We start from the raw sequence: 144,179 nt of genomic DNA on the forward strand, positions 1-144,179 counted from the left end.
GGAAATCCCTTGATGCTTTCAGCTTTTCATGACATTGTAAATTCACAATGGTTTCTTGCACTAAGTGAATTGTAGCACCCAGCAAGAATTTTGGATGTTTGAGGGTGTTTTGTACCAACATTCTGCAGTTGCAGCAACAAAGAAAAAGGATTTAAAGCAAGATTTTGGGTCTCATATAGCAAAGCACTGCCTTTCCATCTGTACTCCATCTTCACATGTTGTGGAGCCCAGTGACATGTTTCAGGAGTAAGACCTCTGTTCCACCACTGACAACATGCATGGCAGATTGGGCAGCCATCTTTTTGTTCTTAGCAAAGCGCGGTTTTCAGATGTTTTGGCGTGCACAATGCTTTGCAGCCATTTGGATCTTTCTGGCACCATCAGAAAACAGTGATGCCGCATGGCAGAGCAAAAGTGGGTTAAGACATCCCACAGAGCCCCCCTCACAACTTGAGGTTGACCACCCGTCAAGGGGAGGTTGAGAGATTGGGATGTTCTTTCTTTCTTTGGTCCAGGTGGAGAAAGTCATCTGCTTCTCCCATCAGTGCTGGATCGACATACTCTGCTCAACGGTTCTGGATGGGAGTATGGAGCGATACTCCGGTCCCCTTCGGTCTTTCCTCCCAGTCCCCGAGTGCTCCTCCTTGGTACTTAGAACCCTTGGTTTCAGTGCTATCAGACAGAACAAAGCATTGTTATGGAAATGTCCCCACTACTATTCATGTAGTGGGGCAGATGCATACATTTGACATACAATTTACAATATTCCCTGCCTGTATTTCCTAATGATTTTAACAGTTGGAATGGTTTTAACAGTTGGAATTTTTCTAGGGATCCAGAATGTCCCCCTCTGGGTTTCCGTTGGCTCCTCGATTTGTGGCAAAGTTTTCCAGGAATGGCAACTCTTCAGCTGGTTGTTGTGGACCCATTTGTCTTCCCCCTCTGCCAAACTGCCCTTGGGTTTACGGATTTTGTAGGCGACTGGTGAGATTCTTCTACAATCTCAAAAGGACCTCGCCAACTAGGGAGGAATTTGCGCTGTTTGGCTTGGTTCCTTTGGAAATTGGACAAGTAGACCTGGTCTCCTACTTGGTATTCTTTTTTAGCTGTCTTAAGGTCATAGTGGGTCTTCATACTGTCTGCACATCTTTCTAGATTCCACTAAGCTTAGGCAAAAGCATGTTGAAGGTGTTTTCTCAGATTCTCAACATACTCATGAGTTGTGGAGGCATTTATCAAGGTCTGCTCTTGAGTTCTACAGAGCAGAGGCTGGGCTAGCACCATCCTTCATCTAGTCATCAGCTTAAATGGAGACATTTTTGTTACAGAAGAAGGGGTAGATCTGATGGCCATCAGGACAAGGGGCAATAGAATGTCCCAACTTGGCCCAGAATCTGCCACAAACTTTTTTAATATGCTCACAATTGTCTTGTTGTATCTCTCAACTCCACCAGTAGCGGTTGGCCGGTAGGCAATGTACAGTTTCCTTTTGACCCCAAGTATCTCCCACATCTTTGTCATCACTTCGCTAGTGAAGTCGCTACCTCCGTCTGACTCAATCCTTTGGGATAGTCCAAAACGCGAGAAGATGTAATTGATCATCAGGGCAGCTGCTGTTTCTGCCTTGTAGTTTGGGGCCGGGAGACATTCCACCCATTTAGTGAACAAGCATGTTACGGTCAACATGTACTTGTTCCCCCTAGAGGAGCGAATCACGGGCCCGGTGAAATCGACTTATAAATCTGTCCAAGGCAGTGTCGTCCCCCTCCTTTGGAGGGGAGCACAGTGTGTGAGTGATGTTGGCTGAAATTGTGCACACACAAGACACCACTTCAAGTATTGGTCATGGTCCTGCCCCATGTGTGGCCAGTACGCAACCTCGCGCAAGATTTCTAGTGTTGTATGAAACCCGCGATGACCGGCTGTGGCTGCATCATGGCTGTGACTTAGCATCAGGCTTCGGAATGAGGTAGGGACCACCCACTGGTCATGACCAGCTATGGATCTCCTCACCAACAAACCGTCTTGGATTTGTAAAATTTTGGGACATTTCATCAACACTCTGAGGACCTCTTTCCCAAAGTAATTGGTATCCGTCAGGGGAAAGTTCTCAGGTTCCTCAATGTGTTTATAAAACTTAGCAATTATTGGGTCCCCTTTTTGAGCCGTAATAAAATCAGCATCTGGGGTCTCCTTACTCCATTGTGCAGTTGAGAGTTCATTGTGAGCATTTGTCTGGGACCTAGTGATAGCAGTGACCTGGATTTCCCCCAACAGGGACTCGATCTCAATTAGATCCCCTTGGATGGCTCTGGTTTTGGCCAGCTGATCAGCTAGGTCATTTCCAGTTTTATCTCTTCCCTCTACTTTAGAATGATCCTTAATCTTTTTCCAGTAGATGGTCATCCCATTCGAGGTGACCAGATCATCAATATTTCATATTAATTTCCCATGTTTCAATGGTTTATTAGCACAATACATGCCTCTGGTTTTCCAATTAGCCAGGTGCTCCACAAGCCCGTTCCGTACATTATCTGTGTCTGTGATTATGACCAGTTTGTGGAGTTGGTGTTGGACAGCAGTGAGGATGGCTTGATGCCCAGCCATCAGCTCTGCCACTTGACTACTTTGAGGACCGATTTTGTACCCAGTAGAGGGTTCTGGGGCATCATTCACCCATGCATTCCCTATGCCGGCCACAAGTTCCTTTTCCCCGTTGTTTTCAACATGGTAGGAGCACCCATCCACATAGACAGTGGGCATTCCCTCACACTGGTCTTCTTCATAGAATTTGTGTGGGTAATTAACGTATGCCTCCATGTTGTCCTTGATTTTAAGACTTTCGTCCTCGAGACAGTTTTCTCTGGCATGATCATGCAAGTCAGCCAGACCTTGCGCGAGGGGACTCTTCTTGTTTTTGCCATATCTGACCTCCACAGGAAAGCCTTGCATTGACAGAATCCCAGAAGTAATTCAGGAATTACTCACATTTCCGGCCTGGATTCTGTCACTTTGAAGATATTGCAAAGGTTGGTGTGGAGTCTCCACTTTGATGTGTTCCCCCTGGATGAACGGGCGGTAATTCTTCAATGCCCACACCGTTGGCAGGAGTGCCATCTCACAATCGTTGAATTTTTCCTACACAGAGGATAACATTTTACTCGCATAGGAGATTACTTTATTGACCTTGTTATGCTTTTGATATAATACTGCAGTGAAGCATGTATTTGAGCACCCTGTCTCCAAGAAGAACTCCTTGTTTTTGACAGGGTAAGCTAGGCAAGGCGTTTGTGAGAGGCTTCTTTTGAGTTGTCTTACTGCCTCGGCTTGTTCTGGACCCCACTCCCACTTGACCCCCCCCCTTCAAAAGATGGATCAGGGGTCTGGGGATCTCAGTGTAATCCTCAATGAACTTTCTGCTGTAATTAGTTAGTCCAAGGAGGCTCCTTAGTTCCCGCAGAGTTGTGGGGACTTTTATTTTCTGGAGTGCTTCTACTTTCTTTTCCTGGGGACAGGGACCCTGAGGAGTTATCTCATGCCCCAAGAAATTCACACGGTTTCTGCACCATGCCTTTTGAAAGGAGAGTTTTGCTCCGGCAGCACTCAACTGTGTCAGGACATAACGGGTCTTCGCTATGTGTTCCTCCACAGTTGAGCCTTTGACTAGAACATCGTCTACATAGGCCAGGTTACCCCTTTCACCTAAGTTGGGCATGGCCTTATGTAGAAAGATGTTAAATTCATTGCCGGGGTTGATGTATCCGAAGGGAGACCAGGTCCATGTGTACTGCTATGCCCCAAAGGTAAAGGCCAGCTTGTATTGGTCCTCCCTACTGACAGGTACAGTCCAGTACCCATTGGTCAGGTCTATTGCAGTGAATACCTTTGACCCCTGGATCTGGGCCAGCCCTTGGTCAATGTAGGGAAGAGGCCATCAGGAAGTATGAACACCTTTGTTCAGCTCCTTAAGGTCAGCACAGAGTCTCCACTGGCCATTTGGTTTCAAATTCCCCAGCACCAGATTATTGAAGGTGCTGTGGAATGGACGAATTATCCCACAGGACTCAAGGTTCTTAATTATTTCAGTAAGGGACTCCATTGATGCGAGAGTCTAGCGATATTGCTTCATAAACACTGGAGTCATGCCAGGGTCCGCGGGATTTGTTGTTGTGTGAATGTCGTGCGACCACAGTCATATGAGTCCACTGTAAAGAGATCTTGAAAATCTAAGAAAACTTGTTTCAATTTTTGCTTTTGCTCCAGAGTCTAGCAGGCATCAGCTAGTTTGACTCTCTCTTCAACCATCTGCCTGATGTCTGGAAAGACTTCCGGTTTGACTAGCTCAGCGGCCTCCTCCAGCTGGGTGGAGAAGTCCCTGGTCAAAGTGCTGATTTGGACTGATGGCTTCAGATGGGGAAGGCAGTCCTCGTGGACTTGAAAGATCACCTCATCCCTCCTGAAGTCACAGGTCACATCTTCCTTACCATAATGGCAGGAAGAGTACACCAGGAAATTCCCCCCATGCCGGGTGAAGATACTGCCTCCTGTTGTGTCATTGTCGCTATCACTGTCAAAACAGTCCTTGGGGATTGGGTCTAACAGTTCATTAACTAAATCTATGGAAAAATGTCGTTCATCAAATGCCATTCCAATAATGGTGCCTGCGCCCAGAGTGATACTCTTTAGGTCACTGTTATCCACATCTATTGGAATGGTGTCGTGTTCTGTGTTGACTAATGGCATTGGGTTTACCCCCAACTCTTGCTGTTGGAAATGAGCGTTAAGATGGACACAGGCATCAGGATTTTTCAGTTTCTGTCCTCTTTTAATTTTTACTTCCAGTGAGACTTGTTGGGTCCGTTCTGGGATAGTGATGTCTGGCGTGCCCTCCATCCTGCCTTCTGTGCAGGGGTACGTAGTTTTCTGTGGGTTTCAGCGACCGAGTTAACTTCACTGGTGCTAACCCATTCAAGTGTCTTTAAGGAGGTAAGTCTGGTTAAAGCAATCTTAAAATGTCCTTGCTTTCCGTTCTTGCTATTAATGTCTTTTCCTTATTTATTCCCCCTTAGGTGCACAGAGGTTCGGTGGATGTGCAGCTTGGATCGGGCTCCTGATGATGGACGCAGGAGAGTGTGATGGATGGTAGGTTAAGCGCAAAGTGCGGCGCGGTAATGTCTTCTTTTGCTAACCTGTGTTCTTTATTCCTTTTCAGGTCGCGATGGTCTTTCTGGGCGTGTGAAGATTTCCGGAGCAGAGCTGGCCAAGAAATGCCCAGCCAAGTGAGGTTCTCATGATTACTGCCATAAATGCTGTGAGTAACCTGTTTTAACGTTGTCCATCTTCCTCTCTGCCTCCAGGTGCTTCGTTCTGGTGCGTGCGTGAAGTCCCGGTGATGCTGCCGACTGGATGAAAGACTGCAAGCTGCAAGAAGACGGATAATCGCCGGATTGGAAGCTGCAGGTAAGCAGAGACTGCTAATGATGTTCTTTTGTCTCCTCTGCAGGTCCGCTGTACAAGGATCGCCAGATTCTGGACTCTGGACACGATGAGCGTCATGCTGCTGGCTGCAGAATAACACGAAGCACGGTCTGTAACTTGGGTGTGGTTTATATAGCCCTCTAGTAAAGTAGTCCAGGTAAAGTAGTCCAGGCTACCACACCCAAAACACTGCACCGCACAGTCTGGTTCTAGGAAATAGGCTGTGTGGGTGCCTCCATGTTGGCTGCAGGCCTCCAATGAAAAGTAGTCCCTTCAAGACTGTGTCCCAGTCTGAACATGAGCCTGGCACCAAAGGCGCCAGCACTTTCTCCAGGAGAGTCCATGAGGATAGTGCAAGGCCCTTGGGGCCCTAAGTGAACCCTGAGTCTTAACCCTACCTGGCATGTGACCATGCCAGTGGGGTTTTGGGTCACGGGTCGTGACAGCGGTCTGCGCAATTCCTGAACAAATTCTTGTGGGGCCTGGTCTTCCCCACATTGTAAGTTGTAGACTGCCTTGCGAGTCTCTTGAGGGTTGCTATGAATGGAACATTTTTTCACGATGGCCGCTTTATAGATGGACCATCCGGAATAGTTCTGATCCTCCAGCCCCTCAAAGAAGCTGGAGAACTCAGGAGAAAATGTCCACTTCATATACTGAATACAGCTTTGGCTGTCCTTCAGATAGAAAGACTCCATCATCTGCTCAAATAATTCAAGGTGCTCCCAAACCGAATATTTGGCATTTTTGTGGTAGGGCGTGATGACGCTCCTAATATCTTTTATTTGTTTCAGGGGATCCTTGAGTAAAGCCCTCTTAACTTTGTTAGCCTTTTTAGTTCTTGTCACCCTCTTAACTTTGTTAGCCTTTTTAGTTCTTGTCGCCCTGGTCCACTCATCCTCTGACTCAGAGGCACTGCTAGCAGAGGTGGCTGTCTGGTCTTTTAGACACTCCCGGATTCTGCGAGCCTGGGAATGGCTGGCAGAATGTGGGGGCCTAGTTCCTTGGGTCCTGTGGCACTCAGAAGAGTCTTCTGACTCTTCCTTGCTCCCCAGAATGGTTGAGTACCCCCTCCACTGTAATAGCTGGGAAGAGGTTTTTAGTATGCTCTTAGTGGGCTTAATCTCATGCAATACCCCACCAAATTTCACTGCCTGATCTCTTGATGAGTTATATTTCTGAGGATCCATTTCTCTGATTCTCCCCTCACTGGAGTCTCCCTGTCCAGAGAAGATGGCCCTAGCACTTGGGAACCCGTACATAGATGCCCGCCCAACCATTTCTGGGAGGCGCTGACCTATTAGCCCCATATTCCGCATTGGGTTGAAGTCCACCATCCCCATTGCATCCCCAATTGCAATATCGCCCGGGCACCCATAACCCAGCAGACTACCTGTCCAGGCATACAGGGGCCAGGCGCGCCCGAGACACTACTGAGGTGGTGGACTGTATTGAGATGGTACACAATGTTGTGGAGGCGTCCCTGCCGGTGGCCCTGTCACGCCAGGAAATTGCCGATGCTTCTGAGGAAGACAAGATATTTCTGGTCATCAAGGGTGCAATGGACAACAGGGAGTGGAGAGAAATCTTCACTAACAATGCTAGGTGAGAGGGCGGATCTGAAAAGGACCTCCAAGCATTGTGGAAGGCCGTCCTCGGTGACGGAGGACGGCCTTCTGTTACGAGGACGTTAGAATGTCAACCCGCGAGCCTTATTGACCAAGGTGCTACATTTGGCGCACAAGGGACATCAAGGATCTGCCAAGACTAAGTCGCGCTTAAGACTGAAAGTCTGGTTCCCTGACCTGGAGCAAAGGGGGGATGAGTTTGTGCGTGCCTGCATTCCCTGCCAGGTGGCCAGTCCAGCAGAGAGAGGACCACCGATCAGAGCCATGGAGAGGAGTGAGCAGTCATGGGGCACAGTGCATGCCAACTTTGGCTCCACGGGTCGAGGCATGTACTTTCTGGTGGTCACGGTATCCAGAGGTGGAACTGGTAGAGTCGACGGCCAGTGACCACGCCATCCTGGCACTGGAGAAGGTGTTTGCCACCCACGGTTTCCGCACGGAACTATGCTCCGACAATGGCCCGCCGTTCCAGGGACACCAATTCGCCAGATATTTAGAGGAGAGGGGCATAAAACACTGGAGGGTCACCCCGCTCTGGCCCAGGGAAAACGGAGAAGCCGAGCGTTTCATGAGAACGCTCAACAAGATGTTCAGAATCTCGTTGGATGGAGAAGGGGAACTGTGTCAGAACATCTTCGAATTCCTCCGGTAGTATCGGACGACCCCACATCAGTCCACCGGGGTCGCGCCAGCTGAGGCACTATTCAACCGCTGCCCCAGAGGACTGCTGCCAGAGGTAGAGGGGCACTGTCCAAGGGTGATCGACAACAACCCTGTCTGCCTAGAGTGAAGGATCAAGAACGAACGGGAAAGTGTACGCGGGAACATCCAGGAAAAGACTATTGGAGTAGGGGACACTGTTCAGATCCAAAACAGGCATCCGGAAGGAAACCTATCCCTCACGTATGAGGCCCAACCACTAGGGGTGACCCATGTAAAGGGGTCCATGGTCATGGCGGCCAACGAGAGAGGAACAATCACAAGAAACATATCCTACTTCAAGAGGATCGAGGCCGGCCTGCCGGAAGCACCACCAAGGGCGTCGGAAGAGGCATCCTCCCCAGGGCCCCGTCCGGCGACACCACCGGCAGATGAAGGGCACTCAGATGTTCCGGGGACACTGAGACCACCTCGAGAGGAGGGCAGAAGGTACCCGAGCAGGGAGGGGCGCCAACGCCCGTCGAGGTTCCAAGACTTTATTATGTACCCGGTCTCCTAGGAGGTCGAGATCTGTTCCCATGCACCCATGTTCTGTTTTGTTATGTTTCATGTTTATGCATGTTCATCGTTTGGAAAAAAGGAGGGATGTTGCATAGTACGCAATAGTTGTGAGCATGCGTGAGCCTCGTTCCGGCTCGCGCATGCGCGTTGTGAATAAAGGAGGTCCCAGAGAGGCAGTTGCCACTGGGACCCCGTACCAGCAACACGCGTCCAGTGTCTCTCTCCGGTGTGCGTGTGTGTATGCGTGTGGGGGCTAGCGTGTCCCACATGGCATCTAATATCCCCCCCAGCAAAAATGAGAAACATTGAATATCCTCTTTCAATTGATGAATTAAAACCATCCTCGGCAGTCGGCAGATTTGTAGGCCGGACACTTCACCACTATACTATATAACCTGATGAAAAATAACACACATCTCAAGTTGAAATATCCTATTTCGGTACTGCAAGTTCCAGGTAAAACATTTTTATTGGTTTTTGGAGTTTAAAACAGGCACATCTTTTAAAGTTTTCAAAAACACTTTTAGAATAAAATATCCTCTCTTGGTTTTGTGTGTGCTGATTTTATGAAAGGCAAATGCCATTCGTCCTGGTCAATTTGCATGGTTATCCAAAGCCAATTTAATGAAATACGCGTATTTCAGCTTGATATTCTAATTTCTGGAAACATCACATCCCATTGCGTTTGTTGATGAGTCCGCCCACTTAAATTTTTAGGACATGATCCCTGCTGCTGAGAACAGAAAGACGATGTAGAAATCTAGAAGTAGAAATCCTACTCACCTGCTCGCTGCAAAGTATTGAACAGCTAACAGCACTTGTAAAAAGCACTTCCGAAAATGCGCGCGAGTCGGTGCCAATGAGTAAAGGGTGGAGCCAGGCAATTTTCTTTCTAAAAAACAAACAGAAAGTTTAATATCAACGTGTTGTTGATTATGGTGGCTAAGCTTCTTAATAGCAATACATGGGTCCATAGTAGTCCATTATGTAATCTATACCACTTGTTTTCAGCCAGACAGCACGGACATTAGAGGGTGCAGAGGCAGCTAACAACACTTGCAAGAATCACTTCCGAAAATGCACGCGCGAAAAATGCATGTGAGTCAGTACTAATATAGGTGCTTCTAGGTAAATGGGGAGGAGTCAGGCAATTTACTTTCACTTGCTTTCAGCCAGACAACACGGACAGCAGAGGGTGCAGAGGCAGCTAACAGAACTTGCAAAAAGCACTTCCAAAAAATTCTGCTAATAAAAGACTGTAAAACTGTGTCCCATGGCTGAGTCTCCCGTTCTTGAGGATGGGAGTCATTGATGGGCCCTGTAAGTGATTTACACACACTCAAGTGAACGCCTAGCGTGAAATGCACAACAGAAATCCTTATTTATTTTTGTTTAAAAGTTATTTTATTCTGAACAATGTACCACTCATATCACTCCCCACTCCTGGAACCCTCCCCGCCCCCCGAACCTGGAATCAAGCTGGTTTGCAAAGTTAAATGTTAGATGTTAGCTACAAGCAGAAGTGGACATTTTGTTCCTAGCACAAAGACTGATGAAGGTCTGGACGTTTTAGTAGAGGTCGTTTTTTTGAGATAGACGCAAGAATGGGAAACAGGAATGCACTTTTAAAATGGCAAAAAGGATTTCTTACACTACAGGATAACTATGAAGACAACAAATACCACACAGGAACACGGCCACTTAATCAGGGCGACTGCCTGCAGTGGTCCCGCCTTCTTCAGATGAGAAAAGATCAACACAAAGATAGTTTTAACAAAACTAGCACAGGAGGAAGATAGGAGGGATTGGATAGAGAGTTCAGGCAATTCAAAAGTACTCCTAACAATGCAGGTTCTGAAGACAAGATAGAATGGATTTAAGATAGGGATTGGACTAAGCAAAGTACATAGGCCAGTGGCACAGTTCTATCTATAGATACTCACTAGATATGTTTCAAATGCAACCGTCAGGATTCTGGTCCGGGATTCTGGTCAGGACAGACTGCTGGGCACATCGGTTTTGGGCAGCATCAACGCGCTCTGGACACCGCACGGCACAGGACTGGATCTGATCTGGAATGCACTCTGGTCACAGCAGAGGACTGGGTTGGATCTGCCCTTTTTTGGTTCTGATGATAATTATTTCAGCAGGCAAGCAGTACAGAGCAGCCCGGCTGTATTTTAGTTCCCCTTAGGTTTGTGGGGTTTGTTCTGGTTCTGGAAATTGAGGCCTAGCTGAAAGTGGTTCAGCTATGCAGTGGGTTCTGCTTCGCCAAGTTTATGGAGTCTGCAGTAAAGAAGATTGAAAGTTCTGCAGCATGGTGTTCTGTCAGCATCAGGATAGTGGGTGAATCTGTCTGTCTTTTTCTGCCCTCTGCTGTCTTTATTTATGCCATGATGAAGGGGGTGTGTGTGCTGGTTTAGCCTAAGCTTTCCCCTTTGACAGGGATTGATCAGAATCTCCTCTCTTCCTTGATAGGAGGAGAAAACAGTGTGTCATCTTTATGATGTGGGTTTATGAGACTTAGAGTCCACCCCTGGCCACTTGAACACAAAATCTACTTTTGACACAATACATATTTACACGTATGCAACCTCTATAACAACCACATATATAGCTTACATATTTTGTACAGCAGCTACTCCTCCAAACCCCGTAGCTGTGGGATCTTGGTTCTGCTTTTCCCAGAATTTTGCCCTTTTCATCAGGAACACAATGTCCCATTTATCAGCAAATTTCTACAAGTGTGTGCCTATAACATGGGCATAAATGTATAAAGTTTCATACTTCTAGCACAAATACGTTTGGTGTAAAATCACATTTTCTGCAGTTTCCTTCCATAATATGTCACACGGTCTTGCCGCCTCTTGAAATGTGCAGCCAAAAATTAGATTTACAATTCTGTTATTTTTGTGTTTTTGACAATTTAAATTGGCAACTTATATCTATTTAAGTAAAATGTTCTTTGTGAATGTCCAGCCACAGATTGTTGTTTGTCTCCGCCTCTTTTTGTCTCCCTTCAGTTCAGGAGCAGTCTCCTCCCTGTTCTCTTGGCAGACGCCATTTTACGACGGTCCTCACACCTAGCCTTTCCTGCTTTGCAGCTGTTCATTGCTTCCTTCCCCACTGCAGACCAGGTTCTTCCCACACCCTATAATTATCACTTAGGTGCGAGTTCCTGGTGGAGGGAGCTGGAGGGGGAGGCCTTGCCTCTGTGGGGAAAGCTGTTATTCCGGTTTGGTAGCTTTAGCTAGCTTATTTTAACTGTTAATTCTGGTGAATTTTCCCTTAGCATACAACAAACCTTTTGGATCAAATCACAGCTAAATACTTGTTCAAGATTTTAAACCATGGTATCAAAAAACTACAAGATGGGTTACTCTCAATAACAGGCCTCTTAGCTTGCAAACATTTGATTTTAGTTTTAGTACATGTTTAAAGTTTTAAGCCTGCAGGCCCCTGACTGCTGTCATTCAGGCGGCCAAGGGTACTGCACCCATATTTTGACAGAGCCACTTTTGCTATGGAAATCCCTTGATGCTTTCAGCTTTTCATGACATTGTAAATTCACAATGGTTTCTTGCACTAAGTGAATTGTAGCACCCAGCAAGAATTTTGGATGTTTGAGGGTGTTTTGTACCAACATTCTGCAGTTGCAGCAACAAAGAAAAAGGATTTAAAGCAAGATTTTGGGTCTCATATAGCAAAGCACTGCCTTTCCATCTGTACTCCATCTTCACATGTTGTGGAGCCCAGTGACATGTTTCAGGAGTAAGACCTCTGTTCCACCACTGACAACATGCATGGCAGATTGGGCAGCCATCTTTTTGTTCTTAGCAAAGCGCGGTTTTCAGATGTTTTGGCGTGCACAATGCTTTGCAGCCATTTGGATCTTTCTGGCACCATCAGAAAACAGTGATGCCGCATGGCAGAGCAAAAGTGGGTTAAGACATCCCACAGAGCCCCCCTCACGACTTGAGGTTGACCACCCGTCAAGGGGAGGTTGAGAGATTGGGATGTTCTTTCTTTCTTTGGTCCAGGTGGAGAAAGTCATCTGCTTCTCCCATCAGTGCTGGATCGACATACTCTGCTCAACGGTTCTGGATGGGAGTATGGAGCGATACTCCGGTCCCCTTCGGTCTTTCCTCCCAGTCCCCGAGTGCTCCTCCTTGGTACTTAGAACCCTTGGTTTCAGTGCTATCAGACAGAACAAAGCATTGTTATGGAAATGTCCCCACTACTATTCATGTAGTGGGGCAGATGCATACATTTGACATACAATTTACAATATTCCCTGCCTGTATTTCCTAATGATTTTAACAGTTGGAATGGTTTTAACAGTTGGAATTTTTCTAGGGATCCAGAATGTCCCCCTCTGGGTTTCCGTTGGCTCCTCGATTTGTGGCAAAGTTTTCCAGGAATGGCAACTCTTCAGCTGGTTGTTGTGGACCCATTTGTCTTCCCCCTCTGCCAAACTGCCCTTGGGTTTACGGATTTTGTAGGCGACTGGTGAGATTCTTCTACAATCTCAAAAGGACCTCGCCAACTAGGGAGGAATTTGCGCTGTTTGGCTTGGTTCCTTTGGAAATTGGACAAGTAGACCTGGTCTCCTACTTGGTATTCTTTTTTAGCTGTCTTAAGGTCATAGTGGGTCTTCATACTGTCTGCACATCTTTCTAGATTCCACTAAGCTTAGGCAAAAGCATGTTGAAGGTGTTTTCTCAGATTCTCAACATACTCATGAGTTGTGGAGGCATTTATCAAGGTCTGCTCTTGAGTTCTACAGAGCAGAGGCTGGGCTAGCACCATCCTTCATCTAGTCATCAGCTTAAATGGAGACATTTTTGTTACAGAAGAAGGGGTAGATCTGATGGCCATCAGGACAAGGGGCAATAGAATGTCCCAACTTGGCCCAGAATCTGCCACAAACTTTTTTAATATGCTCACAATTGTCTTGTTGTATCTCTCAACTCCACCAGTAGCAGTTGGCCGGTAGGCAATGTACAGTTTCCTTTTGACCCCAAGTATCTCCCACATCTTTGTCATCACTTCGCTAGTGAAGTCGCTACCTCCGTCTGACTCAATCCTTTGGGATAGTCCAAAACGCGAGAAGATGTAATTGATCATCAGGGCAGCTGCTGTTTCTGCCTTGTAGTTTGGGGCCGGGAGACATTCCACCCATTTAGTGAACAAGCATGTTACGGTCAACATGTACTTGTTCCCCCTAGAGGAGCGAATCACGGGCCCGGTGAAATCGACTTATAAATCTGTCCAAGGCAGTGTCGTCCCCCTCCTTTGGAGGGGAGCACAGTGTGTGAGTGATGTTGGCTGAAATTGTGCACACACAAGACACCACTTCAAGTATTGGTCATGGTCCTGCCCCATGTGTGGCCAGTACGCAACCTCGCGCAAGATTTCTAGTGTTGTATGAAACCCGCGATGACCGGCTGTGGCTGCATCATGGCTGTGACTTAGCATCAGGCTTCGGAATGAGGTAGGGACCACCCACTGGTCATGACCAGCTATGGATCTCCTCACCAACAAACCGTCTTGGATTTGTAAAATTTTGGGACATTTCATCAACACTCTGAGGACCTCTTTCCCAAAGTAATTGGTATCCGTCAGGGGAAAGTTCTCAGGTTCCTCAATGTGTTTATAAAACTTAGCAATTATTGGGTCCCCTTTTTGAGCTGTAATAAAATCAGCATCTGGGGTCTCCTTACTCCATTGTGCAGTTGAGAGTTCATTGTGAGCATTTGTCTGGGACCTAGTGATAGCAGTGACCTGGATTTCCCCCAACAGGGACTCGATCTCAATTAGATCCCCTTGGATGGCTCTGGTTTTGGCCAGCTGATCAGCTAGGTCATTTCCAGTTTTATCTCTTCCCTCTACTTTAGAATGATCCTTAATCTTTTTCCAGTAGATGGTCATCCCATTCGAGGTGACCAGATCATCAATATTTCATATTAATTTCCCATGTTTCAATGGTTTATTAGCACAATACATGCCTCTGGTTTTCCAATTAGCCAGGTGCTCCACAAGCCCGTTCCGTACATTATCTGTGTCTGTGATTATGACCAGTTTGTGGAGTTGGTGTTGGACAGCAGTGAGGATGGCTTGATGCCCAGCCATCAGCTCTGCCACTTGACTACTTTGAGGACCGATTTTGTACCCAGTAGAGGGTTCTGGGGCATCATTCACCCATGCATTCCCTATGCCGGCCACAAGTTCCTTTTCCCCGTTGTTTTCAACATGGTAGGAGCACCCATCCACATAGACAGTGGGCATTCCCTCACACTGGTCTTCTTCATAGAATTTGTGTGGGTAATTAACGTATGCCTCCATGTTGTCCTTGATTTTAAGACTTTCGTCCTCGAGACAGTTTTCTCTGGCATGATCATGCAAGTCAGCCAGACCTTGCGCGAGGGGACTCTTCTTGTTTTTGCCATATCTGACCTCCACAGGAAAGCCTTGCATTGACAGAATCCCAGAAGTAATTCAGGAATTACTCACATTTCCGGCCTGGATTCTGTCACTTTGAAGATATTGCAAAGGTTGGTGTGGAGTCTCCACTTTGATGTGTTCCCCCTGGATGAACGGGCGGTAATTCTTCAATGCCCACACCGTTGGCAGGAGTGCCATCTCACAATCGTTGAATTTTTCCTACACAGAGGATAACATTTTACTCGCATAGGAGATTACTTTATTGACCTTGTTATGCTTTTGATATAATACTGCAGTGAAGCATGTATTTGAGCACCCTGTCTCCAAGAAGAACTCCTTGTTTTTGACAGGGTAAGCTAGGCAAGGCATTTGTGAGAGGCTTCTTTTGAGTTGTCTTACTGCCTCGGCTTGTTCTGGACCCCACTCCCACTTGACCCCCCCCCTTCAAAAGATGGATCAGGGGTCTGGGGATCTCAGTGTAATCCTCAATGAACTTTCTGCTGTAATTAGTTAGTCCAAGGAGGCTCCTTAGTTCCCGCAGAGTTGTGGGGACTTTTATTTTCTGGAGTGCTTCTACTTTCTTTTCCTGGGGACAGGGACCCTGAGGAGTTATCTCATGCCCCAAGAAATTCACACGGTTTCTGCACCATGCCTTTTGAAAGGAGAGTTTTGCTCCGGCAGCACTCAACTGTGTCAGGACATAACGGGTCTTCGCTATGTGTTCCTCCACAGTTGAGCCTTTGACTAGAACATCGTCTACATAGGCCAGGTTACCCCTTTCACCTAAGTTGGGCATGGCCTTATGTAGAAAGATGTTAAATTCATTGCCGGGGTTGATGTATCCGAAGGGAGACCAGGTCCATGTGTACTGCTATGCCCCAAAGGTAAAGGCCAGCTTGTATTGGTCCTCCCTACTGACAGGTACAGTCCAGTACCCATTGGTCAGGTCTATTGCAGTGAATACCTTTGACCCCTGGATCTGGGCCAGCCCTTGGTCAATGTAGGGAAGAGGCCATCAGGAAGTATGAACACCTTTGTTCAGCTCCTTTAGGTCAGCACAGAGTCTCCACTGGCCATTTGGTTTCAAATTCCCCAGCACCAGATTATTGAAGGTGCTGTGGAATGGACGAATTATCCCACAGGACTCAAGGTTCTTAATTATTTCAGTAAGGGACTCCATTGATGCGAGAGTCTAGCGATATTGCTTCATAAACACTGGAGTCATGCCAGGGTCCGCGGGATTTGTTGTTGTGTGAATGTCATGCGACCACAGTCATATGAGTCCACTGTAAAGAGATCTTGAAAATCTAAGAAAACTTGTTTCAATTTTTGCTTTTGCTCCAGAGTCTAGCAGGCATCAGCTAGTTTGACTCTCTCTTCAACCATCTGCCTGATGTCTGGAAAGACTTCCGGTTTGACTAGCTCAGCGGCCTCCTCCAGCTGGGTGGAGAAGTCCCTGGTCAAAGTGCTGATTTGGACTGATGGCTTCAGATGGGGAAGGCAGTCCTCGTGGACTTGAAAGATCACCTCATCCCTCCTGAAGTCACAGGTCACATCTTCCTTACCATAATGGCAGGAAGAGTACACCAGGAAATTCCCCCCATGCCGGGTGAAGATACTGCCTCCTGTTGTGTCATTGTCGCTATCACTGTCAAAACAGTCCTTGGGGATTGGGTCTAACAGTTCATTAACTAAATCTATGGAAAAATGTCGTTCATCAAATGCCATTCCAATAATGGTGCCTGCGCCCAGAGTGATACTCTTTAGGTCACTGTTATCCACATCTATTGGAATGGTGTCGTGTTCTGTGTTGACTAATGGCATTGGGTTTACCCCCAACTCTTGCTGTTGGAAATGAGCGTTAAGATGGACACAGGCATCAGGATTTTTCAGTTTCTGTCCTCTTTTAATTTTTACTTCCAGTGAGACTTGTTGGGTCCGTTCTGGGATAGTGATGTCTGGCGTGCCCTCCATCCTGCCTTCTGTGCAGGGGTACGTAGTTTTCTGTGGGTTTCAGCGACCGAGTTAACTTCACTGGTGCTAACCCATTCAAGTGTCTTTAAGGAGGTAAGTCTGGTTAAAGCAATCTTAAAATGTCCTTGCTTTCCGTTCTTGCTATTAATGTCTTTTCCTTATTTATTCCCCCTTAGGTGCACAGAGGTTCGGTGGATGTGCAGCTTGGATCGGGCTCCTGATGATGGACGCAGGAGAGTGTGATGGATGGTAGGTTAAGCGCAAAGTGCGGCGCGGTAATGTCTTCTTTTGCTAACCTGTGTTCTTTATTCCTTTTCAGGTCGCGATGGTCTTTCTGGGCGTGTGAAGATTTCCGGAGCAGAGCTGGCCAAGAAATGCCCAGCCAAGTGAGGTTCTCATGATTACTGCCATAAATGCTGTGAGTAACCTGTTTTAACGTTGTCCATCTTCCTCTCTGCCTCCAGGTGCTTCGTTCTGGTGCGTGCGTGAAGTCCCGGTGATGCTGCCGACTGGATGAAAGACTGCAAGCTGCAAGAAGACGGATAATCGCCGGATTGGAAGCTGCAGGTAAGCAGAGACTGCTAATGATGTTCTTTTGTCTCCTCTGCAGGTCCGCTGTACAAGGATCGCCAGATTCTGGACTCTGGACACGATGAGCGTCATGCTGCTGGCTGCAGAATAACACGAAGCACGGTCTGTAACTTGGGTGTGGTTTATATAGCCCTCTAGTAAAGTAGTCCAGGTAAAGTAGTCCAGGCTACCACACCCAAAACACTGCACCGCACAGTCTGGTTCTAGGAAATAGGCTGTGTGGGTGCCTCCATGTTGGCTGCAGGCCTCCAATGAAAAGTAGTCCCTTCAAGACTGTGTCCCAGTCTGAACATGAGCCTGGCACCAAAGGCGCCAGCACTTTCTCCAGGAGAGTCCATGAGGATAGTGCAAGGCCCTTGGGGCCCTAAGTGAACCCTGAGTCTTAACCCTACCTGGCATGTGACCATGCCAGTGGGGTTTTGGGTCACGGGTCGTGACAGCGGTCTGCGCAATTCCTGAACAAATTCTTGTGGGGCCTGGTCTTCCCCACATTGTAAGTTGTAGACTGCCTTGCGAGTCTCTTGAGGGTTGCTATGAATGGAACATTTTTTCACGATGGCCGCTTTATAGATGGACCATCCGGAATAGTTCTGATCCTCCAGCCCCTCAAAGAAGCTGGAGAACTCAGGAGAAAATGTCCACTTCATATACTGAATACAGCTTTGGCTGTCCTTCAGATAGAAAGACTCCATCATCTGCTCAAATAATTCAAGGTGCTCCCAAACCGAATATTTGGCATTTTTGTGGTAGGGCGTGATGACGCTCCTAATATCTTTTATTTGTTTCAGGGGATCCTTGAGTAAAGCCCTCTTAACTTTGTTAGCCTTTTTAGTTCTTGTCACCCTCTTAACTTTGTTAGCCTTTTTAGTTCTTGTCGCCCTGGTCCACTCATCCTCTGACTCAGAGGCACTGCTAGCAGAGGTGGCTGTCTGGTCTTTTAGACACTCCCGGATTCTGCGAGCCTGGGAATGGCTGGCAGAATGTGGGGGCCTAGTTCCTTGGGTCCTGTGGCACTCAGAAGAGTCTTCTGACTCTTCCTTGCTCCCCAGAATGGTTGAGTACCCCCTCCACTGTAATAGCTGGGAAGAGGTTTTTAGTATGCTCTTAGTGGGCTTAATCTCATGCAATACCCCACCAAATTTCACTGCCTGATCTCTTGATGAGTTATATTTCTGAGGATCCATTTCTCTGATTCTCCCCTCACTGGAGTCTCCCTGTCCAGAGAAGATGGCCCTAGCACTTGGGAACCCGTACATAGATGCCCGCCCAACCATTTCTGGGAGGCGCTGACCTATTAGCCCCATATTCCGCATTGGGTTGAAGTCCACCATCCCCATTGCATCCCCAATTGCAATATCGCCCGGGCACCCATAACCCAGCAGACTACCTGTCCAGGCATACAGGGGCCAGGCGCGCCCGAGACACTACTGAGGTGGTGGACTGTATTGAGATGGTACACAATGTTGTGGAGGCGTCCCTGCCGGTGGCCCTGTCACGCCAGGAAATTGCCGATGCTTCTGAGGAAGACAAGATATTTCTGGTCATCAAGGGTGCAATGGACAACAGGGAGTGGAGAGAAATCTTCACTAACAATGCTAGGTGAGAGGGCGGATCTGAAAAGGACCTCCAAGCATTGTGGAAGGCCGTCCTCGGTGACGGAGGACGGCCTTCTGTTACGAGGACGTTAGAATGTCAACCCGCGAGCCTTATTGACCAAGGTGCTACATTTGGCGCACAAGGGACATCAAGGATCTGCCAAGACTAAGTCGCGCTTAAGACTGAAAGTCTGGTTCCCTGACCTGGAGCAAAGGGGGGATGAGTTTGTGCGTGCCTGCATTCCCTGCCAGGTGGCCAGTCCAGCAGAGAGAGGACCACCGATCAGAGCCATGGAGAGGAGTGAGCAGTCATGGGGCACAGTGCATGCCAACTTTGGCTCCACAGGTCGAGGCATGTACTTTCTGGTGGTCACGGTATCCAGAGGTGGAACTGGTAGAGTCGACGGCCAGTGACCACGCCATCCTGGCACTGGAGAAGGTGTTTGCCACCCACGGTTTCCGCACGGAACTATGCTCCGACAATGGCCCGCCGTTCCAGGGACACCAATTCGCCAGATATTTAGAGGAGAGGGGCATAAAACACTGGAGGGTCACCCCGCTCTGGCCCAGGGAAAACGGAGAAGCCGAGCGTTTCATGAGAACGCTCAACAAGATGTTCAGAATCTCGTTGGATGGAGAAGGGGAACTGTGTCAGAACATCTTCGAATTCCTCCGGTAGTATCGGACGACCCCACATCAGTCCACCGGGGTCGCGCCAGCTGAGGCACTATTCAACCGCTGCCCCAGAGGACTGCTGCCAGAGGTAGAGGGGCACTGTCCAAGGGTGATCGACAACAACCCTGTCTGCCTAGAGTGAAGGATCAAGAACGAACGGGAAAGTGTACGCGGGAACATCCAGGAAAAGACTATTGGAGTAGGGGACACTGTTCAGATCCAAAACAGGCATCCGGAAGGAAACCTATCCCTCACGTATGAGGCCCAACCACTAGGGGTGACCCATGTAAAGGGGTCCATGGTCATGGCGGCCAACGAGAGAGGAACAATCACAAGAAACATATCCTACTTCAAGAGGATCGAGGCCGGCCTGCCGGAAGCACCACCAAGGGCGTCGGAAGAGGCATCCTCCCCAGGGCCCCGTCCGGCGACACCACCGGCAGATGAAGGGCACTCAGATGTTCCGGGGACACTGAGACCACCTCGAGAGGAGGGCAGAAGGTACCCGAGCAGGGAGGGGCGCCAACGCCCGTCGAGGTTCCAAGACTTTATTATGTACCCGGTCTCCTAGGAGGTCGAGATCTGTTCCCATGCACCCATGTTCTGTTTTGTTATGTTTCATGTTTATGCATGTTCATCGTTTGGAAAAAAGGAGGGATGTTGCATAGTACGCAATAGTTGTGAGCATGCGTGAGCCTCGTTCCGGCTCGCGCATGCGCGTTGTGAATAAAGGAGGTCCCAGAGAGGCAGTTGCCACTGGGACCCCGTACCAGCAACACGCGTCCAGTGTCTCTCTCCGGTGTGCGTGTGTGTATGCGTGTGGGGGCTAGCGTGTCCCACATGGCATCTAATATCCCCCCCAGCAAAAATGAGAAACATTGAATATCCTCTTTCAATTGATGAATTAAAACCATCCTCGGCAGTCGGCAGATTTGTAGGCCGGACACTTCACCACTATACTATATAACCTGATGAAAAATAACACACATCTCAAGTTGAAATATCCTATTTCGGTACTGCAAGTTCCAGGTAAAACATTTTTATTGGTTTTTGGAGTTTAAAACAGGCACATCTTTTAAAGTTTTCAAAAACACTTTTAGAATAAAATATCCTCTCTTGGTTTTGTGTGTGCTGATTTTATGAAAGGCAAATGCCATTCGTCCTGGTCAATTTGCATGGTTATCCAAAGCCAATTTAATGAAATACGCGTATTTCAGCTTGATATTCTAATTTCTGGAAACATCACATCCCATTGCGTTTGTTGATGAGTCCGCCCACTTAAATTTTTAGGACATGATCCCTGCTGCTGAGAACAGAAAGACGATGTAGAAATCTAGAAGTAGAAATCCTACTCACCTGCTCGCTGCAAAGTATTGAACAGCTAACAGCACTTGTAAAAAGCACTTCCGAAAATGCGCGCGAGTCGGTGCCAATGAGTAAAGGGTGGAGCCAGGCAATTTTCTTTATAAAAAACAAACAGAAAGTTTAATATCAACGTGTTGTTGATTATGGTGGCTAAGCTTCTTAATAGCAATACATGGGTCCATAGTAGTCCATTATGTAATCTATACCACTTGTTTTCAGCCAGACAGCACGGACATTAGAGGGTGCAGAGGCAGCTAACAACACTTGCAAGAATGACTTCCGAAAATGCACGCGCGAAAAATGCATGTGAGTCAGTACTAATATAGGTGCTTCTAGGTAAATGGGGAGGAGTCAGGCAATTTACTTTCACTTGCTTTCAGCCAGACAACACGGACAGCAGAGGGTGCAGAGGCAGCTAACAGAACTTGCAAAAAGCACTTCCAAAAAATTCTGCTAATAAAAGACTGTAAAACTGTGTCCCATGGCTGAGTCTCCCGTTCTTGAGGATGGGAGTCATTGATGGGCCCTGTAAGTGATTTACACACACTCAAGTGAACGCCTAGCGTGTAATGCACAACAGAAATACTTATTTATTTTTGTTTAAAAGTTATTTTATTCTGAACAATGTACCACTCATATCACTCCCCACTCCTGGAACCCTCCCCCCCCCCCGAACCTGGAATCAAGCTGGTTTGCAAAGTTAAATGTTAGATGTTAGCTACAAGCAGAAGTGGACATTTTGTTCCTAGCACAAAGACTGATGAAGGTCTGGACGTTTTAGTAGAGGTCGTTTTTTTGAGATAGACGCAAGAATGGGAAACAGGAATGCACTTTTAAAATGGCAAAAAGGATTTCTTACACTACAGGATAACTATGAAGACAACAAATACCACACAGGAACACGGCCACTTAATCAGGGCGACTGCCTGCAGTGGTCCCGCCTTCTTCAGATGAGAAAAGATCAACACAAAGATAGTTTTAACAAAACTAGCACAGGAGGAAGATAGGAGGGATTGGATAGAGAGTTCAGGCAATTCAAAAGTACTCCTAACAATGCAGGTTCTGAAGACAAGATAGAATGGATTTAAGATAGGGATTGGACTAAGCAAAGTACATAGGCCAGTGGCACAGTTCTATCTATAGATACTCACTAGATATGTTTCAAACGCACCGTCAGGATTCTGGTCCGGGATTCTGGTCAGGACAGACTGCTGGGCACATCGGTTTTGGGCAGCATCAACGCGCTCTGGACACCGCACGGCACAGGACTGGATCTGATCTGGAATGCACTCTGGTCACAGCACAGGACTGGGTTGGATCTGCCCTTTTTTGGTTCTGATGATAATTATTTCAGCAGGGAAGCAGTACAGCGCAGCCCGGCTGTATTTTAGTTCCCCTTAGGTTTGTGGGGTTTGTTCTGGTTCTGGAAATTGAGGCCTAGCTGAAAGTGGTTCAGCTATGCAATGGGTTCTGCTTCGCCAAGTTTCTGGAGTCTGCAGTAAAGAAGATTGAAAGTTCTGCAGCATGGTGTTCTGTCAGCATCAGGATAGTGGGTGAATCTGTCTGTCTTTTTCTGCCCTCTGCTGTCTTTATTTATGCCATGATGAAGGGGGTGTGTGTGCTGGTTTAGCCTAAGCTTTCCCCTTTGACAGGGATTGGTCAGAATCTCCTCTCTTCCTTGATAGGAGGAGAAAACAGTGTGTCATCTTTATGATGTGGGTTTATGAGACTTAGAGTACACCCCTGGCCACTTGAACACAAAATCTACTTTTGACACAATACATATTTACACGTATGCAACCTCTATAACAACCACATATATAGCTTACATATTTTGTACAGCAGCTACTCCTCCAAACCCCGTAGCTGTGGGATCTTGGTTCTGCTTTTCCCAGAATTTTGCCCTTTTCATCAGGAACACAATGTCCCATTTATCAGCAAATTTCTACAAGTGTGTGCATATAACATGGGCATAAATGTATAAAGTTTCATACTTCAAGCACAAATACGTTTGGTGTAAAATCACATTTTCTGCAGTTTCCTTCCATAATATGTCACACGGTCTTGCCGCCTCTTGAAATGTGCAGCCAAAAATTAGATTTACAATTCTGTTATTTTTGTGTTTTTGACAATTTAAATTGGCAACTTATATCTATTTAAGTAAAATGTTCTTTGTGAATGTCCAGCCACAGATTGTTGTTTGTCTCCGCCTCTTTTTGTCTCCCTTCAGTTCAGGAGCAGTCTCCTCCCTGTTCTCTTGGCAGACGCCATTTTACGACGGTCCTCACACCTAGCCTTTCCTGCTTTGCAGCTGTTCATTGCTTCCTTCCCCACTGCAGACCAGGTTCTTCCCACACCCTATAATTATCACTTAGGTGCGAGTTCCTGGTGGAGGGAGCTGGAGGGGGAGGCCTTGGATCTGTGGGGAAAGCTGTTATTCCGGTTTGGTAGCTTTAGCCAGCTTATTTTAACTGTTAATTCTGTTGAATTTTCCCTTAGCATACAACAAACCTTTTGGATCAAATCACAGCTAAATACTTGTTCAAGATTTTAAACCATGGTATCAAAAAACTACAAGATGGGTTACTCTCAATAACAGGCCTCTTAGCTTGCAAACATTTGATTTTAGTTTTAGTACATGTTTAAAGTTTTAAGCCTGCAGGCCCCTGACTGCTGTCATTCAGGCGGCCAAGGGTACTGCACCCATATTTTGACAGAGCCACTTTTGCTATGGAAATCCCTTGATGCTTTCAGCTTTTCATGACATTGTAAATTCACAATGGTTTCTTGCACTAAGTGAATTGTAGCACCCAGCAAGAATTTTGGATGTTTGAGGGTGTTTTGTACCAACATTCTGCAGTTGCAGCAACAAAGAAAAAGGATTTAAAGCAAGATTTTGGGTCTCATATAGCAAAGCACTGCCTTTCCATCTGTACTCCATCTTCACATGTTGTGGAGCCCAGTGACATGTTTCAGGAGTAAGACCTCTGTTCCACCACTGACAACATGCATGGCAGATTGGGCAGCCATCTTTTTGTTCTTAGCAAAGCGCGGTTTTCAGATGTTTTGGCGTGCACAATGCTTTGCGGCCATTTGGATCTTTCTGGCACCATCAGAAAACAGTGATGCCGCATGGCAGAGCAAAAGTGGGTTAAGACATCCCACAGAGCCCCCCTCACGACTTGAGGTTGACCACCCGTCAAGGGGAGGTTGAGAGATTGGGATGTTCTTTCTTTCTTTGGTCCAGGTGGAAAAGTCATCTGCTTCTCCCATCAGTGCTGGATCGACATACTCTGCTCAACGGTTCTGGATGGGAGTATGGAGCGATACTCCGGTCCCCTTCGGTCTTTCCTCCCAGTCCCTGAGTGCTCCTCCTTGGTACTTAGAACCCTTGGTTTCAGTGCTATCAGACAGAACAAAGCATTGTTATGGAAATGTCCCCACTACTATTCATGTAGTGGGGCAGATGCATACATTTGACATACAATTTACAATATTCCCTGCCTGTATTTCCTAATGATTTTAACAGTTGGAATGGTTTTAACAGTTGGAATTTTTCTAGGGATCCAGAATGTCCCCCTCTGGGTTTCCGTTGGCTCCTCGATTTGTGGCAAAGTTTTCCAGGAATGGCAACTCTTCAGCTGGTTGTTGTGGACCCATTTGTCTTCCCCCTCTGCCAAACTGCCCTTGGGTTTACGGATTTTGTAGGCGACTGGTGAGATTCTTCTACAATCTCAAAAGGACCTTCGCCAACTAGGGAGGAATTTGCGCTGTTTGGCTTGGTTCCTTTGGAAATTGGACAAGTAGACCTGGTCTCCTACTTGGTATTCTTTTTTCGCTGTCTTAAGGTCATAGTGGGTCTTCATACTGTCTGCAGATCTTTCTAGATTCCACTAAGCTTAGGCAAAAGCATGTTGAAGGTGTTTTCTCAGATTCTCAACATACTCATGAGTTGTGGAGGCATTTATCAAGGTCTGCTCTTGAGTTCTACAGAGCAGAGGCTGGGGGAGCACCATCCTTCATCTAGTCATCAGCTTAAATGGAGACATTTTTGTTACAGAAGAAGGGGTAGATCTGATGGCCATCAGGACAAGGGGCAATAGAATGTCCCAACTTGGCCCAGAATCTGCCACAAACTGTTTTAATATGCTCACAATTGTCTTGTTGTATCTCTCAACTCCACCACTAGCGGCTAGCCGGTAGGCAATGTACAGTTTCCTTTTGACCCCAAGTATCTCCCACATCTTTGTCATCACTTCGCTAGTGAAGTCGCTACCTCCGTCTGACTCAATCCTTTGGGATAGTCCAAAATGCGAGAAGATGTAATTGATCATCAGGGCAGCTGCTGTTTCTGCCTTGTAGTTTGGGGCCGGGAGACATTCCACCCATTTAGTGAACAAGCATGTTACGGTCAACATGTACTTGTTCCCCCTAGAGGAGCGAATCACGGGCCCGGTGAAATCGACTTATAAATCTGACCAAGGCAGTGTCGTCCCCCTCCTTTGGAGGGGAGCACAGTGTGTGAGTGATGTTGGCTGAAATTGTGCACACACAAGACACCACTTCAAGTATTGGTCATGGTCCTGCCCCATGTGTGGCCAGTACGCAACCTCTCGCAAGATTTCTACTGTTGTATGAAACCCGCAATGACCGGCTGTGGCTGCATCATGGCTGTGACTTAGCATCAGACTTCGGAATGAGGTAAGGACCACCCACTGGTCATGACCAGCTATGGATCTCCTCACCAACAAACCGTCTTGGATTTGTAAAATTTTGGGACATTTCATCAACACTCTGAGGACCTCTTTCCCAAAGTAATTGGTATCCGTCAGGGGAAAGTTCTCAGGTTCCTCAATGTGTTTATAAAACTTAGCAATTATTGGGTCCCCTTTTTGAGCCGTAATAAAATCAGCATCTGGGGTCTCCTTACTCCATTGTGCAGTTGAGAGTTCATTGTGAGCATTTGTCTGGGACCTAGTGATAGCAGTGACCTGGATTTCCCCCAACAGGGACTCGATCTCAATTAGATCCCCTTGGATGGCTCTGGTTTTGGCCAGCGGATCAGCTAGGTCATTTCCAGTTTTATCTCTTCCCTCTACTTTAGAATGATCCTTAATCTTTTTCCAGTAGATGGTCATCCCATTCGAGGTGACCAGATCATCAATATTTCATATTAATTTCCCATGTTTCAATGGTTTATTAGCACAATACATGCCTCTGGTTTTCCAATTAGCCAGGTGCTCCACAAGCCCGTTCCGTACATTATCTGTGTCTGTGATTATGACCAGTTTGTGGAGTTGGTGTTGGACAGCAGTGAGGATGGCTTGATGCCCAGCCATCAGCTCTGCCACTTGACTACTTTGAGGACCGATTTTGTACCCAGTAGAGGGTTCTGGGGCATCATTCACCCATGCATTCCCTATGCCGGCCACAAGTTCCTTTTCCCCGTTGTTTTCAACATGGTAGGAGCACCCATCCACATAGACAGTGGGCATTCCCTCACACTGGTCTTCTTCATAGAATTTGTGTGGGTAATTAACGTATGCCTCCATGTTGTCCTTGATTTTAAGACTTTCGTCCTCGAGACAGTTTTCTCTGGCATGATCATGCAAGTCAGCCAGACCTTGCGCGAGGGGACTCTTCTTGTTTTGGCCATATCTGACCTCCACAGGAAAGCCTTGCATTGACAGAATCCCAGAAGTAATTCAGGAATTACTCACATTTCCGGCCTGGATTCTGTCACTTTGAAGATATTGCAAAGGTTGGTGTGGAGTCTCCACTTTGATGTGTTCCCCCTGGATGAACGGGCGGTAATTCTTCAATGCCCACACCGTTGGCAGGAGTGCCATCTCACAATCGTTGAATTTTTCCTACACAGAGGATAACATTTTACTCGCATAGGAGATTACTTTATTGACCTTGTTATGCTTTTGATATAATACTGCAGTGAAGCATGTATTTGAGCACCCTGTCTCCAAGAAGAACTCCTTGTTTTTGACAGGGTAAGCTAGGCAAGGCGTTTGTGAGAGGCTTCTTTTGAGTTGTCTTACTGCCTCGGCTTGTTCTGGACCCCACTCCCACTTGACCCCCCCCTTCAAAAGATGGATCAGGGGTCTGGGGATCTCAGTGTAATCCTCAATGAACTTTCTGCTGTAATTAGTTAGTCCAAGGAGGCTCCTTAGTTCCCGCAGAGTTGTGGGGACTTTTATTTTCTGGAGTGCTTCTACTTTCTTTTCCTGGGGACAGGGACCCTGAGGAGTTATCTCATGCCCCAAGAAATTCACACGGTTTCTGCACCATGCCTTTTGAAAGGAGAGTTTTGCTCCGGCAGCACTCAACTGTGTCAGGACATAACGGGTCTTCGCTATGTGTTCCTCCACAGTTGAGCCTTTGACTAGAACATCGTCTACATAGGCCAGGTTACCCCTTTCACCTAAGTTGGGCATGGCCTTATGTAGAAAGATGTTAAATTCATTGCCGGGGTTGATGTATCCGAAGGGGGACCAGGTCCATGTGTACTGCTATGCCCCAAAGGTAAAGGCCAGCTTGTATTGGTCCTCCCTACTGACAGGTACAGTCCAGTACCCATTGGTCAGGTCTATTGCAGTGAATACCTTTGACCCCTGGATCTGGGCCAGCCCTTGGTCAATGTAGGGAAGAGGCCATCAGGAAGTATGAACACGTTTGTTCAGCTCCTTTAGGTCAGCACAGAGTCTCCACTGGCCATTTGGTTTCAAATTCCCCAGCACCAGATTATTGAAGGTGCTGTGGAATGGACGAATTATCCCACAGGACTCAAGGTTCTTAATTATTTCAGTAAGGGACTCCATTGATGCGAGAGTCTAGCGATATTGCTTCATAAACACTGGAGTCATGCCAGGGTCCGCGGGATTTGTTGTTGTGTGAATGTCGTGCGACCACAGTCATATGAGTCCACTGTAAAGAGATCTTGAAAATCTAAGAAAACTTGTTTCAATTTTTGCTTTTGCTCCAGAGTCTAGCAGGCATCAGCTAGTTTGACTCTCTCTTCAACCATCTGCCTGATGTCTGGAAAGACTTCCGGTTTGACTAGCTCAGCGGCCTCCTCCAGCTGGGTGGAGAAGTCCCTGGTCAAAGTGCTGATTTGGACTGATTGCTTCAGGTGGGGAAGGCAGTCCTCGTGGACTTGAAAGATCACCTCATCCCTCCTGAAGTCACAGGTCACATCTTCCTTACCATAATGGCAGGAAGAGTACACCAGGAAATTCCCCCCATGCCGGGTGAAGATACGGCCTCCTGTTGTGTCATTGTCGCTATCACTGTCAAAACAGTCCTTGGGGATTGGTCCTAACAGTTCATTAACTAAATCTATGGAAAAATGTCGTTCATCAAATGCCATTCCAATAATGGTGCCTGCGCCCAGAGTGATACTCTTTAGGTCACTGTTATCCACATCTATTGGAATGGTGTCGTGTTCTGTGTTGACTAATGGCATTGGGTTTACCCCCAACTCTTGCTGTTGGAAATGAGCGTTAAGATGGACACAGGCATCAGGATTTTTCAGTTTCTGTCCTCTTTTAATTTTTACTTCCAGTGAGACTTGTTGGGTCCGTTCTGGGATAGTGATGTCTGGCGTGCCCTCCATCCTGCCTTCTGTGCAGGGGTACGTAGTTTTCTGTGGGTTTCAGCGACCGAGTTAACTTCACTGGTGCTAACCCATTCAAGTGTCTTTAAGGAGGTAAGTCTGGTTAAAGCAATCTTAAAATGTCCTTGCTTTCCGTTCTTGCTATTAATGTCTTTTCCTTATTTATTCCCCCTTAGGTGCACAGAGGTTCGGTGGATGTGCAGCTTGGATCGGGCTCCTGATGATGGACGCAGGAGAGTGTGATGGATGGTAGGTTAAGCGCAAAGTGCGGCGCGGTAATGTCTTCTTTTGCTAACCTGTGTTCTTTATTCCTTTTCAGGTCGCGATGGTCTTTCTGGGCGTGTGAAGATTTCCGGAGCAGAGCTGGCCAAGAAATGCCCAGCCAAGTGAGGTTCTCGTGATTACTGCCATAAATGCTGTGAGTAACCTGTTTTAACATTGTCCATCTTCCTCTCTGCCTCCAGGTGCTTCGTTCTGGTGCGTGCGTGAAGTCCCGGTGATGCTGCCGACTGGATGAAAGACTGCAAGCTGCAAGAAGACGGATAATCGCCGGATTGGAAGCTGCAGGTAAGCAGAGACTGCTAATGATGCTCTTTTGTCTCCTCTGCAGGTCCGCTGTACAAGGATCGCCAGATTCTGGTCTCTGGACACGATGAGTGTCATGCTGCTGGCTGCAGAATAACACGAAGCACGGTCTGTAACTTGGGTGTGGTTTATATAGCCCTCTAGTAAAGTAGTCCAGGTAAAGTAGTCCAGGCTACCACACCCAAAACACTGCACCGCACAGTCTGGTTCTAGGAAATAGGCTGTGTGGGTGCCTCCATGTTGGCTGCAGGCCTCCAATGAAAAGTAGTCCCTTCAAGACTGTGTCCCAGTCTGAACATGAGCCTGGCACCAAAGGCGCCAGCACTGTCTCCAGGAGAGTCCATGAGGATAGTGCAAGGCCCTTGGGGCCCTAAGTGAACCCTGAGTCTTAACCCTACCTGGCATGTGACCATGCCAGTGGGGTTTTGGGTCACGGGTCGTGACAGCGGTCTGCGCAATTCTTGAACAAATTCTTGTGGGGCCTGGTCTTCCCCACATTGTAAATTGTAGACTGCCTTGCGAGTCTCTTGAGGGTTGCTATGAATGGAACATTTTTTCACGATGGCCGCTCTATAGATGGACCATCCGGAATAGTTCTGATCCTCCAGCCCCTCAAAGAACCTCAAAGAAGCTGGAGAACTCAGGAGAAAATGTCCACTTCATATACTGAATACAGCTTTGGCTGTCCTTCAGATAGAAAGACTCCATCATCTGCTCAAATAATTCAAGGTGCTCCCAAACCGAATATTTGGCATTTTTGTGGTAGGGCGTGATGACGCTCCTAATATCTTTTATTTGTTTCAGGGGATCCTTGAGTAAAGCCCTCTTAACTTTGTTAGCCTTTTTAGTTCTTGTCACCCTCTTAACTTTGTTAGCCTTTTTAGTTCTTGTCGCCCTGGTCCACTCATCCTCTGACTCAGAGGCACTGCTAGCAGAGGTGGCTGTCTGGTCTTTTAGACACTCCCGGATTCTGCGAGCCTGGGAATGGCTGGCAGAATGTGGGGGCCTAGTTCCTTGGGTCCTGTGGCACTCAGAAGAGTCTTCTGACTCTTCCTTGCTCCCCAGAATGGTTGAGTACCCCCTCCACTGTAATAGCTGGGAAGAGGTTTTTAGTATGCTCTTAGTGGGCTTAATCTCATGCAATACCCCACCAAATTTCACTGCCTGATCTCTTGATGAGTTATATTTCTGAGGATCCATTTCTCTGATTCTCCCCTCACTGGAGTCTCCCTGTCCAGAGAAGATGGCCCTAGCACTTGGGAACCCGTACATAGATGCCCGCCCAACCATTTCTGGGAGCCGCTGACCTATTAGCCCCATATTCCGCATTGGGTTGAAGTCCACCATCCCCATGGCCCTTGGTTCATGTGAGCCAGTGGACATGGGGGTGGCAGAGTCCATGGAGTTTAAGAGATTAAAGTCTCTGGTGACAGGGTTCCTGAGGTTATGCTCAAGGATTTCCCTCTCCCATCTGACCTCATATCTCTCAGCCCCTACTCCCAGATGGCATGCAAGAATCTGACCCTTTTGTTCTTCTATTAAGGCCTTACTTGTCTCTATTAGTTGTTCCTGCATGGCTATTTGTCTATGGAGCCTATCATTTTTCTCACAGAGAGCCTATTGTCTCTCTCTGTGCTTCCTGTCTAATTTGGGAGCATTGGGCCACCTTTTGCTGCAGGAGGCTCACCTCCTGAGTTATGTCCTTACTGGCCTGGTCATTCTTTGCCAGAGCATCTTCCACCCTCCTGGTGTGCTCTAACAGCTTTTCATAGTCCATTTTGAGTTCACTCAGTCGCTTAAGGGTCAGGTGATTTTCTTCCACCTTGGTTTTTAAATGGTTGACTTCCTGGCCTAAGGCGTCCCTTTCCTGTATTAGGGTACCCCTCCGTGCAGCCAGGTCGTCCCTTTGTTTTCTAATGGCACATCATTTATGGCGCTCCTCATCAAAATCCGTTTGAGTGTGCAGCTCCTTCACAATTAATTTATTATTTTCCTCCTTTATCTCATCAATTTGATTTTCCAGGGCGATTATCTGCCCTGCACAGGCCCTATTATATATATATATATTTTTTTTATTTGTTATAGCTGGTAAACCAACTTTTCAAATTTTTATACACATTATCATTTAGCATACTTAAACATCTTATACTTTACAACAAATATTTACACCCCATTATAGGCAAATATGAAACAAGTAAACATAAAACCACATAAAACAAAATAAACAGAATAATACAAAGTGAAAGTGAAAGCCCTCCTTGAAATTACTTAGAATTGACAATCACCATTCACTTTGAATTAATTTATGCAGAATTCGAGCCGGGGAAAATTATATTAAGAAATTGCACAATTGCAAGTTGTATAGTCATTCTTGGATTAGAAAACAGACAATTCCATATTTGCACAGAACTGGTGCCACTCTGAACCGACAACTTTCCCCCGAAGCATTTCACTCTGATGTCATGTAATGTGGGACATTCAATGATGAGATGTTGTAATGTTTCACATTGTCCATTAACTTTACAGTGACAACAGAAATTCTGATCCTTCGATATTACCTTTCTTCTAGACAGGATCTCATTTGTCTCATATTGATTGAATCTGAATCTTAGATATTTCTGTCGGCATGCATGTGACGGGAATTTCAGCAGATATTCTGCTATTACCCCATACCTTTTGATGCCAAAAGCCTCGAGGTTAAAGTCTTTATGTTTTGTGCAAAGTTCCGTGTTGAAAATCCAGTCTGCTTGATAAATTTTATTTTTGGCAGGATCCGGATTAGTCAACAGAAGCTCAATCGATACTGAGGAATCAGCAGCCGCATTGAGCGTGTGACTTCTCCACTTCCTTGACATACCAACTTTTGCAGTTAATAGATTTTGGGCTAGTACATTTAGAAAGGTAGGCCTCCCTAAACCATCCAGCATTTTCCGTAGAAGCGCACACTGCTTCCATAATACATGGGCATATAAGGAGACCAGACCCAGTTCATATCGCAGCATGGCCAGTGGTGTACCTGGGGAGAGTGATAGAACTTTTTTTCCAAAATCTAGCTTCTAAGCTATCCCAGAATTTGCAGTTTTGTGGTACCAAAGCCTCAACACCATATAGCAGAATTGGAATTACTTTGGCCTTATAAAAGAGCACAATGTGTTTCACGGTGAACTTCCCATATCTTCTTAACATGATTTTAGATTGTGAAATCAAAGAACTAAGTTTAACCCTAATTTCAGCTGTCATGGTACTTAGGGTTTTCTTGTGCTCAATATATACTCTGAGATACTTATATCTGGCAACTTTAGTTAGTACACAATTTTGGAGGGACCACTCCAGATGATATTTTTTTGTAAAATTATTATTACACACTAAAATTTGGGATTTGGCTGTGTTGATCACAAGGTTATTTGATGTTGCATATGAACCTAATTGGTTTAACATGTTTTGTAGGCCTATGGGAGTGCGGGATAGTAATACCAAATCATCTGCGTGTAGTAAGTAGGCAACCTTTTGAGATCCTATACGAGGCGCATCAACTACGCAGTTCATTAGTGCAGGGCCTAGATCAAAAATAAAGAAGTTAAATAAAAATGAGGCAAGAGCACAACCCTGCTTCACTCCTCTATATGTTTGGATAAATGGTGATAATCTTCCGCCCATATTTAGTTTAACTCGCATAGAGGTAGAGGAGTGTAGTAAGATCACTGAGTTTATAAGGGACATTGGGCACTGATGTTGCCTTAGCTTAGCTATAAGCATATCTCTAGCAATGTAGTCGAAGGCGGATTTAAAGTCAATAAACCCCAAATATAAGGGGAGTCCACCATCAACTTGCTCTGATTGTATCATTGAGAGTGCTAAGATATTCGGTATTGTGCCCATGCCCTTTACAAAGCCTGACTGGAATGGGTCTCTTAGACTATTTTGATCTACCCACTCATTGAGCTCCTTAAATATTATTCTACAAAATATGTTCGCAGGTGCATCCAATAAAGAAATTGGTCGGTAACTCGTTGGTAATTGACTGTCACCCTTTTTATAAATCGGAATTGTAATTGCATCCGTCCATGTTTTTGGTAATTTTTGATGGTTGTTTATTGCAGAAAATATCTTGTAGAAAATTGAGCTCCAGACTTCAGGATGTTTTTTCCTCAGAGAGTTTGAAATCCCATCAGGCCCTACTGCACACGAGTTGCTTGATGTCATAATTTAATTGCAGCTCCAGCTTTTGTTGGCTCTCTGGTAGGGAATCCAACCTTTCTTGGAACTCGTTTTGCAATATCAGTAATTTGGTGTCTTGCTCTACCCTCTCTTGCTGCAAGAGATCCAGATCTTCTTATACTTTGGTCAGATACTGTCTGGTTTCACTCTCTGATTCTTGGCTCTTTTGTAGCCTTTGCTCTGCAGAGTCCAGATCAGTTTGGTTCTTCTCTAGGGATTGTACTTGCCTTTTTGCCAGGTCTAGGTTTTCAGCATATTTTGCCTTTATTACTCCAATGTGGAGGTACAGGTACACTGCTATTTTGGCTTTTTTTTTATTGCTCTTTTTTACCCTTGGAGCCATATACAGTTCAATAAGTGCCTAGTGTAATGGACCCTGGTTCTGCCATATATCTAATTCTGCGGCAGTGGCTTGTTGTTTGATTTCCTGCAGCCAAACATTCTCATCTTGCTCAATCCATTTACCCCTGACAAACAATTTGTGCAGTAGGTGTTCTTTTGCCATATTCATTTCCACTGGGGTCGCCATTCCGGAAATATTAATTTCCTTCTGACTTATCTCAGGGTTACCTTTACTTTGCGAACAGGCCCAGCTCCTTTGAGTATTTCTATTGAAGGGTGTTTTTAGAGCACAGTGTGGTAGCCCAATAAGGTGTATGTACCCCAGTAGTTAGCACGCTGTGTTGGACTGGCACAAGTGGTATGTCTAATTCAAAATCTCGTGACGAGCCCTCAAGCTGTAAGTGATTTAAATCTGGCACACACCCAAGTTAACGCCTAGCGTGTAATGCGCAACGGAAACCCTTATTTATTTTTGTCTAAAAGTTATTTTATTCTGAACGATGTACCATTCATATCACACCCCTCTCCTGAAACCCGCCAGTCACATTGAACCAGGAATCAGGCTGGTTTGCAAAGTTAAAATATTTATTTATGTATTTACAATTTAATCACACTATGTTTTAATGGGTACCCAATAATCACCAATGGGCTGATGCAACACTGAATAATTTCTTTACTACACAAGGAGTAACAATGAGCAAAACAATGCAGCACCTAAATGATACTTTTGTGTGTGTGTAGATCAAATAGCACTGTGGTTAAAGGTTTCCACTGCACACTCCTCTACCCCCCCTCCCCAATAGGCAATGTAAAGAGATAGGAGGAGAGAGCAAGTATTCAGGAATGGCAGAATTCAAACAAATTGACAATCCCACTTTCCCCCAGCAAACACAAGAGAAAACAGAATTGACTGTCAAGCTGTCTGAATGGCTTTTAAAGTTATCTCTAAATGTATTGGGCAAAAACACTAAATATGGTTTCAATTGCTGAAATTGTTATAATTCTTATGGGAGCTGCTTTGGATGGTTGCAGACAAACACTATCAATGTTTTAATACCAAGAACCAATTTTAAATCTTAAAATTAAGGTCGGGAGCAACCATAAGCTGTTTTACACGTGTAAGAATGTCCCTAAAATGAAATTTGCAGCAAACTTTTCACTGTGCGATAATCGCGATAACGGGAAAACTGTAAGGATTTGGGATGTGGTTCTAGATGTGATTTATAGCTGTGGATGTTAGCTACAAGCATACGTTGACATTTTGTTCCTAGCACAAAGACTGAGGACGTTATGGACGTTTTAGTGGAGGTTGTTTTTTCGAGATAGGCGCAAGAATGGGAAACAGGAATGCACATGTAAAATGACAGAAGATAACTATGAAGAAAACAAATACCACACAGGAACACAGCCACTTCATCAGGGCGACTACCTGCAGTGGTCCTGCCTTCTTCAGATGAGAAAAGATCTGTGCAGAGGTAGTTTTAACAAAACTAGCAGAGGAGGAAGATAGGAGGGATTGGATAGAGAGTTCAGGCAATTCAAACATACTCCTAACAATGCAGGTTCTAAAGACAAGATAGGATGGATTTAAGATAGGGATTGGACTAAGCAAAGTACATGGGCTAGCGACACAGTTCTGTCTATAGATACTCAATAGATATGTTTCAAACGGAACCGTCAGGATTCTGGTAGGACAGACTGCTGGGCACATCGGATTTGGGCAGTGCCAAGGTGCTCTGGACACCGCACGGCACAGGACTGGATCTGATCTGGAAGGCACTCTGGTCACAGCACGGCACATGACTGGGTTGGATCTGCCCTTTTTGGTTCTGATGATAATTATTTCAGCAGGCAAGCAGTACAGCGCAGCCCAGCTATATTTTAGTTCCCCTTAGGCTTGTGGGGTTGGTTCTGGTTCTGGAAATTCAGGCCTAGCCGAAAGTGATTCAGCTATGCAATGGGTTCTGCTTTGCCAAGTTTCTGGAGTCTGGAGCAAGGAAGATGGAAAGTTCTTCAGCAGGGTGCCCCGCCAGCATCGGGAAAGTGGGTAATCTTTCTTTTTCTGCCCTCTGCTGTCTCTATTATGCAATGATGAAGGGGGTGTGTGTCAAGTTTAGCCTAAACTCGCCCCCTTGACAGTGATTGGTCAGAATCTCCTCTCTACCTTGATAGGAGGAGAAAACAGTGTGCCATTTTTATGATGTGGGTTTATGAGGCTTAGAGTCCACCCCTAGCCTCTTGAACACAAAATATACTTTCACACAATACATATTTCCACATATGCAACCTCTATAACAACCACATATATAGATTACATATTTTGTAGAGCAGCTACTCCTCCAAACCCCATAGCTCTGGGATCTTGTGCTTGCCTTTCCTAGAATTTCGCCCTATTCATCAGGAACACAATGTCCCATTTACCTGCACATTTCTACAAGTGTGCGTGTATAACATGGGCATAAATGTATAAAGTTTCATACTTCTAGCAAAAATACATTTGGTGTAAAATCACATTTTCTGCCGTTTCCTTCCACAATATGTCACACGATCTTGCCGCCTCTTGAAATGTGCAGCCACAAATTAGATTTACAATTCTGTTATTTTTGTGTTTTTGACAATTTAAATTGGCAACTTATATGTATTTAAACAAAATTTTCTTTGTGAATGTCCAGCCACAGATGGCTGTTTGTCTCTGCCTCTTTTTGTCTCCCTTCAGTTCAGGAGCAGTCTCCTCCCTGTTCTCTTGGCAGAGGCCATTTTATGACGGTCCTCACACATAGCCTTTCCTGCTTTGCAACTGTTCGTTGTTTCCTTCCCCACTGCAGACCAGGTTCTTCCCACACCCTATAATTTTAGGTGTGATTTTCTGGTGGAGAGAGCTGGAGGGGGAGGCCTTGTCTCTGTGAGGAAAGCTGTTATTCCGGTTTGGTAGCTTTAGCCAGCTTATTTTAACTGTTAATTCTGTTGAATTTTCCCTTAGCATACAACAAACCTCTGATCAAATCACAGCTAAATACTTGTTCAAGATTTTAAACCATGGTATCAAAACAACTACAAGATGGGTTACTCTCAATAACAGGCCTCTTAGCTTGCAAACATTTGATTTTAGTTTTAGTACATGTTTAAAGTTTTAAGCCTGCAGGCCCCTGACAGCTGTCATTCAGGCGGCCGAGGGTACTGCGACCATATTTTGACAGAGCCACTTTTGCTATGGAAATCCCTTGATGCTTTCAGCTTTTCAGGACATTGTAAGTTCATAATGGTTTCTTGCACTAAGTGAATTGTAGCATCCAGCAAGAATTTTAGATGTTTGAGGGTGTTTTGTACTGACATTCTGTAGTTTCAGCAACAAAGAAAAAGGATTTAAAGCAAGATTTTGGGTTTCATCTAGCAAAGCCGCATGGCAGAGCAAATGTGGGTTAAGACATTCCACAGCCCGAGTGTTCTCTACTAATAATTAGGGTGACTGCTGGAGAGTCCCAGTCACACTTTACAAGTGTAAGCAGCGGACGGTTCGGTAGGTTTTTTTGGTGAAAAAACATCTCGTCCCCCTGCATGTCTGAGGGGCTGTGTGGCAACACGTGGTAATCGATTCATAAAATCACACATGTGTAAAAAAGAGGTCGACAGGAGCCGCTTTTATGAGAAATTCCTGCCCGCTTCCCGTGGGACGCCTATCAGAATGGACAGCAGAGTGGGGGACAGGTGGAAGAGTCATATCAGTTTGATATCTGTTGTTAAGGTCTTTTTTGTTTCATGTAAGGTTGTCTGTTTGTTAGGCAATAAGATTGAGCGATCAGTTTAGGCAGTTAGCCCAACTTTGAAAAAAAAACAAATAAATATATAATGGTTTCCCTGTGAGTTAGGCAAGTCAGCTTGGTTCATGGATGATTATTAATGCACGCTCAGATGGCAATATTGAATGTTGAATGTTCGGTTGCAACACTCTCACATATTTGTCAACAAATAATCTCTTCCCGGGTTCAGTGCTTAAATCTTGGCCACTAAAGTCTGCAAATACTTCTTCAAATCTGTTAAAATAGTCAGTAGCCAATTCATCTTTACCTTGCACACATGCCGTTAATTTATCCCAGGTAATTCTCCTTTCAGGTACCAAAATCTTTCATTTCTGTACTATCTGCACTGGTAATGCTAACAGATCTGGCGATGGCTTCTCGCAAGCTTTTCTGTCAATATCCTCTTTTATCAAATGTTCCCAAGTATCACTCAAAATATCAGTGTCATCTACATTTTTTATTTGCTTCTATATGTCTACTAGGAGAATCACAGGAAATAATAGATCAATATCACTCATTGTAAAAATAGACGATTTCAAATATGACTCAATCTCTTTAAAAAATCCTGCCGGATTCTTTCTCAAATCAGCAATTGTTTGCTTTATATTATTCACCTCTTGTCTAGAAAAAGGAACATGCACGAATTGTGCTGTATAATGGGCTTCTATTACCTGCGCTGGAGCTCCATCAACGCCAGGAACGTCTACCTTTGGCACAAAAGTGGGAGGGACTTCCCTCATGGGAAATATCAAACTGGCCGTTTCCTTATTCGTTCTTTTACTAAGCACTATAGCTAGATCGAGGGAAAGGGCAGTCTTTCCAGTTTCAGGTGAACACGCTCTCTTGTATATTGTCATTAGCTCAGAGGGACAACAACATTTTTTTTCACAGCATTCATCTTGCAAATACTCAATCATCACCTGCAATACTTTCCTCTGCATCTCTATCGTAGATTGGTCAAATGTATCATGCACCTCCATTGTAGAAATGCTAGCATCCATAATCCATCTAATTGCCTCTCTTGTATACATTTTCATCTCTTCACTAACAGGTTTTGACAACGGAAAAAAACGCTGCACAACATATGGTACCACCTGTTGTTTCCCTTTTTTCATTTCCGCGTGCAATTCAGTTTGTCTTTAAACTCAAATGGCCTGTCTACGTGCTCTTTTATTTCTGCCACACTTTCCCTCATACGCAGAAAAGCATTCAGATCCCGTAACTTCTGCGGTGCTATCATACCAGTTAATTTCTTCCATCTGTCTATAAGATACTCCCCGATGTATTCTAACAATACATGTTTTTACTGAGCTTCAGATAGTCATACATTGCACTCAGCGTTGACCCTCGTCATTTCCTTCAATATATGTTTTTGGCCATTCTTTAAGTTCTTCTCTCCTCTCCCTTCACACCGTACTATGGGTTACTCTGGTGCTTCCTCTCTGTGCAGGCCCCGCCTATGTAGAGCTGCCTTCTCTGGCAGCTGCTAATTCCTGCTCTGTCGGCGGCGGGGGAAATGGGATCACGTGCGCAAGGAGAGATGGTGCAGTTGGAACAACAGGAATGGGGGTGGCAACTGCGGTGGAGCAATAGGTATTGGTGCAATCATGTCAATATTATTTTGAGGGCATTCTTGTCTCTTTTTACTCAAAATTGTATTTATCAGTTCATCTGATGCATGTAAGTCTTGTTGTGGATGTATCTTTTGTATGCCTAATTGGATACTCCTATCCCCTCTTCTAATATCCTCTTCGCATTTTAGCTCTTCTAGCTCTATCGCTTTTTCTGTGTTTGATTTATGTCTTCACGCATGTTTCTCCCTACTTTTTAAACGGAGGTTCGCTTCTTTCCTCCAGTCTCTTATGACGTCAAATGTCGCGGGGCGGGCTTTCCTGCACAGCAATACTGATTCCAAGTGCTCTATTTGGGCATTCTCAAAAGTACCGTCTTTTGGCCACTGCAAATCTACTACATTTCTGGTCTGCCTATGCCAAATTTCATTAAACATTATCGCTCCTATTCCATATTTCACATACATTTCAAACGCTGGCGACTCTATGGGCTGCGCAACCTGGCCAGTTTCCAAAGATTGTCTACCGCATTGGAAAAATCCCACTAGACAGGAAGACATTTACTCAGGCATGTTGACCTTATTCGTACCTTACCCTGGGCATTTGATCCTGCAAGAGCAACACTTAACCAATATCAGGGCTGTTAAGAATCGGGGCACGACTGACCTGATCAATCAGTTCATCTCTCAAGGCGCAATTCGTCCGTAAACAGACACATCCAAGAATCGTTTTGACTGTTTATTTGGGTCAATCTGCCTCGTTTCAGGACCCTCGCCTTCTTGCTCTCTGGCCGCTACTCGTCGATCAGGGATCGGCTGTGTACAGATCTGCAAAGGAGTCTCTCATCACTTTCACAGGGGAGCCCCGAACACCTTTCGATCCCCGTTCAATGGCCTTGTCCTCGATTCATTTTCACCTTCTTCAAATTCAACGTACACGATGGAGCAAATGGGGGAGGGTCCCTATTTGGGCGCCATTTTTTGCTAGGCCTTGAAGACCCTTGCATATGGAAACAAGGCACAATCACCATACACCCAGTGATACGACAGACACGAGGATCGATTTCCAAGTACTAGGGTTTATTGCAAAGCAAATACTCTAGGTCGGCCACTGGGTCTAACATCTCACAACGTGTGATCACCCAGACCTTGTGAGGCGCAAGAGAGCAACATTCTACAACAGTATCATATATACAAAAAAAAAAAATCACACAATCTCTTTGTGACACATCAAAACTGCCCATAATGTATCTTCTTGAGCTAGGGTTTGATAATTGACAATTATGACAAATATGACACATCATGACACTTTTCTTTCTTAATCTCTATTACTTGGTTTAGCAAAAGTTGCAATTTGCAGTAAGCAGACATAGTTCTTTGTTATGAAGAATGGAAAGCACTTGTTTAGCGAGGAAGCTGTGTTCGTAGGAGAGACACATTCCAAAGCATGCTATCTTCTGGTTTCTATTCGCAAACTAGGGGTAATCCTGATCTAAAGAGGGCCCCCGAAAGGGGGGCCATTAGGAAAGTATAATTCCTGTTTATACAGTTTCAGCGAGACTGGCTGGCACCTGGCTTGGTGATTAAATGCCTCTCTGCTCGCCTTCAAGGACTTGTGAGGGAGGAAAACAATGTATTTCTGTACTGTTTGGCATTTCTGTCTGCGCCGGTCTCTCAACATGTAACTTGTGGCCTTGCTCCGTGCATGAGCAGAATGGAATAAAATACATTTTTGCAAAGCGTTTGAACAGAAAGGCAAAGAGAGAAAATGGCGGATCTTACACAAAATGGATGCTCTATGGTTATGCTGATGATTCTTTATAGGCGATGAAGGGCATATGATGCGATTGGCCTTTGGCCAACATAATACACCATCTATCCTTCGGTAGGGTAATTTCAGGACTCACAAACCAGAACACCACATATATATAAACGCCTTCCTGTCTACTAACAGGAAAATCCAATAAGTCTTGTGGTCCCTTTTCTATAGTGTCACCGTATAGAAACATACCTCTGTGAGATAAAACAGGAAACCACCTTCCGCGATATAAGGTAGCTTCTTACGCTAACCAATAGAGCCAGGTAATACCATGAGTGCATGGCAAGCAAAATCACAGAGTGAAGTATTACACATGGCACAATACTATGAGAATAGAGTAAATACAGAAAAAGAGAAAGAAGTGAGAGATAGGGTGAATCTGAAAACGAGAGTATTGATGCAACAGGTAGTGAATAATGACAGGGGTGAAGGCAATGCACAAATGCAAGGGAATTTCTCCAACATGCACTGAGGTCCAATTGGACTGAATCAATGTGCATATTGTAAGGAAGAAGGTCATTGGCGAGCACAGTGCCCACATTTACAGAATAGGAATGGAAATGCCCCAAGAAGACAGAATAGATGTCGCCCGGGAATGCAAGGACAAAATAGGAACACAAGAATGCCACAAAATCAGAATAACCAAGGAAATAATAACTTGAATCAGAACCAAATCCAACAGCAGCAGAATAGTGCAGGAGAAGGAATTGTTTTTGATACTCAGTCCAATTCATACTATTGTGGTGACTTTACATCAAATAATGTATTGTTCAACTACTAGGACAGCCCAAGACAGGGGTCGGAGCCAGTATATATTCCCGTTGATCAGAAAGGGCCCTACGTAGAGATGAAAGTTGGGAATAGAGAGCACACTTTTCTGGTGGACACAGGTGCGCAGAAATGCTCGATTGACCATCACTTGGTTCCGGAAATACCACTGTCGGGGCAAAAGAATGTTTCAGTAGGGTTCGCAGGTACCCCAGTAATCAGTTCAGTGTCACAATCAGTACCTATAACACTAGGTCCATTCATTGAGTCATGCCCAGTCCTTTTGACACAAAATTGCGGCGAGAATTTATTGGGTTTAAATTTGTTGAAAAAATTTAGTGTGGTTAATCATTGTTCTCCTGATGGAGTGTATTTGACAAAATCAGAACAAAAGATGCCAGTATCACAATTTTTGTCTAAACCATTACCAACTGAATTAAGTAACGTACCGACTTGTATATGGGCAATGAATGACAGCGATGTTGGTTGTTTGAAAATAGAACCAGTGAGAATTGTTTTGAAGGAGGGAGTTACAGTGCCACGTATCCCACAGTGTAAAATTTCGGTGGAAGGTGATAAAGCATTGAAATGCATTGTTTCTGATTTGATTAAACGAAGCGTGATAGAAGAGATTACTGGTAGCACTTGCAACAGTCCCATTCTTCCAGTTTATAAGAAAGGAGGTAAGGAAATACCATATCATTTTATTATTGATTTGTGCAGATTAAATAAAGTAGTTGATCCCCAATTTCCATTGGTCCCAGATGTCACTACCATTTTGACAATGATTCCAGCCTCTGCTTCACATTTTAGTGTCGTAGATCTTAAGAACGCATTTTTTAGCATTCCAGTACATCCAGATAGCAGATATCTATTTGCCTTTATATTAGGGGGACGTTCTTTCACATTCACACAAATTCCACAAGGTTACACTGAGAGCCCGAGTATTTATAGCAGAGCGTTAAAAGAGCATCTAGACATGTTAGAATTGCCAATGGGTTGTGTACTATTGCAGTACATTGATGACCTATTGATTGCTGCCGAAACAGAAGACATTTGCAAAGCGAGTACTGTTAAATTGTTGACACATTTGGCAGCACATGGACAGAAAGCTTCATTAAAAAAATTCCATTATTGTCGAAAGGAGGTGGTCTATTTGGGCTACCTACTTTCGAAAGAGGGAAGGAGACTGACAGCAGAAAGAATAGAAAGCATCTCTGTTATGCCTATTCCAAAGACACAGAAGGAAGTCACTGCCATAATAGGTATGGCTTCATATTGCAGGCAGTGGATTGCCAATTTTGCGATGATTGTAAAATCTATGGTGGCATTGACAAAGAAGGATGCTGCTTTGCCTTTACCATGGAGCGAGGAATGTCAGAATGCATTTGATCTGCTCAAAGTTGCGTTATGCTCAGCTCGTTTTAGGCACACCAAATTATGGAAAGGATTTTAATTTATTTGTGCTTGAAAATAATGGCTGTGCGTTGGCTGTTTTGACTCAGGAACAAGGAGGAAGAAATAGACCATGAGGTTATTTTTCTTCCGCGCTGGATCCTGTTGCATGCGCTTTGCTGCGCTGTTTGCGAGCTGTTGCTGTGGCTGCCGCATCAGTAAAACAAACCAAGGGAATGGTTTTGGGTCACGCCTTAACTTTGATGGATCCTCACACAGTAGACATTCTTCTATTAAATAGAACACAGACGCAACATCTTACATCAGCTAGACTGACGAGATACAAAATGGTCCTGTTTGCACCACATATCCAAATTTTGAGATGTTGCACTTTGAATCCTCCAGAATTAATGCCCCCTCCTAATGAAAGAACGGATGAAAAGGAACTACCACCCCATGATTGTATAATGGTTACTGAACAAGAAACAAAAGGAAGAATTGACCTAACAGACACCCCACAGAAACAGACAGACGGAGAACTGTTTTGTGACGGTTCCTGTTTTAAATTGCCCAATGGCACATCAACTGCTGCATATGCCATCAAAACACTAAAGAGTACCGTAGAGAGCAAAAGGATCCCATTTCATTCAGCACAGGCTGTGGAGATAATAGCATTGACAAGAGCATGTGAAATTTCTGAAAATTTGAATGTAAACATATATCCTGACAGTCAGTACGCATTTGGGGTGGTACACAATTTTGGTCGACTCTGGGCTGAGAGAGGTTTTCTAACATCATATGGAACCAAGATTCAACATGGTCCCTTAATAGCAAGATTGCAGACAAAATTTGAAACAAACTGCTCTCATCCACACACGAAAATGTTTATAGCTCAGTCAGAAGAAGTGCACAGCATGATAGAAAATGGAATTGCCACAGTTAAAGAGATGCAAGCGGAAGCAACTGCAGATGAAATAAAAGCATGGGCTGAGAGCTCAGCAGAATTAGACGTGGAAGGTTGCTATGTAGACAAAGAGAGTAGAAAGTGGATGCTGCCCAACTCCTATGTAACTGCGATGGTCATCATGGTCCATACTCCCACACACATATGTGCTAAAAAGATGATTCAGCATTTGGCCACAGTATGGCAGAATCCACACATTAGAAAAACTGCGGAAAGACTGGTCCAGAATTGTATGACTTGTTTACAACATAACATTGGAAAAGGAACAACTACTCCAGTAGGTAGTTTTAGCCCCCCCTCAATGCCCTTTGAAGTTATCCATTTTTATTTAATAAAAATGGAAATATGTCAGAACCTTAAGTATATCCTGGTGGTAGTATGTGCATTCAGTAAATGGGTGGAAGCATACCCGCTTAAAGACTGCACACCAATGAGCACAGGGAAAGTGATGCTGAAAGAGTACTTCTCTAGATTCGGCCTGCCATGGGTCATATGGTCAGACAACGGCCTGCATTTTGTTGCCGCCGTGATACTACAGATTTGTGCAGGCCTTCAGATTGATAAACGATTCCATTCGGCCAGACACCCGATGAGTGCCGGTCTTGTTGAGTACCAAAACGGAATCTTGAAGAATAAAATTAGCAAAATCTGTTCAGGGAGTCAATTGAGATGGCCTGATGCGCTGCCCTTAGCTTTGTTGTGCATTCGCACATCTGTGCAAGCTAGGACTGGACTCTCCCCATATGAAATCGTCATGGGGAGACCCGCAAATGTTTGGTGCACCCCGCAGCCCAGGCGCTTGAATGAAGTTGAATACCCTTTGCTCAGCACTTATTGAGATGTGTTAACGCAGAAACTACGTTTGATTCATCAGCAGGTGCAGGAGGCTCTTCCTGTCAGATACACAGGCCTGGGGCATTGTCTGCAGCCAGGAGAGTGGGTTATGGTGAAAAACTTTGAGAGAAAATGCTCGCTCGCACCCAGGTGGAGGGGCCTGTATCATATTCTCCTGGCAACGCAGACTGCAGTCCGAGTGGATGGTCGAAAGGCATGGATTCATGCCACCCACACAAAAAGAATTCCATTTCCATTAAAAGAGCTGCCTGATCCAGACGACAAGGAAGAAACAGCTGCCCTTAACTCGAATCGCCAGTTCTCTGCCACAAATACTGCCTGAGCCTGAGAAAGAGCCTATAAAGATTGCAATGAAAGGGAAAGGGCTGAAGGTGCCCCAACTTTGCCCATCTGAACGTGCATCATCGTGGGCTGACATTAAGCCTGCTTCATCACTCACTGTATCACAGGCTGACACTGAGCCTGCATCTGGAAGTGAATCTGCATTGTTCATTGATCACACAGTACCTGGAGCGACAAGGTGCAACCTACATTCTCAAAATCATAAGTGATCTGATCTACATGTTTTGTTTTTGCCACTATTCCCAACGCGGATGAATTGGGAACCGGAGGCCTAGGGAAGTGGAGTGTGGGAGCTGTACCAATCTGCATCAAATTGGGAGCTGTGGAACGCAGCTTCCCGTGCTATTTTTGAAAAAGTGAATGACATATGTTGATCACCCCATGCGGACAAGTGGGGCACATATGGTACAAACACAATTGATGCCTGCTCTGGAGTCTTTGGAGCACTGTGCAGAGGCACAATAATCTTGTAATTCAGGCTGCCGAGAACTGGCCTACACGCTTTGCTGACCTCTTCAGACGCTTTGCTGTTTCTAGGGGCGCTGCTGAAAAGAAATTATTCACGACGAACATTGGTCGAGAGAAGGATTGCACACAATGCCCATACTTACTTCTGTTCCCTCCTGCACCAATGCTGATGACTTAGTGGATATAACGACTATAAAAATGTCTAGGAGAATTTGCTGTAGAAAATTCATGCTAATGATTATAATACTACTTTGTATTCTGAGTATACTGATCCCAGTATTATGGTATTTGGAGAGCGTGCATCCATTAAGTTCTCTTTTGCCTGTCACCAATGCACCTGCCACAGACAGTCCAGTCCATGTACTCTCCTATACACTCCCTCCATTAGAAGCAAAACACAGGGAAGGTTATGAGAATAACACGTTGCTTTTGATAATGAATATGACTCACTCTATCCTGAACTGAACGAATTGCTGCGTCTGGTCCTATTTACCCCAGCATGGCGGGAAAGGAATGGGTTGTCATGTACACCCATTTCCCCTTAATACAGCATGCTATGCAACACTAAGTGCACTATTTTAAAGGAAATGGAATAAGAGTAACACGGGTCAGATAGATGGAACAAACATAGAAGAGTTTGAAAGAGTGGTGATGGAACCTGTAGGTTGTTCCATATTTAACAGAGCAAGAGTGATAGAACCAGTGGTAAGGCCAGTAGATAGACTGTATGTGCCTTATAAATCATCTGTAATCACGTTTCACATGAACCCAGTAGAGAACAAGGACGTAGTGCCCCCCTCGTATACTATAAGTTACTATCCTCGCACTGTCCCATTTTGCCTACGGAAAAAAGGTTCTTATTCAGTAGGGACATTCAATAAATGCATGAATATTGCAGTACTTGAGAGAGAAAAAGAACCAATATATGTAGGTTATCCCGTTTATTTTATATGTGGAGAAAGAGTTTATCCCTGGTTGCCTAGAAATTGGGGGGGGGGCATGTTAGTTAGGGATCCTCTTCCCAGGTGTATTCCTTTCCAAAATGTCAGACATATCGAAATTATCTAGATCAAAGCACCGGCGGCATGAAACAGGATTAATTGCGAAAGACATAGCAAAATCATTTATCCCATTTTGGGGCCAAGCAATAAACTCCTGGAATATACAGAGACTGTCTAGAATATTAGAAAAAACTATAAATGGAATGACTGACATATTGTATAATATAACCCTAGAAGAGAAGGCAGTTAGATTGATGACATTCCAAAATAGAATAGCTCTTGATATAATTTTGGCCAACCGTGGAGGTGTTTGCAAAATCGTGGGGTCAGCGTGCTGCGTATTTGTAAGTGACTCCTCCCCTACAATTTTTGAAGCAATAAAGAAATTGCACATCCTGAGTTCTGACCTTCGTATCCCGACAGGAGGTTGGGAGCTGAATATTAGTTCCTGGCTTTGGGAGTTATTGTGCTCATGGGGATGGAAACTAATTGCGATTCTAGTAACATTACTTGGAATGATCATGACATGTTATTACTGCATACACTGCCTGCCAATCATTTGCTCTGAAATTACAGATGAATGCGTACACATGATAATAGTATAAAGAGGTTCCAAAGTGGATACGAATGCAAACAATGAAACAGAAACTATGAAAGAATTCATGTTGATTAATATTGATGATGACGATTACAGTAGTATGCATAGCTCAGAATTAGATACATGGTCAGAGGAAAATGCGATGTATGGATAATGCTTTTGGCTTACGGCCAAAATGAGGGTTTGTGAGTCCAGAAATTACCCTACCGAAGCATAGATGATATATTATGTTGGCCAAAGGCCAATCGCATCATATGCCCTACATCCCCAATAAAGCATCAGCATAACCATAGAGAGTCCATTTTGTGTAAGATCTGCCATTTGCTCTCTTTGCCTTTCTGTTCAAATGCTTTGCAAAAATGTATTTGATTCCATTCTGCTCATGCACGGAGCAAGGCCACAAGTTACATGTTGAGAGACTGGCCCAGACATAAATGCCAAACAGTACAGAAATGCATTGTTTTCCTCCCTCACAAGTCCTTGAAGGCGAGCAGAGAGGCATTTAATCACCAAGCCAGGTGCCAGCCGGTCTCGCTGAAACTGTATAAACAGGCCGTTAAAGCATGAATTAAACTTTCCTAGCGGCCCCCCCTTTCGGGGCCCTCTTTAGATCAGGCTGAGCCCTAGTTCGCGAATAGAAACCAGAAGATCTCTTGCTTTGGAATGTGTCTCTCCTACAAACACAGCTTCCTCGCTAAACAAGTGCTTTGCGTTCTTCATAACAAAGAACTATGTCTGCTTACTGCAAATTGCAACTATTGCTAAACCAAGTAATAGAGATTAAGAAAGAAACGTGCCATGATGTGTCATATTTGTCGTAATTGTCAATTATCGAACCCTAGCTCAAGAAGATACATTATTGGCGGTTTTGATGTGTCACAAAGAGATTTAATGATTGTCTTTTTGTATATATGATACTGTTGTAGAATGTTCGATCTCTTGCGTCTGACAAGGTCTGGGTGATCACACGTTGTGAGACGTTAGACCCAGTCGGCCGACTGAGAATATTTCCTTTGCAATAAACCCTAGTACTTGGAAATCGATCCTTTTGTCTGTCGTATCACTGGGTGTATGGTGATTGGGCCTTGTTTCCATATGCGAGGGTCTTCAGGGCCTAGCAGTTGTATTATTGTGTTTGGGGCAGGTCATAAGCGGATACAGTTGTTGAAAGCTCGAGGTTAGAAACTTCTGCCTCTATGGAAGTGGTGACGTCACAGGTAAGGTTGTAGAATAGGACTTGAAATGTACAGAACGGTTTACAGTGATAATTTCGACAACAAAAATGTCGAAAGTCAAAATATCGAAAAAAAAATGTTGAAAAAAAAAATGTCGACTTTTTTTTTCAATGCATTTTTTTTTTAAATGGGGGGTTCCCCCCCAACCCCCCTTTTTAAATTTTTTTTTTAATTTTTCCCTTTTTTTAACTCCCGAACCCCTAAAATAAATATATAATTAAAAAAAAAACGAAAGTCGACATTTTTTTTTCGACATTTTTTTGTCGACATTTTTGTCTGTCGACATTTTTTTTTCGAAATTATGACCACCCACCGTACAGAACTTGGTGGGTAATTTGCTCATTGAGACTGGAAAATGCTTGCTGTGCCATTTGGGTGGAGCTCGAGAAGCTTACGAGTAAAGTTGTGTTTTCAGCTTTTAGGGCAGAGGAAGCCGCAAGGGGGGGGTGCGCGGAGCATGCCTGTGTTTTTCATTTGATGGTGAGCCAGAGAGGGTACAGAAAATTCCTGCTATACTATATTAATCGTAATTAAATGTGTCGAAATCCGATTTGAGGTCAAGTAAGTATGGATAAATTGTTATATAAGGGGGACAAGAATGAGGGTACACCTCTTCAAAATATGTGCAAGTCCCTCCCGCATTATCAAGACAAGATATGCAAGTATAGCATGGAATGGACTCGCAACACATAGAGCAAATTGGCAAAAGCCATTGCCCAAAGACTGAAGTTTTTCCAAATTAGTACAACAACAAATGGTCCCTTATTTGCAGGCTGCTTAAAAAGGCAATAAATTGATCACACAATTAGCCATACTAGAGCTATGCAAAATGTTTCAGGACAATGAACGGCACTCCTTTCGTCAGCATTGGATGCTGAGCCAACGGGACCTCGGGGACGAACATCCCTCGGCTCCTCCGCCCCCTCCTCCTCCTGCTCAAACAGCCTACACAGACACAGCAACAGAAAGCAAGGGATTCTACCCCATAAAGAAATTAAAAGCAACGGCAGAATACACTAATCCCACTTTCGCACCTCCAGCGTATAACAGCAACGGTGCACCTGACGGCGCAGGGCCAGCAAGCAAAGCAGCGCGAGACAATAGCAGTAAACGCAGGGAGCGCAACAAAATGCAAGCAAAGCTAAAAGGTAATGACTTAGAGAAAACAGGGCGTAGTGAAGGCCAGGAATTGGTGGTGTGAAATTAGTGGATAAGTGGACAGATATTGCTTAAACTGGATGGAAAGCCAGTTAATGAGACATGGCATGCAAGGAAGGAATTGACAATTAACAAAGACATAGGGGAAGAAGCTAAAGTGTCGGCAGAGATAATGGAGAAGGTAGAAAGAAGGGAAAGGGAAGATAAGGAAGAAAGTAAAAGGTTGTGAAGAGAAAGGGATCAATTGGAACTGTGAGAAAGAGAGGAAAGGGAGAGAAAGATAGCAAGGAGAAAAGCAGAAGAGCAGGAAAGACAATTGCAAATAAATAACGAAAAGAAAGGTTGGAACTCAAGCGGCTTGTTAAAGAACACCGATGCAGAGAAAGGGAGGAGCACAGAAGCTAGTGAGATAGTGACAAGAGCATAGAAAGAAGCTCTCCGAAAGTGGTTGAAATTAAGATAAACTTGCATGTTTAGATGACGAGGCAGGGAAAGGTATATGAATAAGGATATGAGAACTCTATAGGAGCAGGAGAAGCCGCATGGTTGCCCCACGGCAGACAAAAATGCTGAACCCTTGGTAAGGGGGAGCGTGAAGTCACAGACCAAACAAGAGGAAAACAGCTGGAATGTACAATGTTAAGAAGACTGAGCTTTGATGAAGACAGATAATGGGACAGTGACAGTAGCATTGGGACTATGGGGTCGGACACAAATTCACAGGGGAGCGAAGATAAGGAGGACAGAAGACATTTTAGAGGCTGCTGGAAAGTCAGCCCAGACAGAGACACAATGGGCCTCATCACGGCTCTACCGCCAAACCCCCCGGCGCTGTTAGCGCTGGATCATGGGTTTGGCGGAACGGTTAGTGCCCATTCCCCATTGTGCCCATTTGGGAATTTCCCATTCCCCATTGGGTCCTATGGGGAATTTTCATGCTATTACCGTGGGCGGATTTCCCGCCGGTGGTATTAGCTCCAAACATCGGCAAAATTGCAGTGGATTTGCCCCAGCTCAGAGCTGGGGGGAAATCCGCCAAGGCTGTGATTTGGTGGACCCTTAAATGTGGCTGTAATAGTGTTACCGCTGCATTGAAGGGTTACCTCCAAACTCGTGATGAGGCCCAATATGAGGAGGCTGAGAGAATATAGGTTGGAGAGAGGAGGACATTGTAGGGCGACTACCACAGTCCGAGAGTGGGTCATGAAGTGTGGACAATATCACTCCATATGCACAGAGACTGAGGGCTCAACCAGGACAGACAAGGACCAAGATGACAAGGGCGTTCACCACCACTAAAGGCCTGGGAGGACAGGATGAGGGATGACACTGACACAGTTTTCATTTCTGGGAAAGGGTGGGGGTGACTTCAGTACCATGGCAGCAGATGGACAAGGACAATCTAAGATGTAAGCTACCTTCATTAACGGCAGGGGCTGGCAAGTGGATTCATGAGATTGTACAACTGACAGCAGGAAAGACACTAGCGGTAGGGGACATGAAGATTTTTCTCTCACCCATTCTTGGGAAAGTAGCTGACGATGTATGGAAAAGGACGGGATATCTTGGGGTGAATGCACAAAACACGACACACAATGGTGTGCTGTTTAATAACAGCCTAACGGGCATATGGCAGACTGTAAGGGTGCAATACCCAGACACATCGGATATAGGTGCAAGCATGGCATGCAAAATGCGTGAGGATGAAGACCCACTTCAATATATTCAACAAATCCAAGAGCGATTGCCCCTTGTGACGGGAGAACCGTGGGACGAAACATTGAGGTTATTTTATCACATATTATGTTTGGGGTTACTGTTGATGAGCAGAGAAGGAGTAGTTGCTCAGCAAGTATAGAGCTGACCACAGATGGCAGGGGAGGATTTGCGGGATAAGGGAACAGGAATCAGTGGTTGAGAGGCCGAGGAGAGATACCTCGGGGAAGAGGGTTTGCATACAGAATCTTGCAAAATACAGGAGGGGTTCAGGGGTGACAGCAAAGACTGATGGGGGATCTGCACAATGTTGGGTGTGCAGACAGATGGGCCATATTTCACACAAGTATGAAGATATAGGAACAGGATTTCTCAGAATGGGGGAATGCAGCAACAGCCTCCATACCAGACAGAGCAGACTGACTATTATGCCCAAGATCACACGCAAGCATAGATGCACACACTACAACAGGCGCATACACAGGACATGCAAACATAGCAATATCAGCCCTTGACACATGCATTACAGATGCAGGGACACAGGCAGCCATCGCAAACAGCACAGCAGGTGCCAGCGCAGCAGAACATGATAACCAAGACACATGTGGGCTCCACAATGTTGGCTCCGATGCGAAACTGGGAGGGGCGACTGTTGTAGGGGGCAATCCATTCACAGGGACAGGAATGTCATTATATCCACAATAGGACCGCCCACAGACGGGAGAATCATGGGACAAAACAGTGACCTGATGTGTTCAATCCTATCTGTTACACCTAATCTGGCTGAGGAACCACATATAGGGGTGACTATAGGTGTCAAGACATTTTCCTTTCTCATGGATAGAGGGGCGACTAGGTCTTGTGTCAGCAAAGGGAGATATCCAATGTCATACATTGCCATGAATGCGCTGGGATTCTCTCGGGTCACAGTGTAAGACTCCTTTTGGAGACATAATTCTTCAGAACTATGAGCGTTTTGACCCCGTAGTATAGGTGAGGAATTCTTCCCTACAATACAACTTCCAATAGTACTGATGGACTATCTTGGAAGGTGGATTGTTTGAAAGATGGAATCCAGACCCAGGAAGACCGGTGCGTGTAGTTGGTAATGGCACCCGAGATGTACTGGCTGCAAATGAAAGACACACAGTCAGAAATCAACGTGATAATAACAAAGATATACAAAGAAAAGAAGCCAATAATAACTTATGTCGATTTTAGTCTTCCTGTACTTTGAAATAGGAATTCAACTAACTGGGCGATCCCAAAAGTGTTCTTGACCAAAATCTGTGAAGCACCAGAAATCCAAATGATAAGAAAAGTCTCAAGTTGGCTGAAATGTGAAATGCAATCCAAGAAACAGTGCCATGAAATCAAACTAACACCGCCGGCAAGAGGACACCTAATAACGTGCTCATATGAAAGTCTCTAGTCTGAGCACATAAGTCCATAAAAAAAGTTTTTAGCTGCAGTACAGGTTGCGATGAGGAGGCAATCCAAAATAAGTTTCCGAGGTCGGCAATGTTCCAGTAATAATCAGTTGACAGGACGTAAGAGAAAGCAAATCCAATCAGCAGAGGCAAGTTCCAGTAACAGCGTTTGTTTCCGAGGCAGAAAGCAGTAAGCAAGACAAGTCGATGGTAGCGTTCCGAGGTCAGAGTACGGGTATAATCCAGCAAAAAACCAGATGACGTAACCAGGGGGACAAGATAAAGAGTTCCGAGAAAGCAGAAATGGGTCAGAGAAGTCAAGACAAAACCGTGAGTCAATAAACTTAAGGCTCACAAGAAAGTAAATTCAGAAACAGCGCTTCCTGAAATAGGTGGGGTTTATATTGCTGTCACTTGATCGGCTATCAGCGGCAGGCCGTTGATGGTAACGTGACCTCATACAACAGTGCAATGGCAGCCAACGTTTCCAAGGTAACCTCCAGTGTTTTTGGAAGGAACAAGGCATACTCGCTGGAGGTTTGTGCACTGTCTTACGTATTCTATGAGTGTCAGGATTTGCGAACGGGACACGAGAAAGGAAACAGGAACGAACATGCTGTGTCCTGGTCACAGGTATATTTCTGACTTTAGAAAGAGTACGTCTTGGATTCCTAACAGCATCCTCCCTCATAGATGCTAAACCTCTCTGGGATGCGAGAAACTGCGCTAACAACTGGGGCATGCAGGTTCCCAGGTGCGATCCTCAAGACTGTAGCCCATCCAATCAACAAGATAAAGTCTAACCCCCTGAGATAACTTGGAGTCCAGAATGGCCTTCACCTCATATTCCTCATTCCCTTGTATCATGAGTGGAGGTGGACGAAGAGGCAACCTCACATTTTCAGAGCATGGCTTTATCAAGGACACATGAAAAACAGGACTGCCAGTGGGTTAATAACGTCCCTGACAGTGTAATGACCCACACACCGTAGAACCAAACATCTCCGCATAGGAATATGGAGATTCCTTGTGGAAAGGCAAACCATCATACCCAGGTGGTAAACCGGTGCAGGACAATGATGGCGATCCACATTTCTCTTAGCGCAGTCCTGTGCCTCCCTCAAATGACCCTGAACCTGGTCATGAACAGTAGTAAGGTCCCGAAGACAGTCTTGTACTGCTGGACTATCTGACAACAAGGGAAGGTCCAATGGCAGTGATTTTGGATGCTGACCATAAAGAGCAAAGAACGGGGAAGTGCCTGTGGACGCATGAACCGAGTTGTTGTAGGCAAATTCAGCTGCCACCAATACCGATAACCAGGTCTCTTGGTGTTGTAACGTTAGACAACGTAGGTACTGCTCGAGAGTACTGTTAAGACTCTCAGTTTGTCCATCGGTTTCTGGATTGTAAGCGCTGGAATAATGCCCTTCAACCCCCAATGCAGTGGTAAAATGACACCAAAAGCATGAGGTAAACTGAGAACCTCTATCAGAGACAATGATTTCAGGGAGCCCAAACAAACGGAATACATGATGTAAGACTAAGTCAGCCAGGGCAAGAGCTGTAGGCAAATCTTGACAAGGAACAAAAACTGCTAGTTTCATGAAATAATCAATGACAACCCAAATGGTATCATAATCTCGTACTGGTAGAAATTCTACGATAGAATCCATCAAAATCATTACCCAAGGTTTGTTAGGTATAGGAAGTGGTTGCAGCAAGCCCACTGGCTTGTTTCTACTACTTTTGGATAGTGCACAAACTGTACATCAAGAAACATAGTCTGACGCATCCTTCAATAAAGAAGGTCACCAGCACCACCTCTTTAACAGATCAATGGTCTTCTTAACACCAGGATGCGCCGCCATGAGTGAGTCGTGACACCAGCGTAACACAGTCATTCTGATCTTTGAGTCCAGAAGATACAACCAACCCTTAACATAGGGCAAGGATTGAATAACATCCATATGTTGATCATGTATCTCAGCCGGATTGGTAGCCACCCACTCCTGAATGAGCGTTTTGAGAGAAGGGTTGAAAGTACAAGTACATATGACTTGATTGGGTAAGAGTAACTTACCCTCCTCCACCCGTGCGGTTTTTATCTCCAAACATCCTGGAAAGCGCATCGGCTTTGGAAGGTAGGGGCCCAGGAGGAAACGTGAGGACAAAATTGAATTTAGAGAAAAATTCATGCCACCTGGCATGTCTCGCCATAGTACATTTCACTGACTGTAAGGCAAGCAGGTTGCGATGGTCCATGAATACTTGAACCGGGGTATCAGTACCAAGAAGATGTCACCTCCAAACCTTGAAAGCATCCCTTGCTGAGAGCAATTCTCGTTCTGTAATGGTGTAATTCACTTCATACTTGGTAAGCTTTCTGGAGTGATATGCGATGGGGTACAAAAAACCTGTATCAGTACATAAATGAGATAGAACTGCTCCAACCGCCTGATCGGAAGCATCAGCCTCCACAAAAAAGGGTTTGGTCGGATCTGGGTGTTGAAGGACTGGAGCCGAGGTAAAGGCAGACTTAAGTTTATCAAAAGCGATCTGAGCATTCTCAGTCCATAAAAAGGCCTGTTTAGGACTTGTAAGTGAGATTAACAGAGCCACAGTTGCTGACAATGAGAGTATAAATCGCCTGTAAAAATTGCAGAACCCCAGAAAGGATTGCAGGGCTTTGACAGATGTTGGAATGGGCCAGTCCAGTATGGACTTTACCTTGGAGTCTGACATACAAACCCCATGGCTAGTGATATCATAACCCAGAAACTCGACATGATTGATGTGGAATATACACTTTTCAAGTTTAGCATAAATATTATGATCCCCTAACATTTGTAAAACTGTAGTTACATGGTGGATATGAGTCTTGTATGATGGAGAATAGATCAAGATGTCATCTAGTTACACAATAACATATCTGTCCAATAGGTCGTTGAAGACACCATTAATAAAGCATTGGAATGTGGCCGGAGCATTACATAATCCGAACGGCATGACCAGATTTTTGTAAAAAACATATTTTGTTTTAAATGCCGTTTTCTACTCGTCACCCTTCCGCATCCTCACCAAATTGTACGCTCCTCGTAGGTCTAATTTAGTGAATAGTACAGAAGAACCTAGTTGGTCCAAAAGCATCGAGATGAGCGGGATAGGGTTTTGATTCCTGATTATAATGGCATTTAATGCGCGATAATCAATACAGGGACGCAGCTCCCCTTCCTTCTTTGGAACAAAGAAAAGTGGGGAAGCCGCAGGAGAGCGGGCTGGTCTAATAAAACCAGACTTCAAGGATTTGTCCAAATATTCTTTAAGCACCTCATCCTCCTTCTGAGTCAGGGAATAGACGCGACCCGAAGGAATTGTGGCAGCCGGGAGCAAATCAATAGGGCAATCAAAAGGATGATGAAGAGAAGGACCTCCGCACCCTTTTTGTCAAAAACATCCTTCAGAGTTTCGGACAAACCCTTGTAAAACAAAGCCCCTTTCTTCTCATCTGGCCAGTCCGTCTCAGCTACCAATTGGTTAAACTTCACTAAGCAGGCAAGAAGAGATGTGTCCTTTTGTTGTAAAGAAAGCAACTCCAAATCAGAAGCTTGGGATTTGTAACGTGTGTCAAAAACCCTTGACCTGGCGGTAATAAGCCCATCACTGTTGAACAGGAGATTACTGCCCCGTTCCAGTAATGGGTTAGCCCAAACAGCCGCTGTTCCACCCAAGTAAGAAAGAACAAAAGCAGCCTTGGTAGTTGAGTCAGGAAAGGAGGTGGGCTGACACAAAAAATGCAGTTCACATTGGTTAATAAACGTCCGAAACATTTTAGGGTCACCCGTGAAATGCTCGGGAGGTGCTAAAGGAAACTGGGCCGCCATATAAACAGAAACGTTTTCTTGTGGCGGAGGTAACCCACCAGAAGCTGAACCAGAAGGAGGGGATGGGATGCTCAATCCAGACTGTAAACCAGAATGTAATTCACCAATCTGACATTGCATGGCATCATGGGCCGCACTCATGTCAGCACGTAATTCTGCCACTAACTGAGCCAAAGCCGCCAAAAAGGTTATAGGGGACCATGCCGTTTTATTCAGGATTTGCATCCTTTGAACCAAATTGTTGAAGCAGAATTCCTGTTAGTTCCAAATCCAGTGACACTCTTGTTCAGCACCCCAACGGAAGCTACGCACAGAAACTGGAAGTGGAAACACTCAAGACTCGCACAAGGGTATTGTAAGTCACCTTCCAACTTGAACAGGGTCATTAAGATGGATCTAGGCAACATACAAATAGCAAGCGCAGTCATAAAATACGTGGACAACATTGTTATCTGTAGTAAATGACTCAGTATATTTGTTGACAGTATTAGCAGAGAAAGGTTACACGGTGGATAAGGCATATACATAGGACAGTTCACATCACAAGAAGGGCAAAACTAGCTGAGGCGATCAGTAGAATACTGATGCCAAAGACAGTGAGAGAAATACAACAGTTTCTGGGCTTTTGCAATTATTGCAGACCTTGGGTGCTTGACTATAGTACATACACAAGCCCTTTGTTGAGCAGATTTAGGGAGGCACAGAGAGGGAAGGGTAAGTTGTTATGGACACCCCAAATCACTGAAGTCTTTGAAGAGCTGAAGTAATCAATATGCACAGCTTCAGTACTAGGGATCCCAGACTATAACAATGAATTTTATTTGTTTTCACACTCCAATGGCGTAGTGATGACTGCAGTACTCACACAGAAGACTACCCTAGGGCAAAAGCCACCAGCTTATTATAGCAGACGTTTAGACCTAGTGATGAGCGGACATTACCCTTGTGAGCAAGCTCTGGCTGCTGCTACATTCACGCTAGAGAAGTCAGTGAGCATTACCATGCAGTGCAGCACCACACCTTATGTGAAGCACACCCTCTTTGCAGTTCTTAAAAGACCCAAGTGTATGCTAACCACACAGAGAGCTTCTGGATACGAGGTAATTATCTCAAATCTAGCGCTCAAGGTAGTGAGATGCAGGATTGTCAGTCTGGTGACATTTTTAACTGAGCCAGTAGGAGAAGGAGACTACGTGCAAAACTGCACTACATATATGGAACAGTATGACAGCCGTCCCAAGATAGGGGAGAAGCCACATGAGGGGGGAGAAGTGCTTTATATTGACAGGTCATCAACTATAGACCAGACAACAGTAGTAAAACTCAAAGAAGATGGTACAGCAGAAATGATATGAGATGATATGATATGATATTTTATTTGTATTGCGCTCATACACAAGTGTTTCAGAGAGCAACGAGGCCAGGGAGGGAAAAAAGGGAGCACAAAATCAACGATCTTACTAGGCCCAGTGACATTGAGAACGAGCAAGTGCAGGGATAGGGAAAGGGGAGAGTGCAAGGGAGAGGGGAGGAGTGGAATGTGCTGAGCAAAGGATAAAGCAAGAACAGCTGGTAGTGCAGCCAGCAAGTTGGCAAGTGCAAGGTTAGAGCGCAGACAGGGGGTGTCTGGTAAGTGCAGGTAGGGAGACTGTAGGGTTACAGATGCAGACGCAAGTGCAAGGGTTGCCAGGCGGCAGTGCGGGTATGTGGCTGGGTGGGCAGGTACCTGGCCCATAGAATCAGAGGGTAACCAGGTGCCCGGTGCCAAAGCAGAAAGATCAGCATGGGAGAGGAAGAGTGAAGGCAGAAGCAAAGAGCAAGGTCTTGAGGTGGTTTCGGAACCGAAGCTAGTTCTCCTCAAGTTTCAGAGACGCTGGGAGGGCGTTCCAGAGGGAGGCCCCAGCTGAGGAAAACGATCTACTCCCAACTCGTTGCTTGGAGATGCGCCTGACCCTGAGGGAGTTGGAGGTGGAGGAGCGAAGAGCTTAAGTGGGAAGGTATTTACGGAGGGAGAGTTGAAGGTATTGTGCAACCAGTCCCCAAAAGGCCTTGTGGACAATGCAGAGGGACTTGAATTTAATCCTTGCAGCCACTGTGAGCCAATGGAGAGATTTCAGGGCTGGAGAGATACAATCCCAGGGCTTGATGGTAATGATAAGTCTCACATTCCTGTTCTGGATGAGTTGCAGAGGGCAGAGAGTAGAAGCAGGCAGATTTAGAAAGAGGCTGTTGCAATAGTCCAGCCTAGAGAGAACCAGAGCTCTAGAGACAGTGAGCTTCTGGGGGAAGGAGAGGAAAGGAAGAATACCTCTGAGGAGATGCAGTTGGTAGTTTGACTTCTTGGAGATATCGGAGATGTGAGCAGAAAAGGAGAGTGCAGAGTCAAAGATGACCCTGAGGTTCTTAGCCTTGCAGGTGGGAGCAGGAAGAGGGCCAACAGAGGCAGGCCAGAGAGTAACAGGAAAGGAGGGTGCAGGTGTGCTGATGAGGAGAATCTTTGTCTTACTGGCATTAAGGCATAGATCATTGGCGGCACACCACTCCTGGATAGCAGACAGACAGTCAGAGATGAGAGAAGGAGAAGAGGTGGCAGAGGGAAGTCTGAAAAGGAGCTGAGTGTCATTGGCATAGTACTGAAAGTTGGAGCAGAGAGCGGCAATGCAGTGGGAAAGGGGTACCAGGTATTGGTTAAAAAGCCAGGGAGAGAGGTTAGACCCCTGGGGAACCCCACAGGTAGAGAGATAGAGGAAAGGAAGGACCCATGCTAGACCTGGGAGCGTCGATCAGAGAGGAAAGAGATCAGCCAGGCCAGAGCCTGATAAGTAATGTCCTGTTTATCATGGAGACAGTTCAGCAGGATGGCATGGTTGACTGTGACAAAGGCAGAAGAGAGATCGAAGAGGATTTGGACAAAAGCGATGTTAGAATTGAGGTTGGAGAGCAAGTCTTCACAGATGTTCAGGAGCGCAGTTTCTGTGTTTCTGGCAGTTCTGAAGCCAGGCTGATGGTTGTGAAGACAGCCAGCCATCTCAGTGTTGAAATTAAGCTGGGAGATGGGCAGCTTTTCTAGGAGTTTGCCCAGGAAAGTAGTAATGGAGATTGGGTGATAGTTATGTGGGCATGAGGGGTTGGCTGTGGGTTTCTTGAGAAGAGGGTGCACAAGAGACTGCTTCAGAGGGGAGGGGGGAAGGCTCCAGAGGTGAAGGAGAGGTTGCAGAAGTCGGTCAGAGCAGGAGCAAGGGTGTCAATGTGGTCCTTGATGGTTTTGGACAAACAGGGAAGAACCTGTTTTGACATGACTTTCCTAGATCAGACTTGTCTGGAAATCTCATCGGGGAGAACAGAGGGAAGAAAGAGAAAGAGGGAGGGGGGAGGCTGCAGGAGGGCCAGAGGTAGCAGATAGAGAAGGGGTGAGAGAGGAAGTGAGGGTGGACAAGATGTCCTGGATTTTTTAAATGAAATGAGAGGCAAGGGCTGTGCAAAGGGCCTGATGGTGACAGGAGAGGTAGAGACTGCAGCAGAGTTGGCCAGCTCCTTGTAGATTTTAAAGAGTTTGGCCGAGTTGTTAGATGGCGCAGAAAAATGTGGACCTGGATGTGGACTCTCTTCTTAGTTTGGACAAGGAGCCAGTATTGTCTTTGGAGCAGGCGGCAGGCCAGTTTGTCAGAAGATGTACAAGAAGCATGCCATTTCTTTTCAGCCACCCTAGACTCATGTTTAAGAGTAGCTAGGTCAGAGTCGTAACAAGAGTTGCACTGGCTTTGGGCTTCAGACAGATCCTCATGACAGGGGCAAGAACATCAAGAGTATCAGTGATAGAAGAGTTGAGCATGGAAAGGGCTGTGTCAGGATGTGAGTCAGCCAGAGAAGGAGGAAGGGGAGATAAAGTGGCAGCAACATTCTCAAATGACACACAATTCATGGGTCGTATGACCGAGAAGGTAGGTGGCAGTGTTGGAGTTGGCTTGGCCTTAGGGTTAGAGAGGGAGAGATGGGAGGAAAGGAGGAAGTGATCACTCCAGGAGAGGGGTGTGGTCAGAGGGATGGAGAGGGGGAGGTTGGAGGAGATCAGAGCATCCAGCGTGTGCCCTGCAGAGTGAGTGGGGCCAGAGGGGAGAATAGAAAGAGAGAGAGAATCGCAGAGGTCATGAAAGAGTACACAGGAAGAACAGGGAGCATTCAGATGGATATTGAAGTCACTAAGAAGGAGGAGTTGAGTGGTTGAGGACAAGAGGGAGGAAGAGATCTCCACCCACTCAGAGGGGAAGGAGGTGATCTGACCAAGTGGCCGATAGATGGTAGCCATGGAAAGAGAGTGGCCAGGGGAGAGAGAAAGCCTGCAGACAAGGCATTCAAAAGAGGAGTCATTCTGCATAGGAATGACAGAGGCAGGAATCCACTTGGAGAAGATCAGGGCTACACCCTCTCCGGACTGGGAGGATCTAGGTGCGGAGAGGATCTTGTAGCCATAAGGGAGGAGAGTGTCAAAACTTGTGATAGAGCTGGCCGTGAACCATGTCTCGGTGAGACCGAGGACATCGAGGTCAAGTTCTTCCAGGAGGCACACAGATGTCAGAGGAGTGTTTGACAGCTGAGCGAGAGTTGAGAGTGACAATATGAAGAAGGTTCATATATAGAAAAAAGACCTAGGCTAGTATGCCTTCGGTGTGGGCCGCACACCCCAAATTCCCACTTCGGGTTTATCAATTTCTTTCTTTTTCTTAATAAGTTCAAAGACAAACTTCAGTGATTATTCAAAAATACAGTCTTTTTTTAATAATCAAAATTCGGAATTCGTAAAGTTAAAAAAAGTTTCACGCTTCATTGGTTAAACTTCACCAATAAAGCTATTGCTAAATGTTCAGGCAAAATAAGAAAACCATATGGCTAATGCATTTCGGAATCTATACTTCTTCAGAGCCAGGGTTTACTGTACTGCACACATTATGATTATTGTATATTGCAATATCAATTTGACACATCCACATTGTTCAGATCAAAGTTCAACAGTGCACCATGCGCAAAAACGAATTGTGAAAATTAAACAGGGCGCCCACGAGGACAGACAAATATTCAACATAAATTCAAGAGAAAGAGAAAACAAAAAGAAAACATGACTTTCATCATTGTGTATGTTCATGGCATAGCATACTTGTGCTGCAACCGAGGTAATAGTCGTTATACCTTGTATTCCATAGCATTTTTCATTTGTGTGATCTGATTTGTACTTAAGTGTTTAGCTGCATGACCCCATCGTGTTCAATAAGTTGCCAAATATCCTAACTTCCAGTGTAAACGTTTACGTGCTGGGGTGCTTATTCACAAAGTATAATTAGTGCAGATATATTGTGACTATGCATAGAATTATGCATCTTATGTCACTGACCTGATAGCCGAAAATTGCCTTGCACGCGGACTGAGCGCGTGTTGTTTTCTTCAAAATACGCTGCCTGACATGGAGAGAGCAAACGTGTTATCTCCTGCTATCATTCCTGTACTGTTTCATTTAGTATATCATGCGATCGTGGATCGCGTATATCCATTCTGCCTACACTTCTTACTTGGAGTACAGCAAGCTGTGTCCTGCTTTGTATCCTTCGAATGGCGTCTGTTACTCGCGGTTCGTGGCGTTGCCTTGGCAACATTAAGTAAACAGTATGGCCGCGCGTATGCTTACGTGTCAGCCATGTTGGTTGTGGCAACAAGAGTTCAATACAGTGTGCAGTGTGTGCACTGCGAACTGATGTCAAATGTGAACAAGGGAAAAAACAGAAGTTATTACACGGTAGGTGGTAAGGGTTTACCGGTACCAGTAAGGGCACCGGTACCGGTAAACCCTTACCACCTTACTACGAGGCCCCTTTGTGGGATCCAACCTTAACGGCTGGTGTAGACCAGCCATTAAAGTTGGGACCTGCAAAGGGACCTTGGTGCTAATTACGGTACCGCAATTTGCGTTACCGTAATTAGCCCCTTCCCCATTCCCATTGAGCCCTATGGGGCAAAAATGGGAATGGGGAAGGGCCATCAAGAAAGGGGGAATTACCGCCCCGCCAACCTTGGAATGGGATGTTAATTCCCCTTTCCTCCATGGTGTTACCGGTATGGTACCGGCGGCAACCATGGTGCTATTAGCACCATGGTTTACCGCATTCCATGTAACGAGGCCCAAAATCTCTCTAAAACTGGTGTTCTAGCACTAACCTGTCATTAATGTTCGTCTCTGATGTATCATGAAGTTTATAGAGATGTGCCTAAATGCAGTATCGACAGTGAGACATAGATATTAACCAGTTCTGAGTTAACAGTGTCCTTTCCAGTCTTCTCCAGACTGTGGTATTAGAAACTGGAAAAAACTATTTCATGACATAGTGGTCATGCGATATTGTGATTTTTTCATGATTTGGTGAACATACGACATTGCAACATTATTATTTTTTGCATGACATGGTGAACATGCGACATTGCAGCTTTGTTATTACAGAAAGCAATTTAGATCAAACTCTTCATTAAGTCCTCATGGTGCCAAAGCTTCTAGGCGATCTATCCAATAGGCTTCTCTTTGTTGTCTTCTCTTTTTCAGACAGTCTTTCTCTTTTTTTGACTTGAGATATATCGGGCCTCTTTACGACCCTGGCGCTAATGGGTTAATGGCACTGTAAAAGGCTGCGGCGCCGTTAACCCATTAGCGCCTTACTACGAGGTCCCTTTGCGGGACCCGACCTGAACGGCTGGTCTAGACCTAGACATTGAGCCCTATGGGGCAAAAATGGGAATGGGGAAGGGCCAATGTTCAATGGGGAATTACCGCCCCACCAACCTTGGAATGGGGTGGTAATTCCCCATTGAACATTGGCAGACTCGTTACGATACCGGCACCAACCATGGTGCTAATGGCGCCATTGTTTAGCGCCAGTATCGTAATGAGGGCCATTATGTTGTTTTTCATTAAAATGTCTTGCAACTGCTGAGTTGGTATTTCTGTTTCGTATGCATGACTTGTGCTCATTGATTCGGATTCTCAATTTCCGTTCCGTTTCTCCGACGTAGTAAAGTCCACATGGACAACGTATGCAATAAATGCAATTTTCAGTGTTGCAAGTTCCATAACTTTTTATTGCAGTCTTCTCTCCCGTGTATGGATGTGGGACTAGTCCCCCTTTGATGATGTTATTACAATTGCTGCAATTCAAGCATGGAAATGTTCCTGTTCTCTTTGGTTTACTCCTTTTGGTCTCTGGTGTTGACAATAAGGTCCCTTAGGTTGCTTGATCTTTGGTAAGCAAATGTTGGAGTCTTGTCACGATGCCTGCCCCCGGAAAGCCAGACCAAGCCCAGCATCCCCAGAAGCAGGCATCATGCCACTTGAAGCATGCCCAAAAACCCCAGTTAGGGGCTCTTTGGCTACAGTCCTGGCACCTATGGCGCCAGGCTCATAAGAATAAAGTCAGTCCTGGCGCCATGGGCGCCATGCTCATCACAGAAATCTTACCTGTTGCAGACCATGCTGCATACCTACCTGATGCAGACCATGCTGCACGAAGCCACAAGCCAAATGAGGCTCAAAGGGACTACTTTACCTCAGGGACTCCTTTCCTCTCGGGTGGGGCTGTGGAAGAATACTTACCTAGGACTTCTTCCAAGGCTATTTAAGCCACACCCGGACAGCCACACGTGCTTCGCGTTATTCTGCTTGCTGCAGCGTAACGCTCACCGTGTCTTCAGCAGCTCCAGTCTTCAGCCACGCCCGCTTCAACCCTGGAACACCTGGAACAAGAAAAGGAGAAGGAGAAGAGGTCAGAACAAAACCCTTACCTGAATCCTTGATCCAGCACATCGTCGATCTGGAAGAGAGAAGCCTTCTCGGGTGCATTCCCACGCACCTCGCAGCGCCGCGCTGAACTCACCAACCGAGGATGCATGCCTTTACTCCATCGCGAATCCAGCATCTCCAGGCCATTCTTCAACACTTGGGGAAGACAAGAACAGATAGGTGAGCAAGGGCAATACAAACTACCCCCAAAGACTTACCTGATTTACCACAGGGGGGTACCCACCTCATCTCGGGTCGGCGTAGTCAATTCCGCATCACTGCCGCACCCCGGTCCCTAAGGGGAAAACAAGAACAATACAAATCACCCCCAAAGACTTACCTGATAACCACAGGGAGGGTACTCACCTCATCTCGGGTCGGCGCAGTCAATTCCGCATCTCCGTCGCACCCCGGGCCCTAAGGGGAAAAAACAAGGACAATACTACCTAACCCCAAAGACTTACCTGATTTACCACAGGGGGGTACTCACCTCATTTCGGGTCGGCGTAGTTTATTCTGCATCATCGCTGTACCCCGGCCCCAAAGGGGAGAACCACAATAGACCTACCAGGATCTTACCAATTGCCACTTCAAACTCTTCTTGTGGTTTAAATCCACAACCTGCAAGGAATCTGGCAGAGTGAAGATCAGACTTTTGAACTCTTATGAACAATACTGGAACTCACCGATTCCTCCACACCAGTGAAGTAACTGGTCGTCTACGCGCCCCTGCGCCCGACGCAGGATGGAGAGCTCATCTTTCCAAATCTTCAAGTGAGATTAAGAGGGAACTTCAGGAGTGTTCTGTGGGCAGACAAGGGGAGTGGGAAAGCGGGTTAACGCTCAGATTACGGGAGGTTAATTCCCTTTCTCCATTGCAGAAAGATATTCATACGAGTCCAACAAACAAAGCTAAGTGGGTCTGTCCAGTCTGCCATCTCGGCTCTACGTTTTACTCTGGTGGAAGCAACAGCGGGCCAGTCCAGATCGACGCCACCGTGGGAATCAGGTGAGCGTAACAGAACGCGAAGCCTACCCACAAATACCCACCTGGGCGTCATGGAGATCTCGGAAACCGATCAGTGGGCCCAATTATTAGGGCAACTAAGGGCCGAAGTGCATTCCGCCCGCCAGGAAACCAATGCCCTCAGGAGGGAATTGATAGTGTCAAAAGAACAAACTGATGATTTGGCCAGACATCTATTACAAAGCCAGGCTGGACAAACACCTCTACCTGGACTCGGGGCCAGCCCAGCTCCAGTGTCACCGAGTAACCGTGTGCAGATAATCCTTCCTGGAGCCGTTCCCTTGGCTCCGCCTGAACGCTTTGCCGGAGACCCTAAAAGGTTTGCTATATTCATGAATCAATGTCGCTTACACTTTTTATGTAGACCTGGAGCTTTCCCAAATGATCAAGCCAAGGTAGCTTTTGTACTGTCATATCTCAGCGGCAGTGCAGCGGAGTGGTCCATTCCGCTAGTAAATCAGGATGACCCGATTCTTCGAGATTTCCAAGGTTTTCGAACTAGCATGGAAAGACTGTTTGCCCGACATTCCCAAGGACAGGCTTTGGATAACGAACTTTTATCCTTACGGCAAGGTAATCAGGATCTTTTATCTTACATTGCAACTTTCAATAGATTAGTTGTGGAAACCGAATGGCCTGAAGCCAAGCGAATTACATTATTCCATCGAGGGCTTCGGGGAGAACTTAAGGATGTTTTAGCCCAAGTCGTGAACCCGCCTTTAGACTGTGCTGAATATATAGATTTTGTAGTCCAGTTAGATCACAGACTTCAAACCAGAAAGGCTGATCGAACCAAGTTTGAATACAAGGTCTTGGTTAAAACCTACGTACCCTCGAAGGGGGTAGATGTCTCAGAACCCATGCAAATCGGGGGGGTTAGAGGACCCTTAACCCAGAAGGAAAGGGAAAGAAGACGGCAACAGCAATTATGTTTATATTGCGGAGCAACTGGTCATTTCCTTCGGAACTGCCCTGTAAAACCACCCAAGAAAACTATAGGAGCAGCAGACGAAGACCAGTTGAAACCTGAATCGGGAAACGATCACGCCCGGCAAGCGTAGAGGTCAGCTTGCCGAGATTAAAGAAGGACACTCTGACCTCGCATTTCACCATACCCATGGTCCTTATAGATCCAGAGCAGCCATCACGCATGCACACGGTAAAGGCGTATGTAGATAGTGGAGCCATAGGAAACTATTTGGACTACGGATTGGCTTCCAGGATGAATCTACCTCTCACCCGAAAGACCACTACCAATGTCGTCACCACTGTTGATGGAACTGAAATTGCCTCTGGGCCCGTAACTCATTCCACTGCAGAGATGACTTTGCTGGGTCAGGATGGACACCGAGAGGTTATGGTGTTTGATTTAATCAAGGCTCCACAGTTTCAACTGATACTGGGAATCCCTTGGTTGGAAAAACACAATCCCTGTATTGATTGGCGAGAGAAGAGACTAACCTTCCCAGAATGTGCTAACACCTGTTACCCAAAGAGAACTCTAAATTCAGTACTGGCCCCAATAATCCCAGCTGCCATACAATTACCTGCTGAATACCAAGACTTTCAGGATGTCTTTCAAAAGGAGCAGGCAAACACCTTACCACCGCACAGATCGTATGATTGTCAAATAGATCTCATACCAGGAGCACAACCACCTTGCAGCAGAATCTATGCCCTCACGGAACCTGAAAATTTCCACTTGCGCCAGTACCTAGACCAGTATCTTGCTAATGGCTTCATCCGCCCGTCCAAGTCCCCTGCATCTTCCATTTGTTCTTCGTGCCAAAAAAGGAAGGCGACTTTAGAACATGCATTGACTACCGCGCGCTGAATCAGATAACTATCAAGAATCGGTACCCATTGCCTTTGATCCCTGAACTACTAGACCAGGTAAAGAACGCTTGTATATACACAAAACTAGACCTTCGGGGGGCATATCATCTGGTACGCGTCAAAGAGGGTGATGAATGGAAGACTGCGTTTCGCACCAAGTACGGATTATTTGAGTACCAGGTGATGCCTTTCGGACTGTGTAACGCACCAGCAGCCTTCCAGTTCTTCATGAACGATGTCTTCCGAGAGCTCATCGATGTTTGTGTAGTTGTTTACATCAACGATATCTTAGTATACTCCCTATCAGAATCCGATCATGTAAAGCACGTCCGAGCAGTCCTAGAAAAGTTACGCCAGTATAAGTTATACGCTAAACTGGAAAAGTGAATTTTTCACACTACGGAAGTAGAGTTTCTTGGATTTATTCTGACCCCGAAAGGAATCCGGATGGATACACGGAAGGTGGACGCAATTCTTAATTGGCCTTCGCCAAGCTCAGTCAAAGGAGTGCAAAGCATGCTCGGCTTTGCCAATTTCTACCGCAGATTTATCCCGGACTTCTCACACATTGTACATCCCATTACAACACTATTGCGAAAGAATAAACGCTTTACATGGACAGAAAAAGCCGAGAACGCCTTCCAAGAGTTAAAAAAGAAATTCACGTCCACTCCTGTATTACGACACCCGCGCCCAGAGCTTCCCTAAATAGTGGAAACAGATGCATCCCGTTCAGCTATGGGAGCAGTGCTCTCTCAAAAGGATCCCGAAACTAACCAGCTGCATCCAGTGGCGTTTTGGTCAAGAAAGTTTTCGGCTCCCGAATTAAATTATGCTATAACCGACAAGGAACTGTTGGCCATCAAGTCCGCCTTCAAGGCTTGGCAGCACTATCTGCTGGGCGCCAGGCATACCATTACGGTCATCACTGATCACCGCAACTTACAATACCTAAAAGTAGCCAAGGCCCAATCTTCACGCCAACTCCGTTGGGCATTGTTCTTCGTTGAGTTTGATTATGTAATAACCTATCAACCAGGTTGTAAAAATGGAAAAGCTGACGCCCTGTCCTGAATAGGAATGGGAGAAACAGAAAGAGCTTTAGAACCTGTACCCATAATTCCTGAACAGAGGATCCTTGGTCTGACATCCATACACTCTCTGGAGGACATTCAAGAAAAGGTCCATCAACTCTTTGATTCCAATGCCTTACAGGGCTGGGCAAGGAAAGGCCCAGAGTATTCTGTCACCAATGATCTACCTTATTACCAAGGCCGGCTATTTTTGCCACTAGAGGAACTACAGAAACTTGTCATTTCTCATTACCACGACACCTTGATTGAAGGACATCCTGGCATTGCTATAACTGAAGCCAAAATCAAGAAACAGTTTTGGTGGCCCACCTGGCGAAAAGATGTCAAGTTGTTTGTCATGTCTTGTGGCATTTGCGCTCAAAATAAAGGGGAAAAGAAAAAACCTGCTGGATTATTACAACCATTAGACATACCACCTACTCCTTGGCATACCTTGTCATTAGACTTTATCACGGATTTACCCCTGTGCAAAGGTTATAACACCATCCTAGTTATTGTAGATCTTTTTTTCTAAAATGGCCCATTTCATTCCTTTAAAAGGAATACCTTCAGCTTCAATCCTGGCCAAGGAGTTCGTTGAAAATGTTGTCGTCTACATGGTTTTCCTTCCGTGTTAATTTCAGACCGGGGAAGTCAATTTATTTCACATTTTTGGAAGAAGTGCTGCCAGCTGGCACAAATTGATGTCAGGCTTTCAACCAGCCACCATCCCCAGACCGATGGTCAAACTGAGAGAACCAACCAGACTCTTGAGCAATACCTACGTTGTATGTTACATCAATCTGAGGAGGATTGGAAAGACATTCTTTGGATCGCCGAGTATGCATACAATAATTCTGTACACTCAGGAACTAAACAAAGCCCTTTTTTTACCATATATGGTCACCATCCTCGAACCTCAGACTTAGATTCTCCCCAGCATTTAGAAATGCCTGCGGTGGACCATCTCCACGCTGTTATCACACAAGCCTTTAAAGAAGCGACTGCACATTTACAAAAGGCTTAGGATAAATACAAGAAGGATGCTGATCAACACAGGCGTGAAGCACCGCAATACCAAGTAGGGGACCAAGTATGGTTAGCCACCAAGTACTTACCACTCAAGGGAACATAGACTTTTAACCCCAGGTACTTGGGACCTTATTCTATTAAGGCTATTATTAACCCAGTGGCCGTCAAGTTGGACCTGCCAGGTCATATGCGTGTTCATCCTGTTTTTCACGTGTCTCTTTTGAAGCCTGTACAACCAGGAACTAGACTAACCACCCCACCTGAACCTATCCTCATAGACGGGGAACCCGAATTCGAAGTCAAGAATATTTTGGACTCTAGAAGGGTGAGATCAAAACTCTTCTATCTTATTGATTGGAAAGGGTATGGTCCACAAGAAGGATCTTGGGAGCCTAGTGACCATGTGCATGCACCTCAATTGGTGAAAAGGTTCCACCAAGAATTTCCAGACAAACCAAGGCCGAGAGGGAGAACAGCTTTAGGAGGGGCCTTGAGGGGGAGTGCTGTCACGATGCCTGCCCCCGGAAAGCCAGACCAAGCCCAGCAACCCCGGAAGCAGGCATCATGCCACTTGAAGCATGCCCAAAAACCCCAGTTAGGGGCTCTTTGGCTACAGTCCTGGCGCCTATGGCGCCAGGCTCATAAGAATAAAGTCAGTCCTGGTGCCATGGGCGCCAGGCTCATCACAGAAATCTTACCTGTTGCAGACCATGCTGCATACCTACCTGATGCAGATCATGCTGCACGAAGCCACAAGCCAAATGAGGCTTAAAGGGACTACTTTACCTCAGGGACTCCTTTCCTCACGTTATTCTGCTTGCTGCAGCGTAACGCTCACCGTGTCTTCAGCAGCTCCAGTCTTCAGCCACGCCCGCTTCAGCCCTGGAACACCTGGAACAAGAAAAGGAGGAGAAGAGGTCAGAACATAACCCTTACCTGAATCCTTGATCCAGCACATCGTCGATCTGGAAGAGAGAAGCCTTCTCAGGTGCATTCCCACGCACCTCGCAGCGCTGCGCTGAACTCACCAACCGAGGCTGCATTCCTTTACTCCTCGCAAATCCAGCATCTCCAGGCCATTCTTCAACACCTGGGGAAGACAAGAACAGATAGGTGAGTAAGGGCAATACAAACTACCCCCAAAGACTTACCTGATTTACCACAGGGGGGTACTCACCTCATCTCGGGTCGGCGTAGTCAATTTCGCATCACCGCCGCACCCCAGCCCCTAAGGGGAAAACAAGAACAATACAAATCACCCCCAAAGACTTACCTGATAACCACAGGGGGGGTACTCATCTCATCTCGGGTCGGCGCAGTCAATTCCGCATCTACGCCGCACCATGGACCCTAAGGGGAAAAAACAAGGACAATACTACCTAACCCCAAAGACTTACCTGATTTACCACAGGGCGGTACTCACCTCATTTCGGGTCGGCGCAGTTTATTCTGCATCATCGCTGTACCCCGGCCCCAAAGGGGAGAACCACAATAGACCTACCAGGATCTTACCAATTGCCACTTGAAACTCTTCTTGTGGTTTAAATCCACAACCTGCAAGGAATCTGGCAGAGTGAAGATCAGACTTTTGAACTCTTACGAACAATTGGACTTAGAGTCAATACTGGAACTCACCGATTCCTCCACGCCAGTGAAGTAACTGGTCGTCTACGCGCCCCTGCGCCCGACGCAGGATGGAGAGCTCATTTTTCCAAATCTTCAGGTGAGATTAAGAGGGAACTTCAGGTGTGTTCTGTGGGCAGACAAAGGGAGTGGGAAGGCGGGTTAACGCTCAGATTACGGGAGGTTAATTCGCTTTCTCCATTGCAGAAAGATATTCGTACGAGTCCAACAAACGAAGCTAAGTGGGTCTGTCCAGTCTGTCATCTAGGCTCTACGTGTTACTCTGGTGGAAGCAACAGCGGGCCAGTCCAGATCAACGCCCCTGTGGGAATCAGGTGAGCGTAACAGCCTCTAAAAAGAGATTTTTTGTTCTTTCATCACTTTTGAGTATTGTCCAATGTTTGTTTATGCATCTCTTGATCTGCATGCTTTGAGAAGAATATTTCGACACATATACCAATGATGGAGATTGTTTAGTATCCTTTGGAACAAGGGTACTGGCTCTTGTTTTGGCTTGTACCTTCACTTTTGCTGCCTGTAGATCTTCGTTCGGATATCCTTTTTCATTTAGTTTTTTACTTAGTTTATCTAATTCTTGTTCACATTCTCTTTCATCACTGATGATTCTTTTTAGTCGCAGCATTTGTCCATAAGGTACATTATTCAAGGTATTCTGTGGATGGAAACTCATGCGGTGTAATAAATTATTTCTCTCGGTGGGTTTAGTAAACAATGAGGTAGTGATCTGTTGGTTGTGTGCATTAACTTTAATGTCCAGATAATGTATACCCAGGTTACCAATTTCTGAGGTGAATTGAATGCACGGATCAATACCGTTGATGTAAGTCATGAAATCGTCAAGTGACTCTCTTGTACCAAAAATATCGTCTATATAGCGTACCCATTTTTTCAATTTGTTCTGCCATTCGTTTTTTTGCAAAATATTGGTCATCTCAAATTGATGCATGAACGCATTCCCGTATGCTGGTGCCATTGTGGCGCCCATGTCTGTACCATAGGTTTGAATGTAGAATTATTTTTTATGCTCAAAGTAAGTGTTCATTGAAATGAAGGAAAGTAGTGACAAAATAAATTCCTTTACTGCTCCTATATCTTCTTGCTGTAGAAGGAGCCACTCGACGGCCTCTTGCCCCAGATCATGAGGAATACTTGTGTAAAGGTTTACCACATCTATGGTGAAAAGAATATCATATTCTGTCAATTGTACTTCTTCTATGATGTTCAGGAAGTGTGTGCTGTCTTTCACGTACGTCAATGTTTTCTGTATTAAGGGTTTGAGAAAAAAGTCAATATAAATTCCTAATGGTTGCAGAATCCCGCCTGTGGCAGCTACTATTGGTCTTCCAGGTGGGTTAATGAGACTCTTATGAATTTTGGGCAACAAGTAGAAGTGAGGTATGTTGGGTTTCAAGTTGAGTAGAAATGCCTTAGTTTTGCTTGTTATCATCTCTCTTTCCTCCGCTTTGGCGAGGAGTTCTTCTAGATATTTTAGTATCTCCATGGTCAGGTCATGATCTATTATCGAGCAAGTCGACTGACTGCAAGGCCAGAAATTATTTACATCATTACTGACATCATGATGTTGCCGCATTATAAATGAAGTATATATTCATCCATTCATGAAGTTACACGTAGATGCACTAGTTTATTGCATATAGGCATGAAGCACATGCATATGACCAATGTAGGTAAGAGGACAGATACAGGTACATATCGTTGTGTTCATATCTTTTACTAAAGCTGAAACAGCAAGATGCAAAGAGTTCATATATTTAGCTTGCACATGCTTGTCTGCTATTAACATGGAGAAACCATGGGGAATGATATAGAAGCTATAGGTCTCTGAAATGGATGGCAAAGGAGAGACAGGCTTCGAGCACATGGAAAGTCTGACACAATCGCCACAGGCAGAGGCAAGCAGAAACAAGGCACACAGTCAAGGAAAAGTGAAGACGGAAAAGTTCAAGTTACCAAGCCAATAAGCCATCCGCAGAAAGTCAGACGAAAGTCCCCATAACTACAAGTGAGAGGGCTTCATTTCGTGGCCTCAGCACACGTGACTCAGCTGAACAGGGCAATGCCCATTCAAACAAGGTAGGCGAGGAGAGCCGTTCCCATCGAACTAAGGGAGAAGACACTACAAGTGTTGCATCTGGATGTTCAACTGAATGCACTCATGGGCGTAGGACACAGGGGGTGTCGGGGGGGACAAATCCCCCCCACAATTTTAAGTGGGGGGATACAATGGCATTTATCCGCCCAGTTTCCCCCAGTTTGTGTGTCTCTCTGCTGCACCAGTTTGTGTGTCTGCAGCATGTCCCTGTGCAGTGATGCGTGCAAACTTCAGACTCTGAAGTTTGCATTTGCACGCGGTTCAGGCACTCGAAATAATTTCTTTATGAAGTCAGAGTGACACCAAAAAGAAACAATTTCTTTTTGAAGAAATAGGGCTCCCCTCAACCCCATAACACTTGCGTGTCTGAGTGTATTATGAAAGGGTGTACACTTAAACGTGTAGGTGGCTGCCTGTGTGAGTGTATGGTGAAAGGGTGCACACAAATGTATGGGTGGCTGGGGGTGCGTGTGTGCATGTACGGTGAAAGGATGCACACTTAAATGTATGGGTGTCTGCCTGAGTGTGCCTGCATGGTGAAAGGGTGCACATTTAAATGTATGGATGGCTGCCTGGGTGTGTCTGTATGGTGAAAGAGTGCACACTTAAATGTCTGGATGGCTGGGTGTGGGTGTGTGTAATTGGTGATTGGTGTTTGTGCTTGTGTCCATTGGTGCAACAAAACCTACATTTCAGGGGGGGCTAATCCTTCAAATGTTTGGAGAGGCGCTAACTTCACGGGAGGTGGGGGAGGGGCAAACTAATTTTTGTGGGGTCATCTAACTTCTTTACGCATTTTAATGAGACTATTCTAGTGCAGCTTCAATGTTACATGCAGTTAACTGTCTCCTTTAAGTCTGAAAGCACCCGTTTATGGACTGCTGTGAGAATGAGCGGTCTCCTGTCCCCTCTCTACCCTTCCATTCACTCCCCTGACATGCAAGTACTAAACCCACATCACAATTTCAATTGCCTAAAAAATGTGGCATTTGACTGCAGGTACTAACAGTGTAATGCTTTACGTTAGTAATTGCTGGGCCCTTGTTAACAGTGAAACCCATGTGCCATTTAACATCTGTGTCCTGTTCTGTCCGGCAACTGCTCTGAAGGTCAGCTAGTTTGAGTGAACATAGCCCAAAAAATTCAGGGGCTGGGGGTGCTGAAGCCCAGTCAACTCAATGGTGTTACGCCACTACTTGTGTTTAATGCCTTGATTACTTATTGGTAATCGTCATTACTTCTAGCCCTATTCTTCCTCGTCCCTGTAATTGTGTATGAGGCAGTCCTTGTTTATGAGGCAATGTGCCTCATACACAAGTACTGGGATGAGGTAGAGGTACATGGAGGTAATGCCTGACTTAGCTATCAGTAATCTTCATTACTCCTAGTCCCACTCATCCAAAACCCAATACTTACCTATGAGGCAAGGAGCCTCATACGTAAGGTCTGGGACAAGGAAGAGGGACGTGAAGGTAATTCTGGGCCAATTAGCTGATTTTGGAGGATGGGGTAGGAGGTGGGAGAGAGAGGGGATGTGTGGGGGACGGGATTGTGCGATAAATCATAATGACTGTCCATGTCCACGCTAAGCAGGCATGATATGTGTTATTAGTGCCTAGAGAGGCATTTTGGTCCAGCCGGTCTAGTCATTCCTCAGTTTGGTATGACTTTTTTTTAACCACACATTTCTGATAAAGCAGACCTGCTAAGTGTAATTACTTGGCTAGATTGGCATTTGGGTGCTTCCAGTCTAGCTGTTTCTTACTGTGGCATTGTATATTTTTCTGGACATCTGTGATAACATGATATGATATGATATGATATAAGTCATTTATAACAGGCCTGTACACAAGTGTTTCTAGGCACGACAAGATAAGACAAGGGAGGGAAGATAGGGGGAGAACAAGACAAGCAATCTTACTAGGCCATGTGTAATTCAGATCGTGCAAGTGTGAGAATGAGAAATGGGAGAGGGGGTGCAAGGAAGAGGGGAGGGGAAAACAGGGCAGTAATGCTCTGAGTGGGTGCAGCCAGGGCAGCGTGGCTCTTGGTAGTGCAAGGAGAACAAGGGACTGTAGGGTTACAGTTACAGCCCCTTTGTGCATGGTAGGCCTGGAGGCAGTGCAAGGGTGACTGATCAAGAAAGAGCCTGGACTAGGTGAGACTCTGAGGGTAGCCAAGCAACCAGTCGGTACAGCCGACAGGTAGGTCAGGATGGTCAGCAGGGGAGGGAGAGAGAGAAAGTAGAGGAGAAGAGGAATGTTTTGAGTTGCTTCAGGTGGTCCGCTCAAGTTTGAGAGGGGCAGGGAGGCCATTCCAGGTGCAGGCACCTGCAAAGTGGAGAGATCTACCCCCCACTCTCTGCCTGGTGAAGTGTCTAACCCTTAGAGAGTTGGAGGTATCTGGGGGAAGGGCTCGAGAAGGAAGGTGTTTTGGAAGAGAGCATTGGATGTTGTGTGGTCCCCGGCCCCAGAAAGCCTTGTGGACAATGCAAAGGGTCTTGAACTTGATCCTTGCAGCCAGCAGGAGCCCGTGGAGAGATTTCAGGCTGGATAGATACAATCCCTGGGCTTGAGGCCAAGGATAAGTCTCTCAGTCCTGTTCTGGATAGTCGCAGAGGACAGAGAGTAGAGGAGGGCAGATTGAGAAAGAGGTTGTTGCAGTTGTCCAGCCTAGAGCGAAATAGGGCTCTGGAGACAGCAAACTTCTGGGGGAAAGTGAGAAAGGGAAGAGTCCCTTTCAGGAGGAGCAGCTGATAGTGGAAATTCTTGGTGAAGTCCGAGATGTGAGGAGAGAAAGAGAGAGGTTAGGTTTTGCCTCGAAGGAAGGTGAAGGAAGAGGGCCAAAAGCGTGCGGCCAGAGTGAGAGAGGGAAAGCAGGGGCCGGGGTCACAATGAGAATGATCTCCGTCTTACTGGCATTAAGGCAGAGATCGTTGGAGGTGCAACAATCCTGAATCGTGGATAGACAGTCAGGAATGAGCGAGAGAGCAGAGGAACCTGAAGGAAATCTGAGTGTCAACCACATACCACTGAAAGGTAGAGATCAGGTGGGCCAATGGGGCCAAATAGAGGTTGAAAAATCCAGGTGAGAGGATAGAGCTATGGGAACATCACAGGTAGAGAGAGAGGTAGCAGGTAGAAAGGGACCAAGTTGGACCTGGAGTGGCAGTCCACGAGGAAGGAGGTCGGCCACTCCAGTGCCTGATCCGTGATGCCCAGGTTCTCACGTAGTTGATTGATCAGTATGGCGTGGTTGACTGTGTCAAAAGTAGAGGAAAGATCAAGTAGGATTAGGACAGAAGGAATGCTGGAATCATGGTTAGAGAGCAGATCTTCGCGGGTGTTCATCAGAGCAGTTTCCGTGCCTCTGGAAGCTCTAAAGCCAGACTGATGGTCATGGAGACAACCAACAAATTCAGTGTGGAGAGTAAGCTGGGAGCTTTTCCAAGAGTTTGCCCAGAAAAGGGGTGATGGAGATTGGGCAATAGTTTGCTGGGGAGGTAGGCTTCTTGAGGAGTGGGTGCATAAGGAAGTGCTTAACGAGAGAGGGGAACGTTCCAGTGGCGAAAGAGTGATTTCAGAAATCGGCCAAGGCTGGAGCAAGGGTGTCAATATGGTCCTTGATGGTTCTAGAGGAGCAGGGGAGCACCTGTTTGGATGACACTTTCATAGATCGGACTTGTCTAGAAACCTTGTCAGGTTTTGTCAGAGGGAAAGAGGAGAAAGGTGGAGGAGAGGTAGAGATGGCCAAAGGGAGGCAGAGAGAGGAAAAGGTAGAGGAAGAGGAGATAGAGGGCAGCATATCCTGAGTTTTAGCAGAGACGTGAGAGGCCAGAGCCATACAGAGGGCCTGGGAGGGCACAGGAGGGATGGAGACCGCAACAGGATTGACCAGTTCCTTGCAGATTTTAAAGAGTTTGGTGTGTTGTTAGAGGCTGCAGGGACCTGGGCTTGAATGTGTGCTCTCTTCTTGATGAGTGTTATTACTTCGACTGGCATTTTCGTGCAGCCAGTCTAGGATTGTCTAAGTGTGGCCTGGCATGCTTTACTGTAATGTTATTATGTTTCTACACTGGTCTAAATTGTGCAGCCAGTGGGACATGTTTTCAATTTTTAATAGCAAAGCATTAATGTTCCTGTGCACTGTGGGTGACTTGCATGTATTGGATTGGAATTACCCTACAATCCAATTGCAAACACTCTGATTCTTCAGCCATTTTTCTCAGAAAGTGTGCTGTATATTGCATTAAAACACATATTTATATATTGCTCTTAGTACAGTGTGTGGCCTACCCCGTTAGCAGCACGTTTGTGCGTATTGTGCAAACGTGATAATCTAGGCTGGCCCAGAGTGTGGCACGACCCCTGATGTGTTGCCGAGATGGGGGGCCCCTTCAGCATGGCTCGCAGGGGGCCCCACATTTTGTGTTACACCACTGAGTTCAGACAGTCAGCCGCAGCGCTGCGGTCCGGGTATTGGTAATGGTAAACAAACAAGATTCTTAACTCTGCTGCCTGCTGCGCAGCTCCTCATGCGTTCCCCATCCCCTTCCCCCGCGCCTGCTGCCTGCGCATTTGGAGCATCATGTGCCCAGGCCGGCATACAGCACGTGCCCTTGCGAGTGTGCAGCCTCTGCTTCAGAAGCCACGAGCCAGGCAGCGACACATGCTCCTGACTACTGACAGCGTGAGAGAAGTGTGACTCCGCCGACTCGACCTCCTGGAGACTGGAGTCCTGCAGAGAGACCTCACACTTACTGAGCTTACTAAGTAAGGTAAATCAAGTCAAAGTGGCCCCAGGCAGGTGTGTTTTCATGCAGAGGTGCCACTTCGGTGCAACTCCGCCTGTTTAGTCAATGTTTAGAATTCAGGAAAAGCCAGCAAGCCCCTTAATTCGTCCCACTTGTTAAATAATTTGCATGTCATAAATTGTAAAACTTCCCCAGCTTTCCTGTCTGGCACCTTTAAAGCTGCATAAACTGCTGATGGCGCAGAGTGGGGGGTTTGTGCAGCACGGTTCCTCACCACACAAACCTGCACTGCTCGTTCACAAGCCGTGGGTCTAAGCAAAAGTTTGTGCAGAGCTGTGAAGTGCCCCCCATCCACCCTCATGTCCTGTCTGACACCCTGGGAGGTTCAGTGCAGGCCAGGCCACCATCGGGTGTTGGGGGAGGAGGATTTAATTAGAGGGAACGAACACATGCGGCGCGTTGAAGTTGAAGGAGCTGCTAGTGCTTCCTCATTGTGGGCCCACCCCATGCAGCTTTGTATGCCCCCCGTGGGCAGGCGGCATACTTGCCAACATACTGTGACTAAAACGTCTAAGATGTAGGATTTTTTAATTTAATTTTGAATGGTAAGTTAACACAAAATTTGACTACCCTCCTTCACAGAAGGTAATCACACAGAGCTGGTAGGCAACGTTTGCCACTCCTCTGTAGCATCAGCCTGGGTAGTACATATTCATTACTGCACTGGAGGTGGAACACTGAACAACATCGAGACTGATACCATCCTCAGTCTGATAGGCAGATGCTGTGTGAAGGTGGTATGCTCTGCAACTTGCCTTCACTGGTGGTTAACATAAGGTCTGTCCCTGCAAGAGTGTAGGGCAGAGTCATGTAGCTGTCAGGTCAGTGGATTGATCTGGGCCCATCACTCAAATGTATCACTTATCCACCCTCTGCACAGACAGATTAATTGCTTAGAGCCACATAAATCACCTGCCACTGTAAAAAAACAGTTCCAAATCTGTAGGCAGTAGGACTGCTTAAAAAGCAGTAGCCCGCCTACTGCCTAAATCAGTAGTGTTGGCAAGTATGAGGCGGTAAACAGGCCCAAAACCGCTGTCAGTCTGGGGCCATGCTGTTTGCGCAAAGGTTGAGGGGCAGCCATCCCAGACCTCTTATACCCTCCCGGCCTCCAAAGAACAAACCTATGCTATCTTTGTATTGCCCGTTAGGCACTGTTCAGAAAAACAAACATGTTTTTGCACAGGACCTGCCCCTATACGACCTCACAAGCATTGCACTGCCTGGCAATCAGCTGCATCTTGCTAGCTGCATGTCTCTGGCTATCTCTGGTTGTACCATTACTGCGCTTCTTGATAGGAACGTTGTGAGTTTTGAATTTGAATCCAAACTTATATCTCTTTACAAGGGGGCAGTGTCTTTGCCCCCAGACGCACAACCACCACTGTTATATCTCTCCATGGAGACATAGGCATACAAGCTTCTTCACAACACCACGCCAACCCTCCTCCCCCTGCACCACCGCCAGGGAAGAATATCTTTCTGCCCAATCCAACAATGTCAACCAACTAATGTGCACCCAACAAGTATTAACCCCCAAACAATCAAAAATAAATAATAGCAAATATTGTAATTTTAAGCTGAGGTCCCAAAAATAGGCTGCACACACGTTAAACCAGAACATTGTACTCAAACTGTGTGTCATAAAGGGTATCACCCCATCCATCACTGTGCATCCCAAAATGTTGAATTTCCACAGCCCCATTTCACTACATATATATATTGGGGGGGGTGGGTAAAGTTAATAATAAATGTGAGCGGTTATGGGGCGGGGAAGGCTGCACAGGGTCTCCTCCACATATATATGCGGTGAAATGGGGTAAAACAAAAACGTCTGCATTTTGGTGATGCACAGTAAAAAATGCGTAGTGATCACATAAAGTTAAGGACGTAAATAGAAATTTCTGGTTGAATGCACCACTTTGTTGATAACTTTTAAGTTACTTACCTTCATGAGATGTGTCTAATACATCAAATATATTTAAAAAAATATTCTTGAACCACACATTTGTGCACCAACAAATGTCAAGGTACTACAGCTAGTCTTTTTGGGACACATTTTAAGTAACTCAAAAGCCATCAATAAAGCGTTGCATTCAGCCTGGAATTTCTACTTACATACATGGATAACACGCCCAATGGGATGCAATAAAGGAAATGCTGTGCAGTTTGAGTGTTACACTTAAGTCCAGCAACAATCATTAGTACTACAGTGCTAATAATAACAAGGGAGGCAGTGATCGTGCGCTGGCCAGTATGAGCAGCAACCACCCGTGCCTTCCCTCTCATGAGTTGGGTATTATTTCACCCTCTGTGGTCAGATAAGGGTCAGCATTGAGGAGCAACAGTAGTTTGTTACCCTTCTACACCACCCTCTGCTTGGTGAGTCTCTTAGTGACTCAGGTGAACTTTAATCTCATTTCTGCTGTTCATACATTTCCATTTAGTCAATTACTTTTGCAACAGTGCAGCCCTTCTCAGCTTCTAGCCCACTATGCAGGTGCATTGAATCACGAAAGGCCTAATCAGGGGTATTGCTTGCAGAGCCCATTTGGATGACTCTTTTTCTGCTGACGCTTCATATTGATGCTTTTCTGTCCTGTGTCGCGTTCCTATGCCTCAATTCTTTCAGCAATAGCAATCCAGTGAACCCTAACCCTCTTTTCTCAGCAGGTTGCGGATGGTTCCCTGTTTATAATTAAAGTGCAGGTGCCAAGACCTTACGAGAAGGTATGAGTTTGTGCTACCTCTATGCAAGACCCACAGGAGATCCTGACAGCAAGGCTCTCATCATCTCGCCCATAGAATAAGGCAACACATTCCTCTCGGTTCCTCTCTACCCCCTTAAAAGGACTTTATGTGGCAGCTTGCGTAATCACACACTCTTCTCAATAAAATCACATTCACAGTGCCACCACACTAGTCGTTTTTCACAGGCGTCCACTCCCAACTCACCTTCTCTACACAATGTCCTACATCATAATTAAGGCCCTCCCCATCAAGAAGACATCGCCAGTAGCCTAACAATCTAACTGCACCATGAGGCTACCATTCCACTGAAAGCTATGCCCAAGTCAGGCTGGAAATCTCTAGGTGTTAGAAAGAGAAGACACGCAAAGCCCAACTTAACTGTATGACCAAGGATTTAGCATGCTCTCTCCAGTTCCATCAGACAGTGGAACTGCAACGTGAAAAAAGGGTAGAAAGGGTGCAGACGGACAGAAAAAGAGAGGAGAAAGGGAGGGGAGAGATGGGAACAAGAAAGGAGTGCAGATGAAAGATAGGGATGGTTTGCAGCATGAGGTGACCAGTGTGTGCAGGGGAGAGACAGGTGCAGGAAAGACCAGAACACAGGACAAGCCAGGAATGATGGGTGGACACCCAATCCTTCTGGGGCGAGTTATGCTCAGGCCATGAAAGCCTTTTGACCTGGGAAGAACATTTTTACGTGAAGTGAGCCTTCTGACACGCCAAATTGAAGGATTTTGTACCCTGAACTGTACTTTTTCTTAATGTTCTTCTTTTCTCTTGTTTTATACAGTGGTGATATATGTGATTTAATACGTACTGCTATTTTAATTGTGGGAAAAGTCGAGTTCTTGGACTAAAACACAATAAATAAATAAAAAAAACAAAGTCCCATGGTGTCCCCCCCAGATTGTATGGGTCTCCTACGCCCCTGAATGCACTCTCACTGGCTTAGGTGATCAGAGGATGGCAACATTAGGGAATACTTTGCACCTCCATGTTCAGTCCCATTGCCTTGAAAAGGTACACTCAGCCTGGTAACTGTCCAGGGTCCCAGGGATGGCAGGACCCACTCTGACCAATCCAGATTCGCCTTTATCGGGGGATAATTTGTTGCAAGGGCCAATGGTCTCTCTGTAATCTTGCAACATTTTAGATTGATACTAGTAGGGGCGGTAGTAGCAGGGGCTCCTAGACATGGCCATCCAATCGTAGAAATAACCTATATATTCTATAGATGTTACCTGCTCTAACTGTCAAATGTAATCGGCTGATTGTTTCTTTGGGTTGGAACCTGAATTTGTGTCGTCACACTGGGATAAAACCGGGTGACACATGCTTAGAAGATGAGATCTCTGGATAATATTTGTTTTTCTGATGGGATCCCTGTCATTTTGTTCTGCTAATAAAAGACAGTAAAACTTTGCCCTATGGCTGAGTTTCCCGTTCTTGTGGCTGGGAGTCATTGATGGGCTTGAGTGTTCCCTGCTAATAATTGGGGTGACTGCTAGAGAGTCCTGTCCCCGCTGTACAGCCTTCTCCCAGATGTCAATTCCCCTTTGACATTTGCCTAAAACCCTTGCATGCAGACCATTGCCTGGTACCTAACTGCATTCACCTGCTTCCTCCTTGAATTTTTCCCCAACCCATCTTGGCTGGAAGTGTGCTGTAGTGGACATGTATTCAATGCTTTGACGAGGGACACACATTTCTATGGTGAAATTGACATTTTGTATTGCTGCTCTATCCTCGTCAAACTATTCGGGTACTACTTTGTGAAAGGATCAGCCTGGAACTTCCCTGGATGATCAACTTTTTCCATTAGACACTGGAATCCAGTATTTTCAACAAATGAGTAGTGCTGGAGATATCTTGCCAACATTATAGCCTGGTTACCATCGAGCAGGTGCTGTCTGTCATGGCCTATTTCTGATCACACTTGAACTCTTCCATAATGCTGCCCTGATGCAATGGGGGATCACTGCTAGATGCTGCAGTGGTACAGATGGGGAGAGGGGTAGAGTTTGGTCTTCTGCTCCCAATCCGAAGAAATTATTTAGCCGAAGTATTTTCAGGGGTAATTGTGCTAACTGGTGCTTTTCTGATTGGTTGAGGGGAATGCACCATAGATTTTATGAGTTATTCCTATGTTGATACATAATGCTGATGCATATGCAACAACATAAATGTGGTACCCAAGTTCATATCTGCCTTCCCTCAGCATACTGTTTTCCAGCTGAATATTCATGTGGCAAGATCCAGTTGCTATTCATTCTCTGTGAAGTACTGCCACACATTTGACTTTTGTAGTAGGTTGGCAGAACACACACTTCCTTCATGTGGGTGTGATGGTAAAGCTGGTGGTGAGGCTGCTGGAGTTCTGGAAGTCAATTAATGTCATGTGCTTTCTAATGGGAGTTCTGTTTTTCAACCAGTCTGTAAACAGGTGGAGGTGAGCTTCTGGTAATACTAAAGCCTCAGCATCTGTGCACGTCATTCTTCTCTTCCATATTTGTATCTCTGCTTTCCAACACCCAGGCTTGTTGCTGTCAGGCTATGAGGGAGCATTTCTCTTTTTTAGATCATTATCCATCTCATAATGGTTACTCTCTGACCCAGTGAATGGGAGAGGCAGGGATCTGGCCTTACTAGTCTCCTCCCGCTGTTTAATTACTGTGTCATTCTTCCCTGATCATCATTAGAGAAGATCTGAACACCTGCCACTTCTGCTCTTTAGATGCTCGAAGGAACCAAAAGTGCAACCTCTACTGATGGTCACAGTGGTTGTTCATTGTCTTGTCATGATGCAGTACCTCTGCATTTTCTTGTAATGGTGAAAGCGTTCCTGTGTGACTTCTGATGTGAGGTGTTGAGCATGAGTTAGATGATACCTTCATTGACCATATTCAATTCTGTCATCCCCTGTATAGACATCAAGTGTTGCTGCAGGTGTGAAAAGACAACAAGCAACTAATCTCACACTGCATCTTGCTCATTTGGGTGCTAATGTGTTTTTCCAAATGTGTCCAACTGTGTGTCACCCGTCACCTACCAGAATCTCAACTGCTAACTCCCAGCAAAATCATTGATGCAGACTTAGACAGTTGAGCTATTTCTCTGCATGTAAAGTTTTCATGTGCAGTGAAACATGCTCCATGGAGTTTCCATTCAGAGAGTCACTTCTTGAACACAGTTGTGCTCTTGCATGTTTTAAAGGCAGCGAAGCAATGGGCAGCCCCCCTCCTATGTGATTCAAGCTCGGAAAGGTCTTGGGCCTTTATAAAATCAATTACATAATCCTTACATCTATGAGTCCCTAGTAGGACCATGGCCAGGACTCAAGAAGTTAAATCGGAAGCCCTATAACCCATTAGTACTAACAATTACTTCTGTACCACGCTCCATTTGGAAAGACCCTTTGGCCGCCTTAGTGACTGACTGGATATCCCACCTTCTCCGCCTAAATTCATCAGGTATTACCCTGAACGATTGAATGTACCTGACCCATTCTAATTTGTTTGTACATTCTCAGACTTGCAGTCTTGGATTTTTAATTGTAGATTCATAACTACAATACAGAGAATTCAAAGAATAACAGGTGGGTAAGCATCTCCTAAGAGAAATGGGTTATGTTGGCATGAATGTTATTGGAAAGGGGGTTGTGGTCGAGAGTGAGGCCTGGAATTAAGTATAGAGTATAGTTGAAAAGTCATTGCTTAAATAAAAATCAGTGTCCCTTTATTGGATATTGGGTTTCCAATCGATCAACTAAAAGTTACTGCTGGTTCGTATTGGTCAACTGTGTGCAGGGACACTGATGATAGGCCTTGGTAATGGAATACACATTTGGAATCGGGGTGAGTATGACCAAATGTGATTACACAAGTTCCTATCAATCACATTAGTTCATTGAGAGTTCCACAGAGAGCAGAATTGACAGGGGAGGGATGGATGAGAGCAAGACATTATACATGTATCATCTGACATGTCATTTGTTGCTGTTATGCACAAAAACATTATACCGCCATTTACAGTTGCCACGCAGGAGACCCGAAGGAGTCAACCGTCAAACAGAGGACAAGCAATCCTTGCCCATCCATGCAGGAGGAGACAGGTACTTTGGCTCCATCAATCTCCCGAACACACCAATCAACCCGTCACATCCTTCATGTGCCCAGGGTGATGCCGCTACCAGTACACTATCCCCAAAATCACCATAGGCACTCCTGTTCTTCAGCATTTAACACTAGGGGATATATTGCAGGTTATTAATGCAGAATGGCATTCAAATGTCACCTCTGGGGTAGTCTCCCCCATTTGTGCACAACATATACCTGTGACACATGAGGAGAGGTGACAATAGCTACAGGGACCCTAGTATCCCCTCAATTGATCATACGTGCTACCCCAGTCTGGTTTATATAACCCTGTCATAAATAATACCCTGTCATCCATGAAGGCAGTCCGGAGTGAATGGACCAATATGGAGAAGATATGGAGGATACTTGCATCTCTGTGGTGAAGTGTCTTGTTCACATTCAGCAGATGAAGCAGGAACTGCAGTCAAGTGCCCCCTGGAGGAAGAGAATGGTGGAGTCACATGGACCAATGAAGGAGGTCATGTTGCAGATGCTGCTGTTAGAGCTGAACATGTGGCTGCCCATGCCTAGGACAAGGGTGATTAACATCAGGCTCATTATAAGGTTCAGGCAAGGTGTAAAGAGGCAGCCTCGCAAGATCACAGCCTGCGTGTTATCCCGCAAGACTACAGGCATGAGGTACGCGACGGCTCGGCATACGGACCGAGGGCATGAGAGGACACTCCCCAGCTCTCATCCCACCCAGAGACTGGGGCTGTACTTCTGCCACAGAACCCAGACTAATAGCAGACACCTATTAAAAACAGTATTTGCTGGCAGTGAATCAACTGCAGGAATTCATTTCAGGATTATATGGGCCATGTACTGATGGTTTAATTTTCTGCTAATTTACATATGTTTAAAAAACCTTCCTTTCAATCAACGTCCTGTGCAGAGTTTACCTAAGGTCACCACATATTTGGCAATGAGGATCCAGAACAAAAGCCATTTGGCTCCATCAGGCAAGGTGCGATGCCTCTGCCAGCATTTCGCCAATCCCCAGGTAGGCCCAAAATACCATTGGCCACAAAGCAAGCCCTGTTCAACACGCATCTGGAGGCCATGACAGGTCTTGACTATGCTGCGGGGAGGAAGAAAGCAATGCTGCTGAATGGCATGGGGGTCCAAGGGCAAAGAGGTTTCGCAGGCCTGAAGCCTTGCGCAGAATAGTGAAAAGATTCTCCAGTAAAGAGAACTTTGTGCTTCACCAGCTAAAATTCTACACACAAAACCAGGAAAGTGCAGAGCCAGGTGATGACTACATCCCTCACATGAGGGAGCTGGAAGCATTGTGCAGTTTTGGCAACAATGCCAAGAATATGATCTGCGACATGCTGGTGGTAAACAGAATTGTAGAAAGGTGCAGGACAAGTTCACCCTCGAAAAAGAACTGTCTTTGCATACGGCTATTCAGATTGCAAGAGTAGAGGAAGAAACCTCGAGCAGGCGCAAGGAAATAGCAGGAACCTCATTGGCCACTGATGTGAACACATGCAATGGAAAGGACAACATGACAGACCCAGGTGGGATTTAGTTGAGGAAAAAGGTGGGGAAGAGGACATCGCCCATGAAGTGTCACAGATGCACCAGCACACAGCAAACAACCGAGATGCCCTGCGAGATGCAGAGAGTGCTCGATTTGCAGAAGGTTTGGGCACGTCGCCATAGCCTGCAGATGGAAAGGGAAGAGAATTACCTACATTGAAGGTGATGAGTATGTGAGTGGTGACAAAGAAGGTGGCAATGATAGGCCTACAGTAATTATGGTGAACAGCTCGAAGGTGAGAAGAAAGAAACCGCATTGTTTCATAAAAGTGGATGGCAATGTGAATTGTGCAATGACAGACTCAGGATCCAACCTTAACATACTGCCTATCCTGGCGAATAAGAACATGGAAAAATGTCGGGAAGGTAAAGTCAAAAGAACCAAACACAGACCCACAGTGTTCAGGGGGAGCATCAGTGGAACTGTTGGGTTATAGCAATGCAAGCATTGAATTCAAGGGCAGACAAATGGTGACCAAGGGTTATTTCTCTGAAGAACAATATTGTCTCTCTTGTCCCTGCACTTGCTGATTTCTGCAATCACTAATTTGCTACGTGGTCTTGCCCCTCTTCCCTTAAGCACTCTCATGTGTACCCCCTCCTGAAAAAAAACCTTCTGCAGACCCATCCTGTCCTGCCAACTACCGCCCCATCTCCATCACCCCCTTCCTTGGGAAACTCCCGGAGGAGCTGGTCTTCCCCCAACTGACCCAGCATACTGAGCTTATTGTTTGCCTACACGACCATGAATCTGGATTCCGAGTATCCAGAGGCACAGACTGTTCCTCTGAACACCTGTGAAGAACTGCTTGCATCTCTTGATTCTAACTCTCCTGCTGTTCCCATTCTACTTGATCTCTCCTCTGCATCTGGCACAGTCAACCACTCCATCCTCACAAAATGGCTCCACAATACCCTGGGTATCTCGGAGCGGACACTGGATGAGCAGACCTCCTTCCTCAATGACTGCCCCACCCAGGGTATCCTGGCCTCTTTCTCCTGTTCCACCTTTATCTCCACCTGTGGCATCCCCTAGACCTCCATGCGTTCCACTTGGCTCTTTAACATCTACCTTACTCCGCTTGCACACCTACTTTCCATTGTCTCCCCTCACTTCCTGTGTTATGCAGATAACACACAACTCTTGTTCAAACTTCCCCCTGATCCTCTCCTTACTGCCTCCATCATTTGACTGCCTATCCAGTCCCGGTGCACCTCCAACCATCTCTGTCTCAATGCCAGCAGGACTGAGATTCTTCCCACTGGTTCTCGATCTCCCACTTTCTTCCCCTTACCCTGGCCACCCTATATGGGTTCTCCCCCTTCTCCTTCATCTGCAGACAAAAAACTCAGATTCATCTTCAATTCTTCTCTTCTCTTCCTCCCTCACATCCAGGGGCTTGCCAAGAAGGCCCACTTTGTACTCCACCTCCTCAAAGTAATCCTTCCTTTCCTCACTTTCCCCCAGAAGCTCAACGTCTCTAGAGCTCTGGTACTCTCTAGGCTTGACTCCTGCAATAGCCTTGCCCTTAATCTACCCTATTCCTCCCTACACCCTCTCCAGCTAATCCAGAATAGGGCTGCAAAACATATCCTTGACCTCAAGCCTAGGGACTACATCTCTCCAGCCCTACAATCTCTTCATTAGCTCCCGGTTTCTTCAAGGATCAAATTCAAATCCCTCTGCATCATCTATAAGGCTGTCCGGGGCCAGGGACCACGCTATCTACAACTGGATCTCACTAAATACTCACCCTTCATATCTTTATATTCCTCCAGCACCAACTGTCTGCATGTCAAGTGCTTTGCCAAACAATGAGCTGGTAGCCAATCTCTTTCCTCGGCTGGCTCCCTCCTATGGAACAGCCTCCCTCTTCCACTTTCCTTTTCAACTCCTTCTTCCCCCTCTTCCTCCTTTGCTAAACCCCACAGTCACTGAGATTGGTGACCAGGGCCCTTATGTGTCCACCCTGGTCGTGCCATCCCACCGCCAATCGCCTTCAGTCTCCGCCAACTCCCAGCACTTGCCTTGGCTCCCACCTACCCATGCTGTCACAGGCCTGCACTTATTTACTGGCAGCTGACCACTCTCACCAAGTGGTCTCTGCCAGTCACCTAATCTGCTTGCAACTTACACCCTAGCACTTCCCTCTGTGGTACTCCCAGCACTTACTCCCCAATCCCTCATCCCTTCTCTCTCTCTGCACTTGCACGTTCTGAATGCTCACAAGGCCTAAGAGAAACACCTCTCTCTTTCATTGTTATATTTCCTGTTCATTCCCTTGTTCCCTCCCAGTTTCTCTGTGGATGCTTTGAAACACAATTTACTTGATGTATAAGCGCCTTACAAATGCACAATAAATAAAATAAATAAATAAAGGCCCAGCCGTATTGGGGTGGGATAACCAGCACAAACTGAATGTAAGACTGTGTCCCAGCACTGACCATCAAGTACTATCAATCAAAACAGGAGGAGCATCAGCATTGAGAGGTTAATTCCCTGTACTGTTCTCTGAAGCAGTAGCACGGAAAACAACGGTTTTATAGGAGGTAGGTGATTCAACTGCATATGTAAATAAAAAAACGAAGTATATGATTGCTCAGACTCGAGATGAAAGGAGGGCCACCCAACTGTGCGCAACTCACCCTAGGGAAGAACACCCTGTCCTTATCGCGGGTGCCTGTCCCTAGGTGGCGTGTGTTGTAACACCTATCTAACAGTGATAGAGGAGAGGACTGGCCCTAACCTTCTATACTAGTGGCATACGTCTGGTTGAGAGCAAATAACACACACAAAAATTACTAATAACGAATAGTGTAGGCAATTCCAAATGGGTATTTACAGCAGTATACAGGACTGTGGATTAGATTCTGTAGCTGCCTGGACTAAATCTTAACAACCTGAAGGCAGGTCAATTGTATTTCGTACTATGTATCAACTTTAATCTCGCCCTTCGGTCGCACTAATAGAAAATGCAATGAGTTCAAATGGAACAAGGCAAGGTAAAAAACACCAAGAGGCTGGGGGATTAAAAGAGGCTCTATAAAAACCTGCTCACTCTGTCCATGTGAGTGTGCAAACGAGTGATTTATACAACAATATGTCTTTCCTCTTGTTGGAGATATTTATTATGGGTCATGAGAGCCCTCGTGACCACAGGGGTCGACTGGTTTAAATGGCGTCCGTGGGTTGAGCCGTCTTCATCAGGACCGTGATTTCAGTATCAAAGCAAATAAGTTCAGATTGGCTGAACTTGATGGTCAAGCATCTCCTGTTGGAGAGACAGAAGAGGGGGTTGTAGAGAACAGCAAGGAATTAGGAGGTTGTAGGCACATTCTACTAGCCTATGGGGGAGTGGTGGACGTCCTGCATCAAGGTGGAGGAAAGAAATTAACAAACCAAATGAATTGGTAAGGAGTTACAGGAAAATTACTGGTGCCTGATCACCGGTGAAATAGGACTCATCATCAAGGGAAGGTGAGGGGTGGTGGGGTAAGCTAATCACGAAGTGAGCTGGAAACCCAATCCCTGGTGGAGGTATGCTCTATCTCTAATTCGGTAGCCATGCAGTGTCTGCGAGGGTGAACACGGGAAAACACCCAGTTACCTCTGCACAGTGGCATTGGGAGGAGGAGAGCCGCTCTTGTCTCGTGGTAAGTCAATAAAGTAGCTGAAACAAGAAAATTATGGGTGGAGGTCAGTCTAGTTCAAGGAATTAGTGCCTAGAGCTGCAGGCTACAGATGACCCAGTGATTACCTTATTCGTTTCTCTCCGAGGGGTTCCGTAAATGCTGGCTGCTGTACAGCATTGTACAGCTCAAAAGGCATATGCTTGGGAAAGTGCCCGATCGCCTTTAAAAACAAAGCTGCAACGCGGTCGCGCTCGCGTCGTTCTAATGCAGGCGGGCGTCAAGGCAACGTGCAGAGAGAGCGGTGTGTATGGTTCTGGTCAAAAGCATCCCGTGTGATGCAGGAAATGTATGCAAAGTGCAGAACCAATAGGGGGTCAGCCAGGGGAAGGGAGGCTGGAGGGGATGGGAGTGAAAACCAATGACCAAAGAATGGCTGGTGGAGGGGGGGTCCAGGGGTAAGCACTAGGTGGGTATATCCAAAATGGACAGCTGGCATGGGAGGGCCTCCCAAAAGCTGGGGAAGGAGGGGAGTGTAACCCAGTAGGAAGGAAGCCGGAGGACTAGGCAAGGATGCCTCAAGCAAAAAGAATGTGGCATGTGAGAGGAGAATGCAGCTGTGTAGTAGCACAAGGTTACCTAGGATGGAAGGAGGGACGGTTGAGGGGGAGGAGGGACGCATCCACCCTTCTGCCCCCATGGTTATCTAAGGGAAGTCAGGGTGACAGGGCCGTCATGAAAGAGCTTGTATGGAGAATACAAAATAAAAAAGGACCAGATGCAAGCCTTGAGTGATGCTTGCAGAGCAACCCTGAGAACAGAGGTGAATGCAAGGGAGCTGGCAAAAATTAAATTACCACATAAGGATTCAAGTAACGGGGGAAAGTACAGCCAACTCATAGAAGTGGTGCAAAAAGGCACCAACCACAGATGCACCAGAGATGGAAGTAAATGGAATCTTGAACGAGTCGCTGTGTTTAGACGGTGGACTCTTGAATCGAAAGACTCATCCTTGGGGCACCCACTCCAGAAGATCCAGAAGTACACTGTGAACAAGAGACTGGGAGAGGAGTGTCTCAAGAAGAGAACCGGCCCAGAGAGAGCACACAGGTGGAAAAAGAAATGAGAGATGAAGAAGTCACCTACCACAGGACAGGGGCAGAGCAGAGATCATGCCAACCAAACCATTGCCTGCTGAGAGTCTCCCCCAACGTGAGAGGAGAAAGCCTACAAGGTACAAGGACTTTGTGATGCAGTATTACCAAGCTGTTCAACAACGGGAGATTAGTATAGAGGCAGCCTTCCGCGATCACGGCCTGCGCGTGATCCTGCGAGACTACAGGTGTGAGGTGCGCGGCTCAGCACGCAAAACAGATTATGAGCAGACTGAGGGCATGAGAAGATGGTCCCTGGGTGTCCACCTGCTCACAGACTCTCTTCCCCCCCCCCTCTGGGGTCTTTCTTTATGTTTTTAAGGCCAATGAACCTTATATCGGCCTTATTGTTCATCTGATGACATTCTGGCATATGGACTGAGAGGGGCAACTTGGGATTCTCTTTATACAGAGCACTCAGATGCTACCTTATACAGACTCTGAGCTCTCAAATTGTGCTCCCTCTGTGAAAAAGCCCATAAATACAAAGTTTAGTGTACACCACAAATTTCATTCTACAGTTGATAAACTCGGAAATCTCCAATTTTCTTTGATGTTTATCTTAATGCTTTTGTAAACTGGCTGTGTAAACTGGTACATAATGCACGCTTCACACTTGTAAAATCCCTTTAGATTGTTAAGCAACCAACTTCTTGTTGTTTTATCTGGCTGTGAAAAGGATGGACTTAGATAGAAGGTTAGTGCTCTAGTAAACACAAATCTAGTGCCTCTTTTATATATGCTTGTAAATCCGAATCCAAGGTAAGGATTTGCCAATGACTTTGAAAGATTTGGAATAGTCTCTTAGTCTCTACCGAATATTTGGTAATCATCTGCACCTTTTCAAAATAAGACTTTTTCTCAGACTTAGGTTGGAGTAAATCTCTTCGATTTAGAGCAGCACACTTACTTCTGGGTGACGTGAGTATATGTTTGGTATACCCATGTTCACTAAATCTCCCATCCAGAACCTCATATGTTCTTTTGAATTCCAATGATTCCTTACAATTTCTTCTTGCCCTGATATATTCCCCAAGTGGTATATTCTTAATTAAACTTGGTTTGTGGCAACTGCTTGCCAACAGAACCGAATTTGCTGCCGTAGGTTTCCTAAATGTTTTAGACATGATCATACCATCTTTCGCATATAGGTGTACATCTAAGAAATCAATTTCATTTGCATGTGCCCTGCCTGTAAATTCAATACCAAAGTTAATGTTGTTAAAAAAAAAACTTGCAAATTAAGGTACAGTCAATACCTTGCCATATAAGAAAAACATAATTGATGTACATGGCCCAACATTTTACACGTGATGTACATCAGTATATTCAAAGAAACCCATACATAGGCTGGCCAACCAGGGCGCATAGTTTTCCCCCATGGCCACATCATTGAATTTGCCTATATATATATATATATATCATTGTTAAACGGAAACAAATTATTACGTAATGTAAAATCCACTGATTCCTTCAATATTTTGATATGTAGGAGGTATTACATAAATCTTTTAGCAAAAGTATATTTTATAGTCTTAAGTACTAAGGTGTGCTCTACAGATGTATTTAGAGCCTTGACATCCAATGTTGCAAGGCAAAAATCAGCATACCAATCAAAATGTTCCAAAATGTGTAACCCTAACAAAGAAAACGCTGCTTACTTTGGGAACTTCCTTACACAAAATCTTTTTATATATTTAGAGTACTTTTCCATTATCCAGCCCATGCCCCAAACTATTGTATCTTAGGTAAGAAATAGATTGTTGGTAATCTCAGGTTTGTCAAGGTAAAATATTGTTTGTCTTCATCTGTAAGTATACATGTCCTCGCCCATTTGTCAACCAAATATTTATCTTCTCCACAATTTCTTTAATGGGATTGTTTTTAAATTTTTCATAGCAGCCAGATGCATTGAGATGTGTTTCTGCCATATTGGTATAGTTACACTTGTCCATTATTACCACATTTCCCCCCTTATCTCCTGGGTTAATAACAATTTGATCATCATTTCTTAAATAGGCCAGTTCCTGTCTCGTTATCCTTGATAGGTTATTGTATCTAGTTGTACAAATATTGTTGTCTATCACTTTGTGAATGTCTCACGTAACTGCTCCATGAAAAAGCACAATTTAGTTTGGTACCAAAAAACAGTATGAACCTTTATCTGTCTCTCATTTCCTTATTGTTAAGGGACTTAGGGTCTATATCTAAATCCCTCAAAATGTCCAAGGCATTTATATCCTCATTCTCCTCTAATAACATCAAGAGGTCTACGTTGGTTATGTCTGTTACTGTAAGATCACTATCCTCACTTGTTCTTTGTCCCACCCTTGCTGTACATTTTTTTTATGAAAAAAAATTGAGTTTCAATGTTCTAGTAAATTTAAAAAGATATATTTGTATATCAATTCAATCACTTTGTGCAGTAGGTGCAAATCATAAACCTTTATTGCGGACCGCAATCTCCACATCATTCAATATTCTAGTAGACAGAAGAGTTACCATATATAGTGCCTTCTGGTTCACTGCTGTCTCTGTGTCCATGTTCTTGTAATTCTTCTTCCCATGATTGGATCACGTCCCTCTCCTTCTTCTCCCACCTCTGGTAACCCCGCCTTGTCTTAAATCGGTTATAATACCTGTGACTTGTGGAGCTGGGAACTCTACCTGTTTGCTTGTTTCCTTGAAGTTGCCTTTCCTTATCCTTGTTAGCTGTTCTAAAAAAATATTTTTACTAGTAGTCGCTTCCCTCTTGCTCCTGTTGTAGCCGCACTTATTTCCGGATCACTCTCTGAAATGTGCTAATTTGCAATATTATAAGGTTACTGATGCACACTTTAAGGATTGCAACCACCACCACCACAGCCAAGGTTGCGTGAAGGAAAGGGATACATTTTAGATTGTGGTAGGCATTTTGTTATGCAAATAAACAGATAATTATCAAGAGTCTATTAAAGTCAGGAATTAAGGTTTGCTCTACACCTTTTGGGACTTTTAAATATTAGGGGATGATTAGCTTGGAATCATGTACATTATGATAAAGGTGGTAAGTGCTGTGAATGGACTTTGTAGCAATACTTTTTCATATGCTGCATGCGGGTAGGATTGCTACGTGCTTGAGTCTAATGATGTTTATTTAAGTTAATGGTTTGTGACATCGGATGCCTAGCGTGCAACGTCACAAACATTGTATCATCAGCCGGGGGTTAAAAGAAACAACTGCAGCAACACGGCGGCTAAGTGTTTGGTGTCCTGAGACATGGAACGCCGGGTGACCCGATATTGCAGTGAATAGCATAGGTATCTGGTGTGTCCAACAACACGGCTGAAGGGATCTAGCCAACCCTTCCACAGTCTCCGCCTCACCCTCTTCCTTCCCAGACCCTCTTCAATGCACTGGCCGCTCACTTCGCCACCAACACGCAGGACATCTTAAAAAGCCTTGTCTCTCGGCATCCCAACCCATCCTACATTCCCCTGCCTCTCTTGGCCCCTCACTCCCTACTTCCGCCTTCTGCTCCTTTGCCCCTGTCACACCTGAAGAAATCACCAGAGTTGTCCACTCCATGAGTGTCTCTTCCAAACAGCTTTCTCCTTGCTCATCCAGAACCAACAAGGGCAGCATTGCCTCTCTTACCCCCTCACTCTCTGATCTCAGCAACCACTCTTTTGCCACTGGTTCCTTCCCCTCCTCCCTCAAGCACTCCCGTGTGCACCCCCTCCTGAAAAAGCCTTCAGCAGACACTACCAGTCCAGCCAACTACTGCCCTATTTCCATCAGCCCCTTCCTGGGGAAACTGCTGGAGAAGTTGGCCTTGCCCCAACTCAACTCTCACACTGAACTTATTGGTGGTATCCACGACCATTAATCTGGATTACGAGCATCTAATGGCACAGAAACGTCTCTACTGAACACCTGCCTGTGGAGAACTGCTTGCATTCTGTGGATGCCAACACCCCAGCGGCCCTCATCCGACTTGATCTCTCCTCTGCCTTTGACATGGTCAACCACTTCATCCTCATACAACCGCTCCATGATACCCTTGGTATCTCGGATCGGGCACTGGACTGACTGACCTCCTTTCTAACTGACCCTGCTTCCCATGTCAACTTGGGTACCTTCTCCTCTTCTACTTACTTCTCCTCTTGTGGTGTACTCCAGGGTTCAATCCTCTCCCCTTGGCTCTTTCACATCAACTTTGCACAGCTGGTACTCCTCATCTCTTCCTTCTCTCCCAACTTTCAGTGTTATACAGAAAGCACACAACTCTTTTTCAAACTTCCTGCTGACCCGCTTGCACCTTCCATCATTCCTGACTGCCTTTCTGCCATCCAGTCCTGGTGCACTTCCAATGATCTCTGCCTCAATGCCAGCAAAACTGAGATCCTTCCAATTGGGCCCCCTGCTCCTGCCTTCTTCTCTTCACTCTGGCCTTCCTACATGGGCTCCCCCCTGCTCCATCTTCTGAAGCCAGAAACATTGGAGTCATCTTTGACTCCTCTCTCTCCTTCCTCCCACACACTCAGAACATTGCCAAGAATTCCCACTTCCAGCTCTTCCTTCTCAAAGGAATTCTACCTTTTCTCACCTTCCCCCAAATGTTCAATGTTAGCTGAGCCCCAATTCTCCCTAGGCTTGACTAATGCAATAGCATCCTCCTGAATCTTCCTTCTTCCACTCTGCGACCCCTCCAGCTCAACCAGAATAGAGCAGCAATGCTTATCCTTGGCCTCAAGCCCAGAGACTGCATCTCCCCTGTCCTGAAAAAGTCTTCACTGGCACCTGTTTGCTTAAAGGATTAAATTCAACTCCCTCTCTATCATCCGCAAGGCTGTCTGGGGCTGGGAACTACTCTATCTGCAACTCTCTCTTCCTAAATATTCCCCCTCTAGACCTCTGCGCTCCTCTGGCACCAACTCTTAGTGTGTAAAGTGGTTCGCTAAACAGAGGGCAGGAGGCCAATCGCCTTCCTCAGCTGGCTCCCTTCTATGGAATAGCTTCCCCCTCCCTCTGCATCTTGAGCAGGACTTCCTTAAATTCTATAAACTCCTCAAGAGTTTATTTTTTATCTCCTCCTTCCCCCCTTCTCTCCTCTGCTAATCTCACAGTTGCTTTATTCGTGTCCAGGGCCCTTATGCATCCTTGGGGCCCTGGTATCCCACAATTAATCTCCCCCAGCTTCTGTCTATCCTCAGCAATTGCCTCGGCATACCCTCCGTCCTGGAGGCTCGCACTTACCATACCTTGCACTTCATCTGTTGCTAACCCGCGAGAACAGGCACCCCAGCGCCTACCCCGACTGCCCGTTCCCTTCTGCACTTGCACGTTCTGAATGCTCACAAGTCATAGTAGGTTCGTCCTCTTTTCCCCTCCACTGCATTTAATATTTTTATGTATTTTAATGTCCCCTCCCTGTTGCCCTCTGGGCGCTTTGAAACAGAATTAACTTGCTGTTTAAGTGCCGTATAAGTGCCTAACAAGCGATAAATAAAATCAAAATAAATAAAATCAAAAATAAATATACGTGAGGAATTCATGGTCAGTGTAAGGCATAGGGCGATTTTGGATAGTTGTAGAACAATTGGGTCATACCTAAGTTCGTTTTAAAGAAGCTAATAGAATTAGTTGTGCATTAGAATTCCAATAGTTCTTTAGCAAAATATGCTATTTGAATTAAGTAGCAATGTACAGACTGACTGAAGGTTTAGTTTTGTTGTTTGTTATCACCATAGAACCTATGAACATTGGAGTACGGAATTAAGATTGCATTTTAATTGAATCGTACTATTCCACTAGAATTGACTTGAAATTTAGGGGATATTAGCTACTAGATAGAGCATCTGAGCTCCGGAATGAAGGTAATTCGTACTTTATTTTAATTAGCCCTCCATTGATTTGGGGAGATAGTTGGCTTATGAAGTATAACAGAATAAGAATTTTGATTTTGATAATACATGGTTACAGGCTCTTTGGGAAAACGTCTCCTTTTTTGCACACAAACGGTGCTGCGGCATTGGAAGAAATCATGATTGCGAAGTTGATTGTTGGGCATACGCTCTTAGAAGTCAAGTAAAGGTAATTTGTGACAACTGATTTGATGTGTCACATCTGGGAAGGAGGTTGTAGTATGTTAAGGTAGCACAGGTAGATGAGGCTTCACAATTGGTTTTGCCTTGCATATCTTAGGACTGGTTTTGTCCCTTGATTTAAAGAAGCTTGGGAGATTCATATTAGGCGTCATATAGGTTGTGCTGGTGGTGGATGCCCGAACATGTGGTGCTCTTTATGAATTGGTGCAGTTGAAAGACACCGGGAATTAGCACAGTTCTTTTGATGTGCTATTTGTAATAAGAATATGGCTTAGGGGGCATTTAAACTAATGTTAGCCGTTTATTGTATAGTTTGTCTTTCCCCCCAAACTTTGAAATCTTCCATGATGTGGTTATTATTGAATCTTCATATGGATACAATAATCAATGTGGAATTTGAATATGTCAATATCTGGTAATGCAGTGAATATTTTATATGTGTGTGATTTGTATGATTGTACCATTGTTTTTAGAACATGATTGATATTGTATAGCCCTGAAGAGGTCCTGGTTGATTCAGGTCGAAACGCGTGTTGGCGATCCATTACATGAAACTGACATCATCTATATAATGAGGGCCTTATGATCATTGAATATCAATGTATTGAAAATGTTTTTGTTAATCTTTATGGATAAGGGTGTAGCGCTTTGTTCACACCATTTAGAAAGGTTTATTTTTGTGGTGACTATAGGGCTTGAGTCACTTGTGGTGACCTTTGCTGGCTTTAAAACTCTTCTGATTCATATCACCAAATATGATAATCGGAAAGTACTTGTTTGCAGTGAAGCAACTGCAGGACTTCATATCAGAATGATATGGGCAATGTACTGATGGTTTAATGTCCTGCTTATTTACATTTGTTCAATAAGCCTCCCTTTCAATCAATGTCCTGTGCAGTGTTTACCTAAGGCCACTACACAAGGGTTGATGCAGAGACAGAGTGGATTGTGGGTGAGGAGGGATTCCATTTAGGTTTAAAGCAAGCTCACAAATGTAACCCTACACATGTCCATGGCTCATACAGCATTGGGTCTTGCAGAGCATTGACCATGTATACCACTCCATCTGCTGCCAGATGGTTTGCATAAGCGTTAGTCACACCCATTGGGTTGCTACTCTACCAGGAGCAAAACCACCTCCTCATTGAATTGCACTGTCTTCATGTTTCGAACTTTGGACCACCATTCTCTAGTACATTATTATTTTGTTCCCTTGGCAATTTTAGAACACACTCATCATTAGATGATTTATTTGTATTCATTCACGAACCAACTCCTAATCACTTTCGGTACATGGTTTCAGATTATTAGAAAACCCTCCTCCACATTTGGAGAAATATTGTGTTATTTGTATGTGTGCCCTCCGCTCCAGTTGCAGTTCTATTTGTCTTGCATTGAACACAACATTGATTTAGTTCAACTTTTTGTATTTACGGGTGGGTTCTAAGTGGAGGGAGCGTTGGCAAACACACATTGATGCAATCCTGATTGAAGTAAAACAGTGATCTATTATCTGGTCTCTTTGCATCTTCCCATCGATGGTATCCCCATTTTTTCCCAGAACAGCACCTTGCTGCCCCATCACCAGGGTCCATTCTCATTCTCTGCAACAACGCTGTAGGCTTTTTGGTTTTGGCCATTTGGTGGGGCTAGCCACCTACATGCCGAAAGTATTGTCATATGAATTAAAGATACAGGCTACATGACATGTGAGGAGGGGCCCATTGGCTGCTGGCGTTGTTTGGTTATGTGCCCACCCACAGGACGCCCATTGCCCTAGTCTCGGTATTCCAATCCCCACCCTTGACCACCCATCCCCGTCCTAACCAAGCCTAGTGGGATCTATTGTGCTTCATTTTATGTGGCAAATGTACGGGAGGCAGACATTTCTGCTCTCAAGATGGTGGAGGCTTTAAGGTAATGCTGTTTATTTAGCTTTACAATAAAACCATTACCATCTTGACTACAGAGTTGCAATGCACGATAATTCTAAGCAACTGTGGGCTTGTTTTTGCCCAAAGTCGCTTAAAATATTTACAAGTTGCTTGGTGTGGTTTTTTCCGCTTATTTTAAGAAATGTGTGCATGTAATTGGGCTTGTTGACTGAGCAGCTAAGCCCATTACACGTTGCCGTTCACAGAACGTCCCGGTAAGGGGTGCTGGCAGCCTTTTAAAGACCTGCAATTTTTTCACGTCGTTAAAGGACTGGCCGCAGCGCAATTACTCCTTTGTTCTTACTACGGTTGTTGAGTGTTCGATATTTGATACAAAAGAAGTATGAACAGAGCTACATCGCCAAGGTTTTCATTAAAGAGGCAAAGACCTTTCGTTGCCCTCTTACCTCTAGCAGCAACACTCCTGACATTACTTTTTCCAAGCATGAATGGTAGTAAACTGCGCTCTTATGAATTTATACAAAATAACTTTATCCAAACCTTTATGGGTCCGATACACAGATGGAGCTAATGTAGTAGGGCACCCTCTAAGGTGAACCCACAGATGGAAGCAGGCCTGTTCTGCCCCTGGGTGAATGTACAGGAGCGGCTGAGCGTAGAAGTGAGCGCAAACAAACCAAGCGTAGTTCAGGGTTTAAATAATGGGTTAAAATGGTGCAAATAATGGGCCAAAATGGTGCACTATGATAAATTAGGTAAAAAGGCACACAGTTTACAATTGATTTTGTAGGGTAAAACATGAAAAAGTCCATTAAAGGCCAAGTCACCAACAATGCACGTGAGCATTTTCCAATGCATTTTCATAATGGGTTTACCCACTATGCCAGTACTCAGCAAGTGTAAAAAAACACATTTTCAAACTGATTGTTTCTACACAGGTACATTCCGGTGCACCTATATATGCCAGTATTCCCACATAAGAAAATACTCATGTTGGCTTTGCCAATCATGCCATTAATGAAACCATAACAAAACATGTTCATGCTGACGCTGGCAATATATACCAGTATACCCGTGTGAGAACATGCTCCTGATGACTTTCACTTAATGCCAGTAAAAAACCCATGCCACAGTAAGAAAACATGTCTTTGCTGGCTACACAAATTCCCCCTGATCGGACACATATGTTGTATTTGAAGCGTAATGCCAATGAAAATGTCATGCCACAGTAAGAAAACATTGCCTTGCCAGCTGCACAAATTCCTGCTCCCATGTGAGAACACGTAGGTTGCCTTTGTCCTAAACACGAGTACAAACTTTTATGCCAAAGTAGTACTAATTCAGCCACTTGGTTGTACACTCCCCTGGCCCAACCCCTAAATCACATAACAATAAAGTTGGCCTTTCTCAATAACACCAATAAAACATGCTAGGCCCGGTCCAAAATGTTCATGCTCTAATGCCCCCTCTCCGATACCGAGAAACAGACATACACATAATGCTGCTCAGTCTAGAGGGTGACGTATGTAGGTGACGTATGTAAATGCCCACAAAGCACTCTGTGCTGAGTGGGCATTTTACAGATTTTGGGTGGGCCTTGCCGACTCAGGCCGTAACCTGTCTATGCCTCTGCCAATTCAAAAAAGGCCCTTTTTTGATCATCATTGACCGCAATGAAATCGCCATTAAAATACCTGCCACCACCGCACCAGGGCTGTTCAGTTTCGATTTGAGCTCAGTGACTGTGAAGTCCCCCACCACCATATCATCACCAAACAATAATGAGTGGGGGTTAGAGTTGCTGATTCTTGGTGTAAAGGATTTTTTTCAGGATTACACCCTGATGTAGGTCAGCATAATATAATATAATACAATATAATATAATATAATATTTATTAGGCATTTGTTAGGCTCTTATACAAAAATATAGCGTTTCTAGGTGCCACAATGTAAAAGTGGAGAGGGAGCAAGAGGAGTAAATAACAGTGCTAAAAAATAAAATAGTAACAATTGTGGTCCTAGTAGGCCTTGTGGCATTCAGACATGCAAGTGCAGTGAAGAGAAATGCATGAATTGAATGGAGGGTGTGGGGGAGCAATGTAAGGCAAGTGCTGGTGGGAGCCCACCAGGAGAGGAGTGCCAAGGGTTGCCGGGTGGAAGGTCACGGGCTAAGTGCTAGGGCAGAGGAATCCCAGGACTGGGATGCACAGCCATTAGGAGTGGGCCCGCAAGGGCAGTGCTTTGGTGGGAGGGTGCTGGTGTCGACTAGGTAGAAGACCTGGTAACCTGTAAGATTCCTGAGGGACCAGGTCGTTGGTCTCAGTGGCATTGGGAGGCTTAGCAGGGAAGGGGAAAAGAGGTAGAGAGAATCAGGGTTTCAGAATTTAAGGAGGTCCGGCTTAAGTCTGAGGAGGGCAGGGAGGTTGTTCCAAAGAGAGGCACCAGCCAAAGAGAGAGACCTGCCCCCAACTCTCTGTTTGGAGAAGAGTCTGATAGGCAGAGAGTTGGGGTTAGAGGAACAGAGAGCTCTAGCAGAGTATTTAGGGAGAAAAAAATGGAGATAGTTTGGTCCCAGGCCCCAGAGACCCTAGTGGATGATGCAGAGTGTCATGAATTTGATTGTTGGAGCCACCGGGAGCCACTGCCAAGATTGTAGGGCTGGAGAGATATGGTCCCTGGGCTTGAGGTCAAGGATAATAAGTCTTGCAGCCCTATTCTGGATTAGCTGAAAGGGCGTAGGGAGGATGTCTGGATGGTGGTCAGTCAATCGGGGATAAGAGAGGAGGAGGAGGAGGTGGTAGAGGGCAGTTTGAATAAAAGCTGTGTGTCATCATCATTACACTGGAAATAAGGAGAGAAGGAAGAGATGAGGTGAGCCAGAGGGGCAAGATAAATATTGAAGAGCCACAGCGATAGGATAGAGCCCTGGCGGATGCTGCAAGTAGAGAGTTAGGAGGTGGAGGAGAAAGGGTACAGTTGTAACTGAGGAGGGTTGCTAGTGAGGAAAGAGTGTCAGCCAGTCCAATGTCGGGTCCATGATATAGAGGGTATCACAGAGCTGTTTTAGGATGGAGTGGTTGACCATGTCAAAGGCAGAGGAGGGATCAAGGATAATGAGAACAGCAGGAGAGCTTGAGTCAAGATTTGCAAGCAAGTCTTCACAGGTGTTTAGGAGAGCAGTTTCCTTGCCTCTGGATGCCCAGAATCCAGATTGATGGAGTGGTGGAAGTAGCATGATAGTTAGCCAGACAAGAAGGGTCAGTGGACAGCTTTCTTAGGAGAGGGTGCACAAGGGAGTGTTTGAGGGATAGAGGGAAAGAGCCAATGCAAAAGGAGTGGTTACAGAAGTCGCCAAGAGCCGTGGCGAGATGTTGTCCTTAATGTTTCTGGAGGAGCGCAGGAGCACATGTTTGATTGAGACCTTCATAGAGCAGACAAATTTAGAGAACTCATCAGGTACTATGGGCAGAAGGGAGAAGAGAGGGTCATGTGGAGGGGATGGTTTCAAGGGAGGTGGGGTGTGGGTGAAGGAGGGGAGATGGGGGGCTGGAGAGTGAGGACAGGATGTCCTGAGTTTTAGATCTGAAATGGGAGGCCAAGGAGGTGCAAAGTTCCTGGAAAAGAAGGGGAGAGGTGGATTGACAAGTTCCTTGCAGATTTTGAAGATTTCAGCCATGTTGTTAGTGGCTCCAGAGAGGCGGGCTTTGACGTGGGCCCTCTTCTTGGAGTGGATAGAGAAACGATAATGTCTCTGGAGCAGACGGTGGGCCAGTTTGTCAGAGGATGTGGCTGAGGTCTGCCACTTCCGTTCAGCAACCCTGCACTTAAGTTTCAGAGGAACTAGGTCAAAGTCATACCAACTGTTGCAATTGGAGGCTGGCTTCAAGCAGATCCTCATGACAGGGGCAAAGATATAAAGGGGGTTGAAAATGGAGATTTGCAGGTTAGCAAGGACAGAGTCAGAAGGAGAGTCAGAAGTAGGGGATGGGAGGGGCAGTGAAGGTGGAGACTAAAGCAGCGAAGGATACTCCCTTCATCGGTCGAATGACAGTGAAGGAGGTTGGCAGTGCATGAGATGGCTGTATGTAATATACATATATATATTCAGTGAAAAAACTTTGTTAAAGGGACGTTATAGTTCAAAGTAAAACCGAAAAACCCCTGAAATTCGGCAGTTATGGTAACATAAGCAACCATAACTCGTGCCACCGTGCACTGCTAACACTAACACCCAGGACATCAAAGATGACATCACAAATGTCATTGATGACATCACTGATGACATCACATGTGCATTTACTTTTCATGAAAACTCTGTAAGAGGGATTCTTATAATGTTGACCAAAAACTGTCAAGGTATCATTTGGATAAATATCATGAGCTAATTAGTGCATTAAGCAATGCATTGATATAAATAGCATTCTATTATTAAGTTCTATCCAGTATATTAAGCTACTCATGCAGAAACATAGGCAGTGTGTGCAGCATACATGATGAAGGTGCCATATTCATAATCTTGCCATGTTGAATACTGAAATGATAACTGCTTTCTTATTAGAGTTTTGCATACTGTGAAACATGAAATAAGTAGATAATAAAACCCACTTAATACATAATTATTACAGACAAAACACAAAGAGACAACAACACATACAAATATGAGTATGTACAGGGAGAGTGAAGTTCACAAAAAAGCAGAAGTAGTAGCAGAAAGATTTCATAACCTAACTGATTGTCTTTATGCAGAGAAACTATTGCTCTGTTTCAAAGCTGCTACTTACCATATGTATGTGTATCACATGATGTGAATGCACCCAAAGCAAAGGAGAGTGAGTATAATGTATACAAATATGAGCATATACAGGGAAGGTAGAGTAATAAAAATAAAACTATGAGAAAATGCTGATAACCCTAATGATTATCTTCATGCACAGAAAGGATTGCTCTCTTTCAAGCCTGTGTCTTCCGCTATGTATATGTTTCATATGATGTGACTTGACCCTAAGTCTACAAATATAGTACCTTTTCAATTTTTACTTCCTGACTGTTACTGAAGAAAACTATGTGGCTTCGATATGTCAGTAAAGGATAAAAAGGGAGAGCCAGCTATGTGATGTCATCAGTGATGTCATCAATGACATTTGTGATGTCATCTTTGATGTCCTGGGTGTTAGTGTTAGCAGTGCACAGTAAATCCCCTTCACAGGCTCTATGGTCACGTACCATTAGCCTCACTTGGGCTGGCAACCGCCAGCAAAACACACAGGGCAGCCAATCAGGTCTACCCTTCGTGCAACCAATCAGCTCGCTCCCTGTGCGACCAATCGCATCAAGGGTGTCATATAACCAGGAAGTTCCCATTCCTGCATCCTCGCTCATTCGCGCTACAAGATCCACGCTCCCCTCCGCTGGACACAGCATCAGGTAAGAGCGGGGCCTCACTCCCATGCCCACTTATCTACCGGGCACCTCAGCCTTGGTACTGGGTTCGCGCCTTCGACCCATCCAGGACCGCTCCTAGCACCTGTCTACCGCCTGCGGTCCTATTTATCTGATCCACCGGCTCCCCCCGCCTCCCGGCACCATCCCAGCAGCACGCCACAGGGCTCCCCCTCTCACCCTCAACCTTTGCCTGCCCTCCCCACCTCCTCCGGAGGGCACATGGCCATCACCCCACCTGGGGCCACATCCACGACCGTGTTATTATACGCCTACACACGCAGCAGTTCCACTGGTTTCCCCTTGTGAGCGGCCTGGCACAGCTTATGCACCAGGCCATCAGGCTCCTCCTGCCACACACCCCACGCCGGCACACCAGACACCCTCTGGCAGGTGACCCTAATTGCTCCCAATCCCGGGCCACACACTGCACTAAGACCCTCCGTGACCCACCCAGGACTATGAAACCAGGGACTGAATAGTCCTATCCCCTGACCCTACCATATCCACGCTGAACTCCTCAGCAGGCAGGCCTTCGCCCTTCTCTCAGATGCCCACCAGGCTCCCCCACAACTATTACAGGCAACCTTGCCTTGGAATGCCTGTGGAAGCAACCACTTCCAACCTTGGCAGGTACCTACCGGCTGACCCAAATTTCCGTTTCATCCCCACGCATGTTCGCCCTACACGCCCAACCCACATGTTCTCTAGCCTATCCCTGGGTCTTCAACCCACATCCATTCAATTCGCTAAAACAACCCTCCTCATTTTTCACAGATCAGGCTAATCAGCCCAACTGGCACCCGGACTCGGGAGGACCAGCCACCAGCCCTATTCAGAGCTCATCTTACTACTCTACTTGGTAAGCTCATCAAACCGTTCCAGCACATTGCCTTTACTCTTATTGGCTCCTTCTCTGAACTAACCAATATTCTCCCTCTTCTCTTCCTTGGTACTTTGCTCGTGTGCTTTTCTCAACCAATGTAACTATCTGTTATGATTTCAAAACATGGGTTAACGTTTTACCGATGTAACTATGTCACACACCACTCCACTTTCACTCACTCTCACCAATTATTGGGGTAGCTTACCTGCCTTGCCTAAATACCATGACTGCATTCTAATTCTTTCATGCATCATCATCCAATGTATAACCTCTCATCCGCAACCATATGTGTTTATTTATTGTGACTTCGCTATCAATGTTGAATTCTCAATGTCCATGTATGATCAACCCATATCTCACTACACTGATCTCTGCACTCAACCACTATTCACGATTCACAGCCCTGAAAAAGACTTAGGTCGAAACGCGCATCGGCTGTTTGCACTCACCAATGGGTTAATGACTGTCGTTATCTGCCACTATGATGCTTCATTTTTACCGTGTGGAATTGCAAAAGCAATAATAAAGCAATAAGTTTTAAGCACAAAGAAGATTGTTCTGATCTGACCATGAACCTATATCTAAACATAATTGCTACATGCCTGGGCCATTGAAGCCCCCCAGCGCCCAACATTATCCGCAGTTTGTCATCCCACTAACCATTCAGCCATTTGGGGATCTGGAGTTGGTCCCCAGACGAACTAGGAGTGAGGCTGCAGGTTGGCTTACCTAGTGTTTCTAAAGAAAGGTGCGCGGTAGGTAGGGATTCCCGACCCAGATAACTCCAACCAATTGCAACCTTTAACTCGGGGACCTGACCACTGCAGCACCCAAACCTATCATGGCTGACTATCTTGAATCAAGGACAAATGACACTAAAAACCTGTTTTCGGCTAAAGGTTCTACAGTACACGCCTTTCCACCCACTCCAAGGGCGCCGGACAATTTAAGGCAACTATTTCTTAAACCTGAACAACTCTGTACCAAGGAAATAAACAAATTCTGGTAGAGATTTACTCTCCAATCTTACCTTGAACAAGAAAAAATCCCAAGGGGATTGAGAATCATTATCTTTCCAGACTTCACCAACCCAGACGATGCTGATTTGGCAGTCAAATGGGAAGAGAACTTGATCATGGGTTCTAAAATTATGATGGAACTATTAATTGAACATGCCGACAGGGCTCACAGACGACTTGTTGTAGAGATTGACCAACTAAAAACTGACATAGAATCAAGCAACTTTCCTACGGACGATGATGATTTGGCAGTCAAATGGGAAGAGAACTTGATCATGGGTTCTAAAATTATGATGGAACTATTAATTGAACATGCCGACAGGGCTCACAGACGACTTGTTGTAGAGATTGACCAACTAAAAACTGACATAGAATCAAGCAACTTTCCTACGGCAACAAAAGAGAAGAATTACAAAATCATGTATGAAATATTAAGAAACCACCAAGACGAAGTCAAATCAGAAAATGTAGAAAATTTGCAAGGGACGAGAGAGATTACCAGGATAACAGAGTGTTCACCTTTCAAACCAAATTTGATAACATACCAGGAACAAGCTCCAAGGAAAGTACACCGACCAGCTCTCCAGCCACATCAGACGCTGATAGCGAACCAGAACCAGAACAAGAGATGGATGTGAATGAGGAACTAGCTGAAACATCGGCAGCTACAAACATACAAACAGGAACTACAGCACCACAATTGTCTAGACAACATGAGATCAGCAGAAGCATTGGCTACAATTTCCTGGAAGAGATCCAACGATACAGGAAAGGAACACGCGCACCGCAACAACAACAACAACAAAAGAAACAGGTCCATTTTTTAGACCCTACCAGGGGCAACATACAGCCAAGATTAGAACCAAGAGAGGCATGAGAGCGGGTACCAAGAAACACGCAAGAAGAACAAGAAAGCGCTATCAGATTGACAAGATCCAAAACACAATCACAGGCATCAATACCAGGACCATGCACCTAGTAACCAATCTCTCCAAGCACACCCTCTCGGACCATGACGTTGAAATCCTTGACAAAGGTCTCTCGTTCGCTCCAGCCAACAACACTAACTATGTGAATGCACAGATAGATCTATTCAAATATACCAGGAAACTTAAACTAAAGAAATTTTTCGCCAAACAAATAAAATGGAAACCAGCCAGGACCATACCAGCACCCTTGAGCACCATAGACATGGAAAACCTTGAATATACTCACCTTCTAATTACTTTGGATCATCCCCCTAACACGGAATCGCAAAGCATGCTTCAGACTCTGCAAGAACTTGACATTGAGGAAAGGAATTTGAAAATACCTGAAATGAAGCTCAAATCCAAATTTACTCCCAACCTGCAAGGTGACAATGCCATTAAAATCTTCAGCCTGGCAGTTACAAGAGACCTTCAATCGTTAGAAGATCAGATGAGAACCAAACACTCAAGAGGAAGAGATAACATTACCAATCAGGAGAGAATGGCACTGAAGGAACTTCAAGACAATCACCAAATCATAATCAAGGAAGCTGACAAAGGCGGCAACGTTGTCATCATGGACAGAGGGGATTATGTACAAATGGCTTTCAACCATTTTACCAGCCCTGGATGCTACGATGCTATCAAGACCAATCCAACAAAAGAAATCCAAATACAAGCAAATACATTGTTGACCAAATGGCACAAACGCGGACTCCTGTCTGACGATGAAATGAAATACCTTGATCTTAAACATCCAAGGATGCCGACTATTTATTTTCTTCCTAAAATACACAAAGAATTCCACACTATACCAGAAGGCCGACCCATACTGAGTGGAATGGGATGGATAGCAGAGCCACTCAATCAATATATCAACAACGTACTAGCACCAGAAGTACCTAAGACACCGACCTTTCTGTGGGACACGATGCACACCCTTCTAGTCCTGCAAAACATCAAATGGAACAAGGACTACCTTCTAGTTATGCTGGACGTCAAAGCCCTCTATACATCCATTGACCACAAACTAGCTCTTAAAGCCATAGAATTTGCTTTTGCAAAAACCTCTGCCTCATTCTGGTCACATCTGGAACTCACTAAGGAACTTTTGGAATTTTCTCTAACTAACACGGTCTTTTTATTCGACCAACAATATTACAGGCGAACCAAGGGCATCGCCATGGGGGCGACCTATGCACCATCAATGGCCAACCTATTCATGCATCACTATGAACAGGTGCATGCCTTTGCCAACAATGACTTCTATCAACTTATTCACACCTGGATGCGTTACATAGACGACATCTTGATGATCTGGTGCGGGACCATGGAACAACTTGAGGCATTCAAACAATATCTGAATCACAACAATTTTGGCATTGAACTGACAGGAACCTCAAGTAATACTACCATCGATTTTTTGGACATTGTTAAGACGGATTTCTGAACTCTGTCCTGGCGGCGCAGAAGTTCAGAAGGCCAACCTAATTACTTGGAACAGGGTAACCTCTGGACAAGCCAGACCAATCAGGGTAGCGATCGCGGCGGTCAAGACTAGGTCTCAAGAGGGGTGAGTGTGACTGAAAGCCCGCAATGAGCACACAAAGCAAGGACACTTACAAATTACTCCAAACAGGTGTTATATTAAAAATATATACACATTTATTCCAAGGCCTTTGCAACAATGACCGTAGCGAGAAATCACAATACAACTCTAGTAAACCAACACATACCAAACCAATACAATATATATACAAATACAAACGAGTCTAAAGCGTTAGATGCACGAAATGTGTAGTCCACCTAGAAGGGGAGGAAAACAGGCAGTGCAAAATAATGATTAGACACAGTCCGCCTTCAGAGGCACCTAACTAAAAGGAAGTCCAAGCCCTACGAAGAGTGGAGTCTTGTGCTCAAAAGTACCTGCACACGCTGGTGCCAATGGGCAAAAAGGGGAGTCTCTTCGAGGGAATCAGGCAGTTCAGTTCGGTGCACAAATGAAGAACAACAGAGTTCCGCGACACAAGCGCAGCCTCCACTGTGGGCAGAAGCAGAGCGCGAGTACGGAAAGGCGTGCTGTTTGACACAGCGGGGAAAAGCTATGGGCTCCTGCAGGAGGGCGACCAGTTCCTAGCTATGCTACTCACCGGTCCCCGATGCAAGCAGACCCAGGCTTCTCCGTGTCAGTTTCAGTGCTGGCAGGTTCAGGGGAGCAGGGGACATCTCGTTGTCGTGTAGATTCTGCAGCAGCAGAGTTGAGTTAAAGATGTCCCAAACGAAGTGAACCCGCACAGTTTGTTACCACAGCAGGGCAACGGAGCGGCCATGTGTATCTCAGCCAAATGTACACTACTCACTTCAGACCTGGGAATGCCAAGTGTACGAATCGTGTGAGAGTGACAAGGACTCGAAATACAACACAACCTGGCGGCGGTTACAGAGCAAGACTCCTGGGTAGGCTGGTCAGTCTGCTGGATGGCCCAGAGACACTTACCAAGGCTTACGTGCAGGAGATGGTGAAGATGCCGAGAATAGCTGTTCCCGCTATTCCAAGGGTCGAAGTACCAGTACAGGACTTCTGGTTCGATCAGAGGTAGAAAGGGTTTCACAAAGCGACAGCAGTGCAGAGGAGCAGTCCTTCAGCGGCTCACCAGAGATTCCTCGGTTCAGCCTCGTGGTTGCAGGATACTTGGCTCCTGTATTCCTTTGTTCGTGAGAACTCAGGAGATCGACATGGTAGTGGCGTTTCCAGCCCCCTCTTATCCACGGTTCCCTTTGCGCCAAAACGGAGGGGACCCAATGGGAGATCCGCTCATAAAACACTAACACCATACGTGTACCTATCACGGACCACGGTGGTCCCAGGCATTCACACCACACTAGACTCTCTGGCACCCAGGATGTGTATTGAGACCAGACATTCCAGCCCATATCCTGGAGGCACACACAAGGCCTGTAGAAGCCCGTGAAAGCATCTGTGTTTCGCAGGAAAGTACATGCCAAAATAAGGAAGGCCCCGGGTCGGCTCGACCTGGGGAAGGGGGCAAGACGGTCAGCGGACAGGACAAAGGAGCCTCGTGGTCTGACCATTTTGGGAGCCAGGCCACCATTTTGGGCTAAGCGCGAGAAACACGCTTAAAATGCCAAAAGGAGCTCAAAACACAAGAAACGATCGCTGCCACCATTCCCGTCCGGGATTCACTTGCACCGATCAGTTACAATCCAAAAAGAGTCTCTAGGGCCTGTAGAAGGCTAGAGACCCAAGAGAGCAGTAAATTAGCTTACAGTGCCCTCTTGTGTCATGTTGCACAAAAGCTGCAACATGATAAAGAAACTACGGAAAACAGCGTTTCCCGGTACTGATTGTCTTAAGGGCATGTCAGTTTCCCCGTAAGAATGGAGCGAAAGCCCAGAGGAGTGCGGCAGAAGGCTGCAATTCTCTGGCAAAGTCTCGATCATGGTGAAAACAACAGAAAAAAGTTTAGGGGTTGCCACATGGAAGGAAAATTACCCACAATTAAGAAATCTTTCCTAACAGACATCACCATCAGGCCAGTAGGAAGTGAACTTACGACAACAACCTACAGGAAACCCACGGAAGTGAATTCAGTATTACACGCTACCAGTTGCCACAAAAAATCAGTCATCAGCAACATCCCGAAGGGAGAATTCCTACGAGCTAAAAGAAACTGTAGCTCCCTTTCCACCTACGGAGAGGAATGCACGGTCCTCAGCAGACGGTTCTCTGAAAGGGGCTAACCAGAACAAGCAATACAAGCAGCAGAAGTGATGGCAAATAAGAGGGAACGCAGCACCCTACTGACTCCAAAGGAACAGACTAGAGGAACAACTGCCAACGATAACAAATTGAGATATATCACCCAATATTGCAGTGATAGCTACCAAGTACAGAGGATACTCAAAAGACATTGGCCCTCATTAGGACCCTGGCGGTAAGGGGTTTGCGCCAGCGTTAGCTGCGCCGACCCCTTACCGCCAACTACGAGTTCCCATAGCGCCATGGTCATTTTTCCGCCCGCTTTTTGCGGGCGTAAAAATCCATGGCGCTATGGGACCTTGGTGTTAATTACGCCACCGTAATTTACGGTGGCGTAATTAACTCCTTCCCCACTCCCATTGAGCCCTATGGGGCCGAAATGGGAATGGGGAAGGGTAAATGGGTCAATGGGGACTTACCGCCCCGCCGACCTCGGAATGGGGCGGTAAGTCCGCCATCCGCCATGGCGTAAAGGGACTTTGCGCCATGGCGGAAAAGTCCGCCGACGGCGGAAAAAATCCGCCAGGGTCCTAATGAGGGCCATTGGCACATTCTATCAATCGATGAAGATATCAGACCGTGGATACCTGACAAACCCACTATGACCTACACCAAGGCTAGAACTCTCAAGACCATCCTAAGCCCATCCTTCATGGCACCAATTCCCAAAACTGGTTTACGACCAACAAACCCGTAGGTTTTTATAAATGTGGAATGTGCTCCATGTGTAAATTCGCCACAACCACCAAGAACCTCAGATTGAGTGAAACCGATAGGAGCACCTCTGTTTTGGTAGAGGTTAACACCAGAGAGTGCAAAGCCATCCAATATGTAATGTCATAGAGACAGTTGGAAACTTTGATAGAGGAAAGGTGAAGAATATTTGGGTGTCTTCAGAAAGTGGAGCAAGAAGGTACATTCCTCTTTACAATTGTTATACTTTGTGCATGCATTCTATTTACAAAATGTTTGTTACATGTTGCTTCACGTGAGAAGTTGTCATTTTAAAACAGCACCCTGCAGCTGTTTGCCAGCTATGTGTATTTTTTAATATGCAGATCCCACTTACATATAGACACAACAGCAACACATTAACTGTTGCAGTTACATCAGCGTTTGCAAAGGATGTTTATTATGAATCAGATATTCATGTATGCCTTGTTGCAGCACTGCAGGTTTGTTGTCAATGGGTATCATACCGCTGCCATGACACTTATTTGTTGGGGGTATCCAGTGTCTCATGCAAGGAGAGGTGAGAGGCTTATGAGTGAGGAATGTTCTGAGTACAAGGGCAGTGATTTGCCCAGAAGTTTAAGAGCACTCAGTGTTGCTATATGTTCACATTTTCAGAGAACTAATTAGTCTTTGGCCTCATGCAACAAAAACAGAGAGGATTATGAATGATGAAGATTCTGGGAAAAGAAGCAATGATTTGCACTGGGGGGTATAAGGTCTGAGCGTTGCCACATTTGCAGACAACTAAACTTCTTTGGAAGGCACACATGGTGCCTTGGAGTGCAAAAAACAACATGTATAACACATCTTTTGTCATAGGGAAGCTCCTGTCATAGAAGGACTGGATGTCGCCCCATGCATGAGAGTTCTAGGCATATCACTGACTTGTCTTTGAAAATATCTGTTTTAATCCGTGTACCTCCCTGCACCAATGGTATACCCAAATGCAAGGTGTGATCATTAGTGTAGGTAACTAGACATTGCTGTTGTTTTTTATCTCTGGTGGACTTCCGTGGCTTTGTGGTGCTGGTTGTGCCCCATCACCTCTGTTTCACTTCACCAAGTCATGTGCACGAGTGCTTTCAGGTGAAGAATCAATTGTGTTTACTTTGGTAAGTCATTCACACAGACCTAGCATCCATGTACAGCTATAAGGTAGTCCCTGCATTATTCTGAGCAGACACCAGTCAGACAGGAGCATTGAGGCAGGTGTTGACTGTTGGTACTCTGCACAAATCAAAAGCAAGTGTTTTATCACACAAAAAGGGCCTCATTACACGGTAGGCGGTAAGGGTTTACCGGTAACGGCATTTTACCGGTACCGCTAAATCCTTACTGCCTTACTACCAGGTCCCTTTGCGGGTTGGAGAATTTAACACCTGCTTTTTGCAGGCGTTAAAAAGCAACCCGCAAAGGGACCAGGGAGCTAATTACGGTACCGCAATTTGCGGTGCCGTAATTAGCACCTTCCCCATTCCCATTATGCCCTATGGGGCAAAAATGGGAATGGGGAAGGGCAATGGGGGAAGGGGGAATAACCGCCCCACCAACCTTGGAATAGGGCGGTAATTCTCCTTTCCACCAAGGCGGTGCCGGTATTTTACCGGCATGGACCAAGGGGCTAATAGCACCTTGGTCCACCGCCGTCCGTGTAATGAGGCCCAGAATGTCCATGTTGAATCTGTATTGCATTTGTGTGTCCTGGGAGATTTGCTCTCGGGCCCTATGATGTATAAGATCTGCATGTGTCCAGTCTAGAACCAGAACCATATTAGGAAATTCAGCAATAGCACACACTGTTGTTTTCATGTAAATGAGAGCCAATAGGTCCCTAATTAAAATGATCTGCTGTTCTACACTTTGCATCAAGACATCCCGATCCTCAGTTAGGATTTTTGTAGAACATGGAGGAGTAATGCCATGTGCAAATGCCACTCAGCAAGGAAATTAGCCACTTGTGTATAAATACAACAGATTGAGCTGCTTCAGTGTGGGATGTAATGGCATTCTGCTCGCTCTGTTGGGTCTAAGTCATCCTGGATGTCCCCCCATCATTAAATGAATTGTAGGCATGTCCATCAGCTAGTACCTACTGGTCACTCATATCTAGGGAAGACCACCTGGGCCTGACCTGTACAACTTTGGCACTTTGCACTGTTTATGCTGCTGGGGAAGGCTGGCTGACCCCCTGCTGGGGTTCCTGCTCCCCCCATCAGCACAGCTGCAAAATTAGTGGGATTTGCTTCAGAGAAGAGAATTGAGCCGATGGTCCATGAGGGATGCTGTGTTGCACTGAATGTGGGCATTTTGGACCTTTTCTCTAGTCCCCACCCAGAACTTGTGCAATCTTTCAGTCATTGGCCACTTTTTTTAGAATGTTCCGTTCCAAAAGTCCACACAGAACATCTGCACATATTGTTCGTGTGCATCAACATGCAGATGTACTTTTCTGCTTTTTTTGGTATATTTAAGCAATACGTCAGAATAAAGGTATGTGTCTTCTATAAATGCATATATAATTGTATTTTTGATGATCATTCTGAGAAGTCACTTTTATTGTCCTGGCACAGTGACAACCAGAAAAAGGTGCTTTGTTTTCCAACACAAACCCATTTTATAATCGTTTCCAACTGCACACGTGGGTTTTGTGGCAATGTGAATCTATAACAGTGCTACATTATTTTCTGTACTTCTAAATACAAAAAAAAACCGATCTCATCATAACAATGACGTCTGTAAATCTTCTCTTTTGGCTGCTGGTAATTTAGTATATTTGCGATTGTTAGTCACCCATCCTTCAACAACCGGCGCCTGCCACTACAGATATTTCTCTGAATAAGCCCTGAGGAGCGAAGGGCTGACAAGGAGAGCTGTTGGGCTGTGGCGAGTGCCTATTCTGTGCTGCTGTTTGGCATTTGCTTCGGAAAACATCGGAGGACCATCGGACCTGACGGGAAGTGCGTGTGCCTACCCCTTTAACCCCATAGCTGCCTGGTCAGGTGGTCAGCTGGGTCAGGGGTTAAGAGGCCGCCTCCGCCGCCCTTGCGGCGCTAAGCCCTGAGGAGCGAAGGGCTGACAAGGAGAGCTGTTGGGCTGTGGCGAGTGCCTATTCTGTGCTGCTGTTTGGCATTTGCTTCGGAAAACATCAGAGGACCATCGGACCTGACGGGAGGTGCGTTTGCCTACCCCTTTAACCCCATAGCTGCCTGGTCAGGTGGTCAGCTGGGTCAGGGGTTAAGAGGCCGCCTCCGCCACCCTTGCGGCGCTAAGCCCTGAGGAGCGAAGGGCTGACAAGGAGAGCTGTTGGGCTGTTTGGCGAGTGGCGGGTGACGGAGTGCCCCCGCCGACGGTGTCCATCATGAGTGTGGCGGATAAAATACAACAAATGCAAGTAAAAGGTACGCCCTGCCACTTAATATTGAAAACACGGGCACAAAAGAGACGCGAGGTTAACGCAGACAGCACTAAAACTCTTGAGTCACAGCATACCAATGCAAGAAAAGAAAGTAATTATCACTCGTGTACCTCCACATGCGAGATCACAAGTGAACTGACTGCTCCCCTTTTCATACCAAATACACACAATTCTTCGACCACACTGTCACCATTGCAACAGTCAGACTTGGCTAATATGGCCAATGATGTGTTTGTTAGAGTGCCTACGACTAAAAATGATAATCTCGCTGTCTTGCATGACTCCCCGACAAAAAGCAAGGATAGATGCACACAAAATAAGATCACACAATTTGAGTTTGATCCTGATGAAGTTACGCTTAGTCTTTATAATGATATTTATAAGACAGCATACGGGGACATGGTATCGAGTAAGTGCGGAATGTTAAATCCATCGCAAAATCCAATAAAGTCCACATCTGAAACTTCACAATCACCGGTAATCTTACCTCTGGAGTGTGTCGGTGCTGAGGTGGTGGCGGAGAGTGTGGACTGCCCTGTGGAGCCCGGAGGGTTGCCGTGGGAGGCCGTGGAAGTCGTGGAGCCCGGAGAGACTCGGTGCGTTGGGGTTTAGCCGGCTGACGTTGACGCCGGATCTTTGTCGACGCCGTATGAGCCACCTAGGTGGGTAGTTGGGGGCGTCAACTGAGATGGTCTGATGACTGAGACCAAAGCTGCCGAGTGCAGCAAAACCGATGGAGACTCCTGCGTCGAGCTTCCGTTGGAGACAAGTTCTCCTGGAGTCAACTGTCGAATGGTCCCACGGCCCCCAACTGCCCCGACGACATCTGTAAGATCACCACTGGACTTGCTAAGAACATCTAAGCCCAATGATAATACCAATACTGGTGAAGAGTGGTGTGCAGACATGGTCGCCGGCTTAAATAAAGAGATGTTATCTGATTTGTTACCATCTCCAAAACTAACGTCAAAACCCAATATGCGACCCGATTCATTGGAAATCGCAAACAATGTTTTGAAAACTCTATTTAGTCTGACTAAGGGCAACAAAAATTCTGCGAGTGCGGCCACACCTCCTATTGATGAAGGAAGCTCAAAAGCGCTTTTGAAAAGGTCTAATAACGTGTTAATTGATCCATGTGAGATGACCCTGGTTGATGTTCCCTTTAAACGTGCAAAAATGTTGAAAAATGAAACATTGTCTACATATGCTTATGACACTTCAGGTTTACCATTATCATCGCAGAAAAGACTGCATAGTGGCAAACATTGTGCCTATCGCAGAAATCAAAGTATAAGTAAGGCAAATGGATCTGTGGTTTCTAATGCTGATGATTCTGATGGAGACGAGACAACAAACTCGTCCTTTATGGAACGACCATTCCCTAAAATTAGGAGAAAAAGATGTAGTATCGATCTTTTACCCAAGTGTACAAAAACATTGACACAGGGTCCCGAAACAAGTACTGTTATGCCCTCTTCAGATTTCCAATCATTGATTTTGTCCTCACTAGCTATCTCCTTGGCCCCATTTACAAAGTTGAATGAACATTTATATGATGCTACAAGAGATTTAACTACAGTAGTGGCTTTGCTAAATTCGAAAGTTGTAGAATTGGAACAAATTTGTGCCAACACTAACCGCTCAATGCATGAGGGTTTTGGAAAGTGCAACGAATGGCATAAGCTGTTACAAGAGCAAAAAAAGAATGATACAATTGACAAAAAATTGTTTGCGGAGGTCGCTAAAGAAGCTCTTGCCTTGTTCAAAAAAGACACACGTGGCCTTCAAAACGGAGAGTTGAGTGAGAAATCTGAGGCCAGTGTACATCCTGCCCTACCCTGCAATACGAAAGCAATGGAGACTCCGAATCCTATAAACAAAGTACTCAATCCTGAATTACATTCTGAACAAACCTTACTAAAAGTTAACATCAAGGCACCCAACAAATGTGTACCTAACGTTGTTTTACAGACTGCAAACATGGTGACTCAGGATAATCGTGTAGAGTCTGACGGTGTAAAATTTAATCTTCAAGAGTCGTCTACCCGGCAGTCAGATCCGACTTCAATTATAGATAAACCAGAGAATAGCGCAGTAAGGGGCTCTATAAGGTTGACGAGTACAGGAAATTTGGGCCCGGTTGTACTGCCGATTGAGGAAATTGTTGATGTGTCTTTCCACACTGCGTTTGTGCAAGCACGCAGCTCAGCAAATCCGGCACTTGAAATTACTCGAGACGAACCTACGTCTAATAGTAATATTGAACGGAATAAAGTTGGCTTAGGTGAAGAAATAGTGATCTCAAATCCAGCGCCAAAGTTATTTCCATTATTTGAAAAACAAGTTGCGAAACCACTTAGTATGGAACCTGTAAAAAAGCAGATTGTTCAGCAGTGCAAAAAAACAAAAAATCAATCAGCAAAAAAGAAAAAAAAAATGCACGGGGCAAGGAAGTTTTTAAGGAATATTAAAGTGGTACACGTATTTGCCAATGGAAAGCTTGAGTCTGTTTCGACTGAATCTAAAAAATCCCTCATTATACCCACGAACGAAAGCGCAACGAAAGAAGGCTCAAGTGATGAAATCATAGAGGTGTCTGAAATATCATCAGATTTGCTAAACATGTCAATTTATAACGAGCCAGAATATGAAGATCTTGAAGAGCCAACTGTTCTTGTCGATAAAGTCCAAAGTAACAATAAAGAGAGTCCTAAAGCTTTCTTCCTGGAGAAAGACGGCAGATTTGTCGTTTTGCAAAAAGTAAAACGGAAGGTACAGCCTACTGAAGCAAGTCAGGTTGCAATAGTTCAGTCTTCTGACAGTGCCCTTCATACCAACGAAACGGCAATACATTCAGCGCATATGACCGAGAAGTTAAAAAGTCCAATGTTTTTGACTCTACAAGAAAAACGTAACAAGCTACACGGAATCTGCCTAAAGTACATGCCAGACGTCATGATAAAACCAGTGCAGCTGTTTGAAAGGTTGGCTAGTAACCACGAAGTGAAAACAACATTAACGCGATAAACGGAAATTTAAACAATCTGACCCTCCTGACCACGCAGGAAAAAAGGGATAAGAAGTCTGGATCCTGTATTACTAATCCTGGAAGGAGGGGGCCCGACGACCAGACTGAGATTGAACTATACGAAAATCAATCATGTAGACAGGTTAAATTTCAAGAAATGCAGCTTGTAACGCAAAATGACAGGCACAGGCACAATCGGGCTAAACACATCGCTAATGAACGTGATACGGGTGTAAGGAACAAAGCCCTCATGGTCAATGGTCAAGCGCCTCAGGTCAGATTGATGGTTGAGAGATTACATTCATCTGACAGGTTGATTTTAAACAGGCGTAACATTATTAAGCTACTTCATCATGTACCGAGTTTACGTGCAGTTACCACTGAGGATTTAAAGATTGTGGAATTTCCAGATGAGCAAAAGAACGACAAAGTGGTCTTACACATCACTTCGTCCTTAATAGCTACTTCCGTTTTGGAGGCAAATGTATCACTCTTTTCATTGGGTTTTGATGTCTATAAATTAGACGATGGGGATTCTGGAGCTTATCGTGAGCCCAAGATGGCGACAGAGCCCCAAGCCTCCAGTACCTCTATCCTATTAAAACCGGCAGTATTATCAACTGAATTAGTCAATACACGACTGATTGGGCCAACTACGACAAGACATAACATGCCTGGTGAACACAGTGCTCAAAACAGGGCCTCAAATTATGAAAAAAAAGGGGTCTCGATGGACGAAGATAAAAAATCTGGCGAAAACATGGCTCAAAACAATACCATAAAACACGGAAAAAAACGGGTTTTGTCGGACGAAGATAAAAAATCTGTATCTGAAAGTGATAGCGAGAAACTCACTATAACAATACAAGGTAAAATGCGACAAGGTGTCGCAGAGCCCAATTTACCTACAAATATCTGTATTCAGGGTGAAACACTTGAATGCCAATGGTTGGCCGGCACGCTAAATAATAGCTGTGAACGATAACGCCAGGATGCTGACGCCGTGAAGCACTGTGTACTAGGCTCTTGGAATTCACGGGGCTTCACCCATTTGATGAACACTGAGTGGTTGGGAGGTTTGGACATAGTATGCTTGCAAGAGACATGGTTAAGCAGTAGCATCAGATTTTGAGATAGCTATAAATCCAGCCATAAAAGCAGTGAAAGGCCGTCCTATGGCTGGTCTTATAACTATAGTAAGACGATCATCCGGATGTAGCATTGAAAAATTGATTAATCACTCACCTTTCATCCAAGAGTCCACGATTGTCAAATTGGCCAAACATTTGAGTAATAAAGAACAAATAACTATCTTGAACTTATATTGGAACCATGCGAGGGCTGGAACCAATGTGTTTATTGATGCGGTCACATGTCTCATCGATCGCCTATCGATCGCCTATTGGTTGAGCAAGAGGGAGCCAATATAGTCCTTTGTGGCGATCTGAACATAGACTGCTTCCAGTCTAAATCTCGTCAGACAAAGAATTTGGCAACTAAGTGGATGAAAGAATTGGGCGTAAGAAATTTGCAGGTGCTTAATGGCTGCACGCTAGGCGATATACCGCCGGCTTTGACGTGGAACCGTGGAACTCAGGGTTCTACCATTGACTATATATTTGTCACTGCCGATTTCCATCAACTGGTAACCTCATTAAAAGTGCAACGAAATTCAAACAGCGACCATGGAATATTAAAGATGGAATTCATAAGTACAAATGTAAGTGCTAAACCAAAATGGCAGGTGAAAGTCGATGTGGGAGCAAGTAGAGTCCGCCTGTGTTTAGCTGAAAAGGACGTTGAACTCATAACAAATAAATTCAATAGCGACACTGCGACATTAGAATATGCTCAGCTACTGGCAAACTTTAAAACCAAGAATGGTGGCTCTAAACATACTATGTTGAACCGAACCCATTGCTTTGATTTGGCCGTATTACAACAGAAACGGGGTATGAGAAGGATAATACGGCAGGCACGCTCTGACGCCCCAGAGACACGTTGCATGAAGATAAGAAAGGCGAAGCAACACTACAACAACTGGCTTAAATCTTACAAAGTGATTATGACCCAAGGCGATTCAGAATGTATGTTAAGAAATCTGCATAACAAGAAGTCCCGTGATTTTTGGAAACTTATTAACAACACACAGGCATCCCAGTAAGCTTTACAAACTTCTATGCTATCTGAAACAACATGGATTTCACACTTCAAAGAACTATATAAAGACTCTGGAGGTGATGCTAACCTGGACGATCACTGTGCTGCAGGTTGGTCATTAACTTTCCTGAGAGAGGAGATCATGAGTATAATCAATAAAGCCAAAAATTCCAGGGCTCCTGGTCCTGACGGTTTGACTAACTTCACGATCAAGCAACAGCCAGATCTATGGGCAGACTTCTGTGTGGATCTCTTTGCGAGAATGAATCTCCAAAGAAAGACACCGCAATCCTGGAAATCAGCGGTGATTGTCCCCATATTTAAAAAAGGAGACAGAACATGCCCTAAAAATTACCGGCCGATCGCCTTGCTTGACGTCTTAGGGAAGGTGTATGCGACCATGTTGCAGCATAAGTTAGTTAAATGGGCAACTCATTCGAAACACGTAGATGTTAGACAAACTGGTTTTGTTAAGCAAGTTGGATGCTCGTTGAATCTATTGTTGTTAAATATACTTAAAATGGAAGCAATTAGAACCCAAACAATGGTTTATCTTGCTTTCATTGATTATTCCCATGCATTTGATACAATAGATTGAGCACGGCTATGGAACAAAATGAGAGAATGGGGCTGCCCGAAAGACCTAGTTGCCGCGATAAAAGATTTACACACTGGAACCTCTATAAGGGTTCGTCTGGATCAAACTGGTATGCTGTCTCAACCAATTAACACCTTTAAGGGAGTCAAGCAAGGCTGCCCGCTGGCGGCGGCATTATTTGGGTTGTTCATTTCTGATATTGGCTACTCCTTTGAAGGCTTAAACCTCTTTCCGCCGAAGATCCATAAATCCCGGTTGAGCTGGATGTTGTATGCGGACGATCTTATATTGTTGGATTTAACACCGATTGGTTTACAGAGGAAAATGAATGCAATACAGCAATATGTGATCCAAAACCACCTGTCTATCAATACAAAGAAGTGCGAAATATTGGTTTTGAAAGACTTAAAAAGTGGCAAAACTAGGCTTGTAAAAAATCTAACATGGTCATTAAACCAAGAAAAGCTAACTATCTCGCCTAATGTGAAATACCTTGGAATGATGCTCAGTTCCAGCCTCAGTGACGAACCATGGAAAATTGAGATTAAACGTAAATGCAAACAATTGGCGTGTCAAGCGCAGGTGATAAATAATAAATATGGGAAATTTTCTCTGAAAGCAGTTTTACGTTTTTATGAGCAAAAGGTGATACCTATACTTACATATGGGGCAGAAAATGCGTTGGGTTGTACTTGGGAGATATGGTCTAATCTTGAGAATATTTTTTGGACCAAAGTCCTTAAGTTGCCAAAAGGAACGGCTACGTCCTCGATAAGATACAAACTATCATTGATCTCAATTCATGCGAGAGTTTGTTGGAATCTGTTATCACTTTATCGGAAAACGAGAACTGGTGAACAGATTCCGCAATTTGGCGTACTCCATGGTGCGACTTCCTCCGGACCTGGGGTCCTGGCATTATGGATGAAACGCTGTGAAGCGCTTATGTCTGAATATGACATTAAGATAGATACTCTCCAAGGAAACCCGAATGCAGCAAAAATAAAAATATGGCGAGAGGATTGGGAACTAACATGTTCGTAAAGAACGTCCTCTAAAATAATGTGTGAGGTTCCAACTGAAGCCCGGGCATATAACAACCCACAAAAATACGTTGAACTGTTTCCAGACCCGCACGCCCGAAGACTGTTCATGTGGTTCAGGCTAAATGGGTTTAAAACAAAAGAGCGGCTACGGGCCTGGTCAATATATGCAAATTTAGATCCAACCTGTCGTTGTTGTCTTCAAGCACCTGAAACTTTGAAACATTTGATGCTCTTCTGCGTTGGACTAAGAACGGAAAGAACTCGTCTTTTGGGCCCTTGGAGTGACTCCCATCCGTCAAAGGACGCTGAAGATTGGTGGCAACAAATGTTTAATGGAAGGGATATGAAACTAGTCTTGCCTGTAACACATCTTTTAGCAATAATTGAAAATCGATTGCTGACCCCTAATGTAGCTATAAATAACGACTGAGGATGTGTTACATCTCTTGGGACAGTGGGAAATTATACTTCTGTAGAACAATGAGGGAAAGGGAAATGGATGAATGTTGTTTGTCTGTTTTGTAACATTTATGTATTTTAAAGGTTTAATTACAAACCAATAAAATTAAAAAAAAAAAATAAATTCTCTGAATACATCTATAACTCTTTAAATGCACAAAGGCTCGTTTTTACTTTAGGCTGTTAGGTGGCACTTGTGACAACTATAAGCTGAAACTACTGCATTAGAATACATATAACAAGGAATGGCATATGAGGCGGGACACACAGCATGCAGGTTTTGTTTGGTTATTTGCCGACCCATTGACTGCCCATGGCAATGCTAGTCCCTATGGCCATTCCCACCTAGTTTCTGCACTTTGCCGCCCAAAACACCTCATGTGAACTCTTTCGGCTCACTTTAATGAAGGCTTACCATCAAACTGTGGATTCAAAGAGCCTGCCTCTGTTTATTCAAAGCAGTCTTCTGTGAGTTAATGACTTACGGCCGATTCATGGAATTTTGTGCACGGTTCCAAGTGACTTTGCACTGCTGAAAAGTGACTTTGTACTGCCACACAAACCCTGATTCATGGAACTGTGCTTGGTGTATTTTTGCAGTGCCAAGTCAGAACAAAGTCATTTTTGCAGTACAAAATTAACTTTGCACTGACTTTTCAGTGATAATTGATATTCACAATTTTCTTTTTGTCTGTTACATTAGTTCATGTACATAATACGTTTGTACATGTTAGTTATGTATATGGTTTGAGTTGGGGTGCTGTATGAATTGATTGAATTGATTTTGAGTGTGAGGAAACAAATGTTGCCTTGTAGTGTCAATTGTGAAATTAGATGTAGTATTGATGAGTTTCTTATTTTTTGCATAAAATGCAATAACATTTTCTTTAATAATTGAGCGAACCATTTAATCAAGTGTTAATTTATTGTTCCAGGCTTTAATTTTCAGGTTGTTCTATTATTGTTCCCAGAGTCTGGAAAACAGGGATCCCTGCCTTTTGTATACTTAATTGAAGTTTTAATCCTGCTACTGGTGTAATGAACATGCCTTAACAGGTCTGCCTTCAGCTACTTGATTTAGAAGCACTATGCAGGTCCTTCACTGAAGTCCTGGTAAAAAACAAGAGTGGCAAAGCCAACATGTTTGGCTTGTGCATAAGTATTAGGCATTTACCAGGCACTGCTATTAGATGCCCAGGTACTTGCACCATTTTGTACCTGCAATCATCCATTGCCAGTTAATATCACTACGCTTGTGCCTAGCAAGTTCCTTTCTCATGCCTACACAAAAGCCCAAACCTTTTACATTGCCAATGCCTGTTTTCCACATGTTTTGATGTTTCGATTTTTAGAGTTGGGAGTGTACATGTATCCAATAGTGCGTGTTGGTGCCAATTTTTTAATCTTCATTCACCCTTATTAACCCGACCATTTGACTAATGATTCTTAATAGAGGACTTTGACTTTACTCATATCAGCAATTACATTTAGCGTGGAACATATATCCTATCATAAATCCATTCCATTCGGGGGGATTCTAATCTACTGTTGGGTGTGCATTCTGGTTTGTAGTCCTACATTTACAGTGAGGAAGTCCAGACTGCAGGACCGAGAATGCAGAGGAAAAACCAGGACTCGATTGTAATCTACCGAACAGAATTGGGAGAGCATGACTGACGTGAAGCCAGAAAGCACCCGGAACATGTAGTGCAAAATATGCATTTAAAGAGGATTTAAATGTTTGGGAAAATCCAGTAGCAATGCATTTTCAATCCAGATTTTTTTGGTAGGGAAGCTCTGTGTGTCTGTTTGAGTTCACACTCTTCCGGCATTTTTGAGGGAAGAAAAAAGAAAACAAAAACTGTGTCAATTCCACACCTCAAGAATGGCTACTGGGACATCTATCGCTAAGTAAATTAAACGGACAGCCAACTTGTGTCTGGCAAAATAAAAAATCCAGTCTATTGCAACGAAAATGATGTAGCCAAACCATGGCGTGTCCAAGCCTCAATGGATGTGCGCCCACGTGTGCGAACGCCTCATCTTTGTATCCTGAAGCTAAATGAGCATAGTCGAATAAGTGATCTTCGAAGAGCTCTGCATGGAGATAGTTCATGGCCAATGAAAGGACTTGTCTGAACAGCCAATTAGAAGATGGCTTCGAGGAGCAGACAGTACCGTACATTATTCACAAGAGAAGCGAACCATAACTGCAAAATGTGCCCAAAAATAGAACATCTTGGAAGCAAAACAAGCAAAAGCAGCAACAACTATTTTCCGCCTTTGCATCAAAACAAACATTGGATTGTTGAAATGTACTTTGTATTTGGTATTTTGTATTTGCAAGGTACGGTGCAATTGCCATTAGACACATATTTGAAACCCCCTTCAGCTTTTCCTGTTCTGTCGGCTGGGATTTGCTGCTCGTGTGGTTCTTCCTGAAGGCAGCAGCCGCAGCGCATTTCCTATAGGAATACAAGTGAAGGAGGGGGATCAGGAGGAGCCATACCCCCAGTCTCATGGGCTGTTGTCCTTTCCATAGAAATATTCACAGTGTGGAGAGCATGATCTGCTTTAGCGTGGGCCAAAGAACAGAGTTTTCCTTTGTACCGGGACCAGTTGTTGAAAGAAGGTAAACAAATGTGTAGTTAGAATATTCTGTGAACAGGCAGACATATTCAAACAGAGCTGTCACCTTGCATTAGTCACACCCTGAAACGCCGCCATTTTACAGTGCTCTGCTCTCGATGTCCCGGAGTGTTTAACAGAAAATGAGAGGAGAGGCTGCCACGAAGAAATGCAGTAGCTTTATTTAGAATTCAGGAGTTTCCCGGCAAATAATCCGACTATTGAGATCTTCTTTTCTCTAATTGAGTAAAAAACAACACAATTTTGCTTACACAATTCACTAAGCCACCTCAGCAAAATATCTTTTCTAAATAATGTAAGGCTCATGTGAACAAAAATAAAAGGTTATGTACTAGTGTTACAAAAGGCACATTTTTTTTAAATAATTTCTGTTCTCCCTACTGACTATAGAGAAAATTATGTTTTTTCAGAACTATGAACAGATCATTAGAGTCCATTAGGCAAGGGATTTAAATAGACCTGCACACAGAAAAGATGCACAGCAGCTTCCTCTGGCCCCAATTAATTCAAACAACATTATATTCAAGGCCAGGGACAGGATCCTTATGAAATACGGACACCCTCTGATCATCACAGCCCCTTTCAAACCTTGCGGTCAGAGCTTTGGTGCCCGACTGGACTGGACTGAACAGATTTCAAAATATATTAAGTGATACACGGATACTATTCCAGTCAAGTACATTGACATGACACGGTTATGACTGTGCGAGGATATATGTCAGCAGCTTAACAGTGCAGTGAGGGATTCCTTACTTTAAGATGCTTCAACATCCAAATTGCCTGGTCAAATACATCTTCTCCCCTACGTCTGGTCTTTGACCCACAACCCTGCAGCTGCTAGAAGAAAAGATGTCTTCCACTCTAGATGCCCTGAACATAGCGATGCCTTGCGCACAGGTGATATCTGGAGTATGACAGCGATTCACATCTTTTAGCATGAATGAATGGCGAGTTGCATCTGTGCTCAGTCAACGAGGCCTTAAGCCACTTGAAAAGAAATGAGGGCATGTCCAAGTCTGATGGAGAGGCTCGCTGACCGAGGACACGTGTGTAGCATTCATTAAGCAGCTTGACAACACCTTGTGTAAAACATCTGTATGGAAGTCTGGAAGAAGGCAATGGAAACACTAAAACACGTTATGAATTATGAAGCGAGTTCCTAATAATATAGAGCCTTGATGAGTCAGGATTATCAAAATCAGAGCGGGTGTGGCAACTAAGAAAGTAAAAAGATACTAAGCAGGAAATATGGCTCTTACATGTATCCTCCCCACCTATTACTTCATAAATGTCACATTGACATTCTATTACTTGGTAAAGAATTCCCAGTTCCCTTTTCTCTATATATTGGTGCCTACATATTACTAAAGGTATGTATTCTTTTGGAAATAACATTCCTACATGACAATTATTTTACTGTTGGATATCTTGAAAGCATTTACTAAGAGGAACAGGAAATAGCTCTCTTAAAAACTCACACATATATACCTGTTTCATTTTGAGATTAACTTCTTTTGTTTTTTATTAACCAGAATATTTAAAAGCACACATTCCTGAAATTCATATTCAATGTATTTTCACAGAGCACACTCTCAAATGAAGGTAAAAAAAAAACAACACTGCCTGTAAAATAAATACCATCATTTTCTTGCATATACTAAAACTCTATACGTGTTGAGTGAAAAATACATTTCTCTAATTATTGTTCCATTTAGGGTCTATTTAGGGAAGCCAGATTACCCTAGAATGAGTTACACTGAGATGTTCATGTTTTGTTTATTTTTACACCAATGTTGTATATAATTCTGAACCACTGATTTGTGGGAGAGAAATAGCAGGTGATGAACGGCCTGAAGCAGATCTAAATACATCTTTAAGTATTAAATTTGGCACCTGGAATACCCGAGGGTCTGCACACTTGAATTAGACTACTGACGCCTGGTCTTACTTGAAAATTAACACATTAATGTTCTTTTAAGAGACATGGTTAACTGTCTTTCCACAATTGGACAGTTTTGAGTTTGTACATCAAGCTGCCACTTCAGTTGAGCTGGGTAGACCATTGGGAGGGTTACTGATAGCAATTAAATCTGAGCATTGGTTGACAGTTAAGAAGATTGCAGACCTATGGTTTGGTATTCTAGCCACTGAGGAGCAGTCTGTTGAGCTCTATATATCTATACTTCTTGTTAACATTTACTGGCACAAAGGGATCACAGTTTTAGACGATTTCTTAACAACCTTAGAAACCTGTATAACATGATGGAAAATTTTAAATAAGGGGGCTTTATCCTAGATGCCGGTGATTTAAATGCGGATTGTCCTGACATTTTGTTTGATGATGGCACTCATAGAGTGACTGCTCATTATTGTCCCAAGTGTGCTAAATCAATAGCGGGGCTAAATTGGGCAATAGCCATGATAGGGTTGGACCTGCATGTGGTTAATGGGCCTGATTGTCTGACAGTCAAAAGATTACCCACATGGCATAGAGGCTTAAGCTATTCGACATTGGACTACATATTTGTGTGTCGTATGTTAATTGATGCTTGTTTAGACTTTACTGTCTGGGAAAGCAACTGGAGTGACCATAATATGGTAATGACAACGTTTTATGTGATATATGCCAAGGTTGATGTATATGGACCACGTAACTTGATATTGAACAATAGAGGGAACAGAGTGAGATGGAACTACAAGGCTTCAATGAAAATAAACAAAGTACTTATGGATCTGTTGCATAAGTCTTCATATGAAAGAAAACTGGTTTATTCTTGAGTAGATAATTATGCTGAGAACGTATCCTCTTGTCTGTCTAAGATTCCTCTAAATGACCCTAAGAAGACGAGAGACACGCAGAGAGTACCCTCACATTTTTATAATGAACATCTAGTCTAAAAAAACGAGCATCTAGGCTAGTAAAGAATTCCTCATGTGAACAGGATGTCAAGAACCAAACATGTAAATCTTTAAATCAAGAATATAGAAACTTCTGCAAACAAAATAAAGCAGTGCGACTGCAGCGAGATGCTGAAATCATGTTAAAAATTCTAGTAAGGAAAGACACTCACCTCTTTGAGGAAACGGTAAACAAAGTGACAAACTCCCAAGCTGGTTCCCAGGTATATTCTGTATCGGAATTGTCCTGGGTGTTCCACTTCAAAAATGTGGATACAAGTGATAATCCTGTGATGACGGATAAGTATGAGGGGCAACGTGACCATGTGGCTAGCCTGTCTATCATAAAACCAGATCTGAAACACATTTTTGTATTAATTAAGAAGGTCAAACCATCAGGGGCTCCTGGCCCAAACGGCCTCTCTATAAATCTTTTGAAGAGCAACCCAAATGTTTGGTAATGTATTCTATCCATTCTCTTTAGAAGTATTATAGAAAAGGAACTGATTCCTGAGTCATGGAGTATGTCGCACATTGTACCCATCTACAAGAGGGGTAAGAGGTCGGACCCACTGAATTATAGACCTATCACTCTTTTAGATGTAGAAAGCAAGATTTTTGCTGGGGTCCAGCTGGGTCACTTGGAAATAGGGATGAAAAATATGAGCCGATTAGATTGCGTCCAAACAGGCTTTTGACGTGGTCATTCCACTAACAAAAGTGGAGTTGTTTTACGCAAACTACAATAATCAGCTTGGTGCTCCCCGAATACAAGAACATATGTTCTGTAGCCTTCAACAAGTTGGACCGCAGATGACTCTTTGCAAATTAGCCAAATGGGGGGACCCTGAAGGACTCCTACGCTTGATTACTTGCTTATTCTAACACAGGAATCTGTATTCAACTAAATCAAGCCAGAAACATGTCACGCAGAGTTGCAACAGGGCAAAGCCTCAGACTGGGCTGTGTGTTAGCTGCCTGTTTGTTTAACTTATATGTCTCAGATAGGCGAGATCCTTGATTCAGTTGTGTTAATCCTCCCAAAGTTTGGCTCGATAAGAACATAATGGATGGCCTATTCAGATGTTTTTTTTGCTATACCACAAGGAAAAGATCGGAATGCGAAGACTGCCGATAGCATTTACCAACTATGCAAAAGAGAACGCATTAGAGATAAACACACAAAAGACCAAAAGGTTTGTCCTGTCTAGGGAACGTAAGCAACACTTTGGCAAATGGTGGTTACTCTCAAAAGAACTGGAAACCATCACCAGTCTGATATATTTAGGCTTCCACTTTTCTTCTCAAACCTATTTTGCAGGTATACAAACCGCGTTATCTTGGAAGGCGAAAAACATAACCAATCAATTGATAGGAAATATGGAAGCTATTCCATCAAGGTAACCCTGCAATTTTATGAGGGGAAGGTCATTCCAAAACTGATTTATGGTTTGGAGCTCTGGCCAAAATAAGTGCAATCTTAGCTAGATACTATTAAGGGGAAAATTTGGAAACACATTATGCAGGTCCCTAATGTGGTCCCGGTAGTAGCCTTTAGATATGAATTAAGGCTTGCCTCACTTAAAGTTTGAGTTCAATGATAGATTCTCCTTTTATGAAAACCAGAGCCATGTATTGCTACATAGTGGGCCCAGATGCATTCTTTGGGAAACAATAGTCCCACTGGGTGTTTACTGATTCTAATTCTTTAACCTCACTGAGGCAAGGGGCCCAAAAGATTAATTCTTTCATTCAGTTTACCTATCAATAACTAGTATAATACACATAAGTACACATAAGTCATACATAAAGAGAAATGATGTATCTTCACTACAGTTCTATTACTGTTCAAAGTAAAATGTACATACACTGGTGTTTATTCATAATCAAATGAGATTCACAATAATATTTCTCAACATAAAATTCACATGTATTTTTTGCACAGGTATACCATAAGACCACAACTGACTTAGTTGAGTGTAAAGTACATAAGAATTAAAAAACAACAAGAAGTACAGTTACAGACTTGGGTGTTTACAGATATTCACAAAATTAGTCTGTAATCTTTGCTCATATATATCCAAATCACTCTAGATGTTATTATAACCAACGTGTTTCGGATATATGATCCATTTTCAGGGTTAGAGCTTCAATGTTCCTATTTCAACAGGTTCCCTTGAGGTAGACCTACAGGGTAATGAGAGTGAATATTAGTGTTGAGGCTAATTCTCAATGTGTCTATAAAAATGAATCATCAAAAAGTACTAACCTCAGTGTAGCTGTAATGAGGGCCAGAGGTGGACCTAATATAAATAAATAATGACAATGTTGGGGTGCATCGTACTAATGTCCAAATGAAAGTACATCAGTGTCCCTACAGTGATGACAAGTTAAAAGGAGACTCACCCAGTCCTCCAGATGGAGTCCTTAGCAACTGGGCACCAGCAGATTGCGGTCACAAATCTGGGTATGGCAAGTGCACATATGCAACAAGAGCTAGCATAGAAAGTCCTGCCTGTAGCCAGTGGACCCCTCCTCCTTTCTATCAGGATAATGGAATCAAGATTTATGTGTGACCCAAACTTCCATTTCCAAATGTTAACGGCAGTAAGTGTTGTCCAGTGATTATAATAGCATTAAATGTTTATGTCTCACAAATGAGGATCTTCAGGAGCAATCCTCTAATCATAATATGTATGTAATCCTACAATCGGACAATGCAAAACCTGGCATTGACCGAGAATGAGAGGATCCCTTCATAAGTAATGTGAAGGGTACAGGTAACAAAATATCTAGACGCGCTAACACGCAGCGTGTCTGACTTACCAAATTGCTGGGAGCACAATCACAAACCGACCGCGGCAAGGCGCGCGGCTCGATTGTGCAGAGTAAAAGACGTCATCATGGCTACCCCGCGCATGTACCCCGGGAGCCAAGACGGCATCCATCTTGCTGTGGGCACGACTGTAGCCTTGTGTCCAAGTATTTACTCGGGGACAGAAAGGTGCAGCACAATTTTCAGGTGGGCTCTAAAATATCAAGGTACGTGCTGGCAGCAATGCAAAGAGTGGTTGATCCACAACTCATGACCATAAGAGCCTAAATCTGATACAAAAGCGATACGGGGAGTGTCAGATTGACACACACATCGCTCCTGTTAGTGTTATCATAACGCTCACAGAATACCATTGTCAAATTGAATTTAATCTGGTATATGGGTATAAGTAGGAGTACATGTCTGGGAGCACAACCACGGTTCAGAGAATCTGTTGTGTCCCCCCATGTTACGCTGCTCCTATCATAAAGTTTCTTCAAAGCAGTGACACACCTTTGTATCCTAGGTCTCAATGTCAATGCTCTGGGCTCCTAGTGGGGCAATAGGATAAAGCTGCATCCACTGCAGAAGCACCAGGTTAGCAAATACAGTATAGTGTACTGTTCACTTCTAATTACCCTGCAGAGCCTACTAAGGCTTTCTCAAGCTGAAATTAAGTGTAAGGAAAGGAGAATTTCCCTGAAAAATGAAAACACTTAATCTGTAATTCAATGGACTTCAGTCATAGCGTGGGGAGCAGGGTTTAGCCATGGCTGTACATTCAACAATTTCCACCACAGGGTGCATCATGACATACGTAATTCCAGGTCAGACAATCCTACCAACCAGTAGTTGTACAAAGCACATCAAATCAAATTCTGTATTCATGCCTCTAGGGCTCAGTGAGTCCAAAAGTGAGTCCATTGGGACTATTGTTTCCCAAATAGTGCATCTGGGCCCACTATGTAGCAATACATGGTCTGGGTTTGCGTAGTTTTCTTGTCCCAAGTGGCCTTGTGACTACAGCCCATCTGCACCTGAAATAGCCACATTAATACGTTAAATACGCGAATGATAAACAGTTAGAAAAACAATAAACCTTTTCGGAGATATTAAGCTGATCTGTGCACCCCTACTCCTCATTGCTTGCTTACTTTTCTTGGCCACATCCAAGGGGTAGCACAAACTCATTGAACCTCCCAGTATGGCAGAGGGAGACCATACGGATATTATTGACTCTGTGAACAACATTGCTAGATTGAAATATGTCCTTTTCTAAAATTGATCAGATCACCAATAATAGAGCAGAGACACTCGCCTTCAGCGAAGAAGAAGCACAACGGATATTAGGACTGATCAAATCAACGGGAGCAGAGTTAACATCAGCTGATAAGCCTGCCACACTAATTAGACAACTCGAATGGAAAATACACTGGTAAATCAACCTTAAACTTCATGCCTCTACCCTTGCTCAAAACTATACCACAAAAAGAATACCAAGGGGATTAAGAGTAAATCTTGAACCCACACTCTGTAAGGAGAATCCTGCTTTTTTCAAACGGTGGCATCACATTCTTAACAAATGTTCACTCGACTTAATATTATTAACGATAGAGGAACAAGCACATAGCCTGTCGACTCAGTATGTAGACATCGAAGGGATAAAGATCTCAGTAAGTAAAGGATACACTTCGGACCAACTCAAACAAATTCTGGATGACACAAACCAGAAATTAGCGAGTTATAAACAAGAGCTGGAGGTGAAAAAAGTTAGGAAATTCAGGCACGATACACAAGACTATAAGTTAGATATTGTCTATAGCTGGCAAGCATACTACGGTCATCATCAGAATAAACCTTATATGGGTTTGCCCCGAAACCCAGGACAGACACCAGTCGACAACACTTCATCAGAAGCATTGAGCACTGAACTGGAAGCAACCCCGGGTCAAAGCACAGAGACACCATCAAGACCAGAAACTAGTGACCAAGCGGCTGCCAAGAGTAATTTTTTAGAAAAAAAACAATCCGAAGAGGAAAGAAGAAAAAAGGCGACAAAGAAAACTTAGTAGTCAACATCTCTTTGTACCAACTGTCTTAAATGGAATTGAAAGTCCTAAGAAAGGCTTATCCTTCATCCCTAAGAACAATAGTACGCTGCTCCGGGAGAAAATTGACTTCTTCAGATTTATGAGAAAGCTTACGTTGAAGGTCTTCTTTGATTCCCTCGACAAGGATATTATACCCAAAGAACCTCACAGATTTCTTGAATTTAGCTCCAACAGAACGTTCAATCCGCCAGTGCAAAATCATATCCTATCTACCTTTGAGAAAACAGTGCTGCAGGACTTTAAGAAAATACAATTGAAGACCAACACACAAGGTAATTTTACAATCAGAGAACGGCAGACACTAAGGAACCTCCTTGACAATAAGGATGTTATATTCAAACCGGCAGATAAGGGTGGGGTTCTTGTCCAAATGAACAAGCAGGATTACCTAGAGGAAATCAAACGTCAGCTAAACGATAAAGAAACCTACAGAGAAGTAACCTTTAATCTGACTGAACAAGTACAAGCCCATATCAAAGAAGTAATTCATGAGATCGAAGAGAAAGAGGTTATTTCAGATAAAACTCGACTTTTCCTAGAGCACAAGCATCACATTACACCAGTAATATATATATTACCAAAGATACACAAGCGGTTTACTAATCCACCTGGATGCCTGATAATTGTGGATACTGACAGTCTCCGCGAGCCTCTTGCTCAGTACTTGGATAAGATCCAGCAACCACTTATTCAGGATACTGAGACCTACATCAGAGACACTATGCACTTCCTGCAGAAATTGAGCTGTTAACAATTTGTGAAAGGGTGAGACCTGCTATTCACCATGGATGTAACATCACTTTACACAAACATTGTACATGAAGCCGGCATAGAGGCAATTGAACTGCCAACACTGCGGGAACATCATTAAAGGCAACAGCATAGCACACCCCCATTCAGGCAAACCAATCATGCTAAAGTACTCCTGCACGTGCGATGCACAGAATGTAATTCATGCATTGAAATGTCCATGTGGATTTTACTATGTGTGGATGACTACCAGGAAAGTAAAAACACGATGAACAGAACATAAGTCTAGTACTCGTACAACAAGCCAGAAATCCCTGGTAGCCATGCACTTCGGGGAAACACAACACACCATTGCACAATTGAAATGTGTGATTCTTGAACAGGTATTTGCAAGTAGCAGAGGGGGTGATCTGCAGCGTAAGTTGTTACAACGAGAAATCATATGGATTATACTTTTCGACTCACTAACCCCTACAGGCATGAATACAGAATTTGATTTGATGTGCTTTGAATAACTACTGGTTGGTAGGATTGTCTGACCTGAAATTACGTATGTCATTCTGCAACCTGTGTAATGGAAATTGTTGAATGTACAGGCATGACTCAACCCTGCTCCCCACGCTACGATTGAGGTCCATTGAATTACAGATAGTTGAATGAGTCATGTATATGTTGGATAGGTGATTTACCTCGCAATGATGAAATATGTACATTAGTCTAATTTGAAGACTTTAGTTTTTGTGAATTGGATGACATATCTTTATGTAAGTGTTTTCATTTTTCAGAGAAATTCTCCTTTCCTTACACTTAATTTCCGCTTGAGAAATCCTTAGTAGGCTCTCCAGGGTAATTAGAAGTGAACAGTACACTATACTGTATTTGCTAACCTGGTGACTCTCCAGTGGATGGGGCTTTATCCTATTGCCCCACTAGGAGCCCAGAGCATTGACACTGAGACCTAGGACACAAAGGTGTGTCACTTCTTTGAATACATTTTATGATAGGAGCAGCATGACATGGGGACACAACATGGATTCTTTGAACCGTGGTTGTGCTCCTAGACATGCACTCCTACTTATACTCATATACCAGATTAAATTCAATTTGACGATGGTATTCTGTGAGCGTTATGATAACACTAACAGGAGCGATGTGCGTGTCACTCTGACACTCCCTGTATCGCTTTTGTATCAGATTTAGGCTCTTATGGTCATGAGTTGTGGATCAACCACTCTTTACATTGCTGCCAGCACGTACCTTGATATTTTAGAGCCCACCCGAAAATTGTGCTGCCCTTTTCTATCCCTGAGTAAATACTTGGACTCCAAACAGTAGTTGCCTTGGTGACAACGCCATCAGATTTTGGCTCTTATGGCCGTGAGTTGTGGATCAACCACTCTTTACATTGCTGCCAGCACGTACCTGGATATTCTACAGCCCACCCGAAAATCGTGCTGCCCTTTACTACCTCTGAGTGAACACTTGGACTCTATACAGTAGTTGTCTTGGTGACGATGCTACGGTCGTGCCCATCGCAAGATGGATGCCGTCTTGGCTCCCGGCGTGCGTGGGGTAGCCATGACAACATCTTTTACTCTGCACAATCGAACCGTGCGCCTTGCAGCGGTCGGTTTGTGATTGTGCTCCCAGCAATTTGGTAAGTGAGACACGCTGCGTGTCAGTGCATCTTGATATTTTGTTACCCGTACCCTTCACATTACTTATGAAGGGATTCTCTCATTCTCGGTCAGTACCAGGTTTTGCATTGTCCGATTTTAGAATTATATACATATTATGATTAGAGGATTGCTCCTGAAGATCCTCATTTGTGAGACATAAACATTTAATGCTATTATAATCACTGGACAGCACTTACTGCCGTTAACATTTGAAGATGGAAGTTTGGGGCACACATATATCTTGATTCCATTATCCTGATAGAGGGGAGCAGGGGTCCCCTGGCTACAGGTAGGACTTTCTATGCTAGGTCTTGTTACATACAATCACTTGCCATCCACAGATCACTCCGTGACCGCAATCTGCTGGTGCCCAGTCGCGAAGGACTCCATCTGGAGGACTGGGTGAGTCTCCTTTTAACTTGCCATCACTGTAGGGGCACTGATGTACTTTCATTTGGACATTAGTACGATGTACCCCAACATTTTCATTATTTATTTATATTAGGTCCACCTCTGGCCCTCATTACAGCTACACTGAGGTTAGTACTTTTTGATGACTAATTTTTAGAGACACATTGAGAATTAGCCTCGACACTAATATTCACTCTCATTACCCTGTAGGGCTTCCTTAAGGGAACCTGTTGAAATAGGAACATTGAAGCTCTAACCCTGAAGATGGATCATAGATCTGAAACGCGTTGGTGGTAATAATATCTAGAAAGAGTGATTTGGATATATGAGCGAAGATTAGAGACTGATTTTGTGAATATTTGTAACCATCCAAGTCCGTAACTGTACTTCTTGTTGTTTTTGAATTCTTATGTACTTTATACCCAACTAAGTCAGTTGTGGTCTTATGGTATACATGTGCAACAAATACATGTGAATTTTATGTTGAGAAATATTATTGTGAATCTCATTTGATTATGAATAAACACCAGTGTGTGTACATTTTACTTTGAATAGTAATAGAACTCTGGTAAAGATACATGATTTCTCTTTATGATTTATGTGTACTATCCTAGTTATTGATAGGTAAACTGAATGAAAGAATTAATCTTGTGTGAGGTTGAAGAATTAGAATCAGTAAACAACCATTGGGACTATTGTTTCCCAAAGTGTGCATCTGGGCCCACTATGTAGCAATACATGGTTCTGGTTTTGCGTTGTTTTCTTGTCCCAAGTGGCCTTGTGACTACAGCCCATCTGCACCTGAAATAGCTACATTAATATGTTAAATATGCGAATGATAAACAATAAACCTTTTCGGAGATATTACGCTGATTTGTGCACCCCTACTCCTCATTGCTTGCTTAGATTCTCCTTTTATATCACACACAAAATACTTAGATCCGATCACGGCCCGTTATACTCTGCAGCTAGAGATGTTTATGAGTGAGAGACTGGGCCATGCTCCGTGGGATTTTTAGGTAAGCTGAAATCCCACTGTGAACTAATCCTTTCTGATCTATGCATGGATGTGGAGTTTGTGAAATCTACGTCGGGGAAGGTAAAAATCCCCCTCTACGAGCAAGACTGCATAGGGACGACAGATGCATTACATGGCTTTCCTCATTACCTCATCTGTCCCATGATATAAGACCAGAGGCTTAGTAGCTCCATATCTCATGATCTTTCTGAATAGACTCCATCACTCCATGATATTACATCTCTGGTGGAATTTATTCCACACAACAGAGATTTTAATAAGGAGGGGCCTTATCGATTTGTCAGATTCAGCCTGTTGACACTGTAATCACAGCAAGGTGTTAGATAACATTAAACACCTGTTCATGGATTGTCCGGCTTTACATTTTGAAAGCATCACTTATTTCAATAAAATAGTTGGTGCAAGCAATAAATGGGACCTAACAGAATTATGGAAAAAAACATTGAACCCAACTTCAACAGCCGAAGGGGTAGCGGCTGCCGCATGTGTCAAATCATGGGAAATACTAATGCATACATAAAGAAATATCTTAAACATTAAAATTTCTGTGAAATTTTAAGAAATGTAAGTCTGATTTGGTTTGTTTAGTTTGTGTTTAACTAGTTAATGAGGATCTTAATATATGAATTTTAGCATTGTAACATGTGTAATCCTTGTCACTTCTATATAATTCATTTTATGTATGTTGACATAATGTTTTCATTTGTAAAGGTTTTGATAAACCAAATACAAATAAAAAGAAATCATAATTCTGAATCAGGATTGCGCTTGTGTCACAGTTTCCTATCATATACAGGGGAATCAAAGAGATGTAGAAAAGTTATTGCCTAATAAGATCCCACCAGCTTGACTATAGATGAGAGCTCCTGACTGCATGCAGGTGGTGTGACTTTGAGAAGTCAGATGATGTACAGAGCAGTAACGGAAAAGTAAACATATTCAAAGTCATCAGATCACAGACTCCAACTTATTTGTGGTTTGTGAGACCTCTACAAATAACTGCTCTTGGTGTTCCAAAATAAATTGGTTTACCAAGGAATTATTTTTTTGCAAAAGCAGTTCATCTAAATAATAAGGAACAGTTTGAAAGAAGAATGAAAATAGATAGGAATGATCATTTTAATGTAGGTCTCTCACCCTACTAAGTTGAGCGGCATTCTGCCCAGGACTCGAAAAATGTAGTTACCTAGTTTAAAAGTGCATTAACGTTTAAATAATACTTGTCATCCAGAAGAGTACAGATTTTTTCTACCAAATATAATTTAGAATGTGTAGAGAAAACAGTCAGAAGCAACTCAGGGAATCAGGATTTGTGTTGATTTAAGAGTGTAGCCTGTTTTTTACTTCATCCTTTTGAAAAGTCTGAGATACATTTTAAGCAATAGCCCCCGAATAGGGGGGCATTACCACTTCAGGTAATGCCCCAGGGCACATACAAGGGCATTAACGAGGACCCGGGGCATTACTTGAAGTGTAAATGTCCCCCTGTGAGGGGAATATTGCTAAAAATACCCCGGCCCATAAGACCGGGGTACTAAGAGCATTTTATATTGTGTCTGAAGCGCTGTGGAGTTTTGGAAAGGAAACATTAAAAAAAAAAAAAAATTGACGCCGGGTAAGGGAAAATTAAGTCAATTTTCCATTTCCATGGCGGCTCGTGAAAAAAATTGAAAAAAGTAAACAAAAAAAAAAATGGCCGTGGTGGCCTTTTAAAAAAGGTTTTTAAAAAAATGCCTGCCATGCTACACACTATGTATAGTCCCTCCTTCCTTTCTATGAGGGCCTGTCGCAGATCGGGAGCAGACGCGCTAGGTACACTGTTTCCGAAATGAAGATAAAAGAAGGTAAGTGGTGGTGGGAGTGCGGGGAGGCAATTCTGTGGAGGGGCGGGGGTAGGGAAACACTTACCTCATTCCCCGGTGAGGGAAGGAGGAGGCTTAGGGCACCGGGATTACCGTCTGGTAAAGCCTGTGTTCTGAGCCTCCCCATTGGCTGGGAAATGCCACACCCCCCTCGTCGGGTACTAATAAAAAAACAATGATAAACTGTTAATGTCAGCTTTATGCCAGATCTTAGGTAGCCTTGGTGGAAAAAAGCATCAGAGGCCAGTCAACTTCTAAATTAAAATGCTGATGGATTCCAAAAATATTTCAAAAAGCAATGGGCATAGGGGTACCATTGCCTTTTGCCCATTCTGATCCAAATTATTCCCCATATTTTCGATTAAACATGACCTCTGTTGCTGCTTGGTAATATAACAGTTTAATTGTCCCAGTCAAATATGATATAATACCCATCCTCTTTGTTGCAAGCCACAGAAAGCCCTAGTTGATTAGGTCAATTGGCTATCTCAACATCGAACAATATCATTGCCTATGGGTCGGCATGAATCTTTCGATCTTCCTAGGCTTCCAATTGATAATGTGTATATGCCATCAGTCATAAACTCAAAAACAACTCCAGTTTGGTCACTGTTAAGTATTTCATTGAGCAGTGGCCCCATTCTATGTGCTAGCTCTTCCATAAGGCACTTATAGTCACACTTGCGTAGAGTAATTTTTCTATAGGAGCCATAATGTTATTGCTATTTACCAGGCATTTGAAACATTATCTTTATTCTAAACTTAAAAAGAGTCTGTTGAAATCTTTTTTCCTTTCTCATGATCAATAACGATGGATGTTCATTATGCGATTACAAAAGGATGATAAGAATTACACTTACATATATGGTGTGAACCATCACCTATTGGGATGCTTTCTGATCAGTGGTGGTATGTTAGCAGGAAACACTGATAATAAATAGGTGGTGATTTTAATGTAATCCTCAATCACTTCTTACATGGATCCAATCAGAAAACCTGCATTTCCATTGTAAACTCAGCAGTCTTTCTTTATGCTATTTAAGACCGAGGACGGGTCGACATTTGATATTAATTGTCCACAAGAGGTATTCCAACCAGGACTTTTTTTTGGTTGTTTTAGACTACTTGTAAGACACTACAATTGCTTCTCGTATATCACTTAGATCAGTCTTGGACCATTCCTAAATCTCCATAAAATGGTCATGGCTCAGTGGGAAGAAGACAATGAACAGAATGGTACATGAATGATTGCCTATTACGTGACCCAGGGATAACTCAAATGTTATCAGATCATCCCATGCACTATTGCATGGAAAACAATTATGGCCAAGTATCCCATGCCACATTAAGGTAAGCATTGAAATTAATCTTTGGCAGGATGGTTATTAGCATAGCCTATGTACACAATAAGTCCTGAGATAAACTAAGAGGATCCATGATACCAAAGGCACTGGTTCTTGAAAGGGAACATAGATCATCGGGCACTTTAAAGTGCTATGAACAACTAAAAGAAGCGAGGGATAAGTTAGTGATGCTGGTCATAGATCATACACCCAATTCACTATTAAAAACAAGGCAAAACTACTAACTCCTCCCTTTCTAGCAAGCCAATAAGATATTAGCAGATATGTTAAAATTGTTATGGTCTTGTAATGCAAATGAAGATCTTAGAGATGAACAGGCTAACGTTACCTGGCCAAAAAGGAACAGTAATCTATTTTGTTGTGCTTGTAAGGCCGACTTATTTCAATTGACATTTGTATTAGCGGTTAATCAACTGAGATTATGTGAGGTTGTTAGAGAATCATGCGAAGCATGGATATCAAGTGAAGAGAAGTCTCAGGTTATTAGATCACTACCTAATAACACATTTCCAGTGCCATATGTCCTTCTTAATGTATCAGAAGGTCAGCAAATTGTAGAAGTTTCAGAAAATGGTTTCACTATTTAATAGTTTACCGGAGTCAAATTTGGTAATGATGACCATTGGTGAGTAAACGTTATCATTCATAATTAAGCCTGGGAATGATGGCCAATTATGCACCCCATACCATCCAATAGCAATTTTGAATTGACTCAAGCATCTATTCAAATATTTTAGTTATCCGTTTAAGCTTCATACTCTCCAAACTGAGAGATCCAGAGTAGACTAATTTAGTTTGAACAAACAAGCAAATAACAATAGCTGTATGGTCATAAATACAGTAGATATTGCACAATTAAAATGATTCCCATTTGCTCCACACTCAATCACTGCCAAAAAAAATCCTTGTCACCCGGTCAATTCCAAAAATACTTTTTCAAACAAGTGAATTTGCATTATTTACAAGAGAACATTTTCAAGTCTCATGTTCTGTATTTTCTTGGAAGTTAATGATTGCTGCCCTCAAGCTAGAATTAGAATTGAAACTGTCAACCCCGACTAGGCTGTCTAGAGGCCTTGAATGGTTGCCTTGTTTTTCCTTTTCTAATTAGTGTGTTCCACAAATCATATAGCCCAAAAAATGAGAGATCTCCCAGACATCTATATCATTCTAGTTCCAGGATCTCACCGGAACTAGCATTGTATTCCAACCACATGATATTTTTGATTTAAAAAGCACAATTGTCACTGCTAAATCTGATTGAAGAAATCAAACTATTTTGAAAAGTCGGCCTGCTCTTGGGGGAATATTTTCTTCTAAATATTACATTATCGGCAACAATGTTCAACACCGTAAGACAGAAATAAACATTGGTTAGGGAAGAGTCGCATCTCAAGTATTCAGATCTAATACTCTAAGCTTGGTTACATAGGATCACTACCTTGATATCTGTTCATACCTGTTGATATGTTGCAAATGTTTAATTGATAGAGGCATCTTACTTCAAATTTAGTGGTCCTGCTACATGATTCAGCCATTCTGGTATGAAATTCTTTCCCATATTAAACAGATAGCAAATCAGGAACTAAGATATGATGCAAAGGTGATACTTATATGCGAGATTTATTATTCTAATGTGTACACAATGTCCGTCCCACAGGCTAGGCTAGTTACGTATATGTTATTAGCTACTCAACTTCTTATTGCTCAACATGGACAATCTCCTGGGTCACTGCCAATACCGATGTGGTGGGTAAAATTGCGGGATTGCCTCATAATTAACAGATTTACATATGAATCAGTTTATTAATGAACATCATAAGAACGTAGCCAATGCTCTCTCTTTTTTTAATTTGTCAATGACTCTCATGCCTTAGTAATTACACATAGACCTAAACTGATCAAAGCTTTCTCAGAATTGTAATTTTCTTCATGAAAAATACATTCTACAATGATTAAATCATCTGTTTTTCAACTTGGCTAATGCATGTGTAATCGTGAGGGACCTCATTCTTCATTGAAGGTCTTTTTTGATGTATTAGTACAGATGAGATGTTTATCTTAATCTTATGATTTTTGTTATTTTTTTTACTATGTGACTTTTACTCAAATCATTATTGGAAAAAACAGAAATATTGTGGTGATGGACAAGTGAGAAATACTAACTTATATCATTTCTATAATTCAAGCCCATAATAGAATAACATTTTTATGAACGCTCAGTGCCAAAGCTGCATGGTCCAAGTGTGTTTCCTGATGGAATTTCCTTAATAGCTCTCGCAATCCGTTCTGATGAGAAAGCATCTAATAATAATTTCTGGATTTCTGTTTTCATGAGAGGTTGGTTTAATTGTAATAAATAGTATTTACAAAAATGTTACCCCAACTCTCTTGTCAAGTTGCCGTCTGGTCGGAATCTGGATAAACAATCTTGTCACTATTGTTTTCTGACTTTTTCCTGTTACTTATAACACCATACATCTTGCCACCTTACTAGGTATATGTATATTGGGATACAATTTCTCTCACTTCCATTACCTTTTACATCCCTAGCATAAATAGAGTACTCTTCTCAGTACCACCCTTCTACTGTAATCTGACTATTCTCCTTGAAAACAGTGATTACGTCTTCTGACATTTCTTGTTGTGTCTTTGTTTTCAATAAGATCTATATCAGCATTTCAAATAAGGTTTCCTTAAATGCACCCCAAGCAATGTGGGCAATGCTGTCCCTGGTGTGACAAAGTCACATTGTGCAGCACCTTTCCATTCGGAACTGGGGTGGGGGGAGGGCTCAGGACCAGGGGAATCTACTCACGAAGCGATAATACACAAGTGGTGTATGTGTGATTCTGCAGATGCCTTTCACAAGGCATATTTCAATATGCTGACTCGTTGGTAGGCCATAGAGTGTGAAGGAGGGTAGTAATAGTCAGTACTCCCCTATAAGTCATCACGTTTATATGCCTTCCCCTGATCCTCATTCTGGTGAGAGCCCCTGAAAAACCAGCACTCCTTTAGTAGTTGCTGGCCCAAGATTCAAAGTCCCAAGACCTTGTCATGTGGCAGGCTAAGCCCCCTCCCAAAACATCCTTATCCAACAGGGAACTGCCCCATTGCTTTAAATGTAATCACTCTCACCAATCCCTGGAGACTAAAGGTGAGGAACACAGAAAACCAGAGAGAGCAGAATGAAAACACATCTCAACATTCCTCTCTTACACTGATCATACCTCCCCCTGACCCATTCAAAACAGTGTTTACTTGGCCCGTTCGCTATTTATCAGCAGTGTTTGAACATACAAAACACATATCTATAATTTAAACCACATTGAGAACACAAAATCTACATTCCTAAGGAAAGGCCAAGCAAGAAGAGAATGTTTTCTGCTGGTTGGCTGGCCCTCTTTGTCCATCAACCTGCTTGTTCAGGTTCTCCCATCTTCTTGGCGCCATATTTGCCATTGTTTCTGGTCCTAGCTGATACCTAATAAAGGTTAATTGCTCTTCCTTTGGGACATTTGGATCATGATTGGCCCACGGTTCAATTCCCCGACTGACTAGGTCTGGTAATTCCCCTGAAAAGGAAGAACATGTACCTACCAAGTTGTATTGCTGTGCCTAAGCCATCATTTTACAAACCACCACTATGAGTACTTAATGTTGGGCTCTGGGATAATGGGTTATTCAATATACCTTTAGGGGATCCCGTGGTGAAGGGTTTCTCCAGGCCCCCCTCTACTGCATATTGCCATTAACTTAAAATGGCATG

The sequence above is a fragment of the Ambystoma mexicanum genome, chromosome 6p, assembly GCF_040938575.1.
Source record: "Ambystoma mexicanum isolate Mex_15411 chromosome 6p, UKY_AmexF1_1, whole genome shotgun sequence".
Taxonomy (NCBI): domain Eukaryota; kingdom Metazoa; phylum Chordata; class Amphibia; order Caudata; family Ambystomatidae; genus Ambystoma; species Ambystoma mexicanum.